The 132,901-nt window shown below is 33.4% G+C and overlaps 3 protein-coding genes and 2 long non-coding RNA genes across 17 annotated transcripts in view; 2 read left to right on the top strand and 3 right to left on the bottom strand.

Annotated features, from left to right (window-relative positions):
• The first annotated feature begins 24,218 nt into the window (after positions 1-24,218).
• On the top strand, positions 24,219-56,111 carry LOC143234046 (uncharacterized). 6 transcript variants are annotated; one of them, XM_076471071.1, is made up of 24 exons: positions 24,219-24,351; positions 25,857-26,242; positions 29,423-29,510; positions 30,179-30,329; positions 30,870-31,019; positions 31,367-31,544; positions 32,198-32,405; positions 33,886-34,013; positions 35,041-35,105; positions 35,866-36,056; positions 36,373-36,573; positions 37,402-37,870; positions 38,821-38,920; positions 41,633-41,686; positions 42,358-42,417; positions 43,151-43,212; positions 45,230-45,288; positions 46,424-46,505; positions 47,235-47,311; positions 48,742-49,008; positions 49,402-49,571; positions 50,458-50,559; positions 54,075-54,129; positions 55,592-56,111. In XM_076471071.1, the coding sequence occupies exons 3-24, from the start codon at positions 29,448-29,450 to the stop codon at positions 55,658-55,660; spliced, it is 2,961 nt and encodes a 986-aa protein (XP_076327186.1). In that variant the 5' UTR covers positions 24,219-24,351; positions 25,857-26,242; positions 29,423-29,447; the 3' UTR covers positions 55,661-56,111. The 6 variants fall into 6 exon arrangements, with proteins under 6 accessions (XP_076327186.1, XP_076327189.1, XP_076327188.1 ...); XM_076471072.1 differs by lacking the exons at positions 24,219-24,351; positions 25,857-26,242 and adding an exon at positions 28,622-28,957 and having other exon boundaries at positions 35,044-35,105; XM_076471070.1 differs by lacking the exons at positions 24,219-24,351; positions 25,857-26,242 and adding an exon at positions 28,624-28,844.
• On the bottom strand, positions 38,332-57,809 carry LOC143234048 (uncharacterized). Of its 2 annotated transcripts, XR_013018485.1 has the most exons (5): positions 57,543-57,809; positions 50,439-50,518; positions 45,646-45,727; positions 43,609-43,862; positions 38,332-38,906 (listed from the first exon to the last, which is right to left on the bottom strand). It is a non-coding gene; the product is annotated as an uncharacterized LOC143234048 (long non-coding RNA). The 2 variants fall into 2 exon arrangements; XR_013018484.1 differs by lacking the exon at positions 50,439-50,518.
• A 7,924-nt stretch (positions 57,810-65,733) lies between these two features.
• LOC143234044 (uncharacterized) lies at positions 65,734-101,206 on the bottom strand. 6 transcript variants are annotated; one of them, XM_076471063.1, is made up of 18 exons: positions 100,704-101,206; positions 98,223-98,364; positions 97,317-97,586; positions 95,302-95,492; positions 93,290-93,368; positions 92,032-92,154; positions 89,414-89,536; positions 88,158-88,256; positions 84,864-85,033; positions 83,016-83,147; positions 82,207-82,423; positions 79,743-79,840; positions 75,957-76,281; positions 74,497-74,594; positions 73,105-73,393; positions 70,633-70,733; positions 66,713-66,878; positions 65,734-66,567 (listed from the first exon to the last, which is right to left on the bottom strand). In XM_076471063.1, exons 1-18 carry the CDS (start codon positions 101,199-101,201, stop codon positions 66,470-66,472), a joined length of 3,219 nt encoding a protein of 1,072 aa, XP_076327178.1. In that variant the 5' UTR covers positions 101,202-101,206; the 3' UTR covers positions 65,734-66,469. The 6 variants fall into 6 exon arrangements, with proteins under 6 accessions (XP_076327178.1, XP_076327181.1, XP_076327179.1 ...); XM_076471066.1 differs by having other exon boundaries at positions 66,803-66,878; XM_076471064.1 differs by having other exon boundaries at positions 84,864-85,030.
• Positions 101,207-109,833: 8,627 nt separating this feature from the next.
• LOC143234042 (uncharacterized) lies at positions 109,834-113,555 on the bottom strand. The gene is made up of 3 exons (XR_013018481.1): positions 113,433-113,555; positions 111,880-111,929; positions 109,834-110,120 (listed from the first exon to the last, which is right to left on the bottom strand). It is a non-coding gene; the product is annotated as an uncharacterized LOC143234042 (long non-coding RNA).
• Positions 113,556-118,121: 4,566 nt separating this feature from the next.
• The window catches only part of LOC143234041 (uncharacterized), a 17,526-nt gene continuing 2,746 nt past the window's right edge, over positions 118,122-132,901 (top strand). Inside the window, exons 1-6 of one of the 2 annotated variants that reach the window (XM_076471061.1) lie at positions 118,122-118,490; positions 121,709-121,860; positions 126,794-126,879; positions 130,177-130,219; positions 130,784-131,810; positions 132,541-132,598. In XM_076471061.1, coding sequence (XP_076327176.1) covers positions 118,377-118,490; positions 121,709-121,860; positions 126,794-126,879; positions 130,177-130,219; positions 130,784-131,810; positions 132,541-132,598 — 1,480 coding nt within the window. In that variant the 5' untranslated portion in view covers positions 118,122-118,376. Of the gene's footprint in view, positions 118,491-120,591; positions 121,353-121,708; positions 121,861-126,793; positions 126,880-130,176; positions 130,220-130,783; positions 131,811-132,540; positions 132,599-132,901 lie in introns of those variants that run through there. The other variant, XM_076471062.1, reaches the window with a different exon arrangement.

The raw sequence follows: 132,901 nt of genomic DNA, 5'->3' as shown, positions 1-132,901 counted from the left end.
AATTAAACGTGGCAGGAATTTAGTTGGAAGGAAGAGAAAACAACACCAGAGTTTCCTCTTCTTCCCAACAGGAGCGTTCGGGAATAGTTTTTCCCACTTCAACTCCATGCATAAGATTAGGTTACAACAGCAGTGGTGTTCCAATTACGAACTTTGACAAGGTTTTTTGAGAGAGGAAGTACAAATGTTGTATTCCTAATAAAGGCTTTATAATTCTGTAAAACACGGTCCTGTTTTAGTACATTTTTGGTGTTGCTGGTTTTATTACTACAGTGTGGCGCAGTCATGTTGTAAGAGCTTCTTAGCTTACTGGTTTAGCATCGGTTGATTTGGTGGTTTGTTAATCCCGTTCTTAGTAGGTAGTTCCAAAGTCTGTTAGTGTTCTTATTCCATGATCTTGGTTGTGACTCGACCTCTTCGCTTTTAGTCATAGAGTCTCTTTAATTGTTCTGAATCTTCACTGTTTATTACGTTGTGGCCCGGCATGGCCAGATGGTTAGGACGCTCAACTCGTAAACTGTAGGTCGCGAGTTCGAATTCCAGTCACATCAAATATGCTCGCCCTTTCAGCCGTGAGGCGTTATAACGTTACAGTCAATCCCACTATTCGTTGGTAAAAGAGTAGCCCAATAGATGGCAGTGGGTGGTGATGACTAATTGCTTTCCCTCTAGTCTTACACTACTAAATTAGGGTCGGCTAGCGCAGATAGCTCTCGTGTAGCTTTGCGCCAAATTTAAAACAAATCAAACCAATCTTTCTAACTACTACAGACATACGTATATATTCTGAATTTAGAAGCATAAATTTGCTTACTATAACTTCGTACGGTGTCCACCATTTTGGTAAAAATATCATATGCTAAGAACATGTTACAGCAGAATAACTAATTATTGAACATTGTAAATATTTTCGTAAATAACACAGACCTGCGGTGGTTTTATAGTCTTGAACTTTTTACATGTTCTATGTTCTATGGTAATTCTTGTACGATGAATCCGAAAATGATATCTATTTTTTGTTTAATATGCATCGATTTTTCACCAAAACCATATGTACTTTTACGTAAGTGAATAATTTCCCTTGAAATCGGATCCCATTTTGTTTTGCTTTAAGTGTTGACAACCACTCACTGTAGATTTCTTCAGAACAATCTTGCGACGTGAGAAACTTATCGATCATTCTGGAACTCAAACATAATAATAAAAAAAATGTTCGCTGTGATAAACGAAATAATTATTTGATCTAAGTAGCTTAGTAACAGTTTTTCTTCCAGATTTGTAAAAAAAAAAGGCCTGATAGAAAAAATAATTATTATTTTCGAAGTGTGCGTAACTGAATTATGAAAAATTCGTTAGTAAAACCAGAACAACTTTTATTAAATTTAAATTTTCAGGCCTGTGTTATGAACTTCACAACGGCTTTATCTTTTATTGCACCAGGGACGCATGGATTAGATCACCACATATCTCACTTCGAAGCGAGAAACACCTCAATAAATAAATATATATAAATGCACACAAAGAAGCACACAGTGTAGATTTCGTAGTGACAAACGATTTAGTCTTTTACTGTACTTGAGTTCGACTGGTACGTAGCATAAACTTTACAGTTGTTGATTATGCTGAGTAACAACAAATGTTGAGGATAAAAAGCAAAACAAGAATATTCACCATTCATAAACGATGTTACATCAACCAGCCTATAGAACAACGTTTGCTACGGAATTGTAACTGCATAATTAGGTAGTTAAAACTGTTAACAAAGACAACAACTAAAATAACTGTATATATTTTTGTCATGTCATATTTCATGTTTTTCTTATAGCAAAGCCCTCGGGCTATCTGCTGTGTCTACCGAGAGGAATCGAACCCCTCATTTTAGCATTGCAAACCCTAAGACTTACCGCTATCCCAGCAGAAGACCATAGTTAATGGAAGATCAGTATTAATAAACCCTAAGAGTTTTATCTGACTGGTAATAAACAAAATATAATAATAATAATAACTTGAAGAGTTTTAGGATTTGTGTAAATTAGAATGCGAATATTTCTCTAATATTCCGAAAACTCATTTTAAACATGCTTTCTTAATACTAAGTGCATTGATTCATCAAAGATTCATTGTGATAAAAACTAAGATAAAAATGAGAATGCAGTTTGAAACTTAACGTAATACAAAAATAATACGTTAACCCTAAACTTTAGAGAGATGGAGATGCACACGTGTACTTTTTATTTTGTTTTTTGTCGAGGAGTAAAGAAAATGGAAGAAGAAAATTACCTCATTTTATGATATTATTCCGTCAATTACAGAACAACGATTATTTGATTGTCTTCCAATGCTTGTTGCGTTTTAAAATAATTAAAGTCGTTTCGAAAGGTAATTTACAAGAAATTAGATAGTATACAAAGAGCGTGATATGACTGAATAGTAAATTCTTAGAATATTGTTGTTATTCATTTTAAGCGGAAACTTTTATGGCGCTCCCTCTGTAAACTGCATTTTGTTGCGTCTCGTACCCTTATAATCTATTGTTTTGGAATTTCGCACAAAGCTACTCGAGGGCTATCTGTGCTAGCCGTCCCTGATTTAGCGGTGTAAGACTAGAGAGAAGGCAGCTAGTCATCACCACCCACCGCCAACTCTTGGGCTATTCTTTTACCAACGAATAGTGGGATTGACCGTCACGTTATAACGCCCCCACGGCTGAAAGGGTGAGCATGTTTGGTACGACTGGGATTCGAACCCGCAACCCTCGGATTACTAGTCGCACGCCTTAACACGCTTGGCCATGCCGGGCCCTTACAACCTATTTTTGAATGTATTATACATTTTTTTCCCCATGTTAGTTATCGTTAATATATTACTTAGAAGTAGTAATAATACCTATGGTGTTTTGTAAACTTATTTATTTTTAAATATGTCCTTTCGGATATAATTTATATTTACCCATGGTCATAGATGCCTGTCTCGTTACCAACCCTCCACGCTTCACAGGCTACACAGGTTACTAAATAATTTTAACCCAGATATTGCAAGTATGATGCCAACGATATGAGTTTGTTTTCTGTTTTTAACAGACAAAATGAATAATATATACATCTTGTAACAGGAAATTTAGTAGCTTTAGAATTCCTGAAGAAACGTTTATGGAGGTTGTGTTATGGTATATGCTTTGTTATTTAGTGCGGAAGTTTATTTAGTATTAAAAGACAGTATATATGTTGCAGGTTGATACAGAGCATATACCCTAAACAACCTAATTTAAAGCAGTTTTGCAAGTTTTAATAATGTCAGTGCTGTGAACTTTAAATGGATTGTTGCACTGTTCGAATAATATTTGGTTAGGATTGATGATGAGAGAAATCTGTTGACAGTTGGCTAGGCTTAAAATTTAGTCATCACAATGACAGGTACATCAGTTCAAGTCCAAGTTAAAGTGCCTTTTAGTTGGCTTGTATTTAACTGAAGGCTATACGTTTTTTTTTTCTTCGGTTTTACTTTTATTGCAGAATTTTAGCAATCCATCAACATTTCTTTATCATAGAGAAACAAGACAACAACAACGAAAAACACAAAACAGGTCCAAACTTGTATACGAGGTGATGAAACTACAGTGCAACAACAGGCAAAGAAACAGGTCAAAATAAGAATATTATATCTTTTAATGAGACACCAGAAGAACAATAATTTCAAGGAAGCTGTTATTATGACAATATCGATATAAAATGGTTTGTCTTTTACGTCTTACCAGGAAACGATCTGGTGCATTACCGCATCACGATCGTAACAGTACATTGACGTCAAAAGGTGCTTGTTTGTTTGTTTGAATTTCGCACAAAGCTACTCGAGGGCTATCTGTGCTAGCCGTCCACAATTTAGTAGTGTAAGACTAGAGGGAAGGCAGCTAGTGATCACCACCCACCGCCAACGAATTGTGGGATTGACCGTCACAATATAACGCCCCCCACGACTGAAAGAGCGAGCATGTTTGGCGCGATGGGGATGCGAACCCGCCACCCTTAGATTACGAGTCGCACACCTTAACACGCTTGGCCATGCCGGGCCCGTCAAAAGATGCAGATGAAACTGTTATTAACTACATCTCTAATATTCAGTAGTCTTCCACGTCCGCTAGCGTACTAGATGTGAGTCCAATTGATTAATTATACACTAACGTAGATATATAACTAATATAAACATATATATTTAAATAGGCACAATTAAGCTTGATTTAAGTTCCTTTTAAAGTGACATAGGTCTTTATTAGTGAAATTTTCAACTATTTCTGTATTTTCTTTATTATTTCATTGCGTAAAAAGATACCCAGAAGTTGATAGCTAATAGATTTAATGCTACAGTTTTGTGGTAAACAGTGTAGAGAACACATTGCTTACATGTAAAAAGCCTTAAATATACTTTGTAATAAATATTCCCAACTGTTCTGAAATATATTAACTACCAAGTTTAATGCACGAAGAATGAAATAGCCAAGTCGTTCACTCAAGTAATTTTTATATTGAAATTTAAAGCCATTATGTATATCGTTTCTCGACTGTCAGTGTGATTGTTATATAGAGATATATAATAGCAAGAACAGCCCATAATACTGCACACCATCCAAGTAATGTAGATAATAGTTTTGTTTAATATCGTTGAATACATAAACTAACCAGACTATTCGAGTTACGCTCGAATAAATTACATTATTAAAAACTTTCTTATGAGTATTTGCTTGTTTCAAGATTTTGCGGAAAGCGATGCAAATAGTTATCTATTGTAATAGACTGGGAACACAGCCAGTCCACAACAGCTAACACCAATTGTTTGATTGTTCTTGTCTGGGCCCGCATGGCCAAGCACGTAAGGCGCGCGACTCGTAATCCGAGGGTCGCGGATACAGTCAGTCTAATTTGTGGACATGCATCTGTAGTGACGAATAGCAGAGTTCTTAAATAGAAACAGCCTAGTATGGCCAAGCGTGTCAAGGCGTGTGACTCGTAATCTGAGAGTCGCGAGTTCGCATTCCCGTAACATCAAACATGCTCGCCATTTCAGCCGTGGGGGCGTTATAATGTGACTGTCAATCTCACTTTTCGTTGGTAAAAGAGTAGCTTAAGAGTTGGTGGTGATGACTAGCTGCCTTCCCTCTAGTCTTACACTGCTAAATTAGGGACGGCTAGCACAGATAGCCCTCGAGTAGCTTTGTGCGAAATTCTAAAACAAACAAACAATGTTCTTGTCTGATCAAATAACAAGACTTGTTCGTCGTTTTTTTTAACACACCCGAGGCTCCAAAATGTGGAGCACATTTTAATGGCCACGTGTTGTAAATAAACATTCTCTGGCGAATATGGAGGTCACGGAATTCGCCCACAGTGCAAACCTAACTATGCGTTGATCCTTTTCTTGCATGTTTGCTATCTTACGGGGTAATATTACTCACTCGAGTGTAAAAATAAGAAATAAACATGAAAATAAAAACTGTTTGAGTTGGGCTACAAATTGTTAAAAATTGAGTGGTCGTATTTCTTTACTTATTTACGTCCCTAATTTAGCGGTGTAAGACTAGAGGGAAGGCAGCTAGTCATCACCACCCACCGCCAACTCTTGGGCTACTCTTTTACCAACGAATAGTGGGATTGACCGTCACATTACAACCCCCGAACGTTTAAATGGGAAAGCATGTTTGGTGTGATGGGGATTCGAACCCGTAACCCTCGGATTAGGAGTCAAGTGCTTTAACCACCGGGCCATGCCGAGCCAAAAACACTTATATTGAAGTAAGGGTTTCTATGAAAGGGTGAATTAACTCTATCGACAAAGGGAAATTTAAAACGGAACTCGATAATTAAAATTATAAATAATAACCTATGATGCGCTTTCACTATATACAAAAATTTCGTGTTTCTAAAAGTAATTTTCTTCCTCCATTCATATTATATGCAATGTTTCATGTTACTGCTATTCTTCCATTCATATTATACGCAATGTTTCATGTTACTGCTATTCTTCCATTCATATTATATGCAATGTTTCGTGTTACTGCTATTCTTCCATTCATGTTATATACAATGTTTCATGTTACTGCTATTCAGATATTGGTATTTTCTTCTTTTGCACCCTTTAATACAACACTGGAGCTAAACGGTCGTGTCAGAGGCCACTGTGAGGTTAATTTATTAATTTGGAACTAACCAGTGGGAAGACAATTCACAACACCTACTGCCCGAAACATGGTTCGGCTATAAACTAAACTAACTAAACTAACGTGGCAGGGGTTCAGTTTAGAGAGAGAGAAATCAGAAGAGTTCTCTCTCCAACTGGGGTGTTCAGGAACTTTGTAGTTCCTCTTCGTCCCCTTACGTGAGAAATGTTTTAAAATATCCATGGAATTTTTACTTTATTTTTAACATTTCAAAAATATTTGTGAGTGAGAGGAAGGACGGGAGAACTGGACGAAAGCAGCGAAAGTGAACCAGATAACGAAATTAATAGAAATTTTCATGAATCACATAAAACTGAAAATGTTAATCATGTTAAATGGCATATCAGAAAAAAACTTTGCGTTTTCCGATACGTGGCCCAGTACGTGCATCCTTCGATTGTTTGCTTGATTTTGAATTTCGTGTAAATTTACACGAGGGCTATCTGCGCTAGCCGTCCCTAATTTAGTAGTGTAAGACTAGATGGAAGGCAACTAGTGATCATCACTGCTAAATTAGGGAAAGCTAGCGCACCAAATTCAAAAACAAACAAACCAAACAAGTTTAGTTTCTAACCCTTAGGGCCTGGCATGGTCAAGCGCGTAAGGCGTGCGACTCGTAATCCAAGGGTCGCGGGTTCGCGCCCGCGTCGCGCTAAACATGCTCACCCTCCCAGCCTTAGGGGTGTATAATGTGACGGTCAATCCCACTATTCTTTGGGAAAAGAGTAGCCCAAGAGTTGGCGGTGGGTGGTGATGACTAGCTGCCTTCCCTCTAGTCTTACACTGCTAAATTAGGGACGGCTAGCACAGATAGCCCTCGAGTAGCTTTGTGCGAAATTCCAAAACAAACAAAACAATTCTAACCCTTATTTTACGACATTTATGTAGTGTTTCCGCGAAAACATTGTTACCAGTTCGTGTAGACCTCACAGTACGAACAATGAAATAGCACTTAAAAAAAGCAAAAAGTCATTTAGTTACTCGATTGAATTATGACACCACAAATGTCACGTGAATTGTAACCGGTACGTGTGTCTCAGCAAATGACTTTAGTAACAGCAGTGGCATCGTGACGTTTTTACAAAATAGTAAATACTTACTTAGCTGGTAATTTATTAAACAGCCTTAAAAAGCTCTCGTGAAAACCTTTTATCGCAGAATGAAGTGGTAGTTGTCAGACAACGGAAGGTATAGAATATGACGTCATAAAAATAGCTATTATTGGAGTAATTGGGAGCTTAGGTATAGAAAACAAAATCAAAATCGCATTGAAATTTCCGTGTTCATGTATATAAAATATATTAAGAAGAAAGAAGTTTATTCAAGCCACAATTACATCAAGATAAAAATTTACAGAAGGAACCGAGAAACGTTTTATGTTATATGTAACATTAGATTAAGCAAATAGATAAAACTAATGCTATTAACTACTACGAAATTTTGTGCAATATTAAAACCTTATAATGTTTGTCTGAGATTGTTTAAGGCCATAGCCTCAAAACATCGATTACTATTATTATAATAGCTTTTTTAATTTTTATACGAAACTTTTGGGATTGTATAACCGTTTTGTACTATAGACAACGTTACACTATTTAAAAAAAAAGACATATTCGCCATGAAAAATATTTATAGGCATTTCTCTTTATATTTTTAAGATAAAGAAACTGAGTTTATGTCAGTTCATCTGAATTATAAAGGAGCTAGTTAAGAAACAAGAAAACACATATGAGATATAGCTTCAACAGGCAGTTACATCTCTTCCTAGAAACTAATAGGCATTCATATAAGCAGGTTTACCTCTGAAATTTAAGAGTGACAGTAAGTGCCCGATTGATAGGTGTATCTGTAATTAAAAATCGTACAGATCGCGTTGATGTGACAAATGAAAGAGTCTGTGTAGCGATATCAAGACGAACTATTTGATTTAGATATTACACACACAAAGTTACACAAGGACTATGAAACAAGTTCTAGCACTTTAAAAGGAAATTATTCCTGGTAACGGATAATGAAAAAGCGGAAGGCAGGTACACATTTATCTTCATAGTGGTTAGTCATTCACATTCCTGGTGTTGTTTGTTTGGAGTTAAGCACAAAGCTTCGCAAATGGGCTATCTGTGCTCTGCTCACCACGGGTATTGAAATACGGTTTCTAGCAGTTTGGGTCCGCAGACATAATGCTGTGCCACTGTGCGTAAGGGAGCGTCTGATGTTGCAGATTATAGTGTTACAATATTCTTTTATTCGTCTGTAGAACTATTTTGTGTTTAAACTAATATATTCCTGATACAATCACCACCATTACATCTTCAAGTTGAACTAAAAACTTGATAAACTATAGCATCCACTGTCAGCTCTTGGGCTACTCTTGTTTGAAAACGAGAAATGGGGTTTGACATTATTCTTATGAACTCAGTCTAGCTAAAGAGCAAATATTGGTTGTACCCGGCATGTTGAGGTTGTTAAGGCACTCGACTCGTAATTCAAAGGTTGCAAGTTCGAATCGCCGTCACACCAAACATGATCGCCCTTTCAGCCGTAGAGGCGTTATTATGTTCCGTACAATCTAACTGGCCATGCCCGGGCCAGTATACGTTCTACTGAGCGTCTGTCTAGTTTTAACTAATGTTTTTGTTCGTCTTCTGAATATCAACGAAAAGTAGAAACGGTTGCTACCAGACATAGTGAAGACACAGAGCTATCAGGAGTGTTCGCCGGTATAGGTTCTTCGGTGGAACACCACAAATGGAAGAAGAGTAGCTTATGCTTTGGCGTACAAATAAATAAATTATAAATAATAAAAGAAAACAAAATTAAAAAATAGAGCAAGTTTTTGATGTATCTTAGTTTAATTATAACGCCGATTTGTTACTTTAGTTGTTTTCTGTGTTTGATATTAATTTCGCGCAAAGCTTACGAGGGCTATCTGCGCTAACCGTCACTAATTTAGCAGTGTAAGATTAGAGGGAACCGCCAACTCGTGAGATACTCTTCTGCCAACCAATAGTGCGATTGACTGTAGCATTATAACCCCTACACGGATAAAAGGGTGACGATGCTTGGTAAGATTGGGATTCAAACCCGCGATTGCTACTCAAGCGTACTAACCATAAATGTTTACAAATATTTTCTTTACTTAAAACTATTACTTTTTATGATAATATTAATTATTTTGTATTTAAGCTTTTTTATTATTAAGCTATCAAAAATGAAGCCATCTTTTGAAAACTTAGAAAAACTTATTTTACATACTAATGAATATTATGAAGTTATAAACCGATGTGATTACTTAGTTACACTTCCTTCGGAACGTGGCTACTTTAAAACCCTGATAACATCACTTCCTGTTCGCTTGCCATTTCCGAAACAAAAATAAACATGTAATGAAGAAAAGTAGCTAACAGAGCTACCACAATACAATGTATATATATGTACTCTGTTTGTAACTATGTATGGATAAGAAGGAAATTGGGTGTGGAAGCATTTCCTGGCGCAATGTATTATAAGAAAATATGGACTGATCTAATGAAATTTCAAGCAAGTACATACTCACTTGTTTTAACATATGTGAAGGTGTTCTCTACCCTTTTTAATAAAGATGTTTAAATAATATATAATATGTAACACTAAAGTTGGCGAAGTAAATATTTTATAAAATAAACACAATTTTTTTTTAATGTGTACATGTAAACAACCTAAGTGCAATATTACGTTTGTTAGTTTTCGTTTTGTTTTTTGAATTTCGCGCAAAGTTACACGAGGGCTATCTGCGCTATCCGTCCCTAATTTAGCAGTGTAAGACTAGAGGGAAGGCAACTAGTCATCACCACCCACCTTCAACTCTTGGGCTACTCTTTTACCAATGAATAGTGGGATTGACTGTAACATTATAACGCCGCCACGACTGAAAGGGTGAGCATGTTTGGTGTGACGGGAATAGGAACCCGCGAACCTCGGATTACTCGGGCCTTTCGTTTTTGTTTATTATTTATGTAATTTTTAATAAGTTTAATGATAGTATTATGCTGTTATGTATTTTTTTCCTGTAAGGTGTTTTTATTACGTCAGCAGAATTAGCTCTCAGCTTGGCGAGGTTTTGACTTTTATCGGATGAAAATCAAAACCGAATTCGAAACAATTGTTTGATCAAACCGGGCTCAAACCAACTATTTAATAAAAACCAAATTCTAACCGACTGTTTGATCAAAACCGAGTTCGAACCAATTGTTTGGATTGACGATTTGTATTATCTTTTGTTTACTTATGGTAATAACAGACTGCAGTCAGTTATCATTTGATTATTACTCTGATATGACTGATAAAAAACTAAAAAACTTAAAAAAAAAGTCATGCTTACATACCTCTAATGCTTCATTCGCGGGTAGGCATAGTATACACAAAATTAATTTATATTGTATTTTTATTTTGCATTTTTTGTACTGATATATTCACAAATAAAATTTAGATTTGTATTTAAAAGTAATAAACTACAATTATTTGACAATTACATTGCGTAAGTGTGTGTGTGTTTTTTTGTAGCAAAGCCACATCGGGCTGTCTTCTGAGTCCACCGAGGGGTCATTGCGTAAGAGGACAAGTGTGCGAGTAAAAAAGAGGATTTTAGGGTTGAGACGAGGACATCTTTGCTTTACCTGCTTTTGTTGAGGGATAAGGGATTTTGAACCAAAGCATACATAGGTAATATGGATAGACACGAATAATAAATAAGAATACATCATATGTCTCATCAAACATTATATAAAGAATAGGAGACCAAAATCTTAGATATTTTGAACTTGAAACTGAAAAGTCAATTATGAAAATTTATGGAGATGTCTATTTAGAGCCCATGTTTAATAAACATGCCAACATATTGGGATTTTGGAAAATATCGATATATGTAGATATTTGAAAATATATCGAAATATGTTAATCGATATGTCTTACAATAATGGAAAAGGACTGGGATGTATTCAAGTGAATCATCAATGACGTAATGGCTAGAATATGTTTGTTTGTTTGTTTGTGGTTAAGCACAAAGCTTCACAAAGGGCTATCTGTGCTCTGCCCACTACACGTATCGAAACTGGGATTTTAAGAGTTCTAAGTCCGTGAATATACCGCCGTGCCACTGGGAAGTAGACGTTTATATTTATATTTTGTAAGAGGATTAAAAAAAACAGTAATGTAAGAGATACTCAACCGTTAGCTTTATTTCCTGATACTTTATAAACTTTATCAGATAAATTCATATAAAGCTTACAGTATTCATCCCCTACCAATAATGTCAGGCCCGGCATGGCCAGGTGGTTAAGGTACTCGACTCGTCATATGAGGGTCGCAGGTTCGAGCCCCAGCAACCAAACATGCTCGCTCTTTCAGCCGTGGGGCGTTATAATGTGACGGTCAATCCCACTATTCGTTGGTTAAAGAGAAGCCCAAGAGTTGGCGGTGGGTGGTGATGACTAAGCACTGCTAAATTGGGACGGCTACGTAGATAGCTATTGTGTAACTTTGAGCGAAATTCAAACCAAACCAAACCAATAATGTCACATTATGAAAAATACAAATAATTTAACCTATTTTTAACAAACTTGTTGTTATTCAAAACACTAATAATCAAACTTAACACCGTTATGTGTGAGGGAGGTTGAATACCAGCAGAACCTGCAAAGAAAATATATATAGTGAAATTTGGTGATTGCATAAGTTTTCAGCCCCATAAGTCAACACTTGTTGGAAGCACTTTTGACGGCAGTTACTGCTGTGAGTCTTTCTTAAATACGTTTCTACGAGCTATGTACAATGGAATGGTGTAATTTTTCACCATTCTTCTTGGTAAAATTGCTCTAATTCTGATAAGTTCATTAGGGATCATTGATGGACTGCAGTCTTTAACTCTTGTCATAAATTTTCTTTTGCATCCAAAACAGGACTTTGACTGGACCGCTCGAAGATATTCATTTTCTTCTTATGAAACAATTACAGTGTGGCTTTGGCCTTGGGCTTCAGGTCATTGTTTTGCTGAAATGTGAATTTTCGACCCAGTTTTAGATTCTTGACTGACTCAAGCATGTTTCCCTCTAGAATTCACCTATACTTTGCACCATTCATCGTCCCTTGTATTAAGTCAACCTTCCCAGTTCCTGCTGATTAGAAGCAGTTCAATAACATACAGCTGCTACCACCATATTTGACAGTTTGGTTGGCGTTGACTGGATGATGTGCTGTATTGGACTTGCGTCAGAGATATCGCTTTGAATATAGAACAATTTTTGTCTCATTTCACCACAAAGTATTATGTAATATGTCTGCAGCATCATGTACATGCCTTGTTGCAAACTCTATACGAGATTTGAATTATTTTTTTAAAGTAATGATTCCTTTCTTGCCACTCGCTCATACAGACCAGCTTTGTATAGGAACCCGGATATTGTTGATGTATGAATACTTACTCCCATCTCAGACATGGAACTTTACAAATATTTCAAAATCACTGCTGACTTCGCAGTGGCATCCCTAGCCACTTTCCTACATGTCCAGTTGCTTAGTTTGGAAGGGTAGCCTGATCTGGGTAGAATGAAACATGTTCCATTTCTTAATGATGGACTTCGCCATATCCAAACGGATAATCAGCGACTTTGAAATTTTCTTCTAACCTTTTCCTGATCTGTATTTGTCTACCATTTTAACCCTGACTTGTTTTGAAAGCTCCTTGGTCTTCATAGTTGGTTTATTACATCACTATGAAAGTTGTTTGGTTTGGTTTGAATTTCGCGCAAAGCTACATGAGGGTTATCTGCGCTAACCGTCCCTAATTTATCAATGTAAGACTTTCACCAACGAATAGTGGGATTGACCGTAAAATTATAACGCTACCACAGCTGAAAGGGCGAGCATGTTTGATGTGACGGGGATTCGAACCTGCGATCCACGGATTACGACTCGAGTGACTTAATCACCTGTCCATGCTGGGCCCATGTAAGTTATAGGTTGAACAAATGCATCTGCTCTGAAGTCAAGTTAAACCACTTTGATTACATCCAACACAGATCATGACACTAATTTTGTGGCCTTTCTAAGTAATATTTTGCACCTAACTGATTTAGTGTTACCGTCGTAACAAAGGGACTGAATACTTATGTAGTTGTTAATATTCTAATTTTCTTTAAAAATCTAATCTACTTACATAACATCAGCATTTTGTTTAGGATGCTCAGTTTGAGGTAAAATGTGTAGAGACTAAGTATAAAGTCTCATTTGAAAGTTTCATGACTGTAAGCTCTGACAGCAACAAAATGTGGAAACACTGCAAGGAGTGAATACCTTCACAAAGCACTATACACAGATATGAACAATAACATTTAATCTCCATGTTATGAACTGTTCGTGTTTTGTAAAGCAGTAAACTTAAATCTATACTGAAGATGCGAACATTTGGAATTTTTAAGTTACAATGTATATTTTATTAACAGAAATGTCATCCATTCCAATGGTAATATGAAAAATTGCTTCAGTTTAGATGTCTATCATTAAATTTAGTACGTTTTGTCAAGACTATTTTTGTTACGTTATTTCAAAAAAATAATATTGTTGTTCCATATCTTCTGAGGCAAAACAACAAAATAGAACTGGAAACTGATACACAAAACTTTCCATAAGTTTTCGGACTTTTGTAACAACCATAAGTTTATGATTCTGGTTCCTACACGTAAAATTAAAACCTAACAATGCTCTTTCATTGGTATGATATCACATGCTTACAACAAGAGAGTAAACAAAAAATATATATTGTCTCTTCTTCTGAAATCACGTGGTGATTAGGGCTCTCGACTCGCAGACTGAGGGTTGTTATTAAGTGACGATCAACCCAACTATCATACCATTCAAATATGGGTGTAACAATTGTTCCACTGGTACTTTGCTTTTTCCTACCAATAATTCCCGTTTTTCTCACTGTTGGCTTATAATGTATATTTACTGGTAGATACACTGTTCTAAATAAAAACTGCCTTTACGATAATGTGAAATTACCATAACACAGCGATCAATATTAATCAAGTTTCAACAAGGTACCATGCGTTAAATTAAAATGCACAATCTGCCCCACCACTAAAATCCCTTATTTTAAGCCTTAATTAATAAAGATAGACATGTTTCTCGATGACAAGGTACATATAAATAACATGTTCATAGTGTTATTTTGGAAAGTTTGTTTTTTGTTTCAAAAAGCTACACAAGCATTACCTTAGCTAACCGTCCCTAATTTTGTTTTCTCAACACGGCTGGTATGGGTATTAGTACTTTAATTAACATAAAGTACAGAATAACGCTTAAACCTTCTTAGCTCATATTCAAGTGGGTTTATCTTCAACTGAGAATTCCAATTGGCGGTGAGTGCTATTGATTAGCTGTTTCCTTTATATCAATATTAGTGGCGTGCTTCATGATTACGCGAAAACGCGTTTTACGTCAATAGAACGAGAACATCGCAGGCTTTGATTCGCCGTGCAAACTCTGTGTCGAAAGATGTAGACACCAGTATGAAAGTAAAAGCGTATAAAACCTAAGACAAATAATTTTATAGAATAGAATGCAAGTAATAACGAGAGGTCATAGCAATAAAATCATAGCAAGAGAGAGGAACCTCTTGAGGAACAAAACTCAGTATACATACACCTAAACTTAGAGAAAGGCAGAAGAATGATCAACCTAAGTTTCAACAGACTCCAAAGTATTTTAAAGAGTGTGGTATGTAAAACAAAGATTACGCCCATGTCAATTGTAATTACCATCTGTAAAAATCCGTCATTATCACCTCTCCTAAGACTGTACAAAAGTCACGTAGTAAAACATTAAATAAAGTGGGATTCGATTTGGAGCCCTGAGGAGCCCCTTTTCTTAAAGCTCTCATAGAAAATTGAGTTTTGAATTATAACAGTAAATACACACTAGTGCAAATAACTATACAACCATCGCCAATTACTAGCTCTATATACAGGAGAATGGTAATAAACCATCAACCAATGCATCATCAAAAGTACAGGATGCCTTATTTCTTAATTTGTTAAAATGCAAACAGTTCTCTATAATATAGTTTTTCTCCTTATAATCGTTCAGTCTCTTTGGTTTGTATACGAGTCGAATGCTTTGAGAATTGCACAGAATGTACTCCACTCCACCATAATTAGCACAATTAAACGATTTTTTTTTTCACAAACCGATGTCTTATATGAATTACCCAGTTAGTGAGGAGCAATATGTTAAAGGTGATATCAGTGAAAGCAATAACCCGTGTTATTGACATAATGTCTTATAGAGAAGCATTCAAAACTAATATTAACTAAGTGTATAAAACTGTTTCATCAAAAGTGATTACAACGATCCAAATATTTATTGTACGTTATCTTTTAAACAGTTATCAGACATCCAGGATCTTCTAATCTGAATTACAAAACTCTTCGAGCAAATTTCCTGCACCTACCTCTGGTGGCGCTCCAGAAGCAAGCCTTTGGACTGTAAATTAGATATTGATAATTGAGTATTCACAGCCACAAAAAGAAATTCACATAATTAAGGCATTTGAATTAGTGTTTAGACAGAAGAGTAGGATTTGATTTCCACCAATACGCTCCGAGCAGCACGTTTAGGCACTTAATGAATTTTGTGAAAGAGGAATTACTTGCTTCAAAACTCGAGACAAAATCAGTCGATTGCATTTAGTCAAGTTCACTTGAATATAGAGGTAGCACAACTGTATTTCCTATTATAGACTGATTATTAGCAGTAACGTCATGAAGAAGCAGAATTTCTTAAGGTGCCTCTGGAGATAGTTCCAATGACAAAGTTCTTCGTTTAATGTGGGGTACACATGTTTTGTGTGAAGCATTTTGAGCTATCCCCTCGGTAACAGTATCATCTATGAAAGAAATGTGTCTTGAGGAAGTGCCAATTCTATAAATCAACTTCCACTGTTTCAAATCGAACCAACCAGCGAACATCATTGTCCAACTTTATATTAAACTTATTTCAATCACAAACAAATATTATTTCGTAGACAACACACTGAGGTAATTATGTTTCAACTCTTAAAAACTCAGTGACTAAGTAGAAGTGTGAAAAATCCAGAGGTAGAGTTAAAGACATCTTAGTTTACAGTAACTAACTCTAGTCTCAGTATCAAAGTTAGTAAATAAAACAAAAGACGAGAAGAAAATAAACGTTAATAAGAAATATAATATGAATAAGAATCACCTAGGCCCGGCATGGCCAGGTGGTTAATACACTCGACTCGTAATCCGAGGGTCGCGGGTTCGACTCCCCGTCACACCAAACATGCTTGTCCTTTCAGTCGTGGGGGCGTTATAAAGTTACGGCCAATCCTACTATTCATTGGTAAAAGAGTATCCCAAGAATTGGTGGTGGCTGGTGATGACTAGCTGCCTTCCCTCTAGTCTTACACCGCTAAATTAGGGACGGCTAGCACAGATAGCCCTCGTGCAGCTTTGCGCGAAATTCAAAACAAACCAAGAATGAACTAAAGTTACAGATACCCTTCTCCCTCACTCAAGTATCTCAGGTCTATTCCCTACTACGTTTTACGCTCTTGATTACTTTTATATATATATATTTAGATTCCCATCAAAGGTATTTGAAAAGGTAGGAACGATAGGCCGTAGTAATAAAACCACAAAGAGACAGGAAAATCTCGTAAGAAACAAAACACAGCAAACTTAAACCTAGACTTTAGGATGGGCAGAAAAAATTATAAAAACATCGATAAGTGTACTATGTACAGGCAAGATTTCTCTGTAGAGAAGTGTATGTTTAAACATATTTTTTTCATTTCTTTTTGAGCTAAACAAATGTTACAAATTGACAGAATATTAATTTTAAAATATTTTGCATGAAATATTATTGAAACAGGATTACGATTTTCACTTCATTTAATATGTATGTGTACATTGAAAACTTAAAAGGTACTCATCAGTCTAGATATGGATATAGAAATAAATAAAATTTGTGAGGAAAAACATGTAAGATACACAATCTTATAAAATAAATCAGTCTTCTAAGCAACACAGGCATTATGACAGGAACTTTAGGTTGCACTTATAGAAATACTGAATACAATATACTGAATTTCTAGATAGATTATAATTATAGGTTTTTGGCTAAGTCAGATTTGGAATATTGTGTTCAGTTTCAGAATCCTTACCACAGGAAGGACATTGAATTGCTGGAAAGTGTTCAGAGGAGGGCTACTATGGTTTTCGTATGAGGACAGTGTAAATTGTCTTCTCTTGAAAGAAAAAAAAAAAAAGAGTTAGAAGGGATCTGATTGGAGCGTTTTTGTTTTTTAACGGAATTGATAACGATGGTACATCATCTTTTTTCTTCTCGTAGTTAATGATGATAAAGGTAGGACAAGGGGTGTTGTTCCAAGTTTAGTTCAATGAATAGGATGACCTACAATATGATTCAACAGGTTTCTTCCTGTCTTCAAATTGTATGCATAAAATTAAACTATCATCCCCTTGTTAACATGTAAATCATAAACAGTACTTAAATAATTTTGTGTGTGTGAGGGGGCGGAAAGTTTGAGTTTTTTAACCGTTATAATCACTTCAACAACTTTGATTCTCTATTTTGGTTACGTTGCGTTGCGTATATAGTTGACCTGCTTTCTCAGTTGACAATGGAAGAGACTTGATTCTTAGGTTTAAACGAACTAATCGATAGTCACTGTGTTGGCTTGATCGAGTACTTACATCTTTCAACTCAACGTCTGATATAAAGGTAACGCTTTCTAGCAAGTACACGTGCAGCTGTAATCAACAATTCTGTTTCCAATTTAGTCTTTCACTGCTAAATTAGAAACGGCTAGCGCAGATACACCCTTGTGCAAATTAATTGAAACAAGACGGAAAATTGTGATTTTTTCAATTTTTTGCGTTTTATTTCTTAGAATCCAAAAATTACTCACAAATTAATACATAATATGACCGCCTTTATTTTTCAGAAGATCATTACTCCGCTTTGGCATCGAGTCTACGAGTTGACTGCAATCTTTACTAAAGAATTATGGCCTTAATTAGCTTATTTTTCGTAGTACAGTCTTTTCCCAGAAGTCTTTCTTTACAAATCGCCCAAAGATTTTCAATAGAATTTAAGTCCGGAAAGTTTCCAGGCCAGTCCAGCACCTTTATTCGCGTTGTAGTCATAAAATTCTTCACAAGTTTCGATGTGTGGCACGGAGCCAGATCTTGCTGAAAAATTCCAGATCCATCTGGAAATGTCTTTTTCAATTCTGGAACTTCGATGTACTGTGGTCCTCGCATCATACCTTCTACAACATGTAAGCCTCCGACGCCATAGTAGCTGAAAAAAGCTCCAAAACATCTTCTTCAAGGGATGTTTTATGAACTGATTGATGTGAGATTCTCGAAGATTCTCATCTGGAGATCTGCGAACATGCAGACTTCTTTGACCCTGTATGAAGAAATGAGTCTCGTCAATGAATAACACCTTCCTCCATTGTTCTTTCTTCCAGTTCTTGTATTTCAGACCCCATTGATACCGTTTTTTCTTCATTGAGTTGGTAAGAAGTTGTTTTTTGACTGATCTCCTTGCCCTTCTAACGCAATTTAGAATGACGTAATATTCCTCAAAATTTCGTCTTATATAATCCAAAAATATCCGTACTGCAAAACACAGCTAATGACGCTGTCTGTGTGATAAAATGACTATTAAAGGAAATTAGCGGGTCCAGCGAGCCTACACCGGCTGCCATGCTGAAAGTATTGTAAAATGATCATTTGTTTCAATTAATTTGCACAAGGGAGTAGCCCGCGTGTAACGACTTATTTAGACAAAAACTAACAAATAAATTAAATATTAAAACTATTGATACTTCATCAGAAAATTTATACATGAGACGTATTATGGTAGCTGACTCATCGAAACAAACATTAACATGTTAGTGATCGAAAATTCGATCAATTCGATTTCATGACCATTTAACAAAATAAAGGTGTGTACAGTCTAAGAGGGGAAAAACACTCTCTAAAGAAATATAAAATGTTATTATCACTGTACCTATCAGTTTCGAATAAATTCCTGGTTATACGTAACCAGCTCATCAATGTCATCCTCGATTTATTTTTTATTATTATGTATACATACATATATATGTTTTTAAGTTATCAGAAAACAAGATTAGGAAAAACAAGCATCGTATATAAAAGTTAAATAAACTTCTGTTGCAAAATACACTGTAAGAATCTTCGTGGAAATACATTATTTTGACTACAGGTAAGCAATGTTCAAGAAGGGATAATTAAAAGAATCACCAATAAATAAGTATTTTTAATAACTTAAAATTAAATGAACTCAGAATGAGTCCTTCAGTGGAATTGCAATAAAATTACGAACTTACAATGCTGAAATTTGGGGTTCGATACCTCATTATGGCTTTGCACTTCAACAATCAAATATAAACTACAGTTCAGTTCTCTACAATTTCAGAGGTTCCATCAGATTGACATTTCTCTATCTCTCTTTTAAACGCAAAAGGTTTTAAAATATACAGATGGGGCGAAATATATGTTAGTCCCCTCAAATGCTATTAGGGGCAGGCACTCTGTACCCATGAAGATGTACTGAGAGTTACTAAAACTAACAATATTATAATTTGGGGGATATAAAGAAATGGCCAAACTATAACAACACATGAATAGTAAGTTTCCCAATTAAACAAAAAAAAATCGAAGTTTTCTTCTAAAATATTAAAACATGTAATTTACATTAAGATCATTACAATTACAACTACAACCAGTCGCTTGGACGCCGAATTTATTTACGTGACCGTTTAGGTATGTATTTTTAGATTTGAACATGGCTCAGTTGGCCTAAACTACGTATTAATGGTGTACCATCAGAACCGTTTTATCCATTGTCCAGGGTCTACCGTACAAAACAGAGCAATGTGATAAGGGTTAAATGAGAAAAAGGTCCTTGATTTATCTAATTTTAAAATAATTTACTTTTTAATTCTCAATTTTAGTAATTTTATTGTGATAAATTTTGTTAGAGAAATGTGTTACACATATATTCCTCAATAACTGTATTGTTTTGTTTTGGAGTCACGCTTCGCATGATTATGTTTAAATCAGTTCTCAACTCCGTCGATTTCCTATATTTCACTTGTAACGGACTTACTACATTTATTATAATACCTACGCTTCTTTCTGTATAGTTTTCTTTTTTATATGTGGCATGTGTTATTGGCTGTATGTTGTGCGGATCTCGGCTGTTTTCGAAACTTGTGGAAAATTCTTGAGTAAAGATCAACAATCTACTTTGTGTTTATATGTATATAATATTAGTGATTGACAGCACCTCGTGCTAGAACATTTCTAAAGTATTGCATGATTAGGTTATACATAAAAACCGACGCGCCGAGAGAACTGTGAATATTGTCAGTCACCTATAGACAGAGTACTACAGGTCTAGGAAGCTATAACTGTAACTAACGTCTAGTAATCGGAAAACTAAAGAATTGGACCAGGAACGTTTATTTATTTCGAACATTACAACCTATTCAACTTTAGTGAATAACTTTGGACGTTATTATTTCTGTGAGAACATTGAATATTTTCATCGGTAAGAAGTGAACTTGTAGCGGTGTGAGGCCAGCCAAGCTAGCTAGCTTAATTAAGCGAGGTGCAACAGTATCAACTTAGAATTAATTTGTTCGTCGTGGACCTGTATCGTTGATAAAATATTCAATTCTAGACCGGATATTAGACTTAGTGTTGTTTTTAAGTTTATAAAACTGTAATGTTTGTTTGTTTTTTAATTTCGCGCGGAGCTACACGAGGGCTGTCTGCTCTAGCCGTCCCTAATTGTGCAGTGTAAGGCTAGAGGGTAGACAACTAGTTATCACCACCCACCACTAACTCTTGGGCTATTCTTTTACCAATGAATAGTAGAATTGACCACACATTATAACATTCCCATGACTGAAAGGGCGAGCATGTTTGGTGTGACAGAGATTTGAACCCGCGATCCTCAGATTATGAGTCGAACGCACTAACCATCTGGTTATGCTAGGCTATAACTGTTATATATAACCATCATTTTAATAACTATTAATAATAACAGTTATTATAAATTGTATTGTTTTTATGTTTGTATCAGGTTATCCCATAAGTATTGTCATTTGTAACACTAAGATTTAAAAGGAGAAAAAAAAGATCTTAAATAACAACTTTAAACAATTATGTATTTTCCAACACTTTTAATAAAAGTCTGCCAACATCTCAAAAGATTTTCAATACCACGCTTATAAAAATCAGGTGGTTTTTATACAAAAAAGGTACAAAGGCTATTTTTTTACTCATCCATAGAAGTAAACTGTTTTTCATTCAGATTAAGTTACAATCTTCTAAAAGATGGTAATCTGAAGGAGAAAGATCAGGAGAATAAGAGGGATGGAGAAGTTTCTCCCAGCTAAGCCTTTTCAATTTTTTTGAAGTGATCATCCTGGCGGTGTGAGGACGTGCATTGTCATGGTGGAAAACAACTCTTTTCCGATTCACCAAAGCAGGTCTCTTTTTTTTTTTTTTTGAGTGCAGTGTTCAGTCTATTTAGTTGCTGACAGTATCACTCAGCAGTGATTGTCTGGTTTGGTTGTAACAACTCAAAATGTATCACACCACCGTTATCCTACCAAATACTAAGCAAAACACTCCTAGGGTGCAGGTTCGCTTTTGGTTGTGATGTAACTGGTTCTCTTGCACTAACCAACTGTCGGCGGTGCTTAACATTTTGATAAAGTACCCATTTCTCATTTCCAGTAACTAGGCGGTTCACAAACAAAGCTTGAAGCTTACAAGAGTGAAGAGAGGTGCAGATGACCACTCGACAATTCATGTGGTACCCATTTTCCCGACTTTGAAACTATACTAAGTTGTTTCAAATGTTGATGGACAGTGGAAGGAGATAATTGAGTTTCTGGGCTAATTCTTCAACAGTTACAGCACAATCCTTCTGAAGTGTTGCTAGAAGCAGGTCATTATCAAACTCAACAGGATGTCCAGTGTGAGCTGCATCTGTCAAATTGCAGTCACCAGTTCTAAGCTTATTGAACTATTTTTAACACTTCCTGACATCCAGAATGTCATTGCCGTACAGCTCGTAAAACATTATATGTTTTATGTGTTCCTCTGACACTTCCACAATAACTGGGCTTCTAAAATAAATAAACGAACTGGTTTACACTTAATACTATTGAGCCATCCCATATAGCTTATATGACTTTGAGAATAACTTCATTTAGCCAAGAAATGTGCATTTAAACATATCCTTATCTCCTGGTATATTAACATGTAATTGTGTTTAGAAAGGAAATTGTGTGCATCAATCTTGTTGGTAAATAACATAAACTTAATACATACTTGAATTTAATTATCTACTAATTGGCCCGGCATGGCCAGGTGGGTTAAGGCGTTCAACTCGTAATTTGAGGGTCGCGGGTTCAAATCCTCGCCGCATCAAATATGTTCGTCCTTTCAGCCGTGGGAGCGTTATAATGTTACGGCCAATCTCACTATTCGTTGATAAAAGAGTAGCCCAAGAGTTGGCGATGGGTGGTGATGAATAGCTGCCTTCCCTCTAGTCTCACACTGCTAAATTAGGGTCGGGTAGCTCATATAGCCCTCATGTAGCTTTGCGCGAAATTAAAAAAAAATATAAACAAACAAAACTGATCTCAAATTCAAATGTCCGATTGTATGAAATAGTAATATGTAACGTGATAAACTCGTCCGAAATAAAATAACAATACGTAACACACCACGCGATCATCATTGTGTTTATGATGAATAATATTTTTTAAGTTTCCAACAAGTTCAATCCTAGAACCAGTACCAGCGGCAGTTAAGGAATAACAGTACCAGAGCAAAGAGATCTAATACAAAACTTTATTTTATTTTATGTTACTCTACATGATATCGTGTATTTACTTGCTATCAATAGGCTTATGCATGTGCTTTCGTTACGTATTCATGGCTGGTGGAGAACGTTTCTTCACAACGTTGAGATGCATAATTTACAGTCAGAGTTACGTTCTGCAATGTAAGAATGACACCTCAACACTTTGACATTATTGTTAATTGAGAACGACATTTTGAAAATGATCAACTTCACAAACTTTACTGATGAGATTAGAAGCCTAAAAGCCACAAAATGTTGCGAGTATAATACGATATAATAAAATATGAAGTGTATAATAAAATATCAATAATAAACCATTTTCTTAGATATACTTTTTCCTCTTGTGACTTATTAATGTTTTATTATCTTAAATTTAGTTTATCACACTGTATGTATTTTATTTAAAAAAAGAAGTGTGGCTCACTAGTTACCGTTTTACCTTGTTCCCCACTTGTGCTTTAACACAGCAACACCTTTAGCAGTAAATCATATACCGACATGGAGTCTTTCACGTTTTTAGAAGTTACTTTTCTAAAGTTTTGGGTAATCTGTTCTAACCATACTATTCCTACCAGAAATATACTAACAAACTTTTATAGGGAGTGATTCTGTCGTTATATTCTGTCTATATCTGATTGGCACATCGTAGTAAGTTAAGTCTACCATTAAAATATGATGCTTATCGCCAAAGTTGCTTTCTACGACTCATACTACCTCGTAAAATAAAATGTAATAAATTAGTGTTTTGAAACTGTGAAAGGAACATGTTACTAAATTATATTAGAAAATTCACTGCATGGTTTGTACTCGATTTCTTAGTAATATTTGTTTATTTTTTTCTTTCTATACAATATTTTTTTTAATTTATTAAACACCCACATATCCGAAAGGATTCATGGAAAACAACATAAAATTTTGCGCTAAACTTTTATATAACCAATGTGAACTAAATTATATCTTGTTATAATTTCTATAATAGGGTAGTCAGATGGCTTCTTCATCAAACTTTCACTTCACAAAGAGCATGCACATCGTACTTGACGAACGAATATGAAGACGTGTAAAGTATATTTTAAATTTCCGCAAGACGAGGGTTACGAAACGATTGTTGCTATTTCGTGTTTGACTACGTTGAAAAGGAGGTAATTTACATTCATTGAGAAGAAATTTTGGCCTTAAAAATTTAAGATAGAGTAATTTGTATCATACTAAGTTATGAAACTGATATTAGTAGTGTAACCCTAATGTAACCCAACGATAATCGTAAGTGTTGTGTTGGAACTTAGGAAACGCACTTATCAAGCAATTTCTGTTAATGTTACTCGTGTTAGTATCAGTAAAGAACATAGTAGTAAAGTCGCGATATTGCATAATAGCAATATACCTCTTTTAAATTGAAACATTAATTGTATTCGTGTTATTGATTAAAACATTAAGTAAATAAGTTAAAGCAACCAATATGTTAATAGCATGTTACAAATGAGTTGTGATTGTTACGAAGTTCCGTTTTGAAAGCTTTCGAATTTATAATAATTTATATATATACTTAAGGTTAAAAATGAATATCTTGTGGCAGTGAAAGTTACGGCGTACACACGTTTTCAAGGGTGCTGACGAAGCGAAAAAATGAAGTTATACAGACTCAATATGGAAGACAAATTTAAACTTTGATTTCGGGATCTAACAATAACAAAATCAAAATCGTGTGACTTAATTTTTGTTAGGTTAGGAAAACTTAAAGTTCAGTAAGAAACGTTCTTAAAAACAGATAAATTTCAAACTAGTATGATTATACTATAAATTAATAATACAGTTAATAATGAAAGACAGCACCGTGATATTTCTGTACAAGTTTCCTTTGCGCCTTTTCCATGACCACAATGTCAATGTCAGAATATTTAGGCCAAAAAGTGAAATATGCTACAAATACCAAATACAACACTACGAGCATCAATATAAATTCTTCCCTTCAAAGTATTCTTACAGGTCTGTGTTTAGTTCTTTCTAAAAATGACAAAGTTTAATGCCATAGCTTCATTAAACATTTAAAATGATTAGTATTGATTTCGATACAGTGTTGCAGTTTTAACAGAGTTTCATGAGTTAATTCGTAATACTTGTAGGCTAAGATGTATTTTTTATGTAAATATTCCTGTTAGCGTTACTGTTGAACACAAAACAGCACCATGCTGTGCTCACAGTGGGTGTTGAAACTGTGTACAGCTTCTTAGCATTCAGTCTGACTTGCTTCTGAGCGACTAGGAAGCGGGTCAATTAATACAATTAAACCACTTCTAGTGAACTCTTAAGAATAAAAATAAACGCATTTGTATTTCATACGAAAATTCCATTGTTTGGAATTCGTATTAAAAACTACTTGCCTACTTGCTTCTGCACTACTTATGAATTAAAAGCACATGGTCAAGGATTTGGTATAACAAAATTCACAAGATAAAAATAATCGCAAGTCATGACCCACTATTTGTATCAAGTGTATTGTATTGTATTGAAATGTATAAAGTGTAGGATTAAACTCGTCAGAACTTTATATAAAACTTAAAGCACATAGATTTTTAAAAGAGTGAATAACAAAACCATATTTTTATTACTGAACATGATACAAGATGACCAAAACATTATATTTCAGGGTTCATTGGGTGACCCATCGTTTTCTTCTGGACTTTAAAATGTACCGAAATTGTTTCTAGAAGCTTCTCTGCGAATGTTACCAATGAGATTGGTATCCTGTCGATATTTGAAGCAACCATGAAGATGGCCATCGCAGTGTTTGTTCGCCAGGGATTAAGCCATGTGTCAGTAGACATTAATCCCTGACAAATTTTGTGAATTTAGGCTTCTTAATTGTTGAGCTGTTGATCATGTCTTTGTTTTTAATATCTGTGTGACGTACCTCCCACGTGGCCAGAACCAATGCAATCACAGTGATATTTCACATTTGTATTCGTATCTGACTGTGTGAATTGTACTTCTGATCATAAATTCAGAACAATAAATTGCTTGCAGCTATCCAAGGTATGGATATGTTTAGATTTATCGGTAATTTATAAGAAAGGAAAAGAAAAAGGCTGTGGAATTTGTAAAATTGCAGTTTTTAATTTTTCATATAATTCAAAACTCACTTTAATAATATTCAAAGCTGTAAATGTTACTTGTAAACTAAGTTATAGATGCTCTTATGAATTTATTTTTTGTTAAGAAAAATATGTGTAAAGTGCCAGAAAATAAGTTTAGGTGAAAATATGAAAACTATTATTATGAACCACAATATTCGTTTATATAGGTATCGCAAGGAATTGTACAAAATCGTAAAAGCACATTTTAATAGTAAAGAATTGGTCCAAACAACAGTTTGTGATGCTTGTTATTGTTATTTTTACCAACCACAAGAGAAACGGTTAGGTATATTCAACCCAAACATTTTGTAGAATACTAATTGAGATACTGCATAGGCCGTAGGGGTATTAAAATGTCGATTTGTTTCTTCTGTATTTTATATACGTCAAAACACAACCAACTGATTGTAGTGTAAACCATGTTACCATTGTCCCGTGAAGTTAGCTTACTTACATATATCTAGTATTCCTTTAAAAAGTTTAAAGGTGAAACAAGAATTACCAGTGAATAATACATGAATGTTAAATGACTAAGATTTTGATACTCTGCGTTATACACTATACAATCGGTGTTTTAAAGGAGCCACCCACTATATTATGAAAAGAAAATCAATATCCGTATTCAGTTGAATTACATACATTTATAGAATAAGTACTTTAAATACACGAAGGTTTATTTAAAGTGATGCTCTAGACGTATATGCTTTATTTGAAAAGGCCATGCTTTTGTACCAGTAATTTTCTTTGTCCTTAGAGGGGACTGGTCTTAATATAGGCATATACCTGTCCATTGCTATGCATTATGTATAGAGAATTTAGCAACACGAAATTACAAATGCTTATTATATTATTAAACAAATATCCTGCTGTAGCGTAACATTTTACTTCTGGAACTAATGCGATCAAATCGCGAGTAGCTACAGTAAATCATCGTGAATCGTATCACCTAACTACTAGCTATGTCTATTATTATTACCCCCCGCTAGTACAGCGGTATGTCTCCGGATTTACAACGCTAAAATCAGGGGTTCCATTCCCCTCGGTGGGCTGAGCAGATAGCCTTTGTGGCTTTGCTAAGAGAAAAACACAAACACCCTATTATTATTACAATGTATAAAATTAATTGCCTTGTTAAGTAATCCTTTGCTCAAAGTTGAGTATAAAAAGAAAGCCAGCAAAGAGGATAAATAAAAAAATTGTGAATTTTAAATGGCTATCGTAAATAAAGTAAGCCTAGATAACAGCATGGAGCCAAAACAGGGATTTGTATTTTTTCAGTAAATAAAGTCCACACAACCTCCAACCTTGTATCTGTACCTTCTTTAGGATCCCCATTTGCGGATTTTTACGTTCCCATATTTTTATTATTTTAATAAATGGTAACTTGTTTAGTTTGTCAGTGAAATAAACCGTATCATAAAGTTATTCATCAAATATTCATGTAATTTTGTTGGATTGTATAATTTTATGTTAATACTAATTGAAATATTGAGTTCATCAGATTTTGATTCAATATGTTTAAGATAGGTTCATTGGTGTCATTTCTAGTGTAATATTTAATATAGTTTTATTCTACGCATTCGTTGTTATGCACGAAAACAGAAAAGTAGACAGATTTCACTGACTTTATTTCACGTTGATTTTATGGAGAGTAATTATTGTTAAGGTTAGAAACAAAGAGTGTGTGTTGTTGTTTTTTTCTATCGCGGGGAATAGAAACAAAGAAAAATAAAACCCAGCAACAATTGAATATATAGTGACAATAGTTTTTTAATCGTTATTGATTGTCGTTTTTAAATGTTTCAATTAACAGAGTGTTGTCTGTGAATTTGGATAACTTAAAGGCTGTTTTTTGTTGGTTTTTTGTCAATGATAAACAATGGATTGTTTTTGGAATTTCGCACAAAGCTACTCGAGGGCTATCTGTGCTAGCCGTCCCTAATTTTGCAGTGTAAGACTAGAAGGAAGGCAGCTAGTCCTCACCACCCACCGCCAACTCTTGGGCTACTCTTTTATCAACGAATAGTGGGATTGACGGTAACATTATACGCCCCCACGGCTGGGAGGGCGAGCATGTTTAGCGCGACGCGGGCGCGAACCCGCGACCCTCGGATTACGAGTCGCACGCCTTACGCGCTTGGCCATGCCAGGCCTATAAACAATGGAATATACACATTTGTGTGAAATAAACTTCACTGCTGTTGACTTCGTGTTTACGTTCTTGAATTAATAAGTGGATCGATAATATCTTTTCATTGCTCTTCAATATAATACATATAACATTCTATTCGTGGCAAAATGCCAGATTTGTTATGCAGCTTGTATATTTTTCCTGATGAGAAGGTTGAGACCTAGGCCTATGCGATAGACCGAACAAGTTACCTGGAGCAGTGCTCAACTGCACTTGCGCATTAGAATTGGTATCGAGGGGAGTAAACAAATCCTTCACGCGTATAAACGTCTGGAGGACTGGCTGATAATGCAAATATTAACTGCGTATGGTATGATAACCCTGCTGTTTCCTCTATAAAATACGACATTATTAGAACACTTTCAAATGTTTGGTTATAATTGTACGTTTGACATGAAGAAGAATTCCATGTTAAAATTTAAGGTAATCATGCTGGAAATTACTGACTGAAGATTTAAATTATATATATATATATATATACAGCGTGTTCGAAAAGTCACTGTGCAGTTTTGTAATCATATTTTATTCAGTCTATTTCAAACCAGTAACTGATAGCGGTGTTTAGAAACAAATTAAGAAGGATTCAAGCCTGTATTGATGCCAACGGGGGTCACTTTAAACATTGTTTATAAATGTCATTCATATTTACCTCCTGTATTCTATATTGAAACATGTCTGTTAATAAATATATTAGTGCACAGTGACTTTCCGAACTCCCTGTATTATTTGTTTTTATTTTATAATAAGTTGAAATGCCTTCGTGTTTAGCAAAATTAAAGTCAAAGTTTTTATATTTTATAATACTGTTACTTATTTATTTTTTCAACGAGATTTCCCATTTTAATGCCAACACTGAAACATTTTATAATCAGACGCTATTTATTCAAGGTGTTGTGGTAGTGTCCTCAAAGAAATGAAATGTACTGCTGCGGCTCTATCCAGCTCTTTGGTTAAATTTGACACTATGATTCAGAAGGTGAGTTTTCAGATGTCGATTTTTAGTTTAATGAGTTGTCATATCACAGCTGAAGACTTTATTTAAGTTTTGAAGTTTAATACCATAAAAAGGTGATAAACACTTTTGATATAAAGTATTTATAATAATGAACATTACTTACCAAACAGTTATTTGTTATGAACATAAACATTTTGTCCAAATTTCGTGAGCTTGACAAAATGACGTGCAAGTGGGGCACTCTTCTGTATTAGGTTATATCGTACATTTGATAGATAACCTAAATGCACTTGTGTAACTAACCTAAATGTATTTGTGTGTAACTGATATTGTGGTTACCTACATTAATTTTTCAGAGAAGTTCAACTTTTGTAAGTTTACAATGTGTTCAGAAAAAGACCCTGGTGTCTGTGCACATGCTCAAAGATATTTGAAATTTAACTCCAGAATAACATTAGCATTAAGATACGTGTAATAATGGAATTGATTAAGCTAGTTATGAAACTTAAGTGCATCATGGTACATACATGTACATGTGTGTTTCTAATGTATGGGTGGATGATTTTTGGCATTATCCAAAATTAAATAGTTTTAAAGTAGACTTGGGACTTTATATCGTGAAAAAAGGTTCCTTTATGGTACTGAGTATTTGTTCTTAAAATAACGTTTCAAGTGTACTTATAACTTAGGGCCTTGAAGAGAATAAAGAAGAAAAATTAGGAAGTTTGCTGCATTTAGTGAAAGCTTGCTTCATCGAAAGTACCTTAATAGTCCAGCCAAAAGCATTTGATATCCTCCTAACCAAGTTAACGAGAATTTATGATTTTATCAAGGAGAGAGGTAATTACTTGTATTATCAGTTATGTTTTGTTTTTGTACAAAAGTTATTGAATACAGATACAAATGCAGATTTTTACTAACATGATGAGTCTTTCTCTCAGTTATTCAATGATTTGTACAAATGAGTAGCCCAAAGAGGAATGAAAATATTTTTTGTTTTGTAAAATGTACCATAAAATAACATGCTATATATTCATATCCCATACTTGAAACTTTGCGATTAATTGTTAAAATAGTGAAAAAAAAAATTAAAAATAAACCTGTTGGATTGCACAGAAAAATTATATTATTTTGATGAGTCACTCCTCTGCTGAAAGTATTATATTTCTTTTCATTAATGTCATATATGAAGCTCTGTGTTAATATTTTACTTGTATTATGCATTGAAATAACTTTGATAAGAATTTTTTTAGTCATGATGTGTCACTAGAAAAAATAGAGCTTATAATTTCATAATACTTGTACAATCATTTGTGTAGTATGAATCCCATGTAATTGATATTCAATGGTTTTTGTTGTTTTTCTATCTACACAATACAGCTGTGAACCAGATAGAAACTGGTGATGCTCCATGGAAGACTGAATGTGATGTGGTAGCTGCCACAATGATAGTGGATATATTTCTAGGAGAATTGCCGTACCCAGTTATACCTGAGGAAATTTGTCCAGCTTATGTTAATACAGTTAAAGGTAGCATAATGTTAATCTTTCTAATATGAAAAACTTTTGGTGGTACATTAGGATTGAATGGAATTTATTACTACTGTTTTATTAAAGTTTTGAGATATTTCATGTGTAAGAAGCATCTAATCTCATCAGTAAATAAAACTACATCAGTATTATAGTTACTCTGTTTTATTACTAAATGACTTTTTAAGGAGTATTTTATTATTTTGTTACAATGGTATTGTTCTTGTAGATACAACTTTGTTACAAACAATTTATTTTGTGATGTGATGGTTGCATCATTATTTAACTATATACTTTGCTAACAGAATGGTTGAATAAAATATGATGTTTTTTTGATTTTTTACTAGATATACTGAGAGACAAGAAAGGCTGTGTTTTGAAGTTAAAATGTCTAATGGAAAAATTGCCATTAGAAAACTTTAACACTTTGAAATTTATCGTTCAGTTCATTGTTAACTTGAATCAACAAAACAGTGGAAACAGACAAACTACAATCATGGAATTTTTGGGAGTGGAAATATTCAGGTAGGAAATAGTAGTTTAGATTCAGTAAAAAAAGACAAAAACATGCACATGTATATTATACTTTATGATAAAACATTTCACTTTGTTGTATTTCAAAATGTAAGTACAACAGTTTTATTATTTAACATGGACAATTACTAAATAAAAAAAACAAGTTAATTTCTTTGTTTTTTTCTAATATTGTTTTACAGAGAACTTTATTATAGTTTTTGGTTGTTTGTATGTCATTAAAAAGTATCCTAGTATGTAAAGTATTTTAAGCAAGTGATAAACAGTATTGGTGTAAAAGAGAATGAAATCTCTCTATTTTCAATTTTTTGAATAAATGGTTATTTCCTCTTATGAAATGCCTCTAATTTATTTGAACTTAGTAATAAACTATGAAGTTCTGTTCCTTTTCTATGAAATTGCTTTATTATTATAGGGGCTTAGAAGTATGAAAGGTCTGTTCTTTAAAAGACTTGCTGGAAGTATAGTACAATAGGCTTAGTTTGACTTCAGGTTTTAGTAACTGGTGTAACCAAAATTTTCTTTTGATGTTATATTATACTGTAATTACAATTCTGAATTATCTGTTTAGATAGTAAAGTTGAAACTAGCCAAATGGTTTCAGATAGTCTTGACAAGAATTTTTTTTTTTTATATATATATAGATTGGTTGATGAAGTGGCCAACCATAGAAAACATTTTGTTTGTAATCTGTTAATGGAGCTTTTTGTCTGTGATTATAATGCCATTTTTGAAAGAGGTTCTGAACTGTCATTAGCAAATAAATCCTTAAGAAGAAGGATACATGGTGATGAGAATGGTTTGGATACAAATCTAGATGCTGCGGTAACATCATATTCTGGTGAATCTGTGGTATGTTTTTGTAAATGAATAATATCTGTTAAGAAGTTTATAACTAAGGAATATTTTTGATAAGCTAAAACAGTTGTGAATAATTTCCTTGGGTTATGAAAAAAATGCACCCTTTCTTCTCATACTTTTTGTATATGAAAATAATGAAATGATTTAATTTTTTGTTGTTATAACACTCAGTTTGAAGGTAATAAATATCATTAATTTCTGATCATGCAAAGAAAGCTCCCTTACATGAACAAAATGAAAAACTAGCTCAGTATAATGAATATAACTAATTTAATATACAGCTCTCATTTATAATGATTAGAATCTATTGGTTTATCATTTGGGTCCATTTGCTGTTAATGATAGATTTGGCCATAATCCCAATAATATCTAATGAGGTTTAGTCAGTTTTGTGAGACCTAGATTAGTTGTAAACTCATATTATATAAAAAATGCAAAGTAATTTTTGTCATAAAAATTATACTTATATATATATATATATATACATTTTATTTGAAACATTAATGAAACTAATGTTAACAAATAAACAAATCTTAAAAAAGCAATATTTATGATTTTCTGTCCTATGAAAGTAAACATCATTATAGCTTGTATAATTATTATATTGTTTCAATGTTTGATGTTTGTGGTAATAAGTTAATACTTTTAAAACAAATTAGAAGCTTTTTAAAAAATTTGCTTGAATTTGTTAACCAGTAATTAAATTTTTATTCCCTTCAAATATGGCATTTTTGCTGATTTATTGTTAATGCTAAAACATATGGAATTTACTTTATAATTATAAAATATTTTTTACTATCTAACTGGTATTTTTACAGACTTATTCTAAAATTTGCAAATGTTCTTATGCAGTTTAATATGGGTGAAGTGGAATAGAATTTCTCTTCCGCTAATAGCTTAGCAGTAAGTTTTAGGGCTTAGAACACTAAAATACAAAGTTAAATTCCTTTGGTGAACACAGCACAGACATCATACTAAGTAGTTTTGTATCCAAGCAAACAAATAATAATTAATTGAATATATATCTAATATGATATATTTTGTCAGGTCTTTGAATCTGAAGTATTGAATGAAACTAAGAGGTTGAGGATCCTTATGAGATTTATAAATACTTTTGTCTTTATTATTGCTGGGAACATTTGTTTCTTCAGTAAGGAATCCTCATTGACGTGAATCCTAAAACACATGAATAATAATCTTGAACTTTTCAGTTAATCCCACTAATTATTAGTGAAGGCCTGTATGTGTATTGCGTTGAACGTGAGCGATTACACCAATGTTTTGAAGTCAGTTCTTTATACTAACTGTTTGTATATGGGTAAAACATAAAATTACTTGAAATAATCTGTGAACCCCATTGGGAGTAAATTATATTAAAAAAAGGCCAGTAGTTGAAGGTGTAATGTTTTCACTTGCAGTAGTTACATATTATAAGATGCCTGGAAAAATATGATTTATGCTTCTTTCTTAGGGGAATTTGCATCCAGTAGAAGTTGGTCCTTCAGTCAGTCTTGAGCCATTGTCCATTATCATTCCTCCATTGGACAAGTGTGATACTGATGCTGTATTATCAAAAGTTCCAATACTTCTCATTGAGTCGTAAGTTGTTTTCTAAGATTTAGTTAACTAAGAACTAGTTTCATTTGAAAGGTGATAACGTAGTTTATAGATCTTTTTGCTACAGCATCAGTAAATAAATTAATAATTTAAGTTTCTAATTTTTGTATTTTACAGCAGATAAAGAAATTTGGGTTTTGTAACATTACACTTATAGTGTTATCAATTAATGACTAAGCTTCAAAGTGCAAAAAACTGTCACTGTTCCTAACAAAGTACTTTTAAACAAAATATTAATGGCATTGAAATCAAAGTATTTATTTCCAGTCTACTTGGATTTGTTTTCAGACATAGTATCATGTGGTTTTAAAAAGCCTTTATTGAAGACAGATCTTTTCTTTTTGCACTGCAACAGAATACCAAAGATTAAAACTCTATCCAAACCTGACTCGATATTGCTCGATATATATAAATTTATATGTATTATATCAGTTGACTTAATTAATTAAAAAAATTTATGTCGCTTACGAACATAAACTACTTGATACATGTGTCTGAAGTAAAATTAATAGTGCAAACTTCAAAGTTAAGTTGGTTTTGTACAAAAAAAAAGGTAAGAGGAATTAATTTTTGGTGAAAACAATTACTGATGCACCACCAGGAGTATGAATTCTTGTAACTTGATATGGCAAGTTTGTGGTAAAATGCGAAGTTTTTGATGTTAGCCTATTGAACATAAATAAATAAATTGAATTAATTTTTTGTTTTAAAGTCCATGTTATGAATGAGTACTGTGACCTTGAATTATGAGATGATATATTTGTACAATGGTGCTATCAGAAAAGTACTGAATTTGTGGTAACTGCTTGTTTGTTTTGATAGATCTGTAGTGATATTTTTCTGTACTTAGAAAATAAGAAGAAAACTACAATAAATGTGTTTATCTGAAATGATGAGTGCAAAAAGTAAATTTGCTGGTGTTGCCACCTGTTTGTTTTATCACATAAAATGATAAGAATGTAACTGTTACAACTTATATCTGATCTTAACAAGAGAATGTTACTTTCAGTAGACTTGAACAGGAGCAGTTATTGCCATTAAATCACTATCATGAGACAGCCATTTCTCAACAATGTAAGTGAGATCTATATGAAAATAGATCATGATTTATAGAACAGATATTTCAACAACTGTGCTGTTGATGAAATTTAAGTAATTACTGTAATATTATTTATTGAATTATTATCAACATTTCTTGGTAATGAGTATGAAAATGACATTTTATGATTAAGTTCTGTTACAAAAACATAAACTCTTATTCTATTGAATAGAGTTAATGAAAATAGTGTTAACATGTGTGCATTTGTACAAAAGACAGGAATGTTTGTTTATTCATTGAATTGAACTTATAAAAAAAAAAAAAAGTGTTTTTAATACTGTTGAATATAAGTTATCAATTTGTATACTCTGTATATTTCAAGTTTAAAAGTTTGTTAGATGCAACAAATTTATTTATTGTAGTTTCAAACAAATGTAGATTTTTTTTTGTTACTTGGTATTTTTTGTTCTTGAGCGAGCAGTCATATAAAGTGAAGGTTTACATATCTTACCAAATTTTACTTATCTTTGACTCAGCCCTAATAGTAATTTAGGCTTGGAATCAGTTAAGACCATTATCTTTATTTTTTTAAATGCAATGCAATTGGAAAAAGAAATAAGATAACCTGTACTTCACTCAAACTAACATGCCTTAATTTAGTTATGTGGTAAGAAAATGTATCAAACCTAAGAATTTGGGCTTTAAAATTTTGAAAAGGATCAACTGTAACGTTTGTAGTAATTATTAACCATGGACTGTTAAAATACCACAAGTTTTATTGTTTTTCAACTTCAGCTTTACTCTGTCATGGTAGAAAAGATAACAAGTGTAAACCTTCAAGAGAAAATTCTTTGTGGACTCAGTCATGCTGTATAGATCCAGAATCAGATCACAGTGGCACAATATGGGAGACTTACTGTTTCTCTTTAAATGGCAGCCAAGATGCAGTAACACTTCCAGATGCATCATTCAAAGAAAACAGAGGAGCAAGTGTTCTTATATGTTTAATTATTTTTTAGTTATTTGTGTCACATGATTTTGAGTATTTTTTTAATGTTGTTATGATTTTGTATAAACAATTGTGTAATGTCAGTCAATTTGCTTTTATTGTTTAACTTAATCATAATGATACTAGTTTTTCTGTAATCAAGTTTCAATTATTATACTGTGAAATAGCTCTGATAGTTTTCTTTTGGAAGGATAGACAAGTAATAAGGCTTGAAACTATACACACACAATTCATTTTTAAATAAAAATAAATGAATTTTCAAGTTAATTCTTCAATATTTGTAAATATTGCAGATGAAAAAGTGGTTGGACCATCTTCAATTTAAACCAGTAGCAGAACTGAGTCCCTATTCTCCAGTAGCCAAATGTCAAGAATTTGATTCTTTTCCAGATTCTGGACATTTTAAGAATCTTCATTCTCTGAAATTTCAAAATCAGTTAGATTCTCCTTTATCAGTGCTTGAAAATTGTGAATTCCTAGAAGAACAGTTTAATGTAGGTTTGAGGGAATGAGTGATTAATCCTAACAATAAATATAGCTTAAGATAAGTTTTTTATGTTTGGATAATTGAAATTTGTGTGAAACTCACTATGGAAGATATAATTTTATTCATCTTTCTGTACCTTTAAGATTTTCCAGTGTTTTAGTTTTTTAAACTAGTTGTACAAGTGTGTGTAATAAAATTTAAAATATTAACATTGCGAATGATTAAAATTTACACCACTATACTGTATTTTTGTGTGTCACTAATTTTAATGCATTGAATAATTTGATAAATTAAAAAATAAACAAATACTGTTGGATTTTTTGTATTGGGAAGAGTTTAATGGTTGCTTTCCTCATCTACTAAGTGAAAATGTGTTTGAGGAAGAAATCAATTCTGTATTCATTTAAGTTGAAACAGGTGCAGAAAATGTTCTGGACACTAAGCTGCACTTGACACAACTTCTATAGGCTTCATGGAAAATTGGTGTAAACAATAATCTGAATTGTACTTTTATTTATTATTATTATTATTATAAGTGTTAGGTTAAATGTAGTATTTACTTTTCATTTTCATAAAATGATGTTTGAGTGTTCTAACAAAACATCAATGTTGTATGTTGTGAAAGTGTATTAAATGTTTGTTTTAAATGAACATTTTGAGAAAGCATTTTGAAGATTTTTCTGTACTGAACCTTGATAATTATAATATTTAGAGCTTAAAACGAAAATGTCTATTTTTTTTTTTTATAAGTATTCTTTTACATTTTCATGAGTGTTATACAAGTGTATTTAATTCTAGATTTTTCTTATAGTCCAAACTTTTGTTGTCTTTCAAGAGTATCTATATTGGGGATAATATCAAGGATAAACAAGAGAATCTTATAGAAGAAACTTTTGAAAGTGAGGTGGACCCTGATATTGAAGAAGAGATTTCCTTCTTTGACAATTTACTACTAAATACTTCAAATGACATTGTGACAAAATATAAAGAAAATATTGACACTGATAAAGAAAATTGTGAAAGCAAAAAACATTTTCTTACTGAGAGATATCACATGTCAAGTAAAAAGTGTAAAGATGATTTTGACTGGCATATTCAGTGTGGGAATCATTTCACTTTGTATCATCAAGGTGTGGATAAAGCTTCTGTTCTTCATTCTGTTAGTAAGTGTTCTTATCCATTGTTAGAACTACATCCCACTGGAAATGAGGAGATAAATCGCAGCAGTGAAGAAGATGCGAGTAATGAAAACAGTATTGCTGTTTTTGACTTCACGTTCTCACATGATCATGAAGATTTTCATGGTATATTATATTAATATGATTCTGAAAATTAATGTTAAAAGGATTTTTCATAATCTGTTTTATCAACTCTTGTGATTAGAAAAATTGTTTATTATGGGTGTAGTTGCATTTAGTTTTACAGTTTAGTTTTTTATTCTATGTAAAAGGTTTGACTTGCTCCAAGATTTTCTTGAATCTTATTGTAGCATTCAACAAAGAACTGCATTATTAAAAATATTTAAAATACTGATGTTAATTACTCAAAATAATATTGTCAGCAGTTTTGTTTTTTTCTGGAATAAAGATAATACATGAAGGAAAAAGGCGACCAATGTAAGAGTGTTACAAAAGTCGAAATATTGTTATGAAATTGGAAAAAGTTGTTAGTATAGTTTGTAGAAATTTCCTCAATTTTCCCAAAAAATGAATATTAATGTATTTTTGAATAATTGTATTATGTTTGAATTATGCCTGTTTAAAAAGTTTGAGTTGCACGTTTATTCAGACAGTTGAGTAACAAACATGTTAAAACTTTACATTGGGCATTTCAGCATTCAAATAACCAAAATATCTGAAAAAATATCCTTCTCCACACAGACAATCATGGATAGGTGAAAATAAATAAATTGAAAATTATAAGTAACTCGCCTGTACAAAGTAATAGTTTGTTGTTAGTAGTATACTAAATCTATTAATTATGTTTAAAAATTCAAATTCTGAAAAATGGGTTATTTAATAAATGGTAAAGTCAAATTTAATTGCAGGTTAGTTTTCTAAATCAGTGTTAAATGCATTGAACCCATTGGGTTACCATAATTTATTATAATAAAAAGAAAATTTAAAATGATTACTTCCCCAAAATTTGGTGTGTTAATTACAAATTGAATGTGATTACTAAAGTTAAGTGACAGCCAAACACTTCAGGTGTATAGTAAATAAATAATAGGTTTGTGCTCTTTTTGTTTTTCCAGAACCCATTCTTTCTGAACATCGACACAGTTGGCCACTTACAAGGAGTGATTTGGAAGATCCTATGCTTTCTCCATCATTTTATTATCTGAAAAGAACAAAGTAAGCATTAAACACTGATTATGAATAAAAATCATCTTTGTTTCTTTGTCTTTCATGTGCAAAATGTGTAATCAGTTTAGTGTTACGATAAATGCATGTTGCTTTATCAAATAAATTTATCATTTGTTGATGATCAAGTTTTGTTTTGTTTCTTCAACATGGTAAAATATTTTTTCTTACTGTGTAATTACGTAAGTATTATCAGTAGAGTATTTTTGTCGCCTTTAAAGTTAACATATTTTGAAATCACTTTATAAATTTATGAAACTGAGAAAATACGAATTACTTTTTCAGAACTTTATTTATTATTTAGAACATTTTCATGTAAAAAAATAAACTTTCTCAGTCTACTATAAATGAGGTATTTTTTATATTTCATGTCATAAAATTAATTAAATGTGGAATGCTATAATACAAACACTGTAGCATTAATTAAAATAAATATGAAAATTCATATCCTAATATTTTAGTATTAATATTTTTGATTATTACACAACAGTCATTTAATTAAAATTTCAAGTGTCTTGGGTTAGATTCCCATTTTCACCATACTCGCTTGTTCTGTCTTTGTTATTGTAAAACTGCAAATGCTGTCTTCCTATGTCATTAGTTTTGAAATGCTAACTCAAGGGGAGACAATTAATTAGCAGCATCCATTGTCAACCTTTCTTCTTTAGGTTTTATTTTTTTAACATCTGACTAAAGAATAAGAAACTGTCTCACAGCATAGACATCCATAGACATTTTTTCAAAGGGGAGCAAGGTAGTGTGAATAAAAATTCATATACTCATAGTAAACGAATAAAGAAATGATTATTTTTCTCATTTTTAAGTGGAGAATATTAGCCCCTTCCCTCCATGAGAATGCTTGTGGCTTGCTGTACAGACTGCCAATTTATTTATTTTTATTTCTGAACTGCTTGCTACAAGGAAGGTAACTATCTGGCAGCACTTAATGCTAACTTGTTTGTTGTATGTATTATGATTCAAGGAACAGTATACAAAACAAATATAATTAATTAATGGTACTGTCAATCAGTTGATTAACAAATACCACTACTAACCCAAATTGATAAAATATACTTGCTTAAAAGTGAAGCCTTCACATGGTGAAATATTGTGAGTGAACAGGAGGTAAATATAGATCATACATGAAAGTATTTATTTTGATCAAAAGTAAGTTATCATTATAGTGATAGTGAACTAGTTTTATGAAACAAGCTGACAGAAGCTCATAATATTACAAATCAAGAAAGAAGAAAACTGAAACCTATATTGAATACAATGCAATGAAAAATCTGGTGGATAACCTTGTTGTTAACAATAATTTTGGCTTTATGCCTAATATATTTTATTACACTTAGCCAATTTAAGTGGTTTAGGTTACCCTAAATCCATTTACTGAGTTAATGATGTAAATAATATATAAATATGAATTTAATAATAAAAATATTTAATAGTATTTTGAACATTACAACTAATAGTATTAATGGAAGGAAAAGAAGTATTATGTCATTTATTAAAATACATGAGAATATTGATCATTTACTATGAAGATTTGTGTATAACTTACAAACATGTTAAACTTCAATATTAAAGTTGTAAACATTCATATATTTGTAGAGGAGTAAATTGAACAAAAATCTAACAAAGTTTACAAAAAAGGGTTAACATCCATGAACAATAAATATAACCATGAAAAACTATGTGCACCTATGTTCTCTAACTGTTTTTCTAGGATAAGCATGACAGTAACATAAACAAGTTTATATCCTTTGAAACAGCAAAAAGTGGCAATTGAAAACTAAATTCTCCAGTGTAAATTTATTTAGTTTGATATATAACTTCAGTCATGTTATCTTTTAGCTATAGAGTTTTTAGTACAGAAAGTAGAATGTAAAACAATTTTTTATTTGTACATTCATAAAGTAAATAGTAAATTAGAAAAAACAGTCAAGTAAATTGGGAAGTATAGAACATGTAATTAAATTAGTTAGAATAACGGAATGAAGAGTTTTTATGGGTAATGTATATAACTTATTAGCTGAAAATATCATGTGTACCACATATACATGCACAAGTTCAGTTGATGAGTGAGGAGGTGAAAGTTATAGGTAAATAAAATAATCAAATCTTAAGAACCAGCTGAAAAATTGTATTGTTAAATGTTTTAATAAATAAGCATGTTTTTTTATTAAATTGCTCTTATAACAATTGTATAATTACACTCAAATTTGCATTCAAAGTATAAATGACTTTAGCAGGTTTTAGGAATAAACAAAATTATTAAATATTTTTTATGGCTAATTATCTGTTATCTAACTTTTTATAAATGTAAAGAAATATATCTTTAATTGTTTAATTTTTGTTTGTGAAAGCTGTTTCTAGTTTAAATGGAAAGATTTGTGACAGAGACAATTAACAATTTTAAAGAGAATCCCTGACTGCTTTTATCCTTATTGCAATAATTCCTGCACCTTTGATTAGGTTTTTATTCCTCAGTGTTGTATTTGCTTTGATTGTGGATTTGAGATGTCAGCATGTTTCTTAACAACATTATACAATTACTGATTATATCAGGTTTTTTGGTGGTTTTTTTACTACGAGCTTATGCAATATTTGTATCTTGAATTTTGGTTACATTTAAAAGATTTGTTTAGGGAAGTCTAAGTCATTCTTAGTTTACCAAATCATAAATATGTTTTCTTCCAGTTCATGTGAAGCATCTCTGTCTCCAAGTGCTGGCACCTGTCTGCCATATTTAGGGTGAGGATAAGTTTCAGCATGTCTGTTGTTGTTTTTTTTATTTCTTGTAATAAATCCTGTAGTTTAGAGCTGATATTGTAAAATGCACATTTTCTATATTGAAAGGGGACTATAAATATTTATATATAATAATAACTTTTGCTTTATTGTTGTTGGAGATTTATTAAAACAATAAATGTGTGTGTGCATATATAATTAAATTAATGCAATCAATAAGATTTATTATGAGTATAGATAGTGATGAACTTTAATACGTAAAATGTCTGAAAAGCAACAAATATTTTCATAAGTAAATTATTGTAAAATTATGTAATATTAGACAAAAGTGACTGAAATATGCCAACATACCAAGAACTTTTGAAAATATGTAGGCTGAGCGAGATTTACTTAAAATCTAATTAAGAAAGCACAATAATGATTATTTATGTTTTTTTAATTTATTTGCAAGATTTTCAAAATATTGTTTTTATTTTTACTTAAGCACATTGTTTTTCATTATTGTTGTTGTTGTATCAATTGACAATTAAAATTGTGATTGTCTTCATTTCAACTAGCAACAGGCAACTTGGTGACAGTTTTCTTAAATATATGCAATACTCTATTTAAAATGCATCATGTTTCCTGCAGTTGAGTATTACATGTGTAGAAACTTTATCTTTGCTGTATGTTAGGTCGACTGATCCCAGTATACCCCCATCTTTGCCTAAGGAGCAACATACTTGTGAAAAAAGGTAGGAAAAGAAAGATGAAACCTACATTAACTTATAGACATTTTTCTGTTTTAAAAAAAGACTTGATGTTTAAGTTATTGTCGTAATAGAAAGTTGACCTTAAAAATGCTTGTTTGACTCAACAGCTAATTATGTTTAAGGTTTCACAATGCCTACCTCTCTTGTTTGACATCACTCAGTCATAGAGCTCCTGGTTTCTTTAAATTGGCACTTCCACAAAACATTGTTTTCTCTTAATATCGTGCTAGTGTTATTTAATGAAAGGATGCTGCTGAAAATTATTATGGATTCCATAACACTGAATTCAGTAACATTGGTTAAGAGTTATTTAAATAAATTAATGTGAAATTTAATAGAATATTCCATTGTTATTTTACTCTTATGCAATAATTTTATACAGTTAAGTGTAAAACTACCATAAAATTAATGATTACATGGAAATAGAGTTATCTCTACTGTTAGGTTTACTTATAATGTATGTTTGTTTTTATCTTGCTTGTTTTTGTGCAATTTCAGATGTTTTTAAAATGTGTTGTTAATACGTGTTTTAATACAGTTGATTAAGAATTAACAAAAAGTGATCTGTTTTACAGTGGTCATAATTATAATTTAGTAATTTCATATTATTGCTCAAATTGTGAGAAATAAATCCACAGTATTGTGTTTCAATTGGACATTTTTATTGCACAAAAATTCTTAACAAGATGTGTTTCTATTTTTTATGATTTTCCAGGATATGCAGAAAAAAAGATAGTATCTCATGTTCAATTAAACATTTGACAAAAAAGATACACAGTGAGTGAATTAAAGTACTTTTATTACAAAGAAGGTATTCTTCTTTACAGCAAATTTTATGAATAAATGTACTATTTAACATAATCCTATCCTGTGGTTCATTACAGTTCTATGCTTCTTTTTATTTATGAGTTGTAATTTTGGTTCTGTATGCAATTAAAATATCTGTGAAATATTTTTGTAGTTGAATCAAACTTGGTGCTGAAAACGTTAAGTTTTTACGAGTGAGTGTCTACTTTTGTGTGATTTTGGAAAACTGGCAAAAACCTATAGTTGAGACTGTATTTCTCAGATGTTAAGAGGATTCTTTTATGTTTTGTTTACTGTTGTTTTCTGTTTTGTCTATTTACTTGAAATATGCATCTGTACATGGATGCTTCAGCACAATTTACTCACACTGCTGGGCATGACCAACTGATTAGAGCTCTTGGCTTGAAATCTGAGGGTTGCATGTTCAAATTACCATCCCACCAAACATACTCTCCCTTTTGGCCATTGAGTCATTGTAATGTGATTGCCAATCCCATTATAAGTTGGTGAAAGAGTAGCTTAAGAATCAGTGGTGAGCGTAGATGACTGGCTGCTTTCCTTCTAGTCTTATGTTATCAAATTAAAGATGGCTAACACAGACAGTCCTCTTGTAGCTTTGCCTGAAATTTAAAACAAAACCAAAACAATTACTCATACCAGATAGTAAAAAGTGTGTGTTGCCCCATATGAACCCACACAATGATCACTGATGTTTAAATGGATTTTAATGTGATGAACTACATTCATACCATCCACACTGTGAAACTGTAACAATCAAGAATTAACACACACACACACACACACACACACACAACACACACACACACACACACACACACATTTGAATTACAGGCCCATAGAAGACAATTGTACACAAAAGCCATATTGTTACTGATACGAGCACAAAATTACAGCTTAATATACATATCAATTCAACATAGGATCGTAACAAGATAGAAACAATGAATTAAAACCTATACTAAATATCTTATACATTCCGACTCTTACATTATCAAATAAAGACAATTTTTGAAAGTTTCCAAAAGATAAACAAATCAATATCTCGTTCGACCAGCAAGTACATGTGGAGTTCCTAATTCACATTCCAAAGCTTCCAGTGCTTATTCTAAGAAATCCCACATGGTTGTGACCATGATAACTTCAGAGTGAATATATTTATAGGTATTCTTAGTCAGATATTGACAACGATAGCATTATTACAATGTAAGAAAATTGTGAAGACATGTAACATGCATGAAGGCAATATAACAAAACTCTCAAATATACAAATGCATGCATTTTCTCAAGGGTAGATATCAATTTTCATATATTTAAGTACTGTGCATGAGAGAACTAATTGTCTATGAGGATGAATATACGTGTGATTGGGTTTCCAGATTGTTCCCCAATCTGGATCAAACCAGATTCGTTTGGAAGGGCATAAAACTTGGATATTGTTAAGATTTAGATAAAAAAAAAAAATGAAATTGAGCTAGCTGTGGCTACAGTGTGTGCCCAGTGTACTTTATTACATTTAACATTTAAATGTAGCTATACTTGCTAACTGTTTCCTTTTAAGACACTTGTTTATCAGTAAATATAATTGTTTCACCAAGAAGAATTTTGTAACTCCCTTCCTCTAGTATGATTTTACACTTTAATGGAACAACAGAATAAAGTTCACCATTTTTTGTGGTGCAAGTTTTCTTGTTTTTTTCTTGATTACTATGGACTTTAGTTGATTTGTAAAACCTAGTTTGTTTTATATAAATTTTTATAATGTATTCAGAGCTGATGTTTTGTTAATTTAGTTGTCATTTTGCAGTAACTGCAAAGAAATGTATAAAATAGGAGTTAGTTTACATATTTCATAAGAATCATAAATGACATTGAAAACCGTAGAGTACGTGATAGCAGATCTTTTTGATGAAATTAGCTTTGCAGTGTATGATTTTGGTTAGTAGTTCAAATACATTGATCTTTTTAGGTCTAAAAAAGAAAATCAGACATTTTGAAGAAACCTTTGAAGCAGATCACTGTTTTAGAGTGAGTATATCAGTGCACATTTTGGTGTTTTTAAAGTGAATTCTATTGTGATATAATAGTATAAAGTATGCATTGGCTGTAAAAACTAGAATCTAAGCCAATTTTCCATTTAATTTGTGTCTCACAATAGATAGTACATTACTGATGCTAGCCGATTACCCATAGCACCAGTGCCCCCTTTGGTCCTAGCAATTTGTAGAGATGACAGTGCACGTTGGCTATGAGGGATTTGCAACCTGGTATAGTAATCTCTGTTGAATTCTTTTTTTTTTTAATTTGTCCAGAGGACAAAATACATTTACTTATCTACTAGTGAGAAATGTGCATAGCACTGTGCTAATTAATGGTAATACTTACCAAGATTCCTAAGAGCTTGCATCTTACTTTATCGAACACCATTCATTTGGTGGTGTTCACTTTTTGTTTTCTTTTTGAGGTCCTGAAAAAAAATTATTTTCCAGAATATTAGTTTTCTCAAGGAAGGACATAAGTTAGAAGGGTATAATAAATCATGTAAAAGTGAAGACAGTATAAATTGAATAAAGTAAAGAATATTGTAAATAACAGTTTTTTGCTTGAAAAATTGGTAGATACTTGAAAAACTGATAATACAGAACTGTTTCTGATGCTATTCATTGCTTTATAACTCTGTAATGTTGATCCTGTGTGTGACCTCTTCATTTTTGTTTTGCTCCACTATGCACAACAAATTCAGCTGCTCGGTTATTTCCTGTATGTCAAATGGAGAGAAAAAAGTTCTCCAATTTTGGAAAATGGAGACAAAAATAGGAAAATTGTAACCCCTTATGCAAATCCAGATGCACACAGGATGAAACATTTGTGAGGTTGCACATCAAGTAATTATAAGTTTTTCTAGTATCATACATATAAGCAAGAGTTCCTTTATTGTATAATGATATCACAGCCCACCCACCCTAGTGCCACCAGTAGTATATCTGGAGACATGCAATGCTTTTTTGTCAAGTTTTGATATATTTGGTGGGCAGAGCATAGATAGTTCATTGTGTAGCTTGCGCTTAACTTGAAACAAACAAATTCTTGTATTTTAAAAGCATCTCTCATTAAATTCAGAATTGCTATTGTAATTCAGTTGTTCTTATTTATATTTCAACAGCCCTCTCTTGTTGACAAAATGAAAGATTGTGAAATAAAAAAGGTGATAACAGAACTTGCCAAATTACGAAAAGAACTAAGGGGTAAGTAAAGGATTTTTTTTTTAATGCTCACTTTTAAGGAATGTTTTTATTGGATAAATATCATAATGTACCTGTAGAAGTGAGTGTTTGCAGGTATTTACTTTGCAAATGAGCACAACTGGTTTAATCCATTTTATATATTACAAATTCAAAATTATTTATTTAACATTGATTTCCTCAAGCACTATTACTGATTGTATTCTAAAGACAGCTGGTATAGGTATTAAAACTTTTGTTAGAAACAGTTGCAAACTTTCTTTGCTAACCTGAAGATGACCTGAGAAAGTAGAAACATTGTACTGTACTTTATTTCAATTAAAGTTTTGATATTTGTACCATCTGTCTTTAGAATACGTTTTTACCTCATGTGGGTTTCTCATCATCATGGAGTATCATTTATTGTTTATTTTAGACAGTAACATGTGAAATAGATTTCTCTTGTAATAAATTTTGTTACTTTAGAAGTGTGTTTGTGAAGCAGTGAATATTAGTAACCAATTTATAATTGTGATTTTATTAGAGTTACACGTTCAGTATATCTATTATCAGAATGACAGACTACTTCCAATATTTGCAACTAACTGCTGATTGTCGAGGAAAGGAACATTTGTATTTTGTAGTAATTTATTTTGTTTCTGATTTGGAACAATTTAAGTGCTGAGTTATTACACACCTTTTAATCTTGTCAGCTATTAAAATTGTAAAAGTATAGTAGATTTGTTTCCATAGATTTGAAGGAGGAACAGCAGTTGGAACAAGATTGCATTGACTCTACTTCCACAGACTGTATTAGGAAGGTCTGCAATGTGAGTCATGGCAACTGGTCAGATGAAAGTTTTAAACATTCAGTAGAATATTTCTGGATAAAACCACAATAAATTTGTAAGAAGATAAACCTTTTGCTAATAGACCAGATGCTATTGAAGTAAATAGTAGTTTTGTTTGTGTACATGTATATTTATAATACCTATTTATTTAAAATTTCTCCTAAGCTTGTAAGTAATATAACAAAATTTCAGTAGCCAATCTATTTTCTAAATATTACGTTAAAAAGTATGAAATATATTGAAAACTATTAATCTGTTAGAGTTTAGTTGTCATTGGCTGAAGAGTAACTGGAATGCTGCAGAAGTGCTCCAATTGAAATAGAACTGCAATCTTGAGCTTGTGGGTTGTTATAGTAATGTGCAACCTTGTGTACACTTCTCTAGCATGTTTAATATATAGATATGATGTTATTATTTTTTAGTTTTATTTATTATTTTGTAAAAGTTTCCTTTATATTGTTTGGTCAGCATATGCATGTAGGACTAACCTAAATCTCTTAAGCTGGCTGAATCTTGAGATATTAAGAATTGGGCCACTAATATTGTTATGATAAATAAAAAATATAAAGTATGATCAATTAGCTATACTTATTACTTCATGTAATTACATTGAACTGTGGTTTTGTCATAAGTAGTTAGTTAGCTTGCTCCAGTCAGAAGTGAATATTAACAGATTAAATAAAACCAGCAGAAGACACTTAAATATTATATAAATATATATTTCATTTAGTTTCTTACAGGTTAGTAACATTTCACAGTTTAATGTATGTTTATTTTTTACGTAGCAGCAAATAGACTTAACTCCTGGAGGAACGCCTGTGATGTGTTTTTTCAAAGTGTTTTTCATATCTATGATTTTTGAATATTTATCATAAGTTATACAACAAACTTAATATTTTATAGTTCAGAACAATGCAAAAAAATTGATTCATTTGCAATGGTCACAGTCATTGACCCATACAAGTTACATAGATAGATGATTCACTTTTACTATAACTTCTTATGTTTGAAACATAATAACTATATTTAAAGTATTTTGATAACAAGATCATTTGGAATTGACACAGTAAAATAGAAGAATTGAGAATACGAACTAATGGTGTAGCTAAACATTTTAATACATACCACTTGTAAATTCAACTTTAAAAAATATCTATTTATCACTTTATCCTTGCAGGCTATGTACCTTTGTGGTAAAAACATAGGGTGTGAACACTATGTAGGTACAGTAATTTTTTATAGTTAACTTTCAATCTGGTTACAACATAATGTTTAACACTAGGCAAGAACTGTCATCTGATAAATCACTTATGATGGAATAAGCCTGTTTAATTTTCTGTATAAAAAATATATAAATAAGTATCCTAGTATTTTATATAATTCTTAAATTTAGATACAATATTCCCTAGGATATGACAAAAGATCAAATGCTGGAGGAAAAGGTAGCTGCTCAGAAAGAACTTTTGATATGTGAAAAAATTTATGGACAACCAGCTACAAAGATTCACCGAGAGATGATGCATCCTCTGTATGATCATTATTGCAGTGTTAAACGACCGATTGGCAGAGTTAATTACTTTGAAAATTCTGTGGCTAAAGAAAGTGCAACAGAGCTGCAACCAATTTTGGAAAATGTTGCCATGAACTTTACATCTCCAGAGAGATGTTTCACCTCAGTAAGCGTGTAATCATAAATTGCAGATGGTGATGTAACAGTACATATGAAAGTGTGCTTATACCCTATTGGATGTATAACTGAAGGACAAAAATTTATTTCTTTATTGAAATTGTATTTTTATTAAAAGCAATAGAAAACTACTGTGAATTTTCAGATTACCACCACTGTTTTTAAAGACTTGAAATATTTAATAAATTGTTCCAAAGTTAGAACAATACAATTTTTTAAAGTTTATTCTTTCTATGCTCTTTGTACTTCTGTGTGTACTACTGTTAAATATACATATTTTTTATAGTATCATTGTTATGCTTATGAAACCCTCCACTTGTCAAGTTAACATTTATAATCACTAACTTTACTGTGAATATAGTTTATGTATTTATTATTCCAGGACCAGATGAAAGGAAATAAATCAAGTGTTACAGAAACATTCACTTCAAACTTGTTGCCTGAAAAAGATCATATTTGTGTCATTGATCATGGAGTCAGTGATGTACCCAAACCAACAGAGGAATTTGTGGTATCAGATATCAAAAATTCCAATCTTCATGAGTTATCTTTGTGAGTGGTGTCTTGTCTTTGTGTTACTTTTTTGATTAAGGCCCTAGTATAGCTGTGGTATTATAATTAGTCTTAGAGGGTTTGTGAACATTAAGATTAAGTTCTTACATGTACTTTTCAGTATACATTGGCTTTATGAAACAATTCATGAGAAAGTTGCCACTGCTCTAACAGAGATGCCAACCATTATGATTTCAGCATGATCATTACGATTTTGGTGTATATATTACAACTATACGCTCATACAGACAAATATTACAACTTGTTTCAACTCCCAAATTATTATATATCATATAGGCCTATACAATAAAGTGATAAATTGTCCCCCCAGGGCTTGAAAGGGGTGAAAAGAAAACTTCTAGTGAGATACAAATAAATTTTGATAATAAATAAAAGATATAGTCCAAATGGTTACTTGCGATAATCATGTTTGTGCTTGAAATAATAAAAAATATTTGTATCTTTGACATTTACCAATAGTTTGAGTGCAGTGCTTTTCCATACTGGGTACGTGGGGGAATCCATAGTTATGTCATCAGTGCTTGTCAGCCAATCAGTGCTCGCGTAGATGGGTATTTTTCGTTTTCTAAGCAGCATATAAACACCAATGCAATCATTCACAAGATGGAAAAAAGAGGCCTCGTTCACCAGATTGTCTTGTTTCTGGCAAATCTAAAAGGACTAAAACTGTGAAAGGGCTCTGTCTACAATCATTACGCTCAGTCATTTGAAATAGTTGGCATCTCTGCTCTAATAGAGTTTATACTTGTTCCAAACCATTTAACTATGAGTTTATAAAAACAATTAATGCCATGTTAGGCTTTTAAATAAATATGGAAATGGGTAAGTATTTTAATTTATATTTACCTGACAATTTAAAACTTAGATCTGAATTGATTCAACGACAAAGGCAAACAAGAGTTGAGAAACGAAGATTAAGGAAGATTCTACATGAATTTGAAGACGGGTTCCAACATAAAAATGGAAAGTAAGATTACATTCCAATATTAATTAAAGTACACTAACATATATATAACCAAAACATCAATAAGATTCACCTATGGATACAAATAAGTTATATATAATCTTTGTTTTCTTAACATATATAATTGCTTCTAGTTTTATTTTAATTTTCAGGGGTATGTATGTAGTACAGTTTTCAAGTAAAAAAACAAAAAAAATAACATTTTCAGATGCAATTTTTTTTTTCCTGTATCCATGAGGTATTAGTTCAATCATCTTATGCTAAAGTGCCTCTTTTTGGTGATAACCAATAGCTGCCAGTCATTTGTATGTGGCCCTACATGGCCAGGTAGTTAAGGCACTCAGCTTGTAATCCGAAGGTCACGAGTTTGAATCCCCATTACACCACACATGCTCACCCTTTCAGCCATGGGGGCTTTATAATGTGATGGTCAGTCCCACTGTTTGTTGGTAAAAGAGTAGCCCAAGAGTTGACAGTGGGTGGTGATGACTAGCTGCCTTCCCTCTAGTCTTACACTGCTAGATTAGGGACAGCTAGCGCTGATAGCCCTCGTGCAGCTTTGTGCAAAATTCAAAACAAACCAAACCATTTGCATATAAAAACAAAACCATAACGGTTGCTGATAGTCTTTCTTTTCTGTTGAAATTGTACTTAAAACAAAGTGCACATGTATATATGAGAAAATTTCTAAATACATTAATTTTCTTAATTAGTAACACTGCTTTGTCTGTTCAAGGTATTGATCATTTCAGGTTAATATCATTTTAAATAACTGACTTGACAATTACTCATTTAATACATAACATAACCTTGTTTCTTCAACTAAACCAAGAATAATTTCATAAAGGATTTGAACTTTCTCTAAACAAAATTAAAATTATAAGTCTAATTTAATAAATAGCAATCCCAAGTTAAATAATTGGTAATAACGTGACTTCATTACATATTTTGATAATGTAGAAACACTAGTTTGAATCAGTTTTAAAAAACTTAAAATTTTTGTAATGTTTAAACATAGAAAGTAGCTTTGATACAACTTTAACCTTTCATTACTCTTCTGTAAAAATTAAAAAATGTATAAAAGAAATAAAAAATTACATAATCACTTCTCTGGGGTCTGAGTGGACCCCAGCATAAAAAGAAAATTAATTAAAAAAAATATTTAAATAATTATTAATAATAACAAACTTATTTTTGGAAATGGAAAACTCTAACACTCAAACTCTTTTCCTTATTAATTAATAAATGAACATTGAATATTACAACTTTTTCAAGCAAACTAATTTTCTGTATGATTGTACAATTAAGGTTTAAAAGCTAACTTTTAAAAGGATTGTAATAACGAAAAACAGGTGAAAAGTACCTTCTTGAATAGAGGTTGAAGCCAGGATTCCTGCCTCACTCTTGTAATTTGAGACTACCAACTAAGCAATAGTGCCAAAGCTTCAAGCAGAAACTCAAACTGGATTATTACATATTTTCCTCCTTGTTAATTGTGAGGATCATTATTCTGTCTCCTGACCAATATTAACTATTTGTGTTTATCTTGCAGACTGGCAGCTATGGGCATATATACAAATATAACATTATTTTGAACATTAATACCACATCTCATTTTTCACAAAATAACTTGTGTTGTATTTAGATACAGCTGTATCTGAAAAATAAGTTTAAAGTATTCTAACATTATTTTGAACATTAATACCACATCTCATTTTTCACAAAATAACTTGTGTTGTATTCAGATACAGCTGTATCTGAAAAATAAGTTTAAAGTATTCTAACATTATTTTGAACATTAATACCATATCTCATTTTTCACAAAATAACTTGTGTTGTATTCAGATACAGCTGTATCTGCAAAATAAGTTTAAAGTATTCTTGTAAATGCAGATCCAAGACAGTGAAGAATAAACACAACTTGTACATTAAAGTTACAAATGCAAAAAAAAAGATGCTGGTGAAGACATAAATTATTATTTACAAATATATTCGTCATTAAAATAGTTGGATTAAAACTTATTGTTGTGGCTGCTAAGGTGAAGATTTCTTCCAAGACAAAAGAGACCATGAGTGGAAGACTGGTATGTGTGGAAGCCCTTCCTCCACACACGTGCACGCACGTGTGTGTACGTACGTACAGTCAGGGAAAATGCTGTGTAATGTATGCCAGTAATCATCAGTTTACATACAAATATAAGCTAACACAAGCTTGTTTGTACAAGGTTCTGAATTACCTGTTAGAGTATGTTAGCCACCTAAAAGTCCATACAGGAATGCATACAATGCTATCTTGAAACTTAAGAATGAAGTCCACAGTGTGTAACCTTTGCCTATGTAAAAGGCTTAGAATGTGGTTACAAACCTTCAACAGAAGTCGGTATGGATGATATCTATAGAATGCAGTATTGCATGACAATTAGGAACATTATCTCAGTGTATATATATACTAGTCATAGAATAATGAAATTGGTATTTATTTCAGATGTGACACTTGTTTTTCATAACAGTTTGTTTTTAAATATTTCATACATTTATAATAAGTTGTTTATTTAAATTGCATCCGAAACCAAACTGGTTGCTCATGTAATGATGTGAAATAGATGAAGAGCAATCTTGTTTGATCTAGGCCTGATCTCAGTAAAACATTAACTAATCTGTGAGGGCTCAAGTTCCAGACAGACCAGTTTTCACCTGAATTAATACACAAGTACAATAAATAGAGCTGTATTCTAGAAATACTTTTTATTATAGCTAGTACCTTAAAGTTTATGGAGTTGGTTCTGTGATAGAACTGAAATATTACATCAGATTTAAGCACAAAACTCTAGCTAGTGCTCATTTTTATTTAATATAATACAATGTATTATATTATTTTGAGATGATTCCCTTCCAGTGGAAGGTGTTTCGTCAGAACAGGAATGTGTATACATTACAACTGTTTGATTATGCTCTAAGAAGAAAATGTACAATTAAACTTCATATTCTACATGAAAACTTGAAGTTTGGTGAAGTTTCTGTCCATGATAAGTGGTTTAAAGAAAGTAGTTTAGCTTTTTATTTCAAAGTTTGACTATAGGCAAAATTGAGTTAATTGACCATTTTGTTGGTTGTTATCCAAGCCAGGCATTGCCTTGGTGGATGCTAAAAGAGTAGTGGATAAAAGAATTATTCCCTGAGTGAGAAGTGAGTAAACTTGGCATACCATCAACTGTACCACTTACTGAAGAAAATTCAGCTTTTAAACACCTCTTCACTCTAATAAAAGTGCAAGTGAAAACTGTGTTGGGTCATTTTTGCTGTCATTGTGAAGTTTAGTTCTTGTATGTTTTATAAAAATTTACTCAGATTTGCTTTTTAATCCTTGTTTAGATTATATATAACTTTAAAGAAAATTTAGTTTTTGAATTTTTATTTTAAAAGTTTCTGAGTAACATTGGTTCTGTTTGATGCTTTAATGCATGTGGTTAAGTTACTTGATATCCATTGTTTTTATTCAATTGATGTGTCTTTGTCAGAAAAGCACAAAAAGAAGACAGAATTGCAGTGGAGCCCATATACAGTGAATACAAGGTAATTACAATTAGCTTTTTCCAGTTAGTGTTTAGTATATTGGTCATTTTGTTATTAACATCCTTAAAAAAAATAACTATCCTTAAACATCTTATCTGAAATACAGGCCAAGAAAATAGAGATAAAGACTGATTATTTGATTTTGTATTACTTTATCTAAAATGTATAATAATCATTTTTAACAAAAGTTTTAATCTGAACATTTTGGTTATAGTATTTTTGTGTAAGTGACTTGAGTGGTAAGATTAGAGAAAATGTTTTATGATTTAGTGATATCATATGCCCTGACTTTTAAAGTACAAGAAAACAGATTTCATGAAAAGGGTTAAGTTATTCACTTTTAGTTATATTAAATTTATTTTTGAACATATCATTTTATTACAAAAATCATTCTCGACTAGAGTTGCAAAGTAAATTAAATAGAAAAGTTGTTTGTTTTTTTTAAATACTAAGTTTCCCTAATATTAAAGGATATAAAACTCTGTAGCCATTACAACATGTTTATATATTTTTATTTAACTACTAATAATAGCTTGAAGCTAAAATACTTATTGTAATTTAACTATTGTTTTCATTAGTGACCATCAACATACCATTTCTTACACACGATTTAAGTTGTGTATTTTTGTTTATTTATAAAGAAAGTTTCATGTCATGATATTCAGTGTCAAAAAAATTTAGGCATAACTTGTTCTTATAACTCGCACGTTTTTTTAATCATAACTACACTCAATCACTCATTATAAGTATTACAAACTGACTGAAATTTACAGGAACTTTAGGTATTTGGAAGTAACATGAAAAACGTGATGTAGTAAAAACTAAAGTAAATGCATTTAGGTTTGTAGACGTGAATTAGTCTTCAGGCTTATTAGATATGCAATTGTAAATTTGCTTATGGAATCATGATTGTCGAAACATTGTAGGCTAGATACTGAGGCTTAACAATTTTGAAACATTTAAACTTAGTTACCATTGTATTTCATAACTTTTTTTTTTTAAATAAAGTATTACATTTAAACTATCTACTTGCTAATATTTTAATTCATGGTGTAGAGTTGAAAGTTTTAAGAGCAAAGAACAATTTTAGAAGACACATTTTTTTTATATTTTCCACTCAAACACTTAATTTTTTTCCTATATATCAGTTTAGTGTATTGTAATTGTTCCCTCCATGCTGCTTTCTGAAATTTCATATTGCATGTACTTGTGGATATATGTATGCATAACAATTATGTACATTTGTTGATTCTTACGTGTGTGTGCGTGTGTACGCATCATAAAGTTTATGCTGGAACTCAGCTGTGAATTAAAAATGATTAAAATGATGACTATAAAAAAACAAAAGTTAAATTTTTGTGATAAATAACTAAGACATTTTTTCTTTGCCAGAAGTAGTATATTTATTATAATAAAACAAATTATTATAAATTATGTACTGACATTGCTCTCTATATTACAGAATGCCAAAGGAAAATTAAAACTGTTAGAAGCTCTTGTAGCCAAGCATGAACTTCAGCACAGAATCTGAAGCTTCAGTGCAAGTTATTTAACTTTTAAAAGAGTGTTTTGTTACAGAAAACTAAAATAGTTAAGAGTATTTTAGGAAATGTTGGTCTACAGAATATAAACTAAAACCAAATGTATTTGTATTTTCAGTGTTAATACACAATTTTTTGATGTGGACATACCTAAAAATATTGAAAGTTTATTTTTTATTATTGTTGTAACTTTAAATATATTGAAGGCAAGTACTTTTTCTTTGTTTAGACAAAAGCCTAACGTACTTGTGATTTCACTGTTAATACACAATCTATTGATATTTATCTTTCATGTGGACAAATCTAAAAATATTGAAAGTTTATTTTTTATTGCTGTTATAACTGTTTAAATATATTCAAAGCAAGTATCTTTTCTGTTTTAGACAGTTTTGAATATTATGTTGATTTGTTCTTTATTAAAAATAAAATTTATGTATGTTGTCATATGTCTGTCATACTTGTTATATTCTGTAATGTGAGTTGTGACAAGTTTATATTTAACAGGATATTTTTTAATTAATATAAATTTGTTAATAACCAAATTACCTTCCATGTTGTTTCAGTACCAGAATGTTTACTTGATACTGTTCTATCATAAAATATACAGTAGTATTTACTCAGAGTAAAATATATATCTGGTATTGGTTTCTTAATTACAAATGTTTTAATTAACATAATAATGTATCATATTCTTAAAGAAAACATACTCAGCATGCCAGGTGAAAACAATATGAAAATAAAATTGAGAAACTTGCAATTAAAAGTTATAAAACTCGGATACCAACTGATGAATTACAGTAGCTTATTTATATTAATCATGGCACTAAGTCGGAGGACTTGTAATGCTAAAAATTGGGTTTCAATATCTATGGTGTGTATTCAATAGATAACTTTTTATATATCTTTGTGGTAAATAGTAAACAAAACAAAGAAAATTATGGTTTATGTAAGAATTTAAATGCATCTTATTACAATGCCACATGTCAAAGGTTTTAAATGACAGAAAATCTGGATTGAGCTCTGTAAGATATAATTGTATTAATAAAAGGTATTTATTTAAAACTTCACATCCCCAATGACAGAGACTTTCCAACATTCATGGTAATGTGGTCTTGGAGTCAGTGCAAATGTATCCTAGTGATAGTTATCAGAAAGTGGTGATTTTTTTTATTCTCCCAACAATTTGGTAACTTTCAACATTTTCTAACTTTGTTTATGGTAATTTCTAAAGGCTCTTAAGTTCAGCAGGAATTAATACATTTTTCAGTGTTTCCTTCAAATAAGAAGAAACAGTAGCTGGTAATTATTGATTTTGTAGAGCAGTTCATGGAAAAGATGTGGAAATCTGAGAATATTTAAATTCATTTGGTTTAAATGGTACTGGAACAAGGATGACAGTCTCATATAAAATAACTTTTAAAAATACGTGTTTGTCAGTAGAAGCTTGACAGGATCAAAAATATGACTGGCTATAATGTAAAGGAAAAGGTGAAAGGAGTTCAAGATACAATATTCGATTTAAATCCTTGTTGACTGGTGTAATTTGAACCTGATTTTTAAGTATGCAGTACTTAACCCTTCCTTGATCTTTCATGCTGGCTGTCTTGCTGTTCATCAGTGCTGTTTTAGAGCTATAGTTGTAGACATTTTCCGTAACTCTAGTACTTTCTTGTACATGTGTTACTGGTATAATAGGGAACTGCTTATTTATTTGTATATATTTTGATAAATATAATTTTATCATACGTACAAAATATACACTTAAGCCTAATGTACTTGTGGTTTCAGTGTTAATACACAATTTGTTAACCTTGGATACAACAATACAATAACACAGTACTGACTTGATCGCTGTGCAGACTGTTTACTTACGTCCTTGGAATAGTCAATTTCATTAGTTGGGATTTACACTTGAAACGAATATTCTATTTGTTTTGTGAAGGTTCAGTGTATGGAGAGATGGAATAATGGCTCAGTGTGTTTGCCTTGGCAAAGAATATTAATTTGTTCCCAGTGGCACAACTGTACGTCTCTGACTTACAATTCTAGAAACTGAGTTCATATACCCTTGGTGAGCACAGCACAGATGGTCCATTGTGAAGATTTGTGCTTAACTGAAAACAAAGCAAAGTATGTTAATTAAGGGTACATTATTAAAATATTAAAGTAACAAATATAAAGTGTATTTACTTGAACAAAAATAATATTATGTTGCATATTTATTATAAATAACAAAACTTGAAATTTTGCTTGTTTTATTCCTGGTCCTTCATAAAAATTGATACACGAAATTTTCTGAGATTTCTTGAACAAATAAATTAAGTTAAAGATAGACTCATTCGTAAAGCCAGCTTTTAGACTTGCCCTAAATAATGTGTAGAAACTGAATTAATTTAATGGCTGTGTTGTTGTGCCACTGCCAGAAATTGCATTTGTTTTAAAAATGATTCAATCACTGACAACGTAATCTAAACAATAATTATTAATAGTTTTGATAATTAATGAATCTGTTTGTTCAGAACAAAACGTTAAAGCAATGTAACAAGCATGTGGTAAAATTTCCTGTTGAGTAATACTATACCGATAAGGGTCGTAAAAACCCTGAATAACCGTTGTATACCTGCAAAGATATGAATCTTAATAACTAAAATAAAGAAGACAAATGATAACTGTGTTTGATACCCGATTACATGGAAATAATTATGTTGAAATATCGACTATAGCAATTACATCAGTATGGGGTAGTTTGACACCTGTACCGTTTATTTTGAATTTCGGGCGAAGCTACTCGAGAACTATCCGTCCCTAGTGTAGCAGTGTAAGACTAGAGGAAAGGCAGCTAGTCATCACCACCCACTGCCAACTCTTTGGCTACTCTTTTACCAACGAATAGTGGGATTGACCGTAACATTATAACGCCCCCACAGCTGAAATGGCGAGCATGTTTGGTGCGACGGGTATTCGAACCCGCGACCCTCAGATTAAGAGTCGAATGCCTTCACCCACCTGGCCATCACAGGCCACACACCTGTATTGTAAGATGACGAAATTGTTATATGTCTGAAAGAAAACTCACGATTTTCTTTTAACAATATAACATTCCAAAGAATGTTGCTATGAAAATAACGCTGGTCTGAACATCGTAGATAAGAGGGTTACAAACCCTGGATAAAGGATTATACAAACTAAGTGAAGATCTAACCCGTATTACAAAGTCATAGGTTTTTAATTATTTGTACACGTTAATAAGGACCCGCGTTTAACAAATTAGGGCCAATATTTATGAGCTTCTTTCGTGCTGTATATTTTATCATTACATAATACATATATTTTTGATATGCGGCCACTCACCTTGCATGTCATTCATGTTCTAAACCTGGAACACTTACACGCCCCTAGCTGTGTATGGTTTTACTATATGAAAAAGGGAAGATGACCCGAAACATTGAATTAAAGAAATATGAAGCGCGTAAGTACTGCAAGAAATTCCAAACCCTTCAGTGGCAGGTCATATATATTTGCCGTCTTCCGACGCGAGAAACCGGTTTTGATACTCATGATGGGCAGAACATATTGCGTTTCTTTGTACGTAATTACAAACAAAAATTGTATATGAATCTGCGAATTAAATATTTTCTCCTTTGTAACTCTGTGGCTATTTTTTTTTATTAAAATAGGTTTACAAACGAGCTGCGAATAGTTAATTTTTGGACACAGTCCAAGCATGCCAGCCACTAGGCCAGATCCACCCTCTTCTTTCGAAAGATCATGGGTTTGAGAGGTGGTATCGCTGAACAAGATTCATTGAGTGCTGTCGAGAAAATATGGTAAATATTAAATGTATAGTTGTTGTCAAAAACGTGGATAATCCAATGGAAATTTCTTGAAAACAACTAATTATAAAATAAAGTTAGTAAAATGTTTGTTTTGTTCTTCGTCCAAGTGGTCTAAGTTTAAAGCATCAGATGTTACACCCACCGTCTTGAAACGTTTGACGAAAAACTCAAATCCTTTTTAATCCGCTTTACATAACCGTCATCTTACGAATAAAGCGTTCTCTATAGAAATCCCGCGCTTGTTTGTTGTTGAACGTAAAGCGCTATTTGCTCTCTGTCCACTGCGAATATATAAACCTGATTTTTAGATTTTTGAGTCTTCAGATTTACATTATAAATAAAAAGAAAATTAAGACCATTTAAAACTAGCCATAGATATCATTAATAATTTTCGTGATGACGAGAAACTTACTTGAAATAAAAATGTATTCTCAAGATGACTGGTATGGGTATTAACATTTTAATGAAAATAAAATTACTTTTCGTTTAAGAACCAGCAAGGCCAGGTTGTTTGGGTGCTCGTCTCCTAATATGAAGGTCACGGGTACGAATCCCTTTCAGCATTGGGGGTGTTATGTGACGGACAATCCCACTTTTCTTTGGCGAAAGTCAGTAGTGGTGATTAGCTGCGTTTCCTCTAGTCTTACACTGATAAATTAGGGACGGCTAACGCAGATATCTCTGGTGTAGCTTTGCACGAAATTCGATAACAAAGAAACAAACAAAATACTTTTGGTTTAAAAGTTAGAATTTGGGTTGTCTGTGTGTGAGAGAAAAAATTTAAATGAAAGACATTCATCTAAGTATTTTCTTTAGAGGTTTTTCTTCAAACATAACACAAAAAGATTTTGAAAATTGCAAAGAATTTTATGACGTGTTTTTCACTTTCACCTTGCGACCAACTTGTACAGGGTGGTCCAAAATTATTATGATTCTGGTGCATATAAATATATTAAATATATATATATATATTAATATTAAATGTATTAAATCGCTACAAAAACGGGGCAGTAACAACTCCTAATGGCCACCGCTAGTACGGCGGTATGTCTACGGATTTACAACGCTAAACTCAGGGGTTCGATTCTCCCCGATGGGCTCAGCAGATAGCCCGATGTGGCTTTGCTATAAGAAAAACACACACACAAATAACTCCCATGATGAAAAAAACCTCTCTAAACTTACTTATTCCACCGACAAGTATGTTTATTTAACTACATAATTTATGATGCTTTAATATACTCTTATTAAAACTGACCTATTGCATCGTCATATACGTTTATGATAACGATGTCGTGAACTGGGCACTATTATATAAATTCCCACAAAACATACTTGCCATTTCAGCTGTGGGGGCGATAAACTATGGCGGTCAATCCGTTGATAAAATAGTTGCCCAATAGTTGGCGGTGGGTGGTGTTGACTTGCTTTTTTCCCTTTAAGATTTCACTGATTTGGGCTAAATGTAATAGGTCTCGAACATGCATAGAAACGTTATTTCATGACAGTGTCTCTTTCAACTTTGCAATATTGTTAACGCAAACGTATGTAATAATGGAATAGATAAATTCTAAAAGTATTTGATGACAGTTTGGACTACCTTGTATATACATTTTTTTTTTTTAAGTTTTGGTTGGTTTTTTGGTTTTTGTAATTTCGCATAAAGCTACTCGAGGTCTATCTGTGTTAGCCGTCCCTAATTTAGCAGTGTAAGACTAGAGGGAAGGCAGCTAGTCATCACCACCCACCGCCAACTCTTGAGCTGCTCTTTTAACAACGAATAGTGGAATTGACCGTCACTATAACACCCCCACGGCTGAAAGGGCGAGCATGTTTGGTGCGATCGGGATCGAACCCACGACCCTCCGATTACGGGTCGAATGTATCCTTGCCGGACCCTTTAGAGCATTTTAAAGCAGACTCGAGCAAAGCTCCACATGTTCGCTATGGGAGGTGCTGTACCAGTTTAGTAATTTTAATTGAGGAACTGTCATTGTGAAAAATTACAAATATTTGGTACGAAAAAACTTACTTTATGCAGTGTAGATTATAATTGTTTATTTACACATGCTTGCTGCTTGGTTTTAAATATGTTTAAACTGCTATAATATGTTATTAAGTCTCTCTGCCTACGCACTACTTTTAAACAGGACCATGGTATTCTAAAGATCTCTTCTCCTTGAACCTCAAAGAATTTTCAGTGTCAGCACATTCATCCATTTGAATAGACTCTTGACGGGCCAGGCATGGCCAGGTGGTTAGGGAGCTCGACTCATAATCTGAAGATCGCGGGCTCGAGTCCACGTCACACCAAACATGCTCGCCCTTTCAGCAGTGGTGACGTTATACTGTAACGGTTAATCCCACTATTCGTTGTTAAACGAGTATTTTTTTGTGTATTATCTCATGCCTTAATTTACAACTTATAAATTTGACATTTTCTCAGTCAGTTGTTTCTTTCAACAAGTGAACTTCCCATAGGAGTAGATAAACCAAAGTGTTGTTTGTATTTGGAATTAAGTACAAAGCTGCACAATGGGCTATCTCTGCTTTGCCCATCAAGTGTATCGAAACCAGATTTCTAGTGGCGTGAGTCCTCAAACATACCGTTGTGCCACTTGGGGGCAAACAAGAGTCAACATCTCATGAAATGATTTGTGGAGAGAACGTTACCACTTTAATTTCTTTAGATGTGTAACTAATATTTAATAAGTACTTTGATTTAATTACTAAGCATTTCAGTTATGTCGCTAACCCTTAAAAGCACTTTGGTTATACTGTTAGCACCTATTAACCAGCATGAGAAAAACCTTTTAGGAGTTGAACTAGTCCAATAAGAAACCAAATATAAAGTGAATATTTTCTAGTACAACAATCTGAAAGTTTGTCTCGGGAACGTAATCACTCAAATATTTCGTACTTTTTCTTTATTACTTAGCATTAATAATACGAAAATAATTAAAATGGAAAATGGACTTTTAATTAGTTCTGTATACAAAAAAGGAATTAGTACACTGCTAATTTAAGGCATCACGTATTTTTTAGGGGGATTGGTTTATAGGTGTCAGTTATGATAGGTTGTGAAGCACGTGCGACGTTCTGAAGTTATTTTAATATTTAACTCGTTCCTGGAACGTGAAAACAAAATTTATAAATAAAGCATGAATGATGCTTTATTAACTTGTCTAGTATAAAATGAAGATTTTTTCTTCATTCAGTCTTATTAACGAAGATGTCGAATTTTCTTCATAATTATGGTATATGCCCTTCGGTGGTTCAGCCGTACTTTGAAAATTAGCATAATGCTAAAAAAAAAGCGTTCTTTTTATAGTGGCAAATACAGCACTCAAAATTATAAGAGTCATGATTTATTTTATCTTATGCATTTCTAATATCCAACAGACTAATTTGGCTTAAAATTTATCACACATTTTACGAAATTCTGTAATGCTTAAAATTATTTTACTGAAGTTTTAAGCTGAATAAAACAGTAAAAATCAACGACCATCATGCAAACGGTGGTGAGAGACACCAGTATCTGCGACAACAGTGAGACGTCTTTGGGGCGTCGATTTTAAAATAACTTGTTCTGCGTTTAGTTTCGTATCTATTTTCAGCCTCTTGAGCTTAATTTTTTTGTATATTTTCTTTTTATAGTAACACTATCCGCGTCCTCTCATTTATAAGTTCACGTCACAGTGTTGCATAGAGTGTGGAGGGATCTTTCATTTCTTGAAACTGGCTTGTTTTTACCTAAAGACTATATTTATATTTCTGCTCTATTTTCTTGAAATTGCTTTAAATTGTAAAATTCCTATAAAAAACATCTAATCAAAATATAAATCAATAATGATGAATGTTTGATTTGCAAAGCTACACCTGCACTAACTTAGCGGTGTAAGCTAGAGAGAAGGCAGCTATTCACCTCCACCCACTGCCAACTCTTGGACTACTCTTTTACCAACGGATAGTGGGATTGAGCGAAACATTATAATGCCTCCACCTCTGAAAGGGAGAGCATGTTTAGTGTGACGGGGATTCGAACCCGCGACCTTTGGATTATAAGTCGAGTGCCTTATCCACCTGGCCATGTAGAGCCGAATAAAATTAGACTGATAACAATAAAAACATATGATGTCCGTCGTGTCCAAGATTTTCATTGGTGTTAGATATAATGGAAATTCACAGAAGTGAAAGAAACGTAACATTGACAACCTCAGAAAAAAAATTGAATATTAAGAAGAAATCACCTTTAAAGAAAGAGTTTCGAACACCAAATTACAGCGGCTCAAAAAGGAGATGGACTACAGAGAATAAAATAATCATTACTTAAAGAACTGTGCATCAGTGATAACCATTTCAGCGAACAGTGTCGATAGGTGCCACAGCTGTTGAAAAATACGTGTAAATGACAGTTGTAGCAAGTGTAACAAGAGTTGTAAATACAGTGACATAATAAACTTAAACGTATACTTAACAGTCAATTTTACATAAAATTGAAACTAAGCTTTTATATTCAAGTTATTTTGCAATTACAAAACCTAGGTTTTATAAACTTCGTATATTAATAATACATAAAGCAGTCTACATGTTCTAGTACAATAATATACTATCAAGGATGGCCCTCTAGATGTTAGTGTGTGTTTTCTTGTAGCAAAGCCATATTGGGCTAGATGTTAGTAAGAAAATCTAACAGGTTTAATGTTGTTAGTTCTAACTATAATTTAGTAATATTAAAATCGAAATTGTTATGATTTTACTCATTTCTTTTCATATTTAACAGTGACAATTGTAGGATTAAGGGACACAAATATAAATTTTGGCAGAGTAGGAGTCATTGTCAATAAAGACAGTTTTATTTTTCTAACAGGGTGGTTGGTTTTTGAAATGGATTGATTTCGGATGTTGGGGAAGTAGTAAATTTATGTGGGTTTAAGGGAAAGCTTAATAAGTGTATGAATAATAAGGGCTGGCGTTAAGATGTTTAAGAAATTATTAATAATTTTGGTTTAATTTAGCCTAAACAGACCAATTGGTTCCATGTTACCGTATTTTGCGCCTTGTAAGACGTACTTTTTCTTCAAAAATACCTTAAAAATCCTCATGTCTTCCAAGATAAAAGTGATAGGTTAGGGTAAAAGGTTAGCTTAGGGTTTACTTAAAACGGCCTCTTATACAGATTGTAATCCCATTACTTACCAATTTTAAGTATTTACAATAGCATAAAACAGTCAGTTTTACTGATATTGTCGATATGCTCTGAAAAATATAATGTATTTAATTGTATTTACTCTGTTGAAAAAAGTCAAGGCTACATCAAGGTGTTCGTTGCTGAGTCAAAATATTTTTTCTTATAATTGTCTTTCCAAAATTAGAGTGTGTCTTCCACGATGTAGCGTCTTAAAAGGCGTAAAATACGATACTTCAAAGCAGTAAATTTTGTAGTGATTATTTTTATTAGAGAAACTGTGACATGAAATCTGTTCACAGTTTGTGAAAAACCTAATATTAAAGGTTTTTATTTTGTAATATTTTCTTCGAGATTCAACATTATTTCCAGGTTTATTGTTAGATTGTTTCTCTCTTTATTACAAGTGTAAAGTTTGTGAAATGTGCCAAGTACTGGATTTTATAAATATTATAACTATCAAATGTAATGGAACGTCCTTTGTAGCTTAATACATTTTAGTACAAAGACTCATTGGGAGGTTTAACATGTTGGTCTGTTTCGTACATAAAGCGAAGGACGAATTATCCACACTTTTAATTTGTTTAATAAGATCTTACTTCGTGGGAAACATTATTGCCCCATGAAATAACAATGTCTAATGTTTCACTTTCATTGTTAGGCCTTTATGCATAAATTAAAAGATGTATATATTATAACATATTTGATGAATACGTAAGCTAACTAACTTAACTGTAAGGAAGGTAAGTAAATCTTTGCTATTGATAAAACCTACTCAAATTTTATAAGGCATATAAAGAACCTCACTGGAAAGTGAAACCTCATTCTTAAGTAATATAAATACAGTAGAATTTCAAGGTAGACATTTTATATATAAGAAGGATATACCGAAACTAAGATCATTCACTGATACTTAAATATTTGTGCCTTTATAGGTATTCAAACATAATATCAAATTAAAAGCTACTTTCATTTAGTAAAGTACTCTAGTGTAAGTGTGTTATCTCAGAAAAAATCCGGGGTATATAGGCGTATCAAGTCTAGTTTCACAATCATTACTTTTTATTGTTAACTGGATTTACTTAGAATACTAATAAACATATTAAATGCAAAGCTACCAGTTACAAAGATACAATAAAAGTAATTTAAAGAAATACCTACACTAATTTTACTCAAACAAATGTGAACTTTTATTTCCTTAAGATCCATCCATATATGTAATGAAAGAAATTATCAGTTATTAATTAATAACTTTGTGAACTTTTGCTATTGCTGAGAGAGTGAATTAGCTACAACGCCCTCTATACATAACAGTCTGAATCTTTTACATTTAGTAAAGGACTACATTCTTTAGTTAAAATCTAGCTTCTAAAATATATTCACGAGCAGAAGAGCAATCACCGGATACCGTGGATTTTGCATATCGAAGTTTCCTAGGCATGAATAACGGTGGGTCGTTTTTGGTGTACTTTGGTGTTTCCATAGATGACTTTTGAAAGAAAGCACTTCTGTTCGTTTTCATTACTGTAGTGTCCGAGGTGATTGAACTCTTATTCACAGCGTAGTTACTTAATACTCTTTTCGAATAACTTTGAGCAGAAGTCGATGTCACGAGATCTTCATAGGAGTCTTTAGCCTATGAAGAATGATTTTTATCGTTTTCAGATAGACCAAAAAGCTTTGAGTTTACAAGCAAGCAACCAGTTTTCACAGTTGATTTAATTGAAGGACGAAGCTTCACATTTTAACCGTCTTGAGTGTAATTTACCATTATTTCATTCATTTTTGAGACGTCTGGTTGATTTTGCTGAGAAAATATCACCGTCTAGATTTTTGTGGCTTGCTATCCTATTCGTCAACTCTGATGGTGTACCTGATGAAGAACAGATAAATTTATGAAATACATTCAACTATATGAGTTATACTCTGTAATCCTGCTTGCAACATTTTAATCAAAATTTGCTCAGTTACGTCTAGTTAAATAGTAATGTTTAAAATTAGATAATGTATTCTCTTACTGTATAAAGCTCTTTGGGCGTCATCCTCTGATGTTAACAGATTATTAAACTCAACAAAATTGAGTTGGTTTTCACTCCTACAAGACTTACTACGTGGCAGAAAAATAGCATTCTGGTTAATTTCAGGTGCCGCAGTCTTTATGAAAGACACACTCCGGGTTTCTTCCTGGAGTCGAACATAAAATACCCAAACTCATTATTAGAGACGATTAACGGTGTTGAATAGTACATTTTTATTCATTTTATGATAGTATATACATAAACAATAGAACACCGTTATTACGTAAGTATTCCCACAGTTTCTCGTGATGACGAGAAACCCATTTGAAATGAAAATCTATTCTCGAGACGGTTAGTATGGGTATTAAAACTTTAATTGAAATAAAGTACAGAACAACATTTCGACCTTGTTAGGTCATCTTCAGTTTGTAGGTAACTTTTATGACTTCATTTTTCAATTTTTTCATATTAACTGATTAAATAAACTGAACCTTTTTAGTTTATGTGCATAATGTAATGTTTGCCTCTCAATAATTTATATTATACATTAGGATGAAAAAAGTGCTCAAATAACCTAATTGCCAGACCTGTAATACAAAATTACAAATAACACCTATTTATAACGTACAATAATACAATATATTATAACGCTTCTATGCAATACAATTAGCAAACATAAAATCCCCCAGTTACACAGCGTTATGTCTGTGGACTCACACCGTTATAAACCAGGGTTTCGATACCCGTGGTGGACAGACAGCCCACTGTGTAGTAATTATAAAAAAACTAAACAAACAAACGTGAATGACGTTCTACTTTATAGCACTAAATGTCTTGAACAATGCTTACAATTATTGTGCACAAAAGTGCTTTAATTTGTAACACTGAAGTGGAAAAGCCTGGATGTGATTTTTTCATCAAGATAATGATTGTAGTCAAACTAAGTTACTTTGGATTTAGAATTTTATTCCATACAGGTCTCGGTTGTGCTTGTTTTATTATTTCCTCTCTATAATCACGAATGTTCTTGAAGATTGGAATTCAGCTTGTTATCGGTGTTCTTATCTGTTTATTTCTCCTTGTTTAGCTGTTTCTTTGTATAAAGAAAACAACCAGTTCAGCCACTTTCCTCACCACATTTTTACAGTAGATAGTGATAAGTTGTCTTCAACTAAATACACTAGTTCTTTGATATATATGGTATATTGCAACGTTGCCTTTCTCTGCCACTGCGTACATATAACTGAAATTTACTTTCAGCTTTGTAGGTACATTTTCTTTTTGGGAAATGTATAACTACGTCATCTCATTATCCAGTTCTTAACCAAACAAGAGTAACTAGAGAAGAAATCTAGTTTCGTGTATTGATTCTATAAGCTATTATCGAGAATGGTGAGCCTTGGTCTAATATCTGTGGCCTCTCTTTCGTACACCTGGTCAGCTTATACGACATCATATAGCTGTTATTTCCTACACGGAGACGAATGGCGGATATTTGCTTCTGGTTTATTTTTCAAATTTTTAACGCATTTTAATACACAGCACTGACGAAGTTTTTTTTTATTATCAATTGAAAATGTTTTTTCAACTTTTCATAAAAGCACTTTCTTCGCTAGTTATTCACAATTTTGGTGATTTGAGAACAACACAGTAGTAAACGAGCTGCACAACTCTATGGTAACGAAAATAAAAGAAAAAAAGTGGTGCAGCTCACTAGGGGTGTAGGTGAGTTCAAAGAGCGATGGTCAAGTCTCATTATTTGATTAGAGTAGCCCAAGAGTTGATAGTAGGTAGTGCTATATGTTTAGTATATCGCTTCAAAATTAGGGACGAGTAGCACAGATAGTCCTCAAACATCTTTGCGCGAAATTCAACCACTATAATAACGTTCTATGTGTGATAAGCATATACTTTAGCCAATTCATAAAATAACCTGTAACCACAACGATGTAATCACTTCCATTAACTGACACTGACTCTTTCCGGTGATCCCATAACACTATAGTGTTGTCATTAGTAACACTGCTTCTTTATGGATCTCTTTCTTTCACATCAGGCTCGGCATGGTCAGGTGGTTAAGGCACTCGACTCCTAATCTGAGGGTTCGAATTCCAGTCACACCAATACATGCTCGCCCTTTCAGCCATGGGGGCATTATAATGTGACGGTCAATCTCCCTATTCGTCGGTAAAAGAGTTGGCAGTGGGTGGTAATGACTAGCTGTCTTCTCTTTAGTCTTACATTACTAAATTAAGGGTGGCTAGTGCAGATAGCCCTCGTGTAGCTTTGCGCGAAATTAAAACAAACAAACAAACAAATGCTTTCACATCACGCTTTGTAAATGTGGTACTAGTGTTTCACAATTTGGTGATATTCAGTCTAGTAATGTACACGTACTCTATTCAATATCATTTGAAATTCGTATTACCTGGATACTAAAATATTGTGTTATGACATTGTTTTCGTGACTGACTTGACTGTGGTTGTGTCACTGTGAAACACTGTAATTATCATATTAATTATTATTATAAACTAATTTGATGTTAAGTGTGAATGTCTTGTAAGTATCATATCAACAATAAAACGTTTTGTGTGTTGTTAACTCAGTCCATCTTATAGACATTATACAATTGATCGCGATATCCTCACAATACAAAATAATCATTTGTGATGTATCGAGCGTATCAGGCCATGGAATATTTCAACCAATTTGTTGATGGCTTGAAAATGATAAAACGTCAAGGAACGCACATAACTGGCAATCTCCCTAATAACCAACCAACAACAAGAAGATCTAGCCAGGACTGGTTGGCTTTTCATCGGGATTTAGATCCATATGGAACAGGGAGAGTTAGACACACGTTTGACCTTTTCCTCCCCTGCACTGGTCTTATGGTTGCAATTATCGAATGTCAAACGTTACACAATAGAGAGCGTTGATTTCATAATATTTTATATTATTAATTCAATAACCTTTTTCCAGGGTCATGTCCTTTTATGTACCACGTTCATCATTCACACTGATATACACTTCGCTGTTGACAGTTCCATATATAGTAATTTCTACATGGAATGTCTCAAAGATGACTCCATCAAAACAATCACTCTACGCACCAAACCGTGGCTCAAATATATTAAGTGTACATTCTTAGTTGGACCTCAGACTAATTGCAATATTCAATAATGTATGAACCATTCGTAATGACCCACTTGAAGTAAAAATGTATTCTCAAGACGTTTGGTATTTATACTAAAACGTTAATTAAAATAAAGTACAGAACAACGTTTCGACATTCTTAGGTCATCTTCAGGTTAACCCAAGAAGGTCAAAACGTTGTTATGTACTTTATTTTAATTAAACTTTTAGTACCTATACCTATCGTCTTGAGAATACAGTTCATGAACCACTTGAACAGCTTACATCCTGCCATGTAATTTACAATATAAATAACAAAAACCCTTTACTAAATATGATGGTTATCAAGGACATAACTCAAATGACCTTTACAGGAATCACACAAGCACGAATAATGCCTCAACTATAAATCAAACAACCTGAACCGCGTTAAGACAGTTTTTACAGTGGACAAGATGAAAGTCGCAGAAGATGATCTAAATCTAACAAAAATATCTATAATCGATATTACTGTTTCGCGAGTTTCGTATACTTTCTTATGAAATTAAAAAAAGCCTAGTAAAATATTTATAAACATTTTGAGCCAACAAGAAATCGTCAGATCTGTTTCAATTCAAATTGCGTAAACTAGTGTTGATAATATTTTATATAATGTTCGACTGGTATGTAACAAGACTACATTCTGCTACTAGAAATTTACATATTTACAGTTTTGCAAACACAAAAGGGGTTGTAAGATGCTAAACAAAATATTATGTAAACAAACAAAGGTTCGTACACTTACCTTCGATTTTTTGTTCTCTTCATTTGTATTAGAATAAGAAACATTATTAAGTCTGTCTTTTGGACAGATTGTCCTATATTGACAGCTATATTCTGAACCTCCTAGAAAACCAAAATGTAAGTAATTAGTTCAGCTAATATATATACAAACCGCTATGCTAAGTATCAGAAGTTTGAAGGTTCGAGCTGAATACGTTATGTGCTTTTAGTTGTGAACATATATTATAAAAACTATTGTTGAATGATTTTAGTTGTGGACATATATCATAAAAACTACTGTTGCTGGTTCTCCTCTATCTTGTCAGCAATTCAAAACTGAGAAGGCTCGAGATCTCTAACTTGGCCCACAGTACGTATGCCACATAAAGTGTTCTTTTGGTTGAGAACGCTATACTATTAATACAATTATTTTTCCGTGCTAAATTAATGTGAGTAGTTAGAAACATTCAGATTCTTTGGAAAAGTTAGAAGATAATGTATTGAAATATTGTCTGTGACGTGATTAATTTGTTTGTTTTCAGTTAAGCACAATCGACTATCTGTGCTCTGCCAACTACAGGTATCGAAACCCGGTTTCTAGCGTTATAAGTCCGCAAATATTCCGCTGTGACACTGGTGGGGGTGAGTAACAAAATACACCATATACGTTTTGATCATACCTATATGATAATGTAATACTAAAAGAACAGCGACACAAAGTAGTGGATTGTAACAACAGAGATTTTCGAAATAAACATGAAAAAAAAAAAGGCTTAAGGTGTTAATGATAAACAAATAATAGCATACAATATTTCTAAGATCAAGTTAAATTAAGTCATAAATATATATATATATCCAAAATCTACCAAATAACATGCATTTAGTTCAATGTAACTAAATGATGATTCTTAGATGAAGTACAAGCTCAGTTTTACAGCAAATAAATAAAATGATGCAATGTGAGTACAATGTAAGTACAAGTTCAGTAATGAGTAACGCCAGAATGTTGTATACTGTCATGTTTATGAAGTAGCACCTACTGTTTGATCTAAAGCACAGTTTGATTTTTTCACTCAAGCATTTTTAGATGAATCTCACTTATTTTTCTGCGTTGCCTTAACCACAGACACTTACATTCAAGGTACAACTGTAATGGGAAGTGACTCGTACATTGTTTGTTTTTAGTTTTGCGCAATGGCCCGGCATGGCCAAGCGCGTAAGGCGTGCGACTCGTAATCCGAGGGTCGCGGGTTCGCGCCCGCGTCGCGCTAAACATGCTCGCCCTCCCAGCCGTGGGGGCGTATAATGTGACGGTCAATCCCACTTTTCGTTGGTAAAAGAGTAGCCCAAGAGTTGGCGGTGGGTGGTGATGACTAGCTGCCTTCCCTCTAGTCTTACACTGCTAAATTAGGGACGGCTAGCACAGATAGCCCTCGAGTAGCTTTGTGCGAAATTCCAAACAAACAAACAAAGTTTTGCGCAAAACTACACGGATACTCTCCACGCTGCCCGTCCCTAATTTTGCAGTGAAAGACTAGAGGGAAGGCAACTAGTCATCACCACCCACCGCCAACGTTTGGGCTACTCTTTTATTAAAGAATAATGGGACTGGCCGTCATAATTATAACGCCCCCACGTCTGAAAGGGCGAGCATGTTTGGTGTGACGTGGATTCGAACCTTCTCTCCTCAGATTGCTAGCCAAGAGCCCTAACCATTTGGCCATGTACAACTCATACAACAAAGAAATATGCAGATGAGGAAATTACTAGTATTATACCTTATTCAAGCAAGTTACATAGGACTGGAAACTGTTATCTTTAACCTTGAAAATATGTGAGAAATAGCCAGAGGCAGCAGTAACATTGACTCTCATTCTGAGCTGAATTATGGGTAATGAAATGAGCACTGGGAAAAAAATGTTCGGAAGATATATTGTTATAAATCGATGTTCTTTCTCATTCACTGTTTATTTCGCGCCTTAGTAGTTTTGCAATGAACATAAAGTAACAATAAATTCTACGTGCAATTGAGACTGAATGTAAAATCAAGCGAATTCATAAAGTTTTGTAAAAAATAATAATGATAATTATATAGCTGTGGCTAAGTTACATAGTACTTCACTTTGTCGTTTTATCAATAGCAATTTTATTCGGATTAAAACAGTCTGCTCTCTTGTGATATAAATGAAAAAAACTGCCTTTTCTGGTGAGATTTAGTTTTTGATGATCTCTAAAAAACAAAAATGATATCATAGAATTTCTATTAAGTCACTAAGTTTGTCTGGTTTCACACTCAAACCATTATTGTTACCATGTGTAACACGGCGCCCACTCATTCGTCTTCGTCTAGTAAATTACGCCTTTAACGTCTAGCTAGGTTTTAATTATGAAATCTATACTAGTGACTGCTTATAGTATGATGTATCTTTGAAACTTACTCAGACTTTATTTCATCATTGTTATGTATGTAATGATAAAATAACGTGTAACGTACTTTCAGCTTTGGGCTGATGGGAAATACTGTTGAGAACTTGTTGCTTTGCTGTTGATGAGTTATTTGCATCATATCCTGCTGCTAATGTGTTGCTGTACTTGGTTAAAAAGACGTATTTTTCACTGTCTGGATCTTCTTTTCGTAGCGGATGAATACTTTCGCAACTGGGATTTTCTGTGTACGTCAGTGTGATGTTCTTCTCTTCCATTGACTGTTTTCTTAGGGAAGAAACAAGGGTCTCAGGGGAGTTCTCAATATCTTCACACGTCACGGTCTTTTGAATATCTTCCTACAATTGATCATGTAACATCCATAATGTAAATACAATATTATAGAAAAGCATGTTGCATATAATTTGCTAAACAGTAGTATCTTTAGAATTCCTATAATTTTAGCATAATAATAGAAAATGAAAACAAACACAATTTTCTATCGTCAGAATATTCAAGTTTTATAAATGATAGTAGTAGCTTCCTTTAAGTATTTGTGCCCTAGTGTCCTGGCGAATCACGTATTCCAGTTTAAACTATTTAAATTAAATAAACTGTAATATATACATACGAATACAATGTATGATAGAAGTGCTTAAACATCTTTGCATTGAACTAAATAAAATATATTTTTAAGTGAAATTATCAAATACAAATCATTCTGATATTCTTGTCAGTAATGATACAAAAGTAGTTCAATAAAGCCTAATTGGTTTAGGTTAACCGCAAAGGTACACAGTGAACTATGTTTGCTCTGCCTACCAGTATCGAAACCCGTATTTTACTATTATAATCCTACAGACTTTCTGCTGGGTCGCTGGAAGGATAGGGACGGGAGCACAAATCCTGATGTAAGATACTTACAAACAATTGAGTCCGGCGTGGCCAGGTGGTTAAGTCATTTGACTCATAATCTGAGGGTTACAGGTTCGAATCCCCGTCACACCAAACATGCCTGCCCTTTCAGTCGTGGGGGCGTTATAATGTGACTATTCGTTGGTAAAAAGGTAACCCAAGAGTTGGTGGTAGGTGGTGATGACTAGCTGCCTTCTCTCTTGTCTTACACTACAAAACTAGGGACGGCTAGCGCAGACAGCCCTTGTGTAGCTTTGCGCAAAATTCAAAAGAAAACAAATCAAATCAAACAACTGTGGATGTTTACGTGTTTGTATGATATTTGGCTCGTTTGATACAATAATAAAATTTGATAAGAAATATTTTATTGTAAACATTCAGATTAGAAGGTGTTCGCTCATAGTTTCTCAACGTGACATATATACTAACAAGTAGAACATATATGTCATTAGTACAGTATTGCCTTTCAGACTTTCCACTAAGAAAGACAAAATACACAGGATGTTTGATGAGCTATTCAATGGATAAACTAAAGATTATCACTAACCCTTATCTCCATGTCTTCTTCATTCGTATCAAAATGAGAAAAAGTATTGCTTCCATGTTTAGTACAGGCTGTGTTGCATCTGCCACTTAAATCCAAACCTGTAAAGAAGTAATACCTAACTTAAAACAGGATTACAGAGTTTGTAACACGACTTTTACGTACTTATTGCTTAAGATTATTATATCTTTTAACAGGCACGTTAAACGTTTTTCGTTCTTGTACTTCATTTGTACTAACACTTACAAATTACATAAGTATTCAGATGCCTCGGATAAATCAGTATTTACGTTATTCGAGCACCAAAGAACCAGCGGAATAACAATTAGATATACGATATTTGGTATCAATTACACGAAATAAAAAAGACAGCAACATTATAATATCTGAGGACTGAATAATCTAATAATAAAATAAAATTTCCAATAGTTTTGTTTATTTGTTTAGAAATAAGTACAAAACTGCACAATGGGCTATCTGTACTCTGTCCACCACCGGTATAGAAACCCGGAATTTTGCGATATAAGTCCCCAGACATTTCTGGGATACATTTCTAATATTCATATGTACTGAATTATTTTTCTCCTTATTGATTTAACTTGATTGTTAAGCATACAACTGAAACAAAAATAACTTTCAATCTTTTAATTTTCTTTGCAATATGTAGTTCAACAGACTCGATGCCTCTTTTACGAAATCGTAGTGTATAACGCATGTAATCTCAATGGATGGTAACTTTCCACTAAATATAGTTTCATCATTTACATATACATATATACAAGAGATTCAAGTGGTAATCATATTAGTCTATCATTTGATAAAACGTCTCACTCATAAATATTTTTCGAACAAAAACTGCTTCTCTTTTGCAATGCAAAATGTATAACTCGATATCATATTTTTCCCTACTGACCACGATTCATTTAAGAGGTGTTTTGTGTGTGTGTGTTTGAGTCATCATGGCGAAGTCTTACTGCACTTCACCTTGTTGTACACCTATAGATAAATATTTTTCATTAAAAGAAGAATCTATGCCATGTGGCATTAGGCAAACATAACTGATATAGTCGCATTCTTGTTCCTAAGGTCTTGAAATTTGAATAACATTGAAACAAGTTGGATGTTATCATAATAATCTCAGAACATGTTTTAGTTTAATAACTAACTGGCTGTTATTTAAAACAAAATCACTTGCCATCTTGTACAGCCAAAGGTCATATCTCATGTGCTTCATTTAATGCTTATCACTCCAATAGAACATATCAGATGAACAACCCTAAAGCCAGTAAAGGATGTGTATAAATATTACTTCAATTGCCATGAACGTGACGTAGAGAGATACGTTTTGTTTACTACAGGTAAACATTACGTTTGGAGACTGGAGGCTTCAGCTATCTCAGCCGAACTTTATTTTTTATTATTAGTAGTTTTATGAGGTTGGTTTAAAATAATTTATAACTTACTTCTGGTCTTGGGGCGATGGGACTTACTGCTGTGTAACTTTTTCTTTGCTGTTGTTGTGTTATTAGCATCATCTTCCGAAGTTAACATATCACTGAACTCGATTGAACAAACTTCTTTTCCATTTTCTGGTACTTCATTACTTTGCTGAATAACATATTCGTAATAAGGATTGTGAACATGCCCCTGAGTAGCTGTCAATGTTGCGTGCATGTTGTCTTCGGCATTTGTTGGTTGGTTTCTTTGTGGAGGTACGTCATCGCTCGTGTTAGTTTCAGGACCAACAGTCGTTTTGGAAGATGATTTAGAGATATGTCTATCTTCTTTCTAAGTGCAATACCCCAGTACAGTGTTAATAGCATATCATAAAGTTTAAAATACTATCTTCTAAATAGAAATATGGACATAAATGTTTCCGGTAATAAAAAAAGAAAATAAATTATATTAAGCAGCCTAACCCTATTTATGAATTAAATATATTATCTTATTTGTTCGATTATTTTCAAACAAAGCCACGGTAGGCTGTCTGTTGCATTCGATGCTGGTAATCGGACCTCGCTATGAATCCATAAATTTATCGTTGTTCAACTTATTTTTATAGCAAGTCACATTTCTACTTCCGAATTTATGAATTCAGCGCTTTCTGTTACGGTACTTTCATTTACACTGATTTCTCACAGATAATAATAGTAACTGCTGAAACTAAAGTGTTTAGGAGAAAATGTGTTACACAATCTGACCAGAATGAATAAAGAAATGAAAAGAGAGACACAATCGAATAAGACATATAAACATAGATGTTGTACGGTCTGAAACCAGTGGTCATAATTAACAAGTACGTACTTATTCACATAGCGTCAAGTATCTCAAAATATACTTTAAGTTCTGTGAGGTTATTTGATCACTCGTATTAACAAATACAGAAGAGGAGGGACCTTTAAACATTCCTGAGTATGTACATGACTGATGCGAGTAGGCGATAACACAAGCCTAACTAATTCTCAAGCGACATTTTTAACGGGAAAATGCAGGCATACCCAAGGAAACGTCCTATGATAATGTGTGACTAGTACGAATATATACGCTCTATTTTTAACATGCGTCAACACATGTATGAGAGAACACTTTTGAAAAACTTTTGAGAATCAGTCTGGTAATAGTTATGGGTAATTGGATATGTTTTTCTCATGGTCCTTCTTATAGAAATACAAAGCTTTGTTTCAAGAGTTAGATACGCTTGCTGTTAACGATATTTTGGGATGTAACCTTAGGAAATGTAGTGAATCTCAAATTTAAATAATAAGCTAACCATAGAAAATAATATATATAATAAAAGTATGATAATTAAACTATATATATTAAATATTCTAACTACTACTAGTACAGTATATGTTTTCTTATAGCACAGCCACATCGGGCTATTTTCTGTGTCTACCGTGGGGATCAAATCCCTGATTTTAGCGTAGTAAATCCATAGACTTAACGCTGCACCAGCGAGGGACAACTCTTACTACCCTGAAAGTAACATTAATGAAATAACACGGAACATAAAAACACTAACCGTTAGCTTCAAGTATTATCATAGAATTAATATTCGTTTAACAACATAAAGTATAATTGTAAATAAGCAAAACTTTCCTTAATCACCCTAAACCGTCTTTTGGTTAATTAAAACCGATTATACAACTCTGAGAATGAAAGCCTAGGGACATGGCATCTGAGATAATTTAATTCGACACATGTTATTGTTTAGATATGGAGTCATCTAGCAAAATGTTAACGAGAATATAGCCAAAAACTAATGTTTATGAAGATGTAGTGTGAAAAAAGAAAATTAAATGTAAACCTGAATCGTGCAATAAATAGCTAGAATATTGGTATGTAATTACAGTATAACGGTGTCAAATTTAGTAAAAAGGAAAGCGGTATATTAACCATACAACAGGGAAAGTCTAACATACCTGATCCGACTTTAACTAGCCTCTGTCATCTAATAAGTCACACAGAGAGACACCAGGAAGTAACAAATAAAGTTAAATATTCTGTAAAAGCCAAAAGAAATATGAGATAAGATTTGAGAAAGCTCATCTATGTAAACTAATAAAAAAATAAATTTTTCGGGGGCAAAGTAATGTGAACTTCTGAATTGACTAAGAAAAATCTTATACACATGCTGAACAAGTAAAGAAAGAAATATGTTTCTCATTTGCCGGATGGGAGGCACGTGCCTTCTTACATATCTTGCGACGCTCATGAATGAAGCACTGTTATCCTCCTTGTAACGAAGTGTAAGGGATTTGTTGTTATATTTTAATATCTATATTTGTTTCAGTTTAATATGCATTAAAATTTATGTAACGTATATTGTTAAATGTGTATTTCGAAAGTCCCGTCTGTTCTCTAAGTTTGTAGAACTTTCTCGAGTGTTAGAACCAAGAATTCATGATGGGAGTATATTAAGTACTAGTGATTGCTAGTATTGTGGCCAACTGAATTTTCGGGAATCTCGCCTAATGAGTATAAAAGATAGCCATCGCAACACACGGAAAGACAGTATAATATATTGCTGGGTCGCTGTAGTCAGTATACTATAAGCCTCTGACGCTATAATTGTGGCAAACGTTTATTAATTGGAAAACTATACATATTTGAGCAGGAAAGTTTATAGGTTTCAAACATTATAAACCTAAGTGAATTATATTCGGACGCTAGTATTTCTACGAGAACATTAGATATTTTCGTCGAGAAAAAACTCCCGTGTGAAGAAGCGAGCTCGCTTTTTTCCGTCAAGAGAAATTTATCTATGTATCAACATAGAATTAATTCGCTCCTCGTGAACAGTCGATAAAATTTTTAGTTCCAGACCAGGTAGAAGACAGTATTGTTTGTAAGATTTTAAATAAATCACTATTTACAACAACTAATTGTAATAATTGTTATTATAAATTGTATTATTGTTCTTATATTAAAATAAATTTATATTAAGAAGGAATACTGTGCATATCAATCTTGTTAGCAAATATCATCAATTTGATATATATTGATATTCCAACTAAAATATCCGGCTACTTGAAATCGTAACACGTTAACATAATAAATTGGAGACTCGACCGAGATAAATTATAATACGTAACTGAAGTAATAATCTAAAATGTATTTTTTCTCGCAAGTGTGACTTAGACGAACCTGGTATAACCTTTAAACTTTATCTTTTATCTTATTTATATGGATAACTTATCGTCATACAGTTAAAGTTTCATCAAGGTATTTCTGAGCTCTGAACGAGCTGAATAACATTCTGATTTTTCCTCAACATATTCTATTTACGAGTCTAGAAGTTTTGTATAAAAAAAGGCTTCAGGGTATTCTGTAATTCATTCTTATGTTGCTTCTTATTGAGTTATGTTTCTCGTGCGTACAACAGACCCTAAAGGACTTCAGATTCTACTTTACAATCCCGTATTTTCTGTTAATTGTTATTTTTATTGAAATATTGTCAACGTCAACAACCGTGTGTCTTTACTGTCTGACTGTCTCTCATTTTAGGCTTATTTTTAACTTAAGACTGATCGACATGTTATTCACACTCTTTGCAGTTCACTTCCACAATTGGACTTTCTGTTTCACCATTAAAATCTCATCGTCGTGACATCCATGTATACATATAGTCTCACACAATGTTGAGATAGCTCAATCGAGCTACCTTGCCTTCCCCAGGGATTTTCTAAATTGCAAATAATATATTTTAGGTATTTAATGTGTGGAAAGACAAAGGTTTGTCTACTAACCCTCGACTCTTTTCCCTCTTCACTTGAACCAGAATAAAAAACACTATCGTTTCCATCCTTCGCGCAGACACTACTACAACGGTCACTTGATTTTAAACCTAAAATAAAAACATAATTCATTAATTACAAGATATATTGCCAGTCTGACTTAGTGTTTCGTGTTTTGTCCACACATAGAAGTATAACTTTTCAAGTACATCATTTTACCTTTGTCTTTTCGTCTGGTACTGACTGATCAATTATGAGATCTTATTTTACTTTCCAATAAGCGTTGCTCAGTGCATGTATTTACATATTAAAAAAATATCAGTCACAGAATTCTAATATACAAAATATTTAATTCGCACATACATCTATAAAGTTTCTTTGTAGCTAAGCACAAAACTACACAAGGAGCTGTCTGTGCTCTGCCCATCACGGGTATCAAATCCATTTTCTAGCGATGTAAGTTGGCAGACATACCTGTGCTACTGGGAGGCCGTTTACAAAGTAAAACAGCAACAACAAATGCGGGTAGAACAACAATGCTCAGCGCATTTCATTGTAAGAAAAACTGGTACATAAATAGTAGGGAAGATTTACAGGTAATTTTAACGAGAAAATTGCTATGATACAAGTTAGTTTATACCATACAAAAATATTACAGTTGCAATGGTGTCGAAACAGCATACACACATTGTTTAACCGACGCTATGAAACATTTAAATTTTGAGTCTCTGCAAATTAGTTATAAACTCAAATTCCAACGGTAATGAATACAATGTTTTATAGATGATGAATTTAGTTTGTAGTTGGAAATAATTTTTTATGGTTTCATATATAAATATCGGGTGTTTACTTTTCTCAGTATATTTCTTCTTCTGAGCGTGTTCTTCCCGCCTGTCTCGATAATGAGAGAGAAAAACGTCCAAGTTGTTACTTGTTCGTCAAAACATGTGACAATGATTCTGCTATGCATATACGTGTGTATATGTGTTTAACTCACAAAGGTCAAACCTATCAACTGACGAATGAATGAATGATTGCATTTCAGCTAACAATTCGCACGAGTTTAGAGGAAGTTTAAATTGAAAAATAGGTAAATACGTCTAACTTTAGAACCGGTTCAAGGCTGCTCAGAAAGCATGGGGAGTGTCAGAGACGAACTGAAACATTAAGGAAAGGAGTGGTATTGCTAAATGAGAAATTTGCTATAAGTAAAATAAACAACAAATGGAAAGTTTGCTATATAGTAAAACAAACATTGAATGAGAAGTTTGCTATATAGTAAAACAAACACTAAATGTGAAGTATAAGTGAAACAAACACCAAATAGGACGTTTCTTTTATAGTGAAACAAACAGTGAATGGATAGGTCGTTATAAGTAAGGCCCGGCATGGCCAGGTTGTTATAACGCTCAACTCACAATCTGTTTCTTATGGGTTCGAATCTCCGTCCAATCAAACACACTCGCCCTTTCAGCTGTGGGGGCATTATATTGTGACGGTGAATCGCACTATTCTTTGGTAAAAGACTGGCGGTATCAAGTTGGCGGTGGGTGGTGATGACTAGCTGCCTTTCCTCTAGTCTTGCAACGCAAATGAAGTTAATTAACTGTGAATGTTCTTTTTTCATATTTTCTTAATTAGAGCCGGTAGGGACAAACAATAAAAAATGGGTGTATGGGTTAATCTGTGGTGAACCTGATTTTCATAATACAGTGGAACCCCTCTGGCCTGATTAGATGGGTTCCACTGCAGTTGACTTTCCGGTAGTTCCTTCTCTCACGGAACTGATCCAGTCAGTTGTGAAGAGTAGATATTTACTTATAATGTATGTATTAGTTTACTTTGTCGTGAAGAATGTTCCTTCAATGTTCCAGAAGGACGAATTTTTACTGTAAGGAATGGAGCTCAGCGAAGTATACAATAAATTAGTATAACCCGTTTATTTGCGTTAGTTTCATAGGTGATAATTTTACATTAATTATAATTGTAGAATAAAAATTACTTGGTTAAAGTTTAATTAGACTGTCTCTAACATATGACGAAGCATATCTTTTACACTGTCTATAATATGTTTATAGGATGGAGAACATTTTCTTTTTCTGAAAGGTGCCGACTATGACATATGGTACACTATATGTTATTGTGCAATATAACCTAAACTAATTGGTATTTACATATGTGACTAGGTTCTTCTATGAAATATAGTACCGTCTTTGTCACTGTACATATACAAACCTAATGAGTATATATACACATGTGACTAGGTTTCTTAGTTGTCTACATCGTTTCAAAAGGCAAAATATAACCGCCAAAGTACAATTATTCTCAATATTTAGGTTAGCACCTTAAAATATTTCTTTACTAAGAAATAAAGTTTACAGATTATGAGCTGTTGAAGAGGAACAGACATCAAACGCACGGAGAGTATCAGTAACTTTGAAACATGTAAAAACCTAGATATTTTTGAATGACTTACTTGAGCCACTTTCACTCCGACAAGATTTCGTACTAATCGACGTATCACTACTACTTGACTTTACAAAAATGACGTCTGGTTCTATCACATTTTTATATTCACTATTTCTAGAAGCCATGAGTGCTAAATCTCGAATGTATTGGAGTGTTGTGCCATTGTTGGAAGTCAAAATATCGTTCTCGGAGTAGACGGTGCAGCCGTCGGTGACGTCAGGAAACTATGAGGTAGAAAAATATATATATACATATTTTAAAAGACGTGAACGTTTTGATTCACTGACATATGAAAACTTCAAACGTTCAGCCTTCAAGCACGATTACTAAATTCAGAGAAAACAATTCTCCCGCATTCACAGATCTAACTAACATTGTACATACAGCGGTTTACAATGATCACGAAATGCTGGTGTTACCATTTGTTCTCCATGATCAAGTTACTTCAAGATCAGAACAAAGAAGTTCCAAAACACAGTTGTACTTCGTCTCTGTATTGTGCTGTGTTTAAACAATAAATTAACATAAAACTTTATGTTCCTCTCTGAGTGATTTAATTCATTGAATATGACGATAGCAAAAGTCATACTTTGATTATTAAAATGAAAATGAGATATATATGGAGAATAAGTGAGATATATTTTGAAATTGTTAAACAAAATTATTTCGGAAGGTTATATGTTAAATATAAACTCATGAAAATAAATTTTCAGAAACTCGGTAATATTTTTTTTTCTGTTTATGAAAAACTTCGTTTTTTGTTTAAATGACAATTCCTGAAGCTTATTAAAACGTCTAGCTGAAAATATTAAATACCTTAATAACTGGAATGTCCTTCTCTCTGAATAAACCAAACATGAAGTTAAGCAGGTCAAAGAAAGAGTTAGAACGTCGTCTCCTAGAACTTTGGATCTTGCTGTTCTGGTCTCGAGAAATACCGTCACTTTTCTGTATGATATAATAAAACATCATATAATTAGTATAATATAAAAACTATAATATAATTAGTAGAATATGAGAAAGAAAACTATCACATACCGTATTCTATGCCTTGTAAGACGCAGGTTTTATTTAAAAATACCTTGAAAAATCTCCATGCGTCTTCCAAGAGAAAAGTGATGGGTTAAGGAAAGAGGTTAGTTTAGGGTCTACTGAGAACGGAGGTTAGCTTAGGGTCTACTGAGAACGGAGGTTATATGCATCGTAATCAGGTTAGTAGGGTCTACTGAAACGGAGGTTCAGTCTCTACTCAGAACGGATTGTTTAGATATAATAGAGGTTAGCTTAGGGTCTACTGAGAACGGAGGTTAGTTTAGGGTCTACTCAGAACGGAGGTTAGCTTAGGGTCTACTGAGAACGGAGGTTAGTTTAGGGTCTACTGAGAACGGAGGTTAGCTTAGGGTCTACTCAGAACTGTGTTTCCATATATTAGAAGCAAATGATGCGGCAAGGCTACATCACGGTAATGGTTGCTGAGTCCAAATACTTTTTTCTTAGAATTGTGTTTCCAAAATTAGGGTGCATCTTATATGATGCGGCATCTCACAAACATTACGGTAATGGTTGCTGAGTCCAAATTCTTTTTTTCTTAGAATTGTGTTTCCAAAATTAGTGTGCGTCTTCTATGATGCAGCATCTCACAAGGCATAAAATACGGTAATTAGTATCTCTGCGATTTTTTGATGAATTTAGGTATAAGGAATACCGACTGGGATTGAGATGTGTAAGAATGCAGTCAGCTTTCAGTTAAAGAGATTACAGCACTGTACGTCGTTGGAAAAATATTAAGCGAAGGGGATGCCTATCTTATTATGCGGTATAGAGACAACAAGACACTTGTGATTATTAAATGTTATAAAACCAACCAAGTGTTGAAGATGAGAAATAGAGAGATTTGTTGAGCTTGGATTTGAGAAAGACAACAGTTTAACAGAAGAAGGAAGAAAGAAGACCTGAAGGTATGAGAACAGCGAAATATAACGAGAGAGAAACAAATAAAGAAATATGATTATGGTAATAAAAAAACAGTCTGTTACATATAATAGTAACGTGTCAGCTCCTGACAGGAATAAGTAGAAAATTATTAAAGTTAAAAAGAAAGTGAAGTGCAAGCATTACATGATGGTGAAAAGTTGAGTCAGATGTGGGCTCTTTATAACTACGTTAATAGAACCTAACAAACCGTTCTTTAGCTTGACCTATTTAAACATTACCACATTGTGAGCTCCTAGGGAACTGACCTGTTTAAAATCTAGATCGGTATAAACCATTCTCACAGCATTAAGAAATGCTTAAGACAGACAACTACAATTGAATACATCTTTCTTAAAGGAGTTGATAATTATATGCGTTAACAGTTTAAAAGCTTTAGATCAGTTCCAAAGATCTTTGCTAGAATGATCGAATAATGTATTACGTAACTATAAAAAACATTATAGTTTAAGCTTCTAAACATTGTTTTTTTCTCCTAATTTTAATGCATATCTTCTTGCTTATTCGAATAATTTTTGTTTATTACCAATTGTCAAGCAGTAGTGAAAACATTTCGGTCGTCGCGAAGGTTTTTTTCAAGTAAACATACACACACACAAAACCATTTCTAACGAAGTTCACATTTGATTTACGGTTCTTTAAACAGCGCTTAAACGTTTCCTTTTACTTTACCTTCCTGGAAGAAGACCGTCTCTGTTTTTGCCAGTCTTTGGACTTTCTATTCGTCTCTACCGTGCTGACACTTTTCATGTACTCCTCGTTAAAGGGTATCAGTACTTGTTGGGATGAGAGAAAACAACATTTGTTACACTCAGGAGAACTGCTTCGAACTTCATTTACTGCTGTTTTGAAGAAGAGCATCAAAAGCTGGAGGAATTAACAAAATGGATACCAACAGATATTTATATTGTTATTATCTATATCTATCTTTTTCACGAGGGGAGGGCGTGGAGTTCGAATTTAAATAGATTCGGTTTGTTCGTTTTCAATTTCGCAGAAAGCTACACGAGGGCTAACTTCAACCCCTTAGCCTACAGTATCAAGTTCTTAGACCTCTGAATTCGAAGCCTCGTGCTGGTAGAATCGAAAAGTTTCAATTGACCGCCTGATTTTCTAGGTCAATAATGTACTAGCAACTATACTACGGAAAGAAGTGTTACTTCAAGATACAAGAGAAGTAATCTTCTTGGATATCAATTACTCTGTCACTAGTTTTGTTCATTGCCCCAATATTCACCAATTACTTTTGTTGTATCAGAAGTCTTATATAAGCTCTTATAACGTTGGGGGAAAAGTCGGTTTAGAAATGTCTGGGGTTTTCAGAAACGCTTTTTTTGTTTGTTTCGAACTTCGCTACACGAAAGTTATCTGTGCTAGCCGTCTCTAATTTAATAGAGGGAAGGCAGCTTGTCATCATCACCGCCCACCGCTAACTCTTGGGTTACTCTTTTACTAAAGTGGGATTGACACTCACATTACAACGCTCCCACGTTATGGCATGTTTGGTGTAACAGAGATTCTAACTCACGACCCACACATAGCGAGTCGAGCACCCTGACCACCTGGCCATGCTGGGCCAAATATAGAAACTTCTATATGTATAAAAGCGCAGTAAGCTTATAAACTGATATTTGATGCATATACGATAACGCATTATTTGCATTAATTACACATGCTAACATTTAAAATGTTGATATTAACACTGTTTAAGGACGTCTTTTTACCCTATTAAAGCTGACGGTTAGGTGTATTCTATTATTTTTAACTTCCATTAGACTTGTTTTGGGTTTGATATGACCTTTTGATAGAGAAAAAAACAAAAGTTTTAATTTGCACTTGCGATCTTCTATACATAGAAATGTGCGACATTTTTTAATAGTTGTTTATAAAATTATAAAAAAATACATATTACTCAAAAATATAGTATTGAATTTTGGTTTTAGTCCGACGCAAAATTTACATAACAATTTGAATTTCCACTAAAAATAGCATTCAATGTTTTTAAATAATAATATATTTTCAAAATATTTTTAACAAATATTCTAATAAAGTGCTGGGAAATGAAAGTCATTATATCTATTTCAGATAAAGGAAGGCAGTTCTAGTTCGAGGGTACCAATAGAAATCACGTAAAGTTTCAACTGCCTGTTATTATATTATGAAAGATGTGTGGTATTACTATTCAAAATTACAATAACAACAAGATATAAGCATAATCCATAAGAAGTTAAATATTGTTGCACTTTAGATTGCTTAATAACTGCATAGGAAACGTTTTTAACATTACCGTCTATGTGTGTGTGTTTTCATATAGCAAAGCCACATCGGGCTATCTGGGGACCCTTAATTTTAGTATTGTAAATCCATAGACTTGCCGCTTTACTAGAGGAGGATGCTTTTAATGATATACCTAGTAGTCAATGAGTTGTGAGAAAAATTATAAAACGTTCTACGGCTGTGACAAGATATCAACATAGACGGTATCAAGACTCAGCAGATAGCCTGATGTGGCTTTACTATATGAAAACACACATTATTAAAAGCTTTTAAAGTAATTATTTATTAATTCAAATAACTTTGTTCTGTATTTCAAGTTTCTTAGAGATAAGTACAATAAAATATGACAGCAAACGTTCTGATGGTCATTTCTCTCTGGTATGATATGCTTGTCTACCGGTGGGACAGCGGTAAGTTTACTGACTTACAACACTAAAATCTGGGCTCGATTTTCCTGTATGGAAATATCAAATAGCCCTATGTGGCTTTCTCTAAAACAAACATACTCAACCTTTAGACCCCAGTGGCACAGCGACATGTCTGCGGACTTATAGTGTTAGAAACTGTGTTTCGAGACCCATGATGGGCAGAGCACAAATGGTTCATTGTGTAGATTTGTGTTAAATTACAAACGCTCTTATGGCAATGCGATGATCGCAGATTTGAATCCCCGTCAGCGAATATGTTTACCTTTTAGCCGTGGGAGAAAGCTTTATAACGCGACGATCAGTCCCACTATTTGTTGGTAAAGAAGTATTCCAAAACTGGCGGTGAGAGGTGTTGACAAGCTACCCGTTTTCTCTCTAGCTTAATGGCACTGCTAAATTACAGAAGGTTAGTGCAGATAGCCTTAAAAATTCACACCAAAATTCTATTTTTCAGGGAATTGTTCTATCAGCAGAGTCTACGTCATACAATGCATTAAACAGACATGAAAGTACTTTTTTTACGTGAAACCCTTTATTAGATAAATTTAAAAATTACCAGAATTATTAATACAATGGTTTTATCATATAAGATTTTGTATTATACAACACATAAATAGTTTTTTTCTTGTTACAATGTGGACAAGGTGGACCATTGGAGAGTCCATATACGAATTTCCTTTTAAATAAATCGAACATATAATTTTAATTTTCTTTTTATTTAGAGGTGAATCTCAATAGAAGAAAAGAAAGACAATAATAACGAAACGAACACCGTGCGTTTCACAATGAAGTAATTATTATGACAAACTTAATATTTTTGACATTGAAATAATAACGTGTATATTGTTTTTCTTTTTCAGTTTCATATTTCTAGTTATTAACTTCCTCTTGAGTGTGTGTGTTTGTCTTTCTGTAGCACAACCACATCGAACTATCGACTGTGTCCACCGAGAGGAATCGAACCCATGATTTTAGCGCTGTTAATTCGAAGACTCACCGCTATTTTATCCTGGAACATTCCGCTTAAAATGACTGTTGTAGTTTGATAATAAAATTACACATTTTGAGAATTATCTTCTCTTGCTTAACAGTGGTGTGTACTTTCGGGTAGAATATAATAAAATTATTAGAGAAAGTTTAAAATAACAATACAAATTAATCAATGTTTGTAGATACGTTATCTAATAAATAGAAGGAAAATTCTGATAAAGAATTATGACGTCATAGATTTCACGAATTCCAGAAACCACATTCATCTCACGTGAGAAATAGTCGTCTTCGTTTATCTTAACACTTCCTTCCTCCTTTCGTTCACTGTTTAGACTTTCCTGAATAATTTTCTTATGAGGTGGAAGTTGTCCTGTTTGGTGTAACATACAGATGATTTTATTATATATAAATGTTAAATAAATATATAATTATAAATAATTCAGCTAACAACAACTACTTCTTATTGTAAGTTCAAAAGTATTTTCATTTTGTGATTACTAACATTTTTGTTTTGCAATATTACAACAAAAATGAAGCTTTTAGTCTTTAGGGATGTAGCCAAGCAGAAAGATACACAAAGGGCTGCCTGTGCTCTGTCCAACACGATTAACAAAACTCGATTTATAGCGTTTAAGTTTGTAAACATACCTGTGTGCCACTAGGAGGGGCTTCACATTAGGCTGTAAATATACATATCTTCTTCTTCATGTGTCAAATCTGCGGCAGACATCGACGACCATGGCATACCAGACTTCTCTGTTGTCAATCCTCCTTATCAACTCAATGTTGCTCATTGAGTTCTTGGTGACATAGTTATTGAGGCTGTCGATATATTTAGTTCTTTGACACCCTCTGCTTTTCCTCCCTTCTATTTTTCCACATAGCATCTGTTTCTCTATCCCATTCTTCCTACAGATGTGTCCTAGAAATTCCATTTGTCTCTTTCTTATAGTTTTCATGAGTGACCTTTTGTATCCTGCCAGTTCCATGACTTCCACATTTGTTTTTCTTTCAGTTCATGATATTTTTAGCATCCTTCTAAGGAACCACATTTCAGCAGCTTCTAATCTCTTCTCTGTATCTTTGTTGAGTGTCCAGCTCTCACAGCCATATAAGAGAACAGACCATACATATGATTTCAAGGTGTTAATTTTAGTGGCATTTGTTATGTTTGTGAATATGGACTTCATTTTATTGAAATATACATATAACTTAGTTTTAATAATAGTTTACAAAGAAACAGAGAAGAAAAAAGAGCAAATAGCTTGCTCGAAACCATCCCCTCAGTGGCACAGTGTTATGATTGTGGACTTACACTACTAAAAGCTAGGTTTCCGTATTCTTGGTGGGCAGAGCACAGATAGCCCTGTGTAGCTTTGTGCGTAACAAAAAAACTTGCTCCAAAGCTTTGAAACACTAAATAAATTCTTTTTGTTTCGGGCTTTTGACTGTTATTTTTAATTTCTTAAGTACACAACCTCAGGTTATTTTGCAACATTTGCTTAAAATACCAGAATTATTTCTTACCTGATTCCTCTGAGAAGAAAGCTGGTAACATTAATTCATAATCTTCAGGTTTAACGTCTGGGTCAGAGCGTGCTCCTTGTGGAGTTGGTGGATTGACAAAGTTATTTTCATAAAAAGGATAACCTTGTATGGAATATAAGTAAATAAACAAATCTATACATTCCTTTATGTATATAACTATTCTAGAAGTCTAGCATTTATTTAATATTTCTTTGTTGTTGATCTTATCAACGAAAACGTCAAAGACAATTTTGTTTACATTTACAAAAGTTCACCAGGCTTCAAATAAATGATTATATAATATCTTATGTGTCACGCTTTTATTGAAGTCATGGCTCAAAAAGCCACAAACTTCTAGAAAAATAAAAGGTTATTTCTGTAAGCGATCGGCAATCTCAATAATAATAATAATAACAAATATGCTAAAAAATGCTATTCAGCACTGTTCAGAGCAGATAATTTAATAAATTATAGTTTTGATGACAATATTATTAATCTATGCATTCTTCAGAAAAGTAGAAAATAACATGAAAAATAGTTTTACTTCAAATAAAACTCCAGCAAGATTGTAAATTTTGTGTCAAGTGACTTCCGTTTTGCCTCTTTTCGTGTAAATCAATGATACATTATTCATATGCATGTATTTGAGTTGTGTGTAAATAAATATATCATGATATGTGTGTCTTATTAGCGCACACTCTGCTCTCTCAGTTATTATTTGTGTATGTGTGTTTGTGTGTTTTTCTTACAGGAAATCCACAGTGGGCTGTCTGCTGAGTTCACCGAGGGAATCGAATCCTTGAATTATTATTTGAATCACGTGTTTAAAAAATTATTTACCCTTGGATTTGAATTCGTGTTTTGTACCTATTGAAATATTGAAGAGTTTGTTCTTTAAAGTAAGCACAAAAGTACACAAAGTATTGTCTGTGCTCTTCCCGCCACGGGTATCGAAACCCGGTTTCTAGCGTATACATGCCTTTGTGCCACTGGGGGGGGGCAATATTGAACAGATGGAAATACCCAGTCAGCGGCACTTTACCACCTATCATCCACCTAAGGGATTGACTGTCACTCTTATAACGTATCTGTAAAATAAAACGTGATGAATGTTTTGCGGTATAGTACGGATTAGAATTCAGCTTATGAGGCTAGGAGTTTAGAATACTACCACAAGATCATTCCGAGAATTTTCTGTTTGATGAGAAATTAATTAACATAGCATTACTACGTTTAGCTTGGCATGGCCAGGTGGTTAGAGCGTACGACTAGCAATCTGATGCTCACGGGTTCGTCCCATCAAACATACACGTACTTTCAGCCGTAGGGGCGTTATAATGTGATGGTCAATCACACTATTCGTTGGTAAAAGAATAATCGAAGAGTTGGTTGTAGGTGGTGATGACTACTTCCTTTCAGTCTCACACTGCTAAATTAGGGACGGCTAGCGAAGATAGTTCTCATGTAGCTTTGCGCGAAATTGAAGAAGAAAAAAAGCTGACATCTATATAATTTATATACTGAACAGATTGTGAAAGCTAACAATAAATATAACTTTTACTAATCATTAATACATTAGTATGCAGCATACAATCTTATCCTTATTTATACATTTTGAACAAAGACATGAAGTAATTAATGGCTTGAAAAGTACTGAGAGCGCACGTGAAAAGATCATTTCTAAATATTTGAAGATACAACTTTGTATACGAATAAATAGTTATGAGCCTTTAGTAAACTGAATAAAAACATGTGATAGCGTAAATGCTCTTATTATTAAACAATAATTATTACAGCTTTTTTATGTAGTTTGTTAAATTTACAGTCATATTTATTAGTCCGATTTTGAGTCTCAAAGGATTTTCCATTATGCTTTGAAATGTTACTCAGGCTGACAGTTCAAGCTTTATTCGTAAAGTCTAGTGCCAGATAATGTTCTCGAACAGTAGTGAAATATATATTTTGTTTATATATAAAGGTTAGAAGCGACGTCCAGAAAACAAAAAACACTCGTCTTTTGTTGTTGTTTTTCTAAATTATAAGTAACTACATTTATTAACATTAATTTATACAAACGGTTTTAAACAACATAGAGGTATCTCTAGGATGAATACATATAGATCTCAAAAAGCCAAACATTTAAATAAATGAAGTGAAGTAAGATGTCTATGTAACAGACACTTGGGAATTTATGGTTAACAGTGTTTATTAAATTAAGTGTAAAATAATTAAGACACTACTGTTGAGAAGACTGAATAATCAGAGTTAACGTTAACATAATGTTCTGGAAATGCCTGAAACTCAACATGAACATGAATTTCAAGTCATAGAATCGTTTTTGTGGCTCTGTTTCAGAATTTTCTTATCGAATATTTAGAGTTCAAGTTAATAGAATATTCTGAGAATGTCTAAACCTCAACATGAAGATGGCGATGTGTAGTGTTGGCTGAGTGGCTTCTCTTTAGTCTTTCACTGCTAAATTAGGGACTACTAGTGCAGATAGGACTCGAGTAACTTTGAGAGAAATTACACAGTTTTAAACTACTGAATAAAGTTAATAAGGCTAGATACAAACATTCTAGTGACTAAATGACTACTTCTCTAGAGTTACTACTGACCTGATGTAGGCCAATGTTGGAGCTCTGAAAATTCCAAGGACTCTTGAGATTTGTCGTGCAAACCCTGAGAAATGCATATACTTTCATAGATTCTTAAATGAGCTGGGTTTTCTTGCATGGCAGCTGAAAAGTATTAAACTGGTTCAAAATAGTAATAGTTCTTGTTAAATAAAACACATTTAACAGTGATATTGAATCTATTGTAAAGTCCATTTTTCTGTAGTAAAGAAAAACAAGCTATCCTTTCAAAGTGGACTTACACAGTACAAATGACGTGTTTATTCTATCTTTTGTTCTCTTACTAAAGGAAAACCTAAGGAAAGGAGACTCAAAACGTCGTACTAGAGATAAGGTAACATGTTTTTTTATAATATTATCTCAATATATTTCCCATATATTTCTATATATATATATTTCCTATTCTTAACGTAATAACATAACATAATGTTTAGGGACAACAAGGAACCTGATATAAAGTAACATTTAGGGACATGATGTGACAATGTTTAGGGACAACAAGGGATCTGATATAACATAATATTTAGCTTAAATCAAGATAAATAGTTTATGTAAAAATTAAATAAACAAAAGATGTCTATGACACACGTTAAGTGAAATAGTAGAATATTCTGATAGATAAAGGGATACAAAATTTAACTACAGCAAATTTAATAATTATCTTAATAATATACGTTATGACACTATGAACTGATAGAGTTGTCACGTTGTTGGTGTTTGAAAAGGTATTTCTTAATTCGTGAAGTATATACAGCAGCGACAAGCATGTATGAAAATTACATTACGCTTCCTTAACGTTTGTGGTTCAGTAAGTTCAAATATTACAGTATATATACTCGCAAGAAAAATCCCACAATCGCATGATTTGATAACGTACGTATTACAGAAACTAAGTAAAATAATTACCGTACGTATTTTACAATATCGTTAACTGATAATCATTAGGTATTTTTTTGCAGTATATATAGCCTACGACGAATATATTTTACAAAAGTTATTTACTCAGATTTCAGTAAATAACAATTGACTTATATTTATTTTTTGCCAAATATACATTATTACAAAAATATCATTGCTGATACTTCAACCCAATACCAAAATAAAAAAAATATTATGCTTTATAATATCATTCAAACCACTTGATCCCTAATTTGAAGCCCAGTTTTGTACTTACGACAGCAGACAACTACTGGAACCGACTAACGACCAACTCTTACATTGTACTAATAATTTAACTTACTGTAGTAAATGTTTGGTTCGTTGTCTTTCGTCTTCGAAAGGATATCGGTGGTTTGGTGAGCTTTATTTCCCAGTTTTTCCTGCAGGTGTGTTCAAGAAACGTGGTTTATTTTCACTGATAGTACAAAATAACAGCATGCTTTAGCTGTGTTTTTTCCAAGTTATTCAAAATTGTTACTTTGTGTCATAACTCAACTGACAAAATAAAACATTCTAATCTCTACGGTCAAGAACATAAAAAAAAACCAGTAAATTCAATAACCAGATTGCTTTTAGTTTCCGCTTCAAGTTGGTAAGTTGTTCTGATGGAAAGTTGTTATTAATTCGAAAGCAGCCGAGAGGAAAGTTGTTGGTTTTTTTAATTGAAGCACAGAGCCAAACGATAGGCTATCCGTGTTCTGCCCACCGCGGGTATCGAAACTAGGTTTTTAGCAGTATAAGTTCGCAGACATACTGCTGTGCTACTGAGGAGCATCTAGAAAGATCGTAGCTTTATAAAGTCTCAAAATGCTCGTAGTTATCTTCGAAAGTTTGTCGCAAAAGAACCAGAGTTTATCGTGTATAATATGGACTGCATTGAAAACAGTTTTTGTCACAAGTTTCACGAATACCGTAATCATTCATTACAAATATGTCATGATCAACTAACATTTTTCAAAATTAGAAAATAAAATTATGGCTCTTGATTAACTTTTTAAACACCTTTTTTAGCGTATTTTACGAACTTGGTATTTCCATTATTAATAGATAACATGGTTAATTTTAATTCTACCATTTGTATGATATAATATAAATGTATTTAATCCCCCTCAAAAATAAGTCAGTCGTCAACCAATGGTTGACGTTCGGAGTATATTTTTTTTTGGTCAATTTCCAACCACAGTAATGTACTGTAACAACTGAGTGTATTTAGCCCCCCTAAAAAAACAAGGTAGTTGTCAACCAAAGGTTGAAGTTAAGAGTATATTTTTGATAAATTTCCAATAATAAAACACTGTAGCTACTCTTCGATAACGTTTTATACTTTACAGTCACGTGTGTGAGCGGTGGAACAGTTTAATTTTAAAATGGGATGAAGACTAGTTTGAAGAAGTTAACTTACTCAAAATAACAACACTTAATTTTATCGTGTTCGTTAAGTACGGCCCTCATCATGATAGAAACTCAAATATGTTCGTGTACAAGATTGATAAACAAAAAAAATCGCTACGTACAATCTGATGACACAATAAGTTTAAGTATAAGACATATATTTAAAACGTACAGGCGTGTCTTCCTAAATGATCGTTATTTGTGATCAGTAGACGAATCAATTTCTCTTGCTTGGTTGATAGACGGCTTATGATGTGAAAATAATCATAGATGTTGAAGTTTACATAATACTTGATATATCACCAAAAAATAGGGTAGTTTAAGTTATACGGTTTTTTCTTACATTGCATATTATTCAGCTCGGCATGGCCAGCTAGTTGAGGCGCTCAACCTGTAATCCTAGGGTCGTGGGTTCGAATCTTCGTCACACAAAACATGTTCATCCTTTTAGCCGTGGGAGCATTATGATGTATCGATCAATCCCACTATTTCTTGTTAAAAGATTAGCCCAAGAATTGGCAGAGGGTGGTGATGACTAGCTGCCTTCCCTCTAGTCTTATACTGCTAAATTAGGAACGGCTAGCGCAGATAGCCCTCAAGTAGCTTTGCGCGAAATAAAAAAATAAACATTCCATATTAAGTGTTTTAAGAATAAACTTTGGTTCCATTTCCAATGTTAATATATCATATTTGCTATCGTGCGTCTTATTTAGCTTCAATGCTGAATACACACAAAACAACGAGTTTGTTTCCGTTTTAGTGTCGACGGTTGCTGTCAAACTTCTGTGAATTACTGTTACTGTTAAAATAAAATTAATCAATAACATTTATATTTAAGCTCAAATTATACACTACAAAAGGAACATTCATTTCTCTATTTATGTATTAAAAATCCATATTTTATTGCTTTAAACTCAATACTTGAAATAATTCCAGTATTTCTGCAGTCTCTCTGTGGTTTCTTAAACGTGCAAGATCAACTGGAAGGAGTCCTCGACAGTTCTCAAAGCCACAAGCACTCGCGGCTCCAGGCGACTTTAAAAGAACGGAAGTAAACTCTTTCATTCCGAAGCGAGCGGCGAAATGGAGCAAAGTTGGCAATTCGTCTTCAGCTATTATTGATTAAAAAAACAAACAGAAAAATTAAATTACAGGACATAAATCTATAAAATGACGTTTTGAAAAAAACTTACAAAAATGTAGTTCGTAAATGAATATTTATGTACATACGTATAAATAGCTGATTCGATCAGTTCATTTCGTTTGGGAGGAAGATGATAGAATTATATTTATAAAGTTGTACAACATGAAAGTGAGATGCCACTGAATCACCCAATTTGTACTACGTTTCATATACATGTTTAATATTTAAAAAATAATGACGACTCAGACACTTTTCATGGTCAGCTAGCAAATTTATATCAGATTACACAGCACAACAAAGTTTTTACTTCTTGACAACTGTTAGGTGTTCCTTATAGATTTTTGGTTGCTGATCCCGAAAACCACATCCAAATTTGCCCATCACGTACTGTTTCATCAAAATCTTCAGTTTCATTAGGACATTGCTACAATGGAAAAACGATATCAGGGCAACTGGAATCCGTCAATACTGAATACTGTTGGACACTGTAACGTGATGCACTAGACATTGAATACAAACGAAAATCAGGAGCAAAACACTTTTAATTTTGTTGAACTTAATAACGTATTAGAAACATAAACGCAATTAAATACGTTATTGCCGGTAAACAGTTAACTGTCTATTTCTCAGAGTTTCTACGTGATGAAGCAAAACCAAAACTATATTTGTGTACACCCACTTGGTATCTGTCACAATCAGCAAAAACTTTTCAAGAAGCAAAACTTTTTAAAAAAATTGTTGTTTGATAATTATCAAACTTTGCTTTCACTTTAAGTTATCGAGCTGTGCCAAGAGATTTAATTTAATTTTCATTAGAAACAGTAATAATTTTCCACGTTTCTTAAATTTGTTAAAGCATAAAAGTAGGGCACGACATGGCCAGGTGAATAAGGTGCGCGACTCGTAATCTAAGGGCCGCGAGTTCGAATCCCCGATACACCAAACATGCTCGCCCTTTCAACTATGGAGGCGTTATAATTGACATCCCTCTATTTGTCGGTAAAGAGTAGTCCAAGAGTTGGCGGTTGGTGGTGGTGACTAGCTGCCTTCCCTCTAGTATAACACTGCTAAATTAGGGACGACTAGAAAAACTATAAGTCAGCCGATGGGTAGGGAAATAGATAATCGACAATTGGGAAAATATATAGCCCTCGAGTAGCTTTGCGCGAAACTCAAAAACAAACAAACAAGTATCAAAGCAAACTAAATTTCAATTTTACGAAATAAAATAATAGTAGTGTATGTATGTTTGAATCAGATTAACATTTAAACATTAAAACATCTAAAATAACGTACATTTATATTAATTTGAATGAATAATTGCGATTTTGGGAATAAATTTATAATGTCGCTTCTCGATAATTATTCCGAATTCTGCTTCAGTTTTTTATTTGTGTGTGTGTGTGAATTTCGCGCAAAGTTACACGAGAGCTATCTGCGATAGCTGTCCGTCACTTGGCAGTGTAAGACTAGAAGGAAAGTAGCTAACCATCACCGTTCATCACCTACTCTTGGGCTTCTCTTTTACCAATGAATAGAGGAATTGACCGTCGCATCATAATGTAACCCCACGGCTGAAAGGGCGAGTATATTTGGTGTGAAGGGAATTCGAGCTCTAGAACCTCGAATTATAAGTTTTCCTTCAGAGGTTTAGGTTTTAAAATTGTTTATTTATAAATGTCTTTATTTGATAAGATACTAATAGATGTTATATATATATGGAGAAACAAGTAAGTACAATTAAAGTTAAAATGACAAATATTACGAGAGGTATTAAAATAAAAATACCTACTTTTGAGCCTCGGTTCGGGAGGTGGCATAAGCAGATTTAAACCCTCTGGCGGAAGGTTGTCCTTGAAAATTTGAGTTAACCATTGGTCAACATCTGCAGGCGTTGCTACATTGAGGGTTTGGCACAATAGTTCACAGGGAGAAACGTTATCGTGAAATAGTTCAAGCATTTGCGCCATTGGGGACTGATAGTACAATGTTTTCTGACCATAGTATCCTTCACTATTCCATATAGAAACTGTTATCATTGAAGACGTAGTAATGAAATTGTCTAGAAATACACAGAAAAAAATAGTCAAACAAACAAAGCCAATACTGGTGTTTCGTGATCTGACAATTCATATGAAGTTCACTGTTGCTCAGAAGCCAATAATTATTTTTCTTAGACGATCTGATATTTCATATAAAGTTAATTGTTTCTTAAGCTCCAGAATAAACAATTTATATTATATATAAATGTTATTTTCTTAAACAATCTGGTACTTTATATAAAGTTAATTGTTTTTTAAACTCCAGGGTAAATTAATTATTTTTGTTTGACGATCTGGTAGTTCATATAAAGTTCATTGCTGATTAAACTACAGAATAAATTAGTAATTTTTATTAGACGACCTGACAGTTTTTATGAAGTTTATTATTGCCCTAACTTCAGGATAAATTAAATATGTTTGATATAACAGTTAATATAAGTTTCATTACTATTTTTCTTTTTCTTTACTAAAATTATTCAAAAACAGTTAACACGTACCATAGTGATATAGATGTTTATAAAAATGTGATTTTTGTTAAAGTAAGTTATTAAATATTTACAAATGTTTGAAAAATAAAGGTGGTCTAAAACAACTGTTTATAACAACAAACAGATTTGTTATAAAAGTAAAAAATCTCACTAATTAATGTTACTAACCAGGAACTGAGAACTGGAATGTGAATGGATTTCGTCGAGTTGTCTCCACTTTTTCTTGTTTTTTGTCTTTTGCCAGAATAAATATGATGTCCTGATCTTTTTTCACAGGTACGTTTAAAATTGCAAAAACATCTCTGGATTTCTGGCAGGAGTTTAAGACACATTAACTTCGTAGAGTAAGATCAGAAAATGCAAGAATTTTAAATATAAAGCTACCACTGTTGAGACGGCCCGGCACGACCAGATAGGTTAAGGCGTGAGACTTGTAATCTGAGGGTCGCGGGTTCACATCCCCTTCGCGTCAAACATGCTCGCCCTTTCAGCCGTGGGGGCGTCATAATGTGACGATCAATCCCACTATTCGTTGGTAAAAGAGTAGCCCAAGAGCTGGGCTACTCAAAGATACACGATGGGCTATTCATGCTCTGCCAACCAGGGGTATCGAAACCCGGTTTTTAGTGGTGTAAGTCTGCAGAGATAACGCTGTACCACTGGGGGACTATTATTAGGTAGTATACGCTGCCATAACTCTTTCCGTCTTTTTCGCATGGTTGGTGTCTTTACAACCATCGATTCATAACCAACATCGAGAGAGGATTTAAATTTGGTTAAAGTGATTTAGAATCGTATTTTATTTTTGCTATATATTATTTCTGTTAGCTCAGATAGATTTGTTTGTACCTGATATAATTGGTTTGCTTTAAACTTTGCACATAAAAGCTAAACGAGGGCTATCAGCTCTATCCATCCATATTTAGTAGTAAACGACTAGAAAGAAAGCGTCTAGTCATCACCACCCACCACCAACTCTTAGGTTACTCTTTTACCAACGAATATCAGGATTTACCGTCACATTATAACTTCGCCACGGGTGAAAGGCTGAACATGTTTGGTGGGACAAGGATACAAGCCCGCGCCCCTAAGATTTCGAGTCGAGCGTCCTAGCCACCTGGTCATGCCGAGTTATACCTCAGGTATTGGAAAGCTAGTTGGCATATCTTAACCATCTTTTATTTACTGTACCATTCTACTTTCTCCCTACTTGACATGAAATTTCAACGGTTACAATATGCGCATTAATTTTTTTCTTCTTGTACTTGAATTAATGTTTCAGTGACCAAGAGTGATATGTTAGAACAATTGCACTATCAACAACTGTAGCTGTTAATTTGTCTCACACTTTTGTAATTATAAAACTGTCAGATGTAATTCTATTATCTTCTTAATTAATCATGCTGAGACCTCATTTCTGATGACTAGCATCTTTGATATAATTGGATATTTATGTGGTTTTATGTTTAAAACGTCACGTTTTGAAATAACGGTTGTATCAATGATAAAGTCTTACACCATTTTTGCAATCATGTTGCTTTTCACGAAATCCTGTTAATTACATGATACCTGAAAACGAAAGCTTGCTTTATCTGTAATGAGTAATAATATATATTTGAAGAGGTTTTTATCTTCTTTTATGTTTTAAGGAGGGCGAAATTGCACGTGGCTTTGTCAAAGGTTGGAGCTGTAATAAATCCCCTTTAATGTTATGTGCAAGTAATATAATCATGTACTGTTTAAAGTGGCATGCTTCTAAAACAATAATGTATTCACTAAGTTTTCGAACTTCTTGAAACTGTATTTGATACCATTCTCGATAAAAGAAAATGATCCCATTTTATTACTGTTTTCAATTTTAGCCTTTCTAAACAGAGGATGTTTACTTTCTTAATTTGTGAACAAATAACTGAACTGTCTACATTTTTAGCAAAACTTGATAATTTACTTTTCCTGCTTTGTCTGTTTTCAATATCTTGAAAAGTATTTTCTTCAGTTTTATTTGTTTAGTTATATTCCTATAATCTCTCAATATTGTTGAAATTGAGATTAAATATCTGTATATCCAAAAATGTTACAAAAATACACAGGCTTTCATAGGGTGTCCTAACTTTTTCACATGACTGTATAACGTATGAACTCAATTTATGCAATATGGATTTTACATCAAAATCATTAAGAGTAACCTGATGTCGAATAAAGCTTTGCTACTTTTTTACTATCTGTAAGGAGCAGCTGATTAGACTATCTGCTTAGGTTTGTTTGTTTGGAATTATGCACAAAACTGCGCATTGGACCATCTATGCTCCGTCCACCACGGGTATTGAAACCCGGTTTTTAGAGGTGTGTGTCCCCAAACATACAGCTCTGCCAATGGGGGGCTACTGCAGAGATGGAAACTGCATTTTCTAGGTGGTCATAAACCTAATGTAATCCAATATGTTTCTTAACGCACACATAAGCTTGCCAAATATTTGATAGAAGTTGGATCATCTAAAATATGATACTAATAATTTTATCGATTATGATATAATAAGGGTGTTACATTTCTAGCTTGTAATATCGAATGTTTCATGCATTCAATATTTATTTTATTCACACAACGAATGCTCTTATAACTAAGAATCTTATTTTAGAGTCATATTTTACCTTGTGAATTACTTTAGGGCACAGTTCAAACTGCAGCTCCTGAGAACGCTGACTTTTCTCTGTTAACCGTTTTAATATCATGTCAACAGTTCTTATTACGTTATGTTCAAACATTTTCCCTTCTATAATTGGCGTCTCTAGTCGTAACCACAAATCATACATTACTAGCAATTCCTTGTAATGGGAATTCATTTCACAATCTTTAAGTCCACTCATCAGAGCAACAGTTTGAGACGGTTTCAGTAGGTAAATGAACTGAAAGGATCTGGGGTTATTTTCTATGAATTTCAAAAAAGTTTCAGACAGTATAACTAGAACCACCTTGGCTCTATCCAAAAACACGACACAATGGTCAGGAAGGGGAAACGATAGATATTCAACATGCAAAAATTCTATTCTCAAAGATGGATCTAAATGTTGATGAAAACAATCCGATAAATAATCACCTAAATCTTCAATGTCATTACTTAATACGATGATAATGTCCAGAGAATCCATTGTGGCTAAAATGAGGAAAGAGAAAAGACAGTTAAAATAGTGGCATTCGGAAATTATCGTCTTATATATAACATAAAATTAGGTATTAATTTATACAAAATATGTCAGTGAGAATGTTCAATTATTTGGGAGTAACTGTGGAAGCATCAAAATTATTTAAATAATGTATAAAAAATATATTGAATAAGTTATTTTCTAGAACAGGGTTTGGTTTATTGTGTCAGGTTACCAATAAACGTCCATGGTTCGCTCTGTGTGTCCGAAATAAAACAAGATTATATCCTTCAGCGTTATAAGAGTGACAGTGAATTTTGTTATTCAATTCAAAGCTCCTGCAGTCTTTACTGCTCTCTGGCCACTTTTTTTATTTTTCAGTCAAAATTAGGGGCTGCTGTACATGAATTATATCCCGAAGTCTGGTCATTTAGCTCTTTTGCGCAGTAGGTGGCGTCCAAGTTGAAAATATCTTTTTGCTTGTCGAAAGTTTTAGCAAGATAATCAAAAGGTTGCAGAATTGTTTGTTTTTGAATTTAGCGCAAGCTACACGAGGGCTATCTGCGCTAACCGTCCCTAATTTAGCAGTGTAAGACTAGAGGGGAGGTAGCTAGTCACCACCACCCACCGCCAACTCTTGGGCTACTGTTTTACTAACGAATAGTGGGATTGACCATCACATTACAAGACCCCCACGGCTGAAAGGGCAAACATGTTTGGTGCGACGGGGATTCGAACCCGCGACCTTCGGATTACGAGTCGAATGCCTTAACTCACCTGGCCATGCCGGGCCACGTTGCAGAAATCAGATAAAGCGTTCGTGGTAAAATAAAGTTCCTAAGCATATAGGTGAAATACCACATTTTTATTTAGCTTGGGAGATGAAATGCTCGACGGCTTCTTAATATAAAAATAATTTACTATTCAATATTTTTGCGCGCTTAAAGAGATGTTTTTATTTATTATGAAACTTTTTTCCACTGCTAAGAACACTAGTGCTTAGTACGTAATGATGGGTCGGAAGGAAAATGGCTGACTCATATTATGTATTGTTCACCATACTCTCAGGTCTATTTTATAACAATGTAAGAAACATTTAAATACTAACTTAGGTTTTAAAAATCTATTAGGACCTGTAGTTTAATTTAGAAACATCGCGAAAATAGAGAGCTGGCGAATAGCTTAAGAGCCAATTGTTCTGGTGATTATCCTGATTTTGGAGTCAGAAGGGCAAGTTCACCAAAGTTGAAGTTTTCACGGTGATTTACTCACCATAATGTTAAATTTTAACTTGGGCAGTATAGAAGCATTATATCTCTTCACCATTTTCAACACCTGCTTCCTTCATAGCGACTGTCATTCGTCATAAACTATTCATTAGTACTATTTTAGACAAACAAGGGAAACAAGTAACACAAAATAATTACAATGTAGGGATGACATTGACAAAATTACAGAAACAAGGTAGAGATAAAATATACAAAACCACACAAGAATCCCTATATAAGTTGTCACTAAATCAATATAATGATCTTATGAGAATTAGCCATTGTAAGACTTTATGGCATTATACAGTTTAAATGCTTTTTATTCAAACCTAATTTCATGCAGATCAAAGGAATTCAATATATAATTGTACATAAAGGTTTTTCTTTCAAAGATTTGATAACTTATGTCAGGAGTTATGTATGACTGTCATCATTCCTGTCTTTCTTCTGTACTTTCTGACATCTTCATTCTCACATGATCATTAATTCTTTAAAAACATTGTTATTAATTATGATATTACGGATCAATCAACTGACGGTCGTAAAATAACATAAACGTATATACCTTTCTCGTTATGATTAATTGTGTGGTTAGGGACAGGATACAAATTATCGTATTACAAACCTTTTCTAATACTTCACACAATTTTGAAAGCTAAAGTAGAATATTTATAATAGTATGAAATTTGAAGGAAAAGAAGAACCACAGCAAACAATATTTAATTTACATTTTTAAAATTAAATCGACGAATTAAGTAGACTAATACAAACAAGAATAAAAACCAAACGATTGTATAGATAATTTATACTGAAGGTTGATTACAAAGTAATGCTTCCAAAACTATGGAATTTCTTTTATTGGTTTGAAAAAAAAAACTAAGCTGTAAAATGAATTATCTATGCCCTCTCCTCCGCGGGTATTGGAACCCGATTTATAGTGCTATAAGCCTACCCATTTACCACCGAGTCATCTGCCATAAAATGAAACTTGCACTGTTTGGCTAATTTCCAGTACATATTGATACATTTCAAAACATCTTATGTAGGATACATGATGTCAGAATGACGAGTTGTGAGATACACGTGTACAAATACGCGAAATTTAGAGGACAGGGAATAATTGTAAAAAATGGATGTAAATCTGTTTAAAATTCATGTTTTTTCACATTATAGTTGCACAGTTCAAGGGATTCAAAGATAAAGTAATATGTCACAAGATCGTCAAAAACGATATTATTTTACGAGTAAATAGTACAACAGGTTTTTCTACTGTTTCCATGAAATATTAACATACTCAAATTATTATTATTTTATTGTGATAATACTTCTTTAAATACAACACTTCTAAAACAATATAAATAATTTTAGTTAAGGATAAATCTTACCGTACTTAATATTATCAATAAATAAACTTATAATGTTATGTTACAGCCTGGCGTTAAAACTACTAAAACGTTTCGATGAGTTTTTAATATGTTATTATAGAATGTCTACTATACTAAAGTTTAGTTTTACCTTTGTAGGGTTTTCGATACAAACTTTTAAACTCCCAAATCCATTTAAAGTTTAAAAATAACAGAGGGCGTTCGGAAGATTTATTTTCTTCTCCCCATTCAGGGCGAATTGAGAATAAAACTTTCGAGAGAGAGAGAGAGAGAAATAGAAAGAAAAGAATACGTGCGTGGTCAGACATATGTTTAGACATACGTTAATGTACACGTATGGATCTGGATGTAGTGGATCATAAAGTGTAGTGGAGAAGAACAAGAAAATAAAAACAATTTTCACCTGTCGGTTCAGTGAAGTTGTGAAACTACAGCTGAAAGGAAAGCAATGAATACGCCCAAAAATAGAACCATGGACGATTCAATTTATACAATAGTAGGATAATAGTGGCAACAAAGTGACAATCTGTCAACATGAACGGTCGGTTTGTGTTAGGATCTGTAAATCCCATACTCGAAAAATTCTGATGTGGGAGAAAAACTGAAAAATCCGAGGAAAAACCCATTTTAACGCTAAATAATCTTTCCGGATAGCCCTGTGCCTCTCACCTATTAATGATAAGATTAAATGGAAAGTCAGTTTTGAAAATTGATAATTAATTATGAGTGGCTGCTCTGGTGTAAAATATCCTGGTTAATTTGAGTATTCTATCTTTAATTGTTGGTAATTTGCCGATAGAGTCAATATATATGTGTTAACTAAAGGCTATTTTTAATGTTCTATTCTGATGTACCTGAAATTTCTTCAATAAGTCGTCTGTTAAAGGCAATCATGCAGCTACATTCCCCTAGACGTCTGATGGAATTCTATTGGGATTTCCCATTATATCTTTTAAATGATTAATCTTTGGTAGATATATTTGTTAATAATCTGGAAATGATTGGTCCAGGAGAGACCTTTGCTGTATGTGATAATTGAAATTTTGATAACTTTAAGTCTTCGTGACTTTCATTTGAGTGTTTATCATCTTAAGACTAAGGTATATTTACATTCGTTTCTTATTTACATCCAATGAAAGGAAGTGCGGGCGCATACACATTCAGATATTAAGATAGAGCGCATTTTCTCGACAGACAAAAACTGGGTATTGTTATTATAATAGACTAGTTTATAGTACGTTTAAAATGATGGGCAGGAACTACCATCCCCACATTTTGTAGATAACTAAAATAAATAAATTTTGCGAAATCAAGTTTAACCGACAAAGAGGCAGTAAAGTGCAGTCGAGGCAGTTAAACGTTGGCAAATTATTTTGTGAGCCAACCAAAATTAAAATCATTCGTGAAATGAGTTTGTTGCCTGTCAATAGAATAATTATTAGTTAAAAGTCAGTTTGGTTAACAAATTCTAATATATAGAAAAGTCAATTCGTTTTAGTAACACTACGTTCCAATAATGGCTTTTACGTCATCTCGCTTAGCAACAAAAGTATAACCTAATATTCTTTGATAGACTATTTAGGCAGAATATTCATAATAAAACTTTGTAGAATGGACGGCTACTGCCTGTTGTGGAGACATAAGTGTAGAGGACGACGTTTCAAAAGTATTTTGCCTTTCGTCTTCAAGGCAGTTGCCGTCCATTCTACAAAGTTTTATAACCTAATACTGTTGTTAGTTTAAGCACAAAAAGTAAAAAATAAAATGTATAGACAAAAAAAACTGAAAAAAATGTTTGTTGATTTCTTAATTTAGAGTCTGTTGATTAAGGAGGTTTGTTTTTTATTAAAAACTTTGGTGATATAACAGAAGATACCTTATTTTAGAAGAAATTTAAGTTTAAAATTTAATTGATTTTTTCACTTTCATGACACATTTTAGGCACTTTGGTTTTAGGCTAGCTGATCCCACATCACGTCTTTATGTTAGGCTTACTATACCAACACTCTCTACACTTACAAGGTTTCAGGATACACTCCCCCCCCCCTTACGGCGTCTACGCATTTCTGTCGCCTAAATCGTAATGAACAGGCAGTATTCGAACTACGCTGTCTGGATAAATGCATTTTAACATTTATGACTCCTCCTATTTCTAGATATTACGCGTGACGTGACGTTACACACGCTAACTTAGTTCTTATCAATCCAATAATGAATTACTTTTAACTTTTTGTTATTTATGGAATATCAGCAATATGTTGTTAATGTTTCATATAAAAGTTAATTTTTTTTAAGAGGGGATTAATTGGCTTGGTGAAATTTCTCGATACTTGACTGAGTTCTAGTTTAAGGTTATGATAAATATATCCTTGGTTTTCACAGTATAATCTATTATATTTATATGTTTCATGTTTCAGAAAGATTGCTCTACTCGCTTGTTGGGTTCAGATTGTTTGAATTAATAAGTTTTTATGATTTTTGCTTAAATCATTTGTACGTATTTTAGGTGAGGTCATATAATTTTATTTACTTATTTATTTATTTATTTATGTTGGTAGTGCTATAGTTCAATCGTGCAAACCCTAAATTCTGGGTTCGAGCCCTGCAGTTGGGAGAGTTCAGAAAGTCTATTTGAGCTGGACGATAGCCAAGTGGAGATCGTACCTTTGTCTATGAATCCAAGAGCTAACAGTTCGCATCCCGTGCGGCAAATGTATACATATACCATTATTTCTAGTGTAGTTTTCTGATCTGTGTCAAAGATTTTAAAGTTCAAACACACATATTGTATATTTATTCTTAGTTTGTTCTTTGTAAAAACAACAATCGGATATGAGTTATTTTACTTATATATAAAGTAATATAATCACTTGTACTTTCATGCCAAAAACTTATTTAAAAAAAAGAGGAAAACGAAATACAGTAACAAATCACAGAATATTTTTCATGTGAAGACGATGGATTTCAAAATCATTATTATTAAAAGAATTCTTAAATAATCAAAAAATGAACTGACTTGAATCTAACGTAACAATGAACAAAAACTGTTTTTTTGTCTTTGAATAATGAGGTAAACAAATACATTTATTTTGTCATTTGAGACCATAATAATGTCTTGTATCAGTTATATTTTGGCAGGTACAGGTGCAATGTTAGCTTCTCCTGCTAATTAGGGTCCTTTATGTGTGGTCAAGATGTAGAGATGGCTTTACATTTATTTGTTTGAGGAAAGAAAATTCATCAGCTGTTTCGTCTGTAAACAAAATTAAATAAAAACGAATTAATGTATTCGGGGGTTGGCCTGGCATGGCCAAGCGCGTAAGGCGTGCGACTCGTAATCCGAGGGTCGCGGGTTCGCCCCCGCGTCGCGTTAAACATGCTCGCCCTCCCAGCCGTGGGGGTGTATAATGTGACGGTCAATCCCACTATTCGTTGGTAAAAGAGTAGCCGAAGAGTTGGCGGTGGGTGGTGATGACTAGCTGCCTTCCCTTTAGTCTTACACTACTAAATTAGGGACGGCTATCACAGATAACCCTCGTGTAGCTTTGTGCGAAATTCCAAAACAAACAAACAAAGTATTCGTGGTAAAGTTTTGAGCTACTGATCGTAAGAAGGGGACGGGACAGTTTTGAATTATTTTTGATTCACAACCAGTTTAAAGTGCGGGGAATATTTTGTGATATCAGTTTACCACTCTAAAATCCAGAGCTTTATTACAAGGTCAACATATACCTGAATTATTGTTGTTCTGGTAATGTCAATGTGAAACATTATTTAAGGGCCAATTTGTAGAGTTATGAAAAAGCAAGGACTGCGGATACCAAAAGATATAAGAAAAATTACATTTTTTTAGATTCGGTAGTGCTAAGGGTCGGGCATAGCTGAGCGGCTAGGATTTGAGGCTGCAAGTAGATAGGTACTGGTTTAAGACATGATGCAGCTGAAGGTGTTTGATAATGTCAAACTAATTCAACTTCTCATTTAGGTTGCGAGTATGTACTTCTGTACGCGAGTATGAGATACACTTTATAAATAAATAACCTATGAAAAAATTATATACTAAAGGAATGCATCGCGTGACAAGAAGCCAGGATTTTGTGGCTATCTTCCGGCACCTGTTAGCATTAGAACGACACCAGCTAAGTATTTATTATATTACACTAGTCGAAAAAAGAACGCGAATCTTTTGAGTCGTAATTAAGTTATAATTTATAAAAGAAAGATTTAAAAACTGTATTCTGTTTAAAAGATTTTTTGTTAGTTTCAGTATTTTCGTCTTATTAATATGTAAGTAATGATTAGTCTATAAATACTTTAGTGTGTTACCTTCTTTCTTTAGCATTCTCCCCTTGTAAAATAACTACAGCCTGCTTTCAGTTTAGTCCGTACACTTTTTTAGTGAGAGAATAAATTTCTATTTTCAGAACAATTTTATTATGTTTATGTGTTCCTCAGCGTGTTCTAAGACCAACTAAACATATCAGATCCTTTTGAATCTTATCAGGGATTTTCTTATTCCGTTACCCTGAATATAGGGATCATAATATGTGATGCACACGTGTTTCTTAGGAGCTGAAATTTCTTTACGTATCTGTAAGCTATTGTTTCCAAAAAACGGCTACACGTAATTAAATAAATCAGTTTTAGTTTTGTTCAAGAAAACTCCAACCTAACTGATTTTAAAAGGACACTTAAGTTTCTCTACTAGAGTGTAATAAGGATTGATTAAAAGTAAGTATATTAGCTCAACACGTTTAAAGAATGAATATGTTGACGTAATATATGTATAAAGTAATAAACCAATAGGAATAGATAAAAGTAATACATTTTATTATTGCTTGGTTTGTTTGTTATGTTTCGAATTTCGCGCAAAGATACTCGAAGGCTATATGCGCTAGCCGTCCCTAATTTAGCAATGAGGGAAAGAAATTAGTCATCACCATCCCCCGCCAACTCTTGGGCTACTCTTTTACCAACGATTGACCCTATATTATAACGCCCTCACGGCTGAAAAGGCAAGCATGTTTGGTGTAACGGGGATTTGAACCCGCGCCTCTCGAGTCGAGTATCTTAACCACCTGGCCATGTATTATTGTTTGGACATGTCGTCACAAAATACATCAAAATAATTAGTCAACGTAATATAAAAAGAATGATTTAAAATAAAACACGTATAGCTTGCAAATACGAACCAGTTCTCCAAGTTTACCTGATTATGAAATAGATAACAGTAAGCTCTAGCCATCGCAAAATGCAAGATATAAAAAAGTAAAAAAACAAAAGAAAGTTACATTTAAGTTGATTTGTTTAACATTTATATTTTATTATCGATTAATTATGTAAATGCAACACGTATCATTATTTTAGTAAATTTAGTAAAATATAAGTCCTCCACCCAAGTTAACCTCTATGGCGTTAACCTTGCGTAGTTCCCGGTCTTAAGACACTTGGACGTGTAGGAATCAGCTATTGGAGTGTATGCAAACAAATTATTTTTAGATGCGGAACAATACAGAACATGATACAAATTTTTCTCACCAACCATTCCTCATGTAGATGTAACAAATTTAATAGAGTAAGAGTTTAACTTTGTCTGAGATAGCTGGTTGTTTGGACTTGCAATCTGAGTGGAACCCCTATCCCAACGAACATGCTCGCTCCTTTCAGCCGTAAGGGCGTTATAATGTGACAGTCAATCCCATTATTCGTTGCTAAAAGAGTAGCCCAAGAGTTGGCGGTGGATGGCGATGACTAGCTGCCTTCCCTCTAGTCTTACACTGCTAAATTGGGGATGGCTAGCTCAGACAGCCCTCGTGTAGCTTTGAGCGAAATCAAAAACAACAAAGAAACAAAACCTTCAAGACTACTTTGCAATGGCGATATTCAGCCTTTATATTTAAGAATAAACGCTAAAAAAGACGTCTTGAATTAAAAATACATCTCATCTGTTTGAGTAAAATTTACAAAAAATGAAGCCTGTGTAGTTTGTTTTTGTTTTAATTTACATTCCGCGCATGTTTTTCTACACAGATGCATTTGGTTGACAAAGTATTGAACCGTTACTATTTTACAAACGTTACGTATTAAAAAAATAATTAGATTTGAACATAACTGATACGAAGTTTGGAATAAAGATTCTGTAAATGTTCTTTTTACGATAAACACTGTCCATCTTTCAGTGGGCGAGTGAAATGTTTACGAACTTACAACACTAAAATCCGGAGTTTGATTCTCTGCGGTGGACAGAGCAGATAACCCAATGTGGCTTTTCTCTAAAACAAACAAACAAACAAACAAACAGACTCTGCACTAAATTTCATTTAACCACACTTAATATAAATTAAGTTGTTGAAAAACTAACTCGTTCTTGTTTATGTTCAACTGTAATGTGTACACCGTTGTTTATGCTATTAAAATGCAATAAGAGCTGAGATACCTATTTCTTGATCTTTAAATATGGAAAAAAAATATCGCCTACATATATTTGAAACAGAGTAAAATATAGAGAAAACTCATCTAGTTAGTGTTTTTTTCTTTCTATAAGTGGGCTTAACTACAGAAAATGTTAATATTTAGCCAATACAGCTACACTATTTATTTCACAGTTAAAAATGTGATTGAACATACAATCTAGCCTCTTGGTAGTAAAATATATGACTGAGGAACAACTTATAATTGTCACTACTAGTCAACAATCAGTTTTTAATTTAATGTCTGTAGTGCATATTGGTGTATAGAACACATATTAATATTAGGTTGAGGAATAATTCGTGAGCGTTTTTAAATAATTTCATTCAAGCATTACATGCAAGACTATACAATACTTTAATGCATGAACACATTACACCCAAAACATTTATTATGATACTTTATTTCATGTAATACCTAGGTATATAGTATGCATTGTTTTAAACGAAATTGCAAGAAATTAAATGCGAAAAGCAGATGGTGTCGAAAATGCTCGATTTTGTCCACTTGACATTCCATTTAATGAGCTGAAAATGAAAGCAAAAATTAAAGACATATGAAAATCAAACACACCATCTATTAGAGCAAAAAATTATCTACCAAATGACATGAACTATTTTGCGAAAGCGTTTCATTTATGAATATATTTTGTTACCTTGAAAAAACGCTCACGAATTATTCCTCAACCCAATACTAGAAATAAAATACATATAGCACCAAAATGTTGTTTTTATTTTAGTTAAACACTCAACGTTGCGCTTTACAACTACTTCAAGAGGGTTCACTGAAACACAAACCGAAACTCACAGTACAGAGCTTTGTACTATCAGTTTTGTTCTGTGTTTTAGTGAACAGACCAAATTTTAATACATATCAATATCTTGTCAATACATATCAACGTTTTATTACTGTTTAATCGTAAAGAAAATTCAACTTAATAAAATGTTAAACAACATGAGATAATCAATTTTGATTGTGTGCTGGTATTGAGTAGTTACGTTAGACGTATTATAACTTAATATTTTCAATTACTTTAACGGAAGAAAAAAATTAATTAAACGTTTCATCTCGTGAAAATTATAATGCTGCAAACTAATGAATAGAAACGTAAAATATAAAATGTTTGATCAAACATTTCACACATTAACTATGAAGATTAACATCCCAATTCAACAAACCAAATAGTCAAAATGAGACTTTTATCCACTAAAGGTGAACTATAAAATAAGTCCTTATATAAATACTTTTATTTTAGATTTCTTTATTAGTCTGGAGTTATCTGTTGTAACTGTTCCTACTTTTCAGGTATTTTAGTCCCGCGGTTGCACAGTGGCATGTCTGCAGACTTACAACGCTATAATTCAGATTTCCATACCCGTGGTGGGCAGAGCACAGATAGCCGTTATGTAGCTTTGTGCTTAATTACAAATATTAAAAAACTGTATATAACTCCATCTCAGTAATAAAAGGAATTACATCCACAACTGTTTCAGGTGATTTTTTTAGCACAACTACAAATTAAATATTCTTAAACAAATACGTTCATTGGTATAGTTAACTTACCTAAATACTTTATAATGGTGATTCAGTGCAGTTCTTTAGGCTTAGGATACCTAAAATGAAATGTGTCACGTAACGTTATCTGTTACGACCAAGCACTTTCACATATAAATTCAAAGCCATTTAGTGATTTAAAGCTAACTGGAGCAACACACAATCAGATACTTTTAGTATCCACGAAACTAAGACGATTGTATAACGTTGCACAGAGAATAATAAAGGGAAGGTATATAAAGAACGTCTTCAACAGATTGTCTGTGCTGATTGCCTTCTCTTGTTTTCAATCACTTACTTTCGATATGTATATAAAAGTCGAACCAAAGTACTCTGTCAGTGGGGTTAAAATAAGAAAAAAATCTGTATCGTTATCATATTATAGTTCCTCTGGTTGCACGCTAGGATATTTGACGTGATAAAAGGTTGTTCAAATATCTTTATCGTTATTTATGTAGTACGTTACTCATTACTTTATCTATTTACAATGTTACACGAATTTTTTTTGTCAGTATTGTTGAGTTAACGCGGGTTTTTCCAAAATAGAGTTCTTGAAAGTTCACCTCAACAACGCTTAATTCAGAATTGTATATGATAAGTGTGAGGAATCAAAAGTGACCAGTTTGTTCGTCAAAATATGAGTGACTATGTCTTTAAAGTTTACACAATCGTTTGGCCAAATATTTGGTAAGAAAGCACTGTGGTGGAGGATGAATTTCGAAACGGTGTAAAAACAAATCCATGAATCATATCTATGTTTTTTGTTTTTTAACTTTCGGTTGAAAAGAAAAGAGATATGTAACACACACACATATACATACATACATAAACCATGAATCATGATCAATCTTTCTTTATAAACTTATATGAGCCCTTCCTTAAATTTATTTTCATGTTTCAATAGTGAAGTGTGAAATAAAGGAAACAAACCCTTACTTTCGCGTCTGTTATACATCAGTACAACAGTCTCTATCACACTGAAGAAAGAATCATTTGTATTGATTCGTTTTACTATTTTTCAGTTTCACATTTTCTATCTCGCTGTAAAAAAAATTATCGCCAAATTACACAGCCAACGATATTCACATAAAAACGTGATTCTCGTACCATTTGTTTGAACGCAAAGTTAAACAATAAGCTCTCTAGGCTTAATTCACTTTGAGAATCGAACCAAAGATTTTAGTGCTGTAAGTCTATAACCTTAACACTGAAAGGTTTTTATACAAGTTAAGTTTCATACGTCAAGACGAGTATATTTTTCTAAGGTGGTCAAATGGTCTTCATAAATATTTTTTTCATCAACTTTTACAATTTTAAAACTGACAGTAAACCGTTTGAGATAAAGTTGTGAAGACATAATTCGTGAATTTGTTTAAGTAGATAATTTTTGCTGCTTCCAGAACATCTATAGATGTAACTATATGACGTTGCATAATATTTTACGCCATGTACAGCACAAAATAACCTCATTAACTTAGTCAACGTGTTTATGTGTTTGTTCATTTACCAATGTTTTCACATGTTAGGAAAAACACATTTAGTAGGAATTAATCAAAACATACAATCGACAGTCTAACACGAAGAAATTTCACTTTCAGCTTGTTTTAACTAAAATAATAAAAACTAATGAAGACATGGCAATAGTTTGTTTGTTTTGAATTTCACGCAAAGCTACACGAAGGCTATCTGCGCGCCGTCCCTAATTTAGCAGTGTAAGGCTAGAGGGAAGGTAGCTAGTCATCACCACCTACTGTCAACTCTTGGGTTACTCTTTTCCCAACGAACAGTGAGATTGATCGTTACATTATAGCACTCCCACGCCTGAAAGAGCAAGCATGTTTTGTGTGACGGGAATTTGAACGTGCGACCCTCGGATTACGAGTCGATATCTTTAACCAACTGACCATGCTGGGACAAATATATTTGCTTACCAGCGGGGAATCGAGCCCCGGTCTCCCGCGTAGATACTTATCACTATACTAACGAGAACACTACAAGAAAAAAAAATGAACTCAGTTTGTATTCACCCAAGGCTAAAACAAGTAATGTTTTTATTTCTATAAAATTAACAGACAAAGGATTATTCATAAAGCAAAACTTTTATTTTAAACTTAATACTTTACTGAAGCATTAGATGCATTTGTCATAAATAACTTACACTACATGGCCAAAAGTGTGTGGACACCTCTTCTAATTAATGGGTTCAGCTATTTCAGTCACACCCATTGCTAGCAGGTTCATAAAATCAAGCATACAGCCATGCAACCTCCATAGACAAACATTAGCAGTAGAATGGGTCGTACTGAAGAGTTCAGTGTCTTTCAACGTGGCACTGTCATAGGATCCCTCGCTAGCAAATCGGTAAATCTAGGGATTTGCAACGCTAAAATCAGGAGTTCGATTTCCCTCGGTGGACTCAACAAATAGCCTCATGTGGCTTTGTTATAAGAAAAACACATACACTGTCATAGAATGCCACCTTTCCAACAAGTCAGTTTGTCAAATTTCTGCCTTACTAGAGCTGTTCCAGTCAACTGTAAGTGCTGTTATTGTGAAGTGGAAACGTCTAGAAGCAACAACAGCTCAGCCATGAAGCGGTAGGCCCCACAAGCTCACGTAACAGACCGCCGAGTGATTAAGCGCGTAAAAATCGTCTGTCCATAGTTACAACGCTCGCTACCGAGTTCCAAACTGCCTCTGGAAGCAACGTCAGCACAAGAATTGTTCATCGGGAGCTTCATGAAATGGGTTTCCCTGTCCGAGTAGCCTGAGATCACTCTTGGTTGGTGTGGTGTAAAGCACACCGCAATTGGACTCTGGAGCAGTGGAAACACGTTCTTTGGAGTCATGAATCACGTTTCACTATCTGAAAGTCTGACGAACGAATCTGTGTTTGGCGAATGCCAGGAGAACGCTGATCTTTGGCTGTTTTTCATGGTTTGGGCTAAGCTTTTTAGTTCCAGTGAAGGAAAATCTTTATGCTACAGCATACAATGACATTCTAGAGAATTGTGTGCTTCCAAATTTGTAGCAACAGTTTAGGAAATGCCCTTTTTTGTTTCAGCATGACAATGCATCTGTACTCAAAGCGAGGTCCATAAAGATATAGTTTGCTGAGGATGGTGTGGAAGAACTTGTCTGGCCTGCACAGCGCTGTGACCTCAACCCCATCAAACACCTTTGGGATGAATTGGAACGCTCGACCTCACTATTGCTTTTGTGGTTGAACAGGAGCGAATCCCCACAGCCATGTTCCAAAATCTAGTGAAAGCCTTCCCAGAGGAGTGGAGGCTTTTATAGCAACAAAGATGGTACCAACTTCATATTATTGCTCATGATTTTGAAATGAGATGTTCAACAAGCACATATGGGTGTGATGGTCGGGCGTTCACATACTTTGGACCATGTAGCGTACTTTATAACTGAAAAAGTTGGTGTATTTTGCAGGGTTCAATAATAAATAAATAAAATGTGCTTTATACAGCTGACAATAATAATTTTAAGATATCTTTAATTATAAATGAAGTGATTATTCTTTCACATTTTATATATCCAACACAATTACTGTTAATTATTACAGAATATACCTTGCAACAAAAAAGTGAAATCAAAGACTTGTTAATTATCACGAATATTACGAGGGCTACCTGCGCTAGCCGTCCGTAATTTATCAGTGTAAGACTACAGGAAAGGCACCTAGTCGTCACTACTCACCGCCAACTTTATTATTGACGAATAGTAGAATTGAAAGTCACATTATAACGTCTCCCCCACGGATGAAAGGGAGAGTATGTTTAGTGTGATGGGTATTCGAACCTGCTACCCTCAGATAACGAATAGAGCGCCCTAACTATCTACCTGTCCGTGCCGAGTCTCCCACATGTGAAAAGGGTTTGTAGAACGATTACCACATGTTTACGTTTCCCAGTAAGCTGTTGAAATGTAGACAGGTAGATAGTTAGGCATAATGCATATATTTAAAGACCTAAACTTAATGTATGTGGATGGACTCATTCCCAATAAACTAGTATTGTATTACTAATTCACTTATTTCTTGTTAGCCTTTTAAGCTTAGCAATGTTTTTAACCATCTAATAATTAACACCGTCCACAGTAAAGGCCGATATGTTTGTTTGTTTGAAGTTAAGCACAAAACTACACAGTGAACTATCTGTACTCTGCCTATCATGGGTATCGATACCCGGTTTCTAGAGTTGTAAGTCTGTAGACATTTCGCTGTGCTACTTGGGGACTGTAAAGGTCAAATTACTACTACTGTTAGAAATAAAGTTGATAATAAACAAAAGATTAACTGGTTTAGGTATAGTAAGTTATCAATATATATATTGATAATTGTAGATATATATATATCTACAAGCCATGTGTCGGTGGGTCAGTAAGTTGCTCCCATTCGATTTCTCTGAATTTTGCGAGTTACATAAGTCTAATCCTACTTTTTCTCCTATAATACTTCCTCTTTTGATAACTCCTTCCCATTTTAGTTTATTTTAACCGCTAAGTGTATATAACTGCTACATTTCGGTACTTTTTGTAGTACATAGAAGTCTGTTAAGGAAAGAGATCTCTGGAAAGAATCAGGCATGGCGTTATGCGTGTGACACCACATCATTCACATCATTATGACGTCAAACTAGATAGGTTCTGAATAGGAAAACTGCAAAGAACTCTGTAAAAGTAACTAAAATATTAGCCCAAATATATGCCTGGGAATAATTCAGAAAAAAAACCTTTGTTGAAACAGACTGAAGATGCCAATTATGGGTAAGAAACAGAACGACTTTTTCTCAGAATTAAAACAAGTGTGTTTGTTATCACATGATTATCGTATCTTTTATTCAAAGACACCAATACGTAACACATTTGCTCAGTTATATGTAATGAATTCAGAATCATTTTTATAGAAAAGAAAGTGTTATATTCCTTTTATTTATTTCTTTTGTATATTGCCAGTTTTATGCAGAATACTGGTTAAGTCATAAGTACACATACACTTGACACAAACCAGTAAAATATAAAGTTTCAAGAATTATAATTTATTTAACCTGCTATGTTTTTTATGTATGTAGGTTTCGTGATTTCTATATTTGTATATGTATATACACAAACACAAAATAAACTTCAAATAGCTTTAGAAAGCTTTGCCATTTTAAATGATACAGTTTAAGAGTTAAAATTACTCACTTTTGATTACTAGAGTTTATTAAAGGCATAGTTCTACTATTCCCCCCCCAAAGGAACAGCGGTATATTTTCAGATTTACAACGCTAGAATCCGGGTTTCGATACCCGTGGTGGACAGCACAGATAGCTCATTGTGTGGCTTCGTGCTAAATTTCACACAAGTTCCGTTATTTGGAATTACTTAACGTGATTGTTTTTTCCAAAACCTGATACTTCTAAGTGTGTTCTCCTTATTCTAGGCCCAGCATGGCCAGGTGGTTGAGGCACTCGACTCGTAGTCTGAGAGTCACGGGTTCGAATCCCCGTCACACTAAACATGCTCACTCTTTCAGCCGTAGGGGAATTATAATGTGACAGTTAGTCCTACTATTCGTTGGTAAAAGAGTAGTCCAAAAGTTGGCGGTGGGTGGTGATGACTATTTGCTTTCACTCTACTCTCAAACTGCTAAATTAGAGATGGCTAATGCAGATACCCCTCGTGTAACTTTACGCGAAATTCAAAACAAATCAAACCAATCTCCTTTTGACAAACGAGAGGGCCCTGCATGGCCAGATGGTTAAGGTGCTCGACTCGTAATCCGAGAGTCACGGGTTCGAATCCCCGTTCCACAAAACACGCTCGCCATTTCAGCCGTGGGGGAGTCATCATGTGACGGTCATTCACACTATTCGTTGGTAAAAGAGTAGCCCAAGAGTTGGCGGTGAGTGGTGATAAGTAGCTGCCTTCCCTGCAGTCTTACACTGCTAAATTAGAGACGGGTAGCTCAGATAGCCCTAGTGTAGCTTTGCACGAAATTCAAACCAAACCAAACAAACGAGAGACTCACGTAACAACTAACGCTTGAAGTCATACTGACAAATGGTGTACTACATCCTAAAAACAACTAACACTTAGTCATACTGACTACATCCTAAAAAAGGAATAAGAAAATGGGGATAAGAACGTTATTTTTAACACTTTTTAACACTTTCCCAATTCGAACATTTTGGATTTTGTCCAGACTAACAAGCTCAGTTGTTATAAAAAAATCTGGTTTAATCTTGGAAGTCCTACGTCACTCGCAAGGGTGACGTACGCTTGTGGCGACGAGGCTTCTGTCTGATCTGAATCTTCAGACACCATAGGACGAGAGTCCGCCCGTGATTTTCTTATTTCGAAAGTTTACTTTGTTCAGAATAGGTAAAAGCGTTTACGAACGAGCGAGAAGTTACGTTTCGATACTATTGGTTTTGTTTGTTTGTTATTATTTTTTACCTCAAAATTTTTAAGTCAGAGTGTCAGAACTAGCGCTCACCCTCTTCAAAATGCCATTTCAACGGCCGTTTCTGGTTTCCATGAAGCGACCTGATTTCCAGCAAGCGTGGGGGTTCCGGATCGTAGGAGGAAGAAATCAGAACCATCCTGTGATGATACTAAAGGTTTGACGCTTATGGTTAAACATGTTTTTTTGTGATTGTACTCAAAGTCTGATGCTTATAATTAAACATGTTCACCAATTTTATTTTAAAATGAAAAATATTGTTAAAATTAATCATCCATATTTGTTATTTATCTATTCAAGCTGTGACTTGTGGATACTTTATTACACTTTAGGAAAATCATGCTATGGAATAATAATGATTCGTACTTCAAGTGACTGCACACTCAAAGATAAATAACTGTTGAGATTTTAACGTTCTAGGAGATATGAACTCAAAAACTCAAAGGTTAACAATAATTATAAAACTAAATTTTTTCTATGACTGAGGGTTTGTTTGATTTGAATTTAGTGCAAAGCCACACGAGGGCTATCACCTCTAGCCGTCCCTAATTTAGCAGTGGTAGATCAGATGCAAGGCAGGTAATCATCACCACTCACCGCCAACTCTTGGGCTACTATTTTACCAACGAATAGTAGGGTTCACCGTCACATTATAACGCCCCCACAGCTGAAAGGGCGAGTATGTTTGGTGTGACGGGAATTCGAACCCACGACCCTCGGATTATGAGTCGAGCACCCTAACCACCTGCCCATGCCGAGCTATGATTGACGAAATAGAAGTAGTAGTTTGCTGTGCTCAGGACTTTTCTTGTCATTTATATATGTGCTAGTCCTAGGCTTGGTTTCAGGAGAAGACTGAGATTAAAATCATTTAAAATATGTTCATCACTTCTTTCATGCTTTTTACTACCCGGCAGAGCCAGGCGGTTAAGGCACTCGACTCCTAGTCTGAGGGACCTGGGTTCGACTCCCTATTACACCAAACATGCTTGCCCTTTCAGCGATGGGGGCGTTATAATGTGCGGTTGATCCCACTATTCGTTGGGAAAAGAGTAGCCCAAGAGTTGGCTGTGGGTGGCGATGACTAGCTGCTTCCCTTCTAGTCTTACACTGCTAAATTATGGACGGTTAGCGCAGATAGCCCTCGTGTAGCTTTGCGCTGAATCCTAAATATGCCCTTTATCTTTTTACACACAGTTTCCGAGCGAGCTGTTATCGCTGTGTTATCAGGGATATGTTCTTACTTTTTTATTATGGTAGTTGTATTGGATTAAGAAGCTACGATTATGCTAAACTTTATCAGAACTTGTAATTAAAATTGTTTTGATGCGAGAAATACAATACAATAGATAAGATTTCTAATTATTATTTAAGATATTAAAACATGGATTTAAAACTACAAATAACTTGAATTTACATTTACGTCTTAAAAAATAAATTATCCAAATTTTTGTATTTCCAAGTCACATCAGTTAGAAAAAAAAAGAAATCTCGAAGAGACTTAAGATGTTTTGTTTTGTGTGTTTGTGTTTTCTTATAGCAAATCAACATCGAGTTAACTGCTAAGCCCACCGAGGAGAATCGAACCGCTGATTTTAGCGTTTTAAATCCGTAGACTTCCAGCTGTACTAGCGGAAGGGGGACTCTTTTTTGGAAAAATGAAAAATAACAACAAGCATTTGAGACCCCTTTGTAATATTTTATCGAATATGACAACCATTTTCACGATTAAATGAAACCAGTTTACATGTTTTATGGTAATTAAGATTACAGTTGAGGTCAATCTTTATTAGATCTAGACTGCTTTCAAGGGCGAAATAAGTAGTTAACCGCATAGATAACAAAGATACCCAAGACGGAATATATAGTTAACCGCATAGATAACAAAGATACCCAAGACGGAATTTATAGTTACCCGCATAGATAACAAAGAATCGTTACCAAAGATGGCACTGGGCAATACAGTACAATAATGATAGTAAGAAGGGAGTAAGATGGAGAGCTCCACTTACACATTAAGTTTTATTTTTAGTTGCCTTCTGAGGTGTAAGCTTCCCTCGAAACCTTTCTAAAACGCTACATGACTGACTCATGTTGTATTTCAGTCTTTAACTTTAATTAACTACCTGACCTAAATTTATTCGCGCCAAATAAGATTTATTTTATATGTTCCAAGAAGACAGCTCAGATTCGTATAACAGTTTTTTTTTATCTTTTAACGTTTGTTTGATTGTTTGTTTTAAATTTCGCGCAAAGCTACACGAGAGCTATCTACGCTAACCGTCCGTAGTTTAGCAGTGTAAGACTAGAGTGAAGGCAGCTAGTCATCGCCACCTACCGCCAACTCTTGGGCTACCCTTTTACCAACGAATAGTGAGATTGACCGTAACATTAAAATACCCCAACGGCTGAAAGGGCGAGCATGTTTGGTGTTACGTGAATTCGCACCCGCGTCCCTCTGATTACGAGTCGAGCGCCTTAACCACCTGGACATGCGGGGCCCAATCATGTTATGAATAATGACGATGTAATAAAGTCAATGTATTTAAGATTGTGTCAAGAGAAAAACAGTATTGATGGTTCATGCATTACGTTAATGAACTTAATGAAGTGAAATCGTAAGTATGGGTATCTGAATGATTGGACAAGAGGAACAAGTCCTCACTTACTGTTGTCATTAGTGTATAAATAACATATAGATCCGGCAAAGCCATGTAGGTTAAGGTGTTCGACTTGTAATCCGAGGGTCGCGGGTTCGAATCCCCGTCACACCAAACATGCTCGCCCTCTCAGGCGTTGGGGCACTATAATGTTACGGTCAATCTCACTATTCGTTGGTAAAAGAGTAGCCCAAGAGTTGGCGGTGGGTGGTGATGACTAGCTGTCTTCCCTCTAGCCTTACACTGCTAAATTAGGGACGGCTAGTGCAGATAGCCCTCGAGTAGCTTTGCGCAAAATTAAAAAAAAACAAACTAAATAACATATTATGTGCAACTTATACATTCATGTATATTTTACGGTACGTATTCGAAAGCAATCAAACGGTGAGAAACTCATAATAAAGACGAATATTTACAACAGATTGAAAAAAAAAACATTGACAAAACTGTTGTGAGAAATTTATATACGGCTGTACAGAAAGATAGAATCGTGACCCACAGACTGTTGTTATTTTTTCATATAGTAAATAATAAAAACACTACTGCAGATAACTCCAAGATAAATATACAAAACATATATTTGTGCAGTGGCTAAAACCTTATGTAATATGCTCTAGGTGTTTCGTAAACAAGGTGATGACTATTGTGTATAGATGCAACAAACACTGTTATTGTTATGACTGTCTTTTATATTTTTTTCGTTTTTGCTCACTAGGTGGTTCCAAATAGTATAGCTGAACAAGCAGGATTGAGAAAGGGCGATGAAGTGATACAGGTGGGGCGTGACAATGTTCAAGATATGACACATGATGAAGTGCAGGACGTTATCCACAAATGTGGAAACCGAATAGAAATGGTCGTCGTAAGGTAACTGTTTGTCCTTAAAATTATATGTATAATTTATAGAGTTAATCTTACAATAATAACGACATATTAAATCTGTTTGTTTGTTTGTTTTTGAATTTCGCACAAAGCTACTCGAGGGCTATCTGCGCTAGCCGTCCCTAATTTACTAGTGTAAGACTAGAGGGAAGGCAGCTAGTCATCACCACCCACCGCCAACTCTTGGGCTACTCTTTTACCAACGAATAGTGGGATTGATCGTAACATTACAACGCCCTTACGGCTGAAAGGGCGAGCATGTTTGGCACGACGGGGATGCGAACTCGCGATCGTCAGATTACAAGTTACGAGCCTTAACACGCTTGGCCATGCCGGGCCCATATTAAATCTAGTAGATTGGTTGTTTGTTTTGAATTTCGCAGAAATCTACACGAGGGCTATCTGCGCTAGCCGTCCTTAATTTAGCAATGTAAGACTAGAGGGAAGGCAGCTTGTCATTACCACCCACCGCCAACTCTTGGGCTACTCTTTTACCAACGAAAATGAGGATTGACTGTCACATTATAACGCCCCCACGGCTAAAATAGCGAGCATGTTTGGTGTGACGGAGATTCGAGCCCGCAACCCTCGGATTACGAATCGAATGCCTTAACCACCATACCATGCCGAGTCTTCAAATAAAAGTGGTTCATTCCATTCGACAAGCTTGGCGAACTGTGTCACTCTTTCATACTAGTTGGCAATTTCTCAGGTATAAAACAAAGAATGATGAAAAACAATAAATATTTTATCTATACATGCACATGTCTGTTATTGTCAGAGTTGAATTAATTATATCATAAGAAGTTTCATCGGAAAAAAAATATTTTTGAAAATTTTCTACGAACGCCATAAAATGTTTTATGAACTCAATCAAATTCCGGATAAAAAAAAACTCTAAATCGCTAAAGTAATGCATACAGCCGTAAATTAATTAAAAAAAACTATTAAATCAACAATAATAAAAACACGTTATAGAAAAATGTTATTTATGAACAATAGAATATGAAGGTATTAGCTTTGTGTTCTGAAACATTATTGAATCAATATCTTATTTATATTTAATGTCACTTGAATTTAGGACTTGAAGATGATACTTTGCGAGACGATTATTTCAGAGTTGCTCTCTAGAAAGTGCCATAACATGGACATTTTAAAACCATCTCATTCATAGTTCAATTTTTAATATTGTGGTTAAATTCGTATTCTTTATCGTCTTATTAAAGTAAATCATTTATAAATTTTAGGTCCTTACGTATCATTGTTATTTAGTGATTTCTATTCTTCATTCCAGATGCCATTCAGTATTTAAGAGTCTGGTATTTTAATGGTGTTACATATAAAATAAAAATATTTTACGATACTTCTATGTTGAATAATATCTGATGTCATATTGCCCATGAATGCTTACTTAGAATGCCTTTTTTTCATATTTTGTCAGATTATGACAGGTTAGATTTAATAAAAAAAGAAAACAAACTGGGGTGCTCCGCTCGTCCTTCGGCAAGCTTCGTTCACCAAAGTTACCCCTTAATCGTAAAATAAAACATTCACATACTGAGAAAATAAAAATAACATTCAAGTGCACTCTTAAAAAAATACACACATATATAGCTATGACGTTTATGATAAATATTCTATCATACAGTTTTAAATAACATTCATATAAACACATAAATATTTACATATTGCTATTAATGTTAGCTGATGATGGTACCTGAAATTAATTTTCAGTGTTGCGTATTATAACGTATCCAAAATGAGTCTCCGGTTTATTATGTTACGTATCTTAATATATCACGATTTCAAATAGACGGAATTTTTATTCTAATTTAGAATTTAATTGAATGCTGTGTTAAATTGACGATATTTGCCAACGAGATTGGCAAGAGATACACAGGTACACTTCACACGAATTTATACGATGTCTTTGCAGAAATACTGATGTCCAAATTTAATTCACTGAAGTTAAACGGTTTGTATTGTTCTAAATATATAAACGTTCCTTGCCAAATATCTGTAGCTTTCCGATTAATAAGCGTTTATAACAGCTTCCGAGGTTTACCAACTGTAACAAACCAACAATATATACTGTCTCTCCGCCTGTTGGGGTGGTTACCGTTTATAACAAATTAAGCCAGGTTTTCAAAAGTTAAAATGATAAAAATACTCTCAATCACTAGTATTTACACACATACATAGTACGTTATTGATTCTTACGGAATAAAAATCTTCTACAAATTCTGAGAATAGGCGGGACTTTCACAATATACTTTTAACCATAGACATTAGATGCATTTCTAAATATACATTAATCTGAAACAAACGTAGATATTAAAATAGACATATAATGTTAATGCCTTTACATTAGGTTTAAACTTCGTTATACAATTTTTACCATTAGACCTTAGCTACACGAGGGCTATCTGCGCTAGCCGTCCCTAATTTAGTAGTGTAAGACTATAGGAAAGGCAGCTTTTCATCACCAACCATTGCCAACTCTTGGGCTATTTTTTACCAACAAATAGTTAGATTGACCGTAACATTGTAACTCTCCCACCTAAAAGGGTGAGCATGTTTGGTGTGACGGGGATTTGAACCCGCATTTCTCAGATTACTGGTCGAGCGCCCTAACCAAACTCTCTTAGATAATCAGGTTTTGTTTTTGTTTTTAATCTATAACTTATGGATTGCTAACAGGTTTGAAATATTGTAATTTGATTAAAAGCGGATAATGGTCTGAGGCGATAGAACCAGCTTAACACGTATAACAAGCCATCGAACTGATGATAATATATATAACTAGTTATTGATTTTATGTGTCCAGAACAATAAAATTAAAATGGGAATAAATAGTAGTTTTAACTGTTTGATATGGAAGCAGGAGTTCGCCTATGAAAAGGGATTATTTATCATTGCTCACTAGGGGTATAGAAATGCGCATACGTCTTCGAGGTTAAAGCTAAATCACAGGTAGACACGAAAAAAAATGTAAAATCAGAATTATACATGAATAAAGTTTTTTTCAATATTTTGTTATAAATTTTACAACTAAACAATAAATTTGATGCATTAAGTTGTTTTTTATATTACGTTACACTCAATGAGAAATTGATTCGAGAGTAAAAGTTACAGGTTTTAAATTTAGGTTCGAATGGCCTCAAAGAGAAATTGATTCGAGAGTAAAAGTTACAGGTTTTAAATTTAGGTTCGAATGGCCTCAAAGAGTGATTGAATTAATACAATTTCCTTGAACCTTTTATCAAAATTTGAGTAATATTTTTGTAAAGTGATGTAATCACAAAAATAAGAAAAACACGTAAAGCTTATCCATTCAGTAATGTCACCAGACAAACAACCTGATTAGGAGCCGTTTTTATAGAAGTAAATTAATTATCTGACTTCAGTAAACGTCATATATATATATATATATATAATCAAGATTCTTCTAATATTTCCAGCAAGAAATAGTATATCCTGGCTAGGAGCTGGTCTCATGGAAGGTTATTCCTTTCATTAACGGTTATATTTTTAAGAGATATCCTGAAACGGTTTTACTCTATGGGAAGAGTATCATAAGTGAAAGTGTTAAAACTCTACATTTTGCTCTCCAATGGCACAGTGGTATGCCTACGGAATTACACGCTAGAATCCAGGTTTCGATACACATGGTGGGCAGAGCAGAGAAAACCCATTGTGTATCTTTATGCTTAATTTCAAACAACAAGAACTCTAAATTTTAGGCAACCACTTAATGCTACTAGTTCTTACAAATTTGAGGCCTACCGTTATATTTCTGATATCCAGTTATGTCTTGTAAGAACATTTTCCAGTTCACAATATACTATATATTCATAGCAACTTATGAGAAATATAAGCCATTTTTTAAAAAAATTATGTAATGAAAACAACGCTTAAGTTTCGAAAGCAAATTATAATAAAAATACAACCATTATTTTGACAGCATAGAATTTCCTTTGTTCATATTCTACTACTGGAACTTGTTTCGTTTTGACATGGTCACAGTTGGCTGACAATGAAAGTCCAACTGTGTTAAATATTATTATAAATTATCACTTAATCGAACGTTTTATGTCCCCCGCTGGGATAGCGGTAAGTTCACGTATTTAAAACTCTAAAATGAAGCGTTCGATTCCCCTCGGTGGACACAGCTGATTGTCCGAAGTGGTTTTGTTGCAATAAAACATAGACACACACCCTACCTCTCCTTTAATTATCTGCTTTCTACTTCATCAAAATTATGAAAAAACAAAAAATATCATTTCCAATTTCTTGAATATGTTATTAAATAAGTTATTTTAATAATAATCGCTAAGAGACAAAAATGGCGATAAATAATTGTATAAGAAAAGTTAATGGATTATTGTGGACGTTATTTGTATGCTATATATTATCAAAAAAGAAAGGGTAGTTTAAATTTAGCTGCTCACCTGGAAATCAAAGGAAAATAAATAAATCTATATAATATAACCTCAACAAGTGACTTGTATCATCGCAATCTCCTACAGTTCTACAATGATGAAAATACATACATGTTTTACTGTACAAAATATCTTCTCTCGCTCTAATGATTGGTTTGGTTTGGTTTGAATTTCGTACACAGCTACACGAGAGCTATCTGCGCTAGCCCTCCCTAATTTAGCAGTATAAGTCTAGAGGGAAGGCAACTAATCATCACCACCCATTGCCAACTCTTGAGCTACTCTTTTACCAAGAAATAGTGAGATTGACCGTCACATTATAACGCCCTCACGGCTGAAAGAGCGAGCGTGTTTGGTGTGACGGAGATTCGAACCCGTGACTCTCAGATGACAAGTCGAGTGCTTTAATCACCAGACCCCGGTTTAATGTTACTATTCAACAGCTATCCTTTGACTTTTTTTTTCTGTTTTCATAGGATGGAGAACAAACCAAGCACTCCAGATCCGCATTCTCCTCCTGTGACCCAGACATCTGTGGTGTTACAAGAAGAGGAATCAAAAGGTTAGTATTTCTTGTGTGTCTATTTGTAGAATATATTAATATGCATCGGAAATGGTCGTGAGAGGACGCTATCTACTTAATATTACCACCATTTATGCCAGCGATAGGATGAAAAGTTATACACAGACTAGCTATCTAATATTAAATATGTTGTTCGATAACCCACATGGTTTTGGGCTATGGCACACTTACATTTTTAATTGTGGACTGTGGAGCGACTGTCCTGTTGAAGGATTTAAGAGAGGCTATCCCCCAACTGGTTTCAATGTTGAATATTGGACAGTTTCTTTCAACTTGCAAGAATGTAAGTCATTGCTGAAGTGAGTGATTGCTGCACTAAGCGAAAAGTGTCCTCTGGTAAATGTTCCTGGTACTCACTTACTTTCATTTCTTATGATCTAACTGATATATCCACGATGGTAAATGTTCCTGGTACTCACTTACTTTCATTTCTTATGATCTAACTGATATATCCACGATGGTAAATGTTCCTGGTACTCACTTACTTTCATTTCTTATGATCTAACTGATATATCCACGATGGTAAATGTTCCTGGTACTCACTTACTTTCATTTCTTATGATCTAACTGATATATCCACGAGAAATATTCCGATATGCCACAAATAGTATTAATTGTATTGATGATCAAACATGCCAAGTAAAAACTATGTTTTATGTTATAGAATTTTTTATCACATCGATATGGTACACTCTGATGGCTTTAACGAAACAATGTACTTATGAGTAATTGTTTGGACAGTTCTTTTTTTTTCTGCTTGTTTCTGTAAAAGGAAAGAGACAGCTTTGGTGAATACGAGTCTAAAGTCATTATAGTGCATCCTAAAACATTCTTTACCTTAGTACACTATTTGGAAATACGTAATTTCGAAATGTTGTACCAATGTAAAGAATACAGCGTATTCACACTTATATCTGGGAATCGGTATGAATACGCCGTATTTGTTACTAGAGATCGTTAGCATTCAAGAATAGGAGAAGCGTAGGTTTAGAGCCTTAAATTTTGATTTTTATAAAACGTGGTCCAGAAATACGGAAGCATCTAAAGCATTTTAATAAATACAGTCATGTGAAAAAGTTAGGACACCCTATGAAAGCCTTGTTTTTTGTAACATTTTTGGATATATAGATATTTAATATCAATTTTAACAATGCTAAGAGATTATAGGAACACAACTAAACAATTAAAACTGAATAAAAGACTTTCCAAGATCTTCTGTAAATGTAATTCTACAAAAATGCATATTCTAACTGAGGAAAAAGTTAGGACACCCCCACATTTATTCCCACTTAAAATGGCTCAACTCACACACAGGTGTATCACACCAGGTGTACATGATTAGAAAATCATTACTCAGCATTTTGAATGAGGCTTGCCCTATTTAAACCTCAGACATCTAGTTTGGTGTGCTCCTGACTGTTGAAGTGAGAGTGAGCACCATAGTGAGGGCAAAAGAGCTGTCTAAGGCCTTCAGAAAGAAAATTGTAGCAGCTTATGAGTCTGGAGGATATTTAAAAATATCACAAAATATTTTGAAATCAGCCATTCCAATGTCCAGAAAATAGTCAACAAGTGGAGGGCTTTCAAAACAACTGCCATATGCCCAGGTCTGGTCGTCCAAACAAGTTCACCCCGAGAGCAGACCGCAAGATGCTAAAAGAGGTATCCAAACACCCTAACATGTCATCACGGGACCCACAGCAGGCTCTGGCTACTGTTGATGTGAAAGTGCATGCCTCTAGAATCAGAAAGAGACTGCACAAGTTTAACTTGCATGGGAGGTGTGCAAGGAGCCTTTGCTTTCTGAGAGAGACATCAAGGCCGGACTGAAGTTTGCCAGAGAGAATGTAGACAAAGACCAGGACTTCTGGAATAATGTTCTTTGGACAGATGAGTCCAAAATTGAATTATTTGAACACCAGAACAGAGGACATGTTTGGCGTAAACCAAATACAGCATTCCAGAAAAAGAACCTCATACCAACAGTGAAGCATGGAGATGGAAGTGTCACGGTTTGAGGCTGCTTTGCTGCAGCAGAACCTGGATAGGTCACAATCATAGAATCAACCATGAATTCTGCTGTGTATCAAAGAGTTCTTGAGGATAATGTGAGACCATCTGTACGAAAATTAAAGCTGAAGCGGAACTGTACCCTGCAACACGACAATGACCCAAAACATACCAGTAAATCCACCAAGGACTGGCTGAAAACTAAGAAATAGTGAGTCCTGGAATGGTCGAGTCAAAGCCCAGATCTTAATCCCATTGAGATGCTGTGGGTGACTTGAAACGAGTTGTACATGCAAGAAACCCATCAAACATCTCACAGCTGATAGAATTCTGCATTGAGGAGTGGGGCAAACTTTCTTCAGACCGATGTCAGAGACTGGTAGATGGCTACAAGAAGCGTCTCACTGCAGTTATTTCAGCCAAAGGGGGTAACACTAGCTATTAGGGGTAGGGTATCCTAACTTTTTCCTCAGTTAGAATATGCATTTTTGTAGAATTACATTTATAGAAGATCTTGAAAAGTCTTTTCTTCAGTTTTAATTGCTTATTTATATTTCTATAATCTCTCAGCATTGTTGAAATTGAGATTAAGTATCTATATATCCAAAAATGTTACAAAAATACACAGGCTTTCATAGGGTGTCCATACTTTTTCAAATGACTGTATCATAGACTAAAAGGAATGCTACTTCGCAAAATATAAATAACTAGTTACAACTATTATACTTAAAAGCTGCTTGTGTTCTAGCTTCAGTATGAAAACAGATGAAGATGTGTGTAAAGTTGCACAGTTTTAGTTCTCCAGTGGTTCTCAGGATTAGGCTGAAGGATTTAAGCACAAAAATAACGCAATGCTTAAAAAATAAACAAACACAACTCGTATTTTTCTTTTAATTTTGCGCAAAGCTACTAAAGGGCTATCTGCGCTAGTCGTCCCTAATTTAGCAGTGTAAGACTAGAGGGAAGGTAGCCACCCTCTGCCAACTCTTGAATTACTCTTTTACAAACAAATAGCGGGATTGACCATAACATTATAACGCCCCCGCGGCTGAAAGAGCGAGTATGTTTGGTGTGACTGGAATTAGAATCTGCAACCCTCAGATTACGAGTCGAACGCCTTAACTCGCCCGGTCAAAACTCTTATTAATAACACCTAAGGGTACAGTTTATAACATATTTGTTGACAATTAAACCTATTAGCTATTAATATTGATATATTTAAGGACGCTACTCCAAGTTGTACTTTTTTGTTTTTCTTCTTTTCAGGAAGGCATCATACGGACAGCCCACAAACTCTCCCAACGCAAAAGTAAGTTGCAAAAAATATACCTTATGGTATATTTTAAAGTAATATTTTTTAAACCATGTGTTTCTCTGACCTTATAAGAAGATTTATTGTGCTGAGCTATATGATAAAGCTAAATATGCTCAAAGCTATATGTATTTCATACGCCATTTTAATGCACAGCAAAGTGGCTTTTTGAAAACTTTCTTTTTAAGGTTTAGTGCATTAAACTCTAAAATAATTTATTTCTAAGAATTATTTCGTCCAAAATAATGAGCTCGAGGAAATCATTATTTGTTGGGATAATAAATACGATTGAGTCTTTATAATATATCTAATATAATATATAATATATATAATATATAATATATATAATATATATATAATATAGATATATATAATATATCTATATAATATATATATATATATATATATATATATCTAATATATATATATATAGATATATATAATATAGCTAATATAATATATAATATAGATATATATATAATATATCTATTAGATATATTATATATATCTAATATAATATATAATATAGATATATATAATATATCTAATTTTCACCCATAGAAAGCAGCCGCCTCCCCCTCCTCCTAAGCCAAAGCCTCCAATTCGTGGTCAAATCCTACAGTCGCAGCTACACACAGTAAAGCCTCCATCTTTCTACTCACATTTTTCTGAGCAACCTACAATTACATCAGCGTCATGCACATCTCAAAGCTTTACTTATTCCGATCAATACAGTCATCAGGTAAATAGCAGAACGTCTGCCTACCAGCAACAACAACAATATTACCATATGATACAGCCCTGTTCCCCCATTATCGCAAATAACGAATCATATCAATGGAATCCAGTGTCATCAATATTTGATTACCATCAACAAGATCAAGAAACGTCTGCACCACCTGTACCTCCTCGTTTTTCTCATTCAACGCATCAGACAACAATTACAAAAGATCAGATTTCATACGTAAACTCAACGGAAGCGAGCGTTGAGCGCAATTATAATCAATCAGTCGTAAACCCAACTAGTGCACAAAAAACGCAATCTTCGTATCAACACTCATCTAGTATTCCAGTCTCTGTCCATTCTTTTCACTCAACGTTTCAGCAACCAAAACCTGCACAACCTAGTTATAATGAGCCAATCACTGATACCCAGCCACCAACATCTGCACGTATTCAACCAGATTATCCAAAAATAACCACTTTCTCGGCTACCACTAATTTTACTCAGCCAGCAGCACACGCATATGGTTCCCCTAATTATACACAACAACCTACTACTCCTGTAAATCCCACAGTTTATGAAAAACGAACAAAAGTACCCATATCCATAGCTAAGGATTTCACTGAAACGAAAGGTATGCCTCCATCCCCTACAACTGCACGTGTTCAACGGAACTATCCAGGAATGGTCCATCAGACTTCGTCTCCAGAACACCCTCAGAGACGACATTATTCTTCACAACAAATTCAAGAACCAAACCGTCCACAAAGTCAAACTTCTATGACCAGAATGTCACCAAGTCCATCAGCATCACCATCTTTGTCGCGTAGATTGAGAACTGCCGAAGGGATCTGGCCTCCAAAGGTGAACCTCTCTTTTACTGATAATGTTCCTGACTTCTATAGCTGTTCTGATATTTAAGACAACATATATAATCAAATTTTATACATAATATGGAACTTACGCAGAAATTTATAATTTTAGATTACGACGTAAGGAATATATACATAATAATTACTTTGTGAACTTAATATTTAAATTATGTATTTGCAGTTAAAAAAAATAGAAAAAAAACACGTAACAACTATTATAGTCGTAGATACACGTCACATTAAAGTAGCTCCCTCTAATGGTAGCGATTAGACTACTAATTTATATATATATTTATTTATATACAAAAACACACATACACGTATATATATATATATATATATATATATATATACATTTCACATCACATTCTGCAAGAGTACCCAGAAGATGATATTCTTCCACGTTTTCTTAAATTTCTTTGTACATAATAGAATAGAATAGCAATCATTTTTTATTCCCAGTAATACATCCAAACAGAATGTTCCTTTATTTTCTAATTTTATAACAAAATAGAAAATAAATGAAGGTGAAATTAATCTTTATATTTACAATGTGAAAACCTCATGAGCAGTTTATCAGAAGGATATACGTCATCCAATTGTCAAGAAAAATTCAACCAACTCAAACAATTGAAGAACTGACTAGAGACCAAACAAAAAAAAATTAGGTTATTAAATATGTATATGACTTTAGTTAAAACAATGGCTATCTTATTTTACAGGATCCTACTTCGAAACAACTACCGAGATTAGGGTTCCCGTCCGGCTGGACAAAAGAAAGTAAGTTGCGTTATAAGTGACCGTGCTCAGACAATTTAGTATACATCTTTGTAAAGTGCTTCTAACTAATCGAAGCGTTTACAATCAGTTAAAGATACAATTCATCAGTAAGTTGGATTCAGTTGTAAGAAGTACGGTCTACACAAATCCTATGTTGTACAATCACTAAGGATCTACGACTGAACACCTGGTTCAGTATGGACTGGTGGTTAGAGCGTTCGACTCGAAATATTGGGGTCGCGAATTCGAATCCCGTCACCGAAAATGCTCGCTCTACCAGTCGTGGGAGCGATATAATGTGAT

This window comes from Tachypleus tridentatus, chromosome 12, assembly GCF_004210375.1.
Source record: "Tachypleus tridentatus isolate NWPU-2018 chromosome 12, ASM421037v1, whole genome shotgun sequence".
NCBI classification, from domain to species: Eukaryota; Metazoa; Arthropoda; class Merostomata; order Xiphosura; family Limulidae; genus Tachypleus; species Tachypleus tridentatus.
The sequence above is the reverse complement of the archived record's forward strand: the minus strand, read 5'-3'. Positions and strand labels throughout refer to the sequence as shown.

Bases quoted from the DNA above. Each gene is read 5' to 3' on its own strand.
- LOC143234046 (XM_076471071.1), top strand. From the start codon at position 29,448: ATGAAATGTACTGCTGCGGCTCTATCCAGCTCTTTGGTTAAATTTGAC. The intron at 31,545-32,197 runs GTAGGAAATAGT...ATATATATATAG, and splicing joins TTGGGAGTGGAAATATTCAG to ATTGGTTGATGAAGTGGCCA. The intron at 32,406-33,885 runs GTATGTTTTTGT...CTTCTTTCTTAG, and splicing joins CATATTCTGGTGAATCTGTG to GGGAATTTGCATCCAGTAGA.
- LOC143234044 (XM_076471063.1), bottom strand. From the start codon at position 101,201: ATGGATTCTCTGGACATTATCATCGTATTAAGTAATGACATTGAAGAT. The intron at 92,155-93,289 runs GTAAGTTAAATT...AATACTTTTCAG, and splicing joins CGAACCAAACATTTACTACA to CTGCCATGCAAGAAAACCCA. The intron at 74,595-75,956 runs GTAAGTTATAAA...ACTTCTTTACAG, and splicing joins CCATCGCCCCAAGACCAGAA to GTTTGGATTTAAGTGGCAGA.